At 33.9% G+C, this 119,874-nt stretch overlaps 2 protein-coding genes, 1 long non-coding RNA gene and 3 pseudogenes across 3 annotated transcripts; 5 read left to right on the plus strand and 1 right to left on the minus strand.

The window, feature by feature from the left end:
• The first annotated feature begins 2,146 nt into the window (after positions 1-2,146).
• Positions 2,147-2,856, plus strand: LOC131935332 (NADH dehydrogenase [ubiquinone] 1 alpha subcomplex subunit 8-like; annotated as a pseudogene).
• A 45,869-nt stretch (positions 2,857-48,725) lies between these two features.
• Positions 48,726-52,976, plus strand: LOC131935318 (uncharacterized). The gene has a single exon (XM_059291701.1). The coding sequence runs from the start codon at positions 48,726-48,728 to the stop codon at positions 52,974-52,976; it is 4,251 nt and encodes a 1,416-aa protein (XP_059147684.1).
• A 12,837-nt stretch (positions 52,977-65,813) lies between these two features.
• LOC131935319 (large ribosomal subunit protein uL15-like) lies at positions 65,814-66,333 on the plus strand (annotated as a pseudogene).
• A 14,583-nt stretch (positions 66,334-80,916) lies between these two features.
• Positions 80,917-81,618, plus strand: LOC131935338 (uncharacterized). The gene has a single exon (XM_059291714.1). It carries the CDS (start codon positions 81,059-81,061, stop codon positions 81,362-81,364), a length of 306 nt encoding a protein of 101 aa, XP_059147697.1. The 5' UTR covers positions 80,917-81,058; the 3' UTR covers positions 81,365-81,618.
• A 6,361-nt stretch (positions 81,619-87,979) lies between these two features.
• LOC131935292 (uncharacterized) lies at positions 87,980-90,155 on the minus strand. The gene is made up of 4 exons (XR_009385920.1): positions 89,881-90,155; positions 89,011-89,148; positions 88,311-88,424; positions 87,980-88,023 (listed from the first exon to the last, which is right to left on the minus strand). It is a non-coding gene; the product is annotated as an uncharacterized LOC131935292 (long non-coding RNA).
• An 11,336-nt stretch (positions 90,156-101,491) lies between these two features.
• LOC131935349 (uncharacterized) lies at positions 101,492-101,740 on the plus strand (annotated as a pseudogene).
• Positions 101,741-119,874: the final 18,134 nt, after the last annotated feature.

The raw sequence follows: 119,874 nt of genomic DNA on the forward strand, positions 1-119,874 counted from the left end.
CCCCCCCTCAATGAATTATAATTTATATAAAAATATATACAAATTTAATTTGTAAAATATTTTTCTTATTTGCTTGTCCAACCAAGCCTTTCTTTATGCCACTCATGTACTTTCCTCCATCAATTCTTAGGTAACTGAGGTTAGTCCAGTCCAAGTTATAATCAGCTTTTTTTTTTTTTTTTTTTTTACTAATTGAAGATGTCCTCTCCGGTAACAGTGCAATAAATGTTTTATAGGGAAGTAAGCTGTTGCATTATGTTCATGTCTTCTTCCACGCCTCTAATGAACACAAGCAGTTGAGACTCATCCATTGCAATTGAAAAATGGCGAAACTTGCTTGTATTGTTTGCTAATTGAGTCACACTGTTTTCACCAATTTCTACAACATGGCGGGCAACGGTGTTTGCACACAAAGCTTTATTTTCAAATTGTTTTGAATTTTCGGGGCATAGTCCCTCAGTCACCTCCAACAATCATTATATTTCCGTGGATAAAATAATCTCCGCGGGCCGGATGAGAAGACCTCGCGGGCCGCATCCGGCCCGCGGGCCGTAGTTTGGAGACCCCTGATCTTGACTAATACTAACGTTCTTGAAGTTGTGTGTTTTTTTTTCGGTACATTTTTTCAACTTTCTCTCCAACCCATATTTATAATTGTATAGAGTTTTTAACACAATCCACCTAAAAATTGGTGCATCCGTACAAGATGCCTTTGTAGAATGTTCTAGATCAGCTGACAAGCAATGGGCCTGCAGTTTCCCTTCTTGCTTGTATTGACATTTGAAAGATAAGCAAAATCGTATCCTACTGGGCTCACTTTAGGTAATAATTACCCTACGTTTATAGACTGTTCTTAAAGCCCAAAGTTAATAGGCATTCCGTATAAAAGAGGCATGGCTGATTTAAGCCTGTCTACTCAAGCAAAGATTGTGAATTAAGATCGATCTCTAGGTGGTTGACGGTCTATATCCAGCAGGAATAAATAAACGACAGATGTTCAGACGCTAAAGTGGACAGACCTTATGACAAAAAAGTGCCTCGCACACGCCCGGCGCTGAGCTAGGCGCCGATAAATAAGACAAGAAGTAGCCTATATATCTACTTGCGATGAGTTATTACAAATGTCATATTTAGGGTGATATTAAATTCATAGTTTCAGTAATGTGTTTGCTGCCTTTGTTTGTGTGTGGGTGTGTGTCTGTTTGATTTAAATTTTATTTAATTATCGTCTGAAAAAGGCGCCACTATCCTTAAAATAGTCGTAGGAGCAGGGGTTTCCTCCCCCCCCCCGCTACCTCCCCTTTAATCTAAATACAAATTGAGATACATACCCAACTATTCGCACGAGTTGTATATACATGTTCTAGCTATCCTCGTCTACCCCACCTACTGACTTAATCATTAATCATTTAAACACGTGAGGGTGGCCTTGGGAATACCGCAAAGGGCAATAAACGTTTTTCCAAAAGAAAATTTCTGACGAAAAAAATCTGACAATGATAATAGTTATCAAAAATGAAAAAAAAAACACATTTTAAATCGAACATTAAATAAACGAAGAACGGCGGACAACAAAACAAACGATAGAACATTACGTCTAAACTATTCCGTATAAAATGAATAGGAAAATTAAACAAAGCAAACATGAATAATAGCTACTCTTGCCATCATTTGACGTAATTATTCCATATACACTCAACACTCTTATTAAATAAAATGAAATGGTTCAGACTCATATCTCTGTGCTGCTCTCACATATTAAGAAAAAGACTTATATTAAAATTATATTCTTTAGATGAATAAAGGGGAATACATTTACATTTTATAAGGGAAACAACTTACACATTCTTTTGTTGATTAACGTGTACCTAAACATTACACAAATCGTAACATCTATTACATTATTATATTAATTTTCTAAGATATATATCATTTAAGAGATAAGTTTCGATATAAAAATTTAACAAAACTATGTTTGTATTTTAAAACCTAAGAACCATTTAAAGATGTTATATAAATTGTTATATAGTGTGCGCCTGATCTTTAGTAAACGTTTGGCAAGTTGTGCTTATTTGCATTGAAATTATTTCATTTAAGTAAAAAAAAAAAAAATGATCCTGAATATTTCATGCCGTCAGGCGTCAAGCCTTGTTAACAACAAACAGACCGAGATGCCGTACACCAACGAAGATTATTTGCCTAGCTGTGAAGAACTTACTGTACCCGAATTAGACATCGTCAGCGGCGTTCAGAACAGCTGCACATCATTTAGGAAAATACTGCGACAATGTATCTAAGGAATTCATGCTGTGTAAAGCAGAGGAAAAAGACCCAAGAAAATGTTTGAATGAAGGAAAAGAAGTGACAAGATGTGCATTTGATTTTTTTCCAAAGCATTAAGAAGTCTAGTTATGCTGAGTTCAGCCAGTACATGCAGTGTATTGACCATTCTGGACATTTGATGGAGTTTAAAAATTGCCGCAAGACGCAAGCTGTTTTTGATGACTGTGTGAAAGAAAATCTTGGACAGGAGAGACCTGAGTTAGGTTACTTCACTAAAGTTAGGCTCCACAAAACGGACCGGCCCAAGCCCACACCAGTCCTTCTCATCTTACCAGAGCCTACCCCTAGTACACCTGATGTCCAAACAGACCCTTCAAAGAAAGTCGGCACATTATTGTCATTAAAAAAATATGTAAAAATTGTATTAGAATAATAATGAGGTTATGAAGATATTACTTAATCAAATGATGTGAGGTTTTAAGTTCAAGTTCCTGGTTAGTTAATTAAGGCGAGCTGTAATAGAGAAGGTTGTAAAATGTAATTGTGTGACCGTTTATTGTGTTGATAAACAAGATGTTACATTGACTTTTGTGTCATATAATGACATAGGCAGTTTATGAATTAAACTATTAAACCAGTTAAACAAAAAAAAAAAAACAAAAAAAAAAAAAAAAAAAAAAAAAAAAGTATTTATCGTCTTGTGAGAATTTATATACAGAAAATTAAACCGATAGTCAAAATTAAAATTCGAAATCTACAGTGTATGATTTAGAAGCATAATTTATTTATTTACTAAAAGAAAAGTTAAAGAAGTCACTGTAAATAAATTGTATTTCTTTTTTTTTCGCTTCTTGTATATAACTAATTTATTTTTTTTATTTTTTTTCCCTCAAAGAAACGCAAATCAGCGTACTGTAAATATGTTGTATTTCCACCTTCTTCCTGTATATAATTAACATATGTACCTATTCATTCCAAATTTATGTAAACAATTTTACTATAAACATGATGTATTTTGTTTTATAAAAAATAAAATTATTTTTAAAAAAATGTGAGAATTGATACAGATTTACAATAGTAATACTTCTTTCTTACTTGTAGCTTACTTTCATTCATTTAAGATGATTTACTTATATATTTATACATTACATGTCTGAGGCGAAAAAAAATATTTTTGGGAAATAAAAGGTCAAATCAAATGTTAATGTTAAAATTAGATGTCAACATGTAAACAGAATATACAAGAAACTGGGAAACACATTTATTTAGATTATAATTTAGTACACACAGCAAATCAAACACAAGCGAAAATATAAAAAATCACCAATCAAATAGACACAACAAATAATTCAATCACACTTAACTAACAAGACTAGACAAAGAACAGAAGACGAAAAAAGACATGTAGCAACGGCTATTTAAAGATCTATATAGAAATATAGGTAGAAAATCAGATTTTATTCTAAAAATACTCTGATATCGAGTTAAAAGAAATATTTCAAGAAAAATTAAAACATAGCCAAGACATAGTAGTTAATAAACGTATACATGTCTAAAAATATATGAGTGTTACTTAACCTTTTTCCTTACTATGAATTTTTAGGTATGTAAGTTGCACAATTCTAACTTTTGTTTTGCATTTGATCAATGTATTATTTCTTTAATATTCTTTCAAACATTACCGAATACCTATTTATTAATTTATTTCTGAAGGTGTTTGTCTTATGTTACTTAGATTTCGTCTTTTCCTGTCAGACTGTCTGTATAAGGTCACCAAACAATAGTACGTTACATAGGCACACATCAATTATACCAAACAATACAACATTATATACCGATTCCTAATCTGTCAAAGAGTGATGTCATTTTGGATATCCATACCTTATAGTAGGTCTGTTTCAGATCGAAGGAAAGCACATAGGTGGTGACCTTTGTGTGGAAACAACCAGTGATTTCCTTAATCAACTGAAGAACGGAGTCCATTGGCTGCCGTCCCCACCAAAAGCCCGCTTGACACGAGTCTATCAGTCTGTTATTTGACAAAAACCAAAACAAGCGGGCATTGACCAGCCTTTCCAAGAGCTTGCTGATGTTAGAGCAGAGGGAGAACGGTCTGTAGCTCTCAGGTGAGCCCACCTCCACAATTTTACACCTGCTGGCAAGTTCGACACACGTCTGTGATTGGTTCATTGCAAGTATAAAACTAAGGTAACGACCACTAAGATATTAAAAAATAAAGCGAAACTTCCATCCGATTGCAAACATTATCGTTTAAACATGTTCTCTCCTACAACGAAAAAGTATCAATAGTCCCCACCGTTGGAGATGAGAAGTTGACCGAATCAATGATGCTTATGATTATATGTTTTTATATTAGATTGAATATAGTGATCCCTGAAATCTGAATAATCTCTTGTTTGTCATGGGAAATAACTTTGGATAAAATTATTTTATCGAAAAATATATTACAAAAACAAACAAAATGTAAGTGTACAGCATATAATTAAAAAAAATATAACATCTACATCTTTTTCTAAAAAAATATATATTTTTGTTTTTTAATGGTTATTTCATTGTAACTTGATAATGTAGTTAAACACACAGAGCCGTAGCGACCCTTCCCGGCGCCCGGGGACAAACTTTTCAATTCCCCCCCCCCCCTCGAGATTTCGATTTGCACCCTCCCCTCAAACTTCCGATTTGCACCCCCTCAACCTTTCAATTTATTTTTCCAACCCTTTTTGGCGCCCCTTAAGGTCGGCGCCCGAGGACATATGCCCCCCCCCCCCCCACCGCGCTACGCTACTGTAAACACAAAGACTTTTAATTTATTACATATGTATTTATTTATACATTAATTTAAAACAGGTGCCATTCAAGAAAATGCATTACATCGCTAGTACCTATTTTTCACATAAATAATTTTAATTTATTGTACATCTTTTTATTTATACAGTGATTTTTAACTTTAATATGCGGGGAGATAAAAGCAAAATGTCAACGCTAAATTTTATTTTTCTCTCTACATCCAATGTATAAATCCCTATATTCTCATTATCATTCATAGTTTCTCTTAATCAGTGCGTGCATTTAATATGCTGTTGTGTTGCCTAACAATGAATGTACAGGCCTATAGATATAATTTGTTTTTTCTCAAAGGTATTGGTAGCCTATTTTATTTTAAATCTGTCGGATCTTTAGCTATTCAGTTATATTTCTGCCACTCATATCTTTCAACGTGTAGTAAAGCACATAGCGTTATGACAATAACTATTTTATAAAATATTTTTCTCAAACAAGTATGACATTAAAATATATAGGCCTATAATTCACGTGTAAGAGGTACCGACGGCTAATTATTTATGTCCGCCGTCAACTTTGAAAGCCAGCCGTTCATCTTGTGCAAAAGAATATCATAACTGTATACAAAAGGAGATACGTACCTAACTTTTGGCACGCTTTGTTTATAAATGTTCTAGCTATCCTCTCTATCTCCAACAGCTTCAAGACTGTATTAATTAAAATTTTAACACGAGCGTCCAGACTAGGGGATTAGTAACGAAGGGGGGGGGGAGGAAGAAATAAAAGGTTTTACAAAAAATATATATATATTTCTGATACAAAGATTTTGACAATAATGAAACGTTTTTTTCCAAAAGCAAAAGCATTTATATCTTATAACATGATTTTGACAATCTACTAAAATGTAACTTAATAACGAAATATATATATAAAAATATTGTTTCTTTAACTATGTATCACATAATAAACATATTACTGCTAGGATAACAGCTGCTACAAATGTGTAAGCTATTTAAATTCCAGTTTGCAAGCGTAATCATATTCTTTTGAAATCGTTGCTAAGTCCACGAGTCTACTTTACGACAACCCTCAACCCCCATCCCCCACCCCAAAAAAAATTAAAGTGCATCCCCCTCCCCCTCCCCCTCCCCCTCCCCTGGAGAAAAAAAAAACTAGAAACAAACACTGAAAAAAACCCAACAATTCTTGTGAAGTTGGGCTCTACGCAGATCTTACAAGCTGAGTTCTAGAACGGAACTTACCTATTTTAACATGACTGTATTAAGTTGTAACATGTCTATATTGTGTGATTAAGTCACGATTTTTTGTTTTTGAGAAATAAAAGTTTACAAATGTTGTAGATTCCAGCCTACAATTGTTATATACGAATCATTTAGGATAGGTGAACGATATGAAAAAGATACTTAGTAGATGATTCATTACAGTGGCGAAGCGAGGTCGGGTGTCACCCGGTGCGGCACTTAATGGTGTTACTCCCCAGAGGCGTAGCGACCCTTCCCGGGGACAAACTTTCAAATATTCGATGTGTACCCCCCCCCTCAAGTTTTTCTCTGTATATTTTGCTATTTTTTGCCTTGTTGTCACCCCCCTAAATGGTGTCACCCGGTGCGCTCCGCACCCCCCTCCTCCCCCTCGCTGCGCCCCTGATTCATTACACCTTCCCAATATCAATCTATAAAGACTAATAATAAAAATGTACTTACTTTTCCTCGGGAAATGAGACATTACATTTCAAGAAACAAAAACGAATATTTAATTATAGTGTGTAAATCTGATACCTACATTACCATGTATTCACTGACATTCGATGTGGGAATCTTGATTTACTTGATGCATAAAGAAACAATGTAACGATTGAATGTGTTCCTTGTTCGTCATGCATTACATTGTTTTTATAAAATATGTTCTTTTTATTTCCTTCTGAAGTCCCGGAAGTGCATCTAGTCTTATTACAATAATATGTAGGTCAGTGACATACTTTAACGTTTTTGTTTTTATTGCATGGTATACAATATTATCAAAAAGAAATGTTTATTATATACTACGATACTTCACGTTATAGTATTTCATTTCTTGGTAACCAAACTGTATCAGTATTAAACAAGGGAAACAACTTACACCATGTTTTGTTGATTAAAGTCTACCTAAGAAATACAAAACAATTACACATTAATCAAATTATTGTTAAAAATTTTCTGATAGTAACAAATAATCGCTTATGAAATAGTCAAGAAATAACATTCAATATAAAAAAAAATTAAACTGCCTTTGTATTTAAAAATCATAAGAACTCCTTAAATGTGTTAGTTTACTTTGTTATATGATTTGTGACCGACGTTTCTTCAACATTACTGTTTCAGTGATTTTGGAAAATTTTTTTTTCATTAAAACCACTGTTCACCACCAAATATTATCTTTTTTTTCCTCCTTTAACTTTTCGATAAAATACAAGCTGGTATATTTTATATATTCGATGAACTTTTGACAAACACAACATGTAATCGTAAGTTTTAAATAATACTGATTTATATGGTATATACATTATTCTCATGTACTTTATGGCTAGGCTATTCATACAGCTTTCTTTGATGTTTTTTCTCAAATTATCACTATTCGATTGCAATAAAATATTAATCAATTAAATATGGCTAACAGAGAGTTGAGCATGATTATTTAAATTCATTTAACAAGTTGGATTATGAAAAAAAAAATTAAAAAAAAAAAAAAAAACTATAGGGCCTACAGATACAAAGATAATATAGGCAATACTATGCATTTTTAAAATCTTAATATAATCATCAAATGAATATTTATTCCAATTTCTTATTATTTAAAGAAAATACTAGGTATGAAATTTTTTGACGTATTTCTGTCGATTTTCGTTAAATAAAGTGTTACGTTCTAAATTAATTAATTTATTAATGACTTCAAAACAAGTAAATAATGAACAAAAAATGTCAGAAGAAAGCTTACGTTCAGACGACTTTAGATTACGGAAAATGCTGTTGGTCGTGTCGGCCAAATGTAAGGTGAAGGCGAAAGGCGGAGGAGCTTTCATTTGTTCACATACTCACTGTTAATGTCATGGTAAGCTCTTTCGATCACTTTATTCCACTACTCGTTTTACTATGATCGTTTAATTTTAGCAGAGGAATTTAATAGATAATATAGTGACCCACCGTATTCTTTATATTTATAAAACGTATAGTTATATAATTAAACAGATATTTTATTGGAGTCTAAATCTAACCGGAAGCAATAATCTGGAAGATGATCTTTATCTTTGACTTTTTATGGAATAAAAAAAAAACTATAATGGACATTTAACCTTTAACTGGATCTGGATATTTAATTGAAAAAGGAAATTATATCAAAATTTAAAATGTAATCAAAACATTATCTTACATCAGAAACTGACGTTCTTTTTCCCTGGGGTGGTGTATTTTCCGAAAGAAAAAAATATTCAACGCAACCCCAACCAGAAATCCAGGTCGGAATAAAATAATTTCATCCCTTATACCAACAACCGCAGCATTATCATTTACACAATCGAACCAACAATCATCGCAAAATACATAACATTGAACTACAAGCACAACATAATCGAAAATCTGAGAGCCACCCCAGACAGAGAGCAAACATGTCAACACTGCGCATCCCCACAACACTGGACAACCCACTGCTAGCTAAGTCACCTCAACAGAAAACCCCTACACCACTGGACAACCCACTGCTAGCTAAGTCACCTCAACAGAAAACCCATACACCACTGGACAACCCACTGCTAGCTAAGTCACCTCAACAGAAAACCCCTACACCAGCACCACACTCAGCCGAAGACAGAACAACGCCAATAGCAACAATGATCAAAATACAGCCAGCTATATCCACTCCAACCCTGGACACTCTCCACCAATGGTCACGAAGACGCCAACAACTGAACAAGACGATTCAGCATCTTTAATAAGTAACAAACATGGTTGGAGTAACCACACCACGTATCTGATTCTCGACGCCCATAAATAAACCCCAAACCCCAAACAACCAACAAACAAACATGGTTATAACAACAACAACAACCACTAAGAGGAAGAAGGACAGCCCAGACCCAGAGAAAACATCAAAAGCAACAAAGGTCAATGAAGAAGTCAAGGAACCAGCAGCCCCCACCCGTTATAAAAACACCACCACTTTATAAAACAAGACAATAAGTATTCAGGCTCTTTTGTCTGCATGTCTCTAGATATATTTTAAGACCAGACTGGAATTATCATTATCTTTTCAAATTGTATTGATTTATGCGGTTTATGTTTCATCATTTTTATCTATTATATTTTGGATAGTGTTAAGAATAAGTATGTTGATTATCAGATGTGTTGATTGGTGAGTATAAAACAATCTACTAAAATATTTGTTTTTTTTTAGTTTTAATTCAGCGTCATTTGGCGTGTTGTGTTTCCTACCACACGGGGTAGGTTAGTTCAAATGAAAACATACAGGGGCTGCCTAATTTTTTTACTTTATCGATTAAATCAAACATTCCAAATATTTGATTGAAACGCTGATTTTATGCTGAATTAACGTTTTAGTCTAAATAAGGATTTAATTAGTATTTTTATTAGTAATCGAATGACTGTCTTAGTCACGATTGTCTTTTAAAATCTGAAACTTGTTATAATAAAGAAAGCGTCTAAGAGAAAAAAAAAATGGATTATTTATTAAAGCTAACTATAACAATTAGATGTGTAATATTTTCAAAATCAAGTGAAAATATAATTTTTTTTATTTTTTTAAATTTTTATACTGCTGACTAAATGTAAAATATTTAAACTGTTTCTATTTTTCCAAATTTCTAAACGTTTCTTTTTTTAATGACCTTTCAATTTTAAAAGACATATACTGAAAACAAAGTACAGTGTAACCTTTAGATACGAGTAAAATGTGTCCGTAACATTACTCTAAAGTAAAAACGATTGTACATCAAAGCGGTTTATAAAAATGCCATAAAATAACCTCACCAATTATGAGATAAACGACTATGGGAATACTATTGTAAATATTGATAACTGAAGGGGACTTAATTTATTTCGCTATTCTATAAGGGAAACAACTTATATATTTTTTGGTTGACTAAAGTGTACCAAAGAGTACAAACATAGTATACAGCTTTAACAAGTATTTAGTTATGTTCTAGTAACAACTAATACGTTTTGTATATATCATTTAAGAGATACGTTTTGATTTAAAAATGCAACGAAATTTCTTTTGTATTTAAAATCGCAAGAACCATTTAAAGATGTAATACAATTTGTTATATACTTTGTGACTGATCTTCATTTTTTTGTTACCAGGTTTTTCTAAGTCGATCCCATTTTTTTTTTGGAGATATAGATATAGATCTAATATTATTTGTACAATTGATGTTAACGTCTTTGAAACTGTGTAAAACTACCAAATTAAGTGTTATTACTATTTTAAGTGTTCAATATTAATTTTTTAAAAAAATGAGGAAAGATTGCTATAGATATAGATTTTGAAAGGGAACTAAGTTGGATTGGATGTGTCTCATTGTGCTCAACATAACATTCCGGTTGCTTAAATTTTGTATTAGATCTATGTATAAGTAAACCATCTTAAAATAATGATAAAAAGGCTACAAGAAAGAAGTATTGGTATTGTAAATATGTATGAGTCCTCACAAGCCGAAGATGAAAATTGTAATATTAAATTGAACATGTAAGGCAAAATGACGCTGTAAATTACATGTCTGAGGCGAAAAAATAAATACATTTGGAGAACCTTTAAGTGAACATTAAATTTGAGAATGATTTCAATTTCGATTAATGTAAACTATTTGTGTACATTTGTTGCATGCTAGTGTGCTTATGCACATATGTTTGTATGACAAAATTAAAAAAAAAAACTGCGAGTAGATGTAAGCTTTGATTGTCCCTCGAGAGTACAGTTTACAGTATTGTGTCATACAACTGAAGTGGAACTTATAGTAGATTTAATACTGGAGGCTAGTCATGAGATCAAGGAAGTATAAAATAAATGACATGATCTTGCTATTCTGTGTTTTAGTGATGGAAAAGTTAGTAGATGTTGCTTTAGCTTCAGGAGCTGACATCAATAACTTCAAGTGTACGACTAAAACGATCGTTATTGGCTGTTAAAATATATCAGCACCAATCAGAAGTGATTGAGAAAATATAACATCTAACCCATGCCATAGATGTTGTTATAACGACAAAAAACGTGTAGAGAAAACGGAACAATAAAGAAAAATCAGAAACGTCAATCGTCTAATGACTTAGTAAGTTTTTTCTAGTGAATATGAGTAATTGTAAGAAATTATATTTTGAAATCTGGCTTGCTGTAGGGTATGTCTTTTGTAAAATGCTCTATTATACAATCAGCGTCATGTTTACTATCTCGTATACGAAGTATAGAGGTAGTAATGTGCACAAATCGAGATGTTCACAAATCTCGACGTTTTATACTATCGTGAATCGGAAACACCTTTTTTTTCGAATGTCAGTATGTGTGTGTGAGTGTGTCAGCGTGTTTGTCTGTGTGTCTGTGTCTGTGTGTGACTGAACACGATAACGTGAGTACCCTTATAGCTATTTTGATGCTGTTTCATATGAGTATTATATCAAAAGAGAGAGAGAGAGAGAGAGAGAGAAATGAGAGGGGGGGGGGAGACTAAAGACGGAATGAAATCTGACATCTAAGTTTGTAAAGCAAAACCTTCTATTAGATGCAGATTTCTGTATTTGACAAAAGATAAAAACTGGTCGTGAGTACCCGCTAAAAACCAATAGAAAAGAAAAACTTACCTCGAAATTCCCAGCCCTATTTCCGTAGCAACTCTCTGTTCTTCTTGTTTTTACTGGCTACCAGCTGTTAAGGTCGACTTTAAGAAGTACAAACAACAAACTACACAAAGTTTGGACCACAGTATTAGTGCGAGCCTACACCCGTAATATATTCGCCTAGCCCTCTGTCCAAATCAACCCATCATCTCTCGTTCACACACCTAGTAAACTGAATACCAACATTTGGTCTAAGGGGAATAACACAACAACGTGGGGCTGAACACAACTCACATACTCACCATAAACAATGACTTAACAAGCCTTAACCCGACGCGTAACAATAACATTATTCACGTCCACCCCTGAAATAACAATACACGTGAAGAAAACACGTCCCCTCCCTCCCCTACCCAGCAACAGAAATAATGGTAATGGGAAAAAAGTAACTGAAATGTTGAGTTTATTATATAATACGGTTCTTGACAACTACACTAGACAACACAATATAATAAAGCGAGAATGATCTCCCCTAAACATTCCTGGATATTCGTATAGAACACTACGGATATGGCAACTCGGGATATAGACATGCAATTTTTACATTTTTAGATACTTAAACTTTTAAAAATTGAATAGATTGTAGAAAAAAAGAATTGGGCACCAGATGAACAGCAAACAATGAGTGTAAAATAGTTCGGAGCAGTTTTTGAGAAATAAAAAAAAAAACGTTGAGTGTTACTTCCGGTAAAGGGAAAGTACTTAGAATTTGACAGAAGGCAGAAGTTTGGATATTTTACTTAAACGGGAAATTTCGTCAATCTATCTGAAACAGTACTCAAGTTACAAGATTTTGAAAATCAAAAGTAGAAAACAATGCACTTCTGGTATTCGGAAATCGCTAAAACGTTGATACAGAACTACATATTTGATATAATACTTATATATACCATTTCATAAACCTAACTGTAACGGTGCTTAAGCTATCGTTTGCACAGAGACAGATACACACATATACAGAAACACAGAGACAGACGCACACACATAAGGACACAATTGCAAAACTATTTTTTTCCCACTCAGGGAGTGTAAATCATCTAGATTTGAGACAATCTCGATTTTGATTTTTTGCACGATTACAATTCTTTCACTATACTTCGTATACAATAATGTATAAATGATAAACCACTAGCCAAATGAATTCGTGTTTTCCATACACAAATATCGGCAAAAAAAATAAAAAATAAACAAACTAACACCATTCGCTATTTACATAAATGGAGTTGTACTTTTCAAAATTCCTGTATAAAAATGTGTACACATCTTTAAAGGGAAATAAATATCTATCAATGTAAATATACATCAGTCTTCATTTGTCGAATAATGGGTATAGAAATGCAATATAAATAGCGGAACAGCTTTGGACGAGGATAATTACATGTCTGAGACATATATTAAAAACACATGCTTCAATTACATCTAATGTAATGAGTTGAATCATATTTGTCATGATACCTTTCTTACATTTAAGATATTTCTTTTGATCTCAAATCCACCCACTTTCTTGAAATCACTTTTTTTTACTTTAAATACAAACACATTTTCTAACATCCTAACTTTTATCCAAAGCTGCTACAAATAATACAGAGACATTTTTAATGAATGTTAGGATATGAATGATACAGACGATAAATATTAAAAGTAAAAATTATAGTTAGTCACCTCAGTGTAGGATCAAAATTCTATTGAAGACTATCCGGACCAAGAAGTGTATTTGTTATCTACTACTGTGGTTCAGTACACAGGAAGTAAAAATACGGAACTTTTTTAGACAGACATCTCATGTTTATTTTACCTTTAAATATACGATGGTTGTATGGTCAGTACTATGAGACAATATTTACGGCATTAATTTGATCGGTGTCAAGTAAAGTTATTTAAATATAGATCACGTCGTCTCCATTACCATGGACCTTGAAAGATGAAATGTAGAACTACTGCCAAGTCTTGATAAAGGTGGTAAGTAACATCTAAGGGGTCAATCATTTATAATGCCCACACACATTTCGGATTTTAGACGCCCCCCCCCCCCCCTTCTATCTACACATGTCCACTTTCGACAGATTATCTCCCCCCACCCCCCACCCCCATTAAGGACGTTTACAAAATTGTAGTAGACCTCTAAAAATGTACAACCAATTTAATTTTTTTAACATGTATTGTTTCAATCTGAAACCCAAACAAGTGTTAAAAACAGTTGCATGTTGTACTTTTTAATTTACTTAACAACAGCCGCAGCTCAAGATGACAGTGCTACTCACCGCTTTATAGAAGAGACACGAAACAAAATACAATTTGCCAAATGTCAAACATATTGACCAAATTATTTGATTTTCGTCTCAAAACAAATACACACTACATAACATACACAGTACTAACATGCATGTGTGAATCCTATTGAACTAAATGTGAACCAACACAAATACATCGGCACTTAAAGCTGCTAGATAGGTAAAACAAGCAAACAGATTTTTAGGACTTACATTGATAGGGCACGTTATACTAGAAATATATACTTCATGTATATTTGAATATGCACTGTTTCGTTTATTTATAGTAGATTTATGGATCAATATGGACGACCAAATGAAATGAAAAAAAAAATAATGATTCATTCTTTACACCACACATGGGGTGAATTTCATTAAAAGAAACCTCAACAGAAGCGAATATTTAATACGGTTAATTATACCACTAAAACATTTTAAATTTGTGTATCTGCCATTTCGTGAAGGAAATTTTGCGCATATAGAGAAATATAATAGAGGAATATAAACAAAACGGTGCTAGAGAAATGCACCGAGTTACCAGAAAGAAACCCCCATCCCTCAACCACCCAACAAACAAACATGGTTATAACAACAACAACCACTTAAGAGGAAGAAGGACAGCCCAGACCCAGAGAAAACATCAAAAGCAACAAAGGTCAATGAAGAAGTCAAGGAACCAGCAGCCCCCACCCGTTATAAAAACACTATCACTTTATAAAAGGGGTCGTCCATAAATGACTTCACACTCCTAAGGTGGGAGGGGGTCCGTAATTTTGTGACGGTGTGTGATGTGGGGAGGGTGGGGTAGGGGAGGGGGTTCAGATGGCAGATGGTGTGACGTCACACTTTTGAATTATAAAAAAGTAATGTTAGAAAACGAGTTTTAGCCGTTATTTCGCGTTTAAAAAATTGTTTTAGAAAATGTTAATAGAAATTGATTAAAATACTCCATTTTGAGAGAGTTCAGATAAGGCTTTGGAAAAACTAATGGATGTTTTAAGAAAAATTCAACTGCAATTTTGAGGGGGGGGGGGGCGTTGTAGGCTGAGATGTGACGTCATTTTAGGGGGGAGGGGCTGGCTTTTTGTGACGATGTGTAAAAGAAGGGAACGGGGGGGGGGGGTAAAAATCGTCCAAAAAGCGTGACGTCTTTTATGGGTAAGCCCAAACAATCGAAGAAGTACATGCGCCTTTGTATGTGCATACATCTAGATATCACTTAAGACAAGCGTTGGATTAGTGATGGTATAACTCAATATCTTGGAAAATGTTAATGATTTATGAGGTGTATGTTTCACCACATTGTATCTAATATAATTTTGGACAGTGTGGTGAGAATAATTATGTTAATTACAGATGTGTTGTTTGATGTTGTAATACAATCTACTTGAATATTTTCTTTTAGTTTTTACTCATGGGAAATAACTTTTGATGAAATTATTTTATCGAACAATATATTATAAAAACTAATAAAATACATGTATGTTACATTATAATTTTAACAAAATATAAAATGTCTAACGTTGTTTACAAAAAAAAAATTGATTGTATTTAGTATTGATTATTACAATTTAACTTGTTAATTTAGTTAAAAATATAGACTTTTGATTTATTTCACCTCTATTTATTTATATACTGATTTTTAACTATTATGAATACTTTTTGCAGCATAAAAGTGTTAACGCTAATAACAAGTTTTTTCTCAACATATGCAACATACAAAGAACTAGATCAGGGGTCGGCAACATGCGGCTCTTTTGATATCAAGATGCGGCTCTCCAGCTCCTTGAACAAATACTAATAATCTTAATAAAAAAATAAAATATTTGAACTAAAAAAAATGTTAGTGGCTCTTTACAACCAGGGAAATTTTGAAAATTGTAACTTTTGGCTCTTCCGCTTCAAAAGGTTGCCGACCTCTGATCTAGATCAGGGATCGGCAACCTTTTGAGCCAGAAGAGCCAAAAGTTACAAGAGCCACACACATATGTAATTTCAATATTTTGGAATCTCATTAGGATTAGAAATATATATTTTTTTTTAAATTTGAAATAAATAGCTTTAAATATGAAATAATATTTATAGGGCCTAAACTATACCTATAAAACATAGGACTTGTGTTGAAATAAAACATAAACATGTTAAGTTGTCGTATGCAAATTGGAATTTAATTGTTTATTACTGTGATGAAATATATTCTAAATTTCAAATAATCATACATACAAAGAGCTTTACACTAAACATTTGATTATAAGTAATTGTACTAATTATATGTATTGATTTCCTTTTAACAATAACTTATTTAAAATAGTGTTGTCTTCTTTATATAAATAACAAAAATAAAATGCAATCAATAATAATTAGTTTTTGCTAAATAAGAATCCACGAACGTGTTGAAGCTGTATTGTTTTTTAAAAGGTTTTAAGTTTATGGGCACGTGTCTAAAAATAACTAGGTATACAAAAATCATTTACGCTTCGCACCAAATATATAAGTATGCTTACATATAAATACGCCGATACTCAAAGAATGCTTGTGTCTACACTTTAATAAACAATTCTACGACTAGTTAGTTCAATCACATTATACTAGGTTAAAATGTAGATTATTGATATATATATATATATATATATATATATATATATATATATATATATATATATATATATATATATATATATATATAGACAAGCCTTCAATCCCCCACACCGGAAGTGGTTTCTAAAATAAACATTAATATGTTAGATTAACTGAATACAAAAGCAGAAGCACAAGAATATGTACACTTGTGCGAACATCTTGAAATGTATCTACCCAGTATTTCAGTACATTTAAATACAATTCAATTTTTTTTATGCAAAAGGCGATTAACTGTTTACTGCTTAGTAAATATAGAAGCTTATAAACTCAAACGAATGTCATTTTTTTAAGATTTCTAATTTCATTAGTTGTCTCGTATTTAAGTTGAAACATTTTACACATATATATTCTGCTTTTTTATTGTTTGATTATATATTTATACATAGGAAATTTAAAGCCACACAATAACATTTTAAATCAAACATGTAAATAAGTGAAGAATGGCGGACAGCAAAACATAACATTTCTTCTAAACTACTCAATAGTAAATGAATAAGGAAATAAAACAAGACAAGCATGAAGAAAACTGTTGCAACTATATGCCGTAAATATTTTCTACACACTAATTTAATAAAATAAAAAATGATCAGACATGTCTCTGTGCTAAGCCCAGCGATTAAGAAAAAGTTGTCTATGAGAATACTATTGTTAGCTTCGATTAATAATGGGTACTTTATGTATATTTCATTTTAAGGTGAAATAAGAAGTACAAAAAAGTATACATCAATCAATTTACCATAGCAATTTTCGTATAGTAACAAATAATTGCGTATGTAATATTTAAATAAAATAACATTAAGCATAAAAAAAGGAAATTGCGTTTATATTTAAAAAAACTACAAAAGCTATTTTAATGTGTTACTTATTTTGTTATATCTTTTGTGACTGCTAAATAAACATTTTCTTCTGATTTCAACAAGTTCCAAATATTAAATGTTGACTATCGTTTTGATTTTCTGTAATCCCAAATTTAATTTAGCTCTAATTAAGTGCCCAAACACCCATTAACCCACCACGCCGATGGAAAAAAAAAACCTTTAATTATTATTTAATTACTTATTTGCATTTTCATGAACCTTTGAAAGTTGTTTTTGTTTTCTTTCTATATAATGTGACTTTTTAAAAATACTGTTTCATACATGCCAATAATCACTTTCTAGATTTAATTATTTTAATGTTTAAGTTTTAATACCTTTCTTTTTTGCCCTACAACACATGTTATGACTATTTCAGAGCCTGGCGTCTAATTACCCTTGTATGGTATTTGCAATGAAAGACAAGAACGATGGATATTATATGTAAAAAGCAAAGATAGTCACCTCAGTGTAGGATCAAAATTCTATTCAAGACGATCCGGACCACTATGTAGATGTGAAGTAAAAATATGAAACTTTTTTAGACAGATATTTTATGTTTCTTTAACCTCTACATATAAGATGGTTGTATGGTCGTACTGTAGGACAATATTCACGGCATACATAAGATCGGTGTAATATTTTTAAAATATAGTTGATTTCCGCACCGTTACGATCTATTTAATATAGTACTACTACCTAGTCTTTTCAAGGCGGCAAGTTGAATAACAAACTTCAAGTTGTTATTGTCTCCCCGTTAGTAACGTCCAATGCTCAATGTTCTAGTTAACTGTTTGGGCTGTAAACACACAACACACTTTGTTGTCAGATTACCTTTATCGATGTTCTTAAGATGTTTTTTTTCCCATGAAATCAAGAATGTGCACTCTATTAAGATGTTAGGGACACACATTTTATTTTTTTGTAGTTATTTGCTTCATGCATCAACACATCAAAATATTTAGTTTTCTGTGTTCATAAATAAATGCAACTATTACCAATAATAATTAATTTTTGCTAAATAAAAATTCACGAAAAGGTTGTAGCTGCACTGTATTTTTTTAAAGGATTGAAGTTGATTGGCACATGTCTAAAAGTAACTAGGTACTCAAATGCTAGAAAACAAGTTGTAGCCGTTATTTCGCGTTTTAGAAAACTGTTTTAATAAATGAATTGATTAAAATACTCCATGTTGACAGAGTTCAGATAAGATTTTGGAAAACAATATCGATGTTTTAAGAAAAATTCAATTGCAATTTTGATGGGGGTTTAGGAGGTGGGGTCTGGCTTTTTGTGACGATGTGTCACGGAGAAGAACACTTAGAATTGTATCTAAGGAAACCCACGATAAAATAAACGACATACAAACACCATTTGGAACATTACAAGTACACGAAAACAAAGGAGCCCTAGTTAGAAGTGGATCAGACATGGCTGGCATTGAGGAACCCTCGAATTACAGCAACACCCTAGAGCAAATACAAGCACAATATTTTACAACTCAACTACTCAAAAGTTTGACCTAAAAACCACATTCATCCACCAAATGGATGTTTTATTTCGCCTTCAATGTTTTAATACACTATAAGCTCTTCCAGTGTATATAATGGATGATCTTTTCATAAACATTAAGTTTAATGTTGGATTTAAAAAAATACATATTAATATGGTATATATAATATGATTGTTATCATTAGTTTCATCATAAAATGGTATGGTTTCTCTGATATTAACACTTTTTCTGATATTGTTACTATTCAAATGCAATATAGTATGTTCATTGCACAGTTGAGATTATAAATATGAAACGTCTACATATACAAGGCACATTTAGGCGATAATCTTTATTTAGGCAATAAATTATTCTGTGAAAGAGATAAACCTAGCAAAAGAATATTTAAAGAGAAAATATTAAATATAAAAAGGCTACTATCTTGCTCTTGTGTTTAAAATAACGAAAACCATTTAAAAAGGTTGTATATTTTGCTATATACAATATGTATACAGGTACATGGAAAATAAAGGCGACCCTTTTGCAATAAATTATTCTGTGACAGAGATAAACCTAAGAAAACAATTTTTAAAGATTATGATCCCATTTAGCATTATGTAAGCTTGGATACCCATTGGTGCTGAAACAAGCAAATACATTTTTAGACGTTGTATATAAACATATGTTTAATAAGCACTGTATTATATTTTGTAGCAGATGTATGGATGCATATAGAAGACCGTATGTAACAAGAGATTCAATCTATAAATTACACACTTGGTGAAATTCATTCAAAGTAAAATGAAAAAAAAATCGCAAATATTTAATAAGGTTAAATATAAATTAATATTCTACTCACTTCAACATATTAATTTGTGTATGTGCAAGATTGATCTGAAAATTTGGCGGATAAGACGAAATTGAATAAAATAATATAAACGTCACTGCTCTAAAAGACGTCACCTTTTTTATTTCCCTTGTTATAAGAGAGGTAACTCTAAGATATTTCACCAAGTCAATAAGTGAACAACGTTAATTGAAAATACACCTACTGATTGAAAAATTTCATAATGATAAAAATAAAAGTGTACAAATATTGGAATTTAAAAAAAAAAATATTTGTTAAATGTATTTTAAATTTAAAATATTCTTTAAATTATATACCGGAGCTTTATATTTAAATAAAATAATTATAGGTTACCATACTTAATGTGTACTGACAGTGGCGGAACTAGAAAAAATAGGCCACCCCGCAAAAAAAATGTTTGGGCCCCCCATATATGTATATATATATATATATATATATATATATATATATATATATATATATATATATATATATATATATATATATATATATATATATATATATATATATATATATATATATATATATATATTTATATTTATATTTATATATATACCGAGGGGTCTATGGGGGGGGGGTTATGACCCCCCTAACCCCCCCCCCCCCCCCTGCCTAGGAGTCCCCACTCAAGTATGTACAAATGTTATGCCTATGACATAAACCTTTGCGGAGTTGTACTCAACAGCTTCCCAAGTTTTCATGGCGATTGGGTGAATGATGCAGTATTGCATAATAATAATAGAGAGAAAAATGTTTTTCACATGTACAACTGTATGTGGCCAGGTCACGCGTTTGATAACCTTCTGATTTAAGGGAGGGGGGAGGATTAACAAAAAGCCAGACCCTCACACACCCCCACCTCAATGACTATTAATAATGTTCAATTAATTCTAAACGTTCTAATTAATTTCTAAATAATTATATAAAAAATAATCTTACCTGCCTTGTTTTGTGAATTAGATGTGCCTAATACTATGAAAGTAAATTAATATATGTTGACTAGATCTAGTGCTGTCTAGTGTCTGACAAAATGTGCTGAAGTGGTGAATCGTACGGTTAGGAAGTAGTTCATAAACGATACATTTATCTCCTCGATACTTGTAAAGGTTGAGAAAGAGGGTTGGGATAGGGGTCGGCTCGGGAAAAAACTTGAAAGAGACAACAAAACGCCTTGATCTATGTACGGCAGCATCGCCCATTGTAAAACTTACTCAGGGGAGATAATTTGAAGTATTGGCCTTAAAAGTTTACTATATTTCTTGTAAAATCAAAACAAGTAAACGTATATAAAACTGAAGTTTCTAGTATTATATTATTTTTTAAAAATTATTTGTACGATACAAGATAGTACAGGATACAAATTCAACCACTATCACAAACACATATTAACATTGAAAAATGTACAATGGATTTCGGGTCCCCTACCCATGCCGCAAATAAGAACCGCGCGTCATGAAAGCCCACTTCATATGTAGCGGCTTTTCGTGCTATGAACTTTGTTGTTTTTTTTTTAAAGAATTTTGCCGGCGACAGCGTGTGTTTGATTGTAGGGAAATAGAACTCGGCCTTGGCGATGGTTAAAAAATACAACTATAAATAACTGTTTTAAATATGTAAAAAAATTGTCGACAATTTTTTAACCCCCTTTTTGGTCCCCATCCCCTGCCCCATCCGCCACAATACACTTTGGATGATCGGTCAAACAGTTACGTGCCCTCTTTTTAGCTATCAAAGGGAGGGGGGGGGGGGCAACGAGTCAAAGAAGTCATTCAAAATTTGAAGAGTTGCCTATATTTTACACTGTAGTTTCTGTAATGGATTTTATCTTTTACGGAAGAGCGTGGTATAGTGACTGTAAAATAAAGATAATCGTACCGCAGCTACAGTGTTTTTCTTTTACAAACCAAATATTAAGGCAAAAATTAAATTCAAAATTATAAAAAAAATATTAATTTTGGTCAGCCGTGGGCCCCTAAACGGCCTGCCCCCCCCCCCCCCCCCCTCCCTTCCCGCGCATTGCGGGGTCTGGTGGGACTGTAGTTCCGCCCCTGTTCATCAGGTAAATGAACAACTACTGACTAGTGTCTTTAACAAAATGTGCAGAACTGGTCAGTTTACAGTTCATAGACGGTTCGTTAATCTATGCATTACATTTTATTGTAAGAGTAAGGGTGTGGTGAGGGGGTAGAGGTGAGGGGTAGGGGGCAGGGGGGGGGGGGGGGGCGAGAGAGTTGGGAAGGGAAGGGGACAAGAAAGCGCCGATAAACATCTACATCAATAGTGCCGACTTTTTTCGATCGTCTAGAAGACCAGGATAGTCGCCTCGCCGCAACATTTCCCCAGCCCGATTTCAAAGCGTGCCGGCACAGTCAAATTTCAGATGCTTCGTCTTTGAAGTTGTCTATATGTCTGGCGGTCTCTCGAGCTATAGTCTGTGCATTTTTCTCAAAGACGTTTGCCGACTATCGTGTTTGTTTGTAACTGTAGAAGAAAGATAACTCGACCTCCACCTAATTTTTTTTTTAATTTTTTAAAAATAATTTAGCCAGGATTTTTGGGCCCCCAATTGGTCTGGGCCCCCCCCCCCCCCGCATTGCGGGGTCTGGCGGCACTGTAGTTCCGCCCCTGTGTACTGAGAGAATTCTTTTCAGCGTATGATTCCAATAATTTTTATTCTTTTCAAAGAATTCATAAATAAACGTTTTAATAACAAGATTTTATGTAATAATGCAGTAGAAAGTAGAAAATAAATTATGCACTACAATAAAAATTAACTATGAAGAAAAGCGTCGATCTCTTCCTAAATATTATCCACTACTATTTAAATTACTATAAAGAAAAGCGTGGGTGTTTTTCCTAAATATTAGTAAAGGTATCCAATAGATACTAAAGTGACCCACGCTTTTCTTTATGGTAATTTAAATAGTAGTGGCTAATATTTAGGAAGAGACCCACGCTTTTCTTTATAGTTATTTAAATAGTTGTGTATAATTTATTTTCTACTTTTTAATGCATTATTACATAAAAGCTTGTTATTAAAACGTTTTTTTAATGATTTTTTTTCTGTACTTTACATTTTATTTACAATAGTAACATGTTTAAAAACCATCGTCAAGTTATATAGCTAAAGTTTCAGTAAAATATTATGGGATGGCGTAGTCTAGTGGTAAAGAACTAGACTGCTGACCCGTCTAAAAACCATCGCGTGTCTATTGAACGTGATGACGCGCTTTTGTCGTAGAGCCCACCCGGCCGTGATGACGCGTGTGAATAGAGCTGCCTACTAATTCGGTCCAAATTTTAATTAATTCATAAAAAAATAATTAGGCGACGAATAAGTCAAATTGAAGGTCTCGATGTATTTTCTTCATGTCTTGACCCACGTACCAGCTACGAACCGTATCTGTCAGTTAGATGTGCCTGCAATTTCACACGGGCGTTTCGATCTAGACAGACAGACCGAAGAGGAAGTGAGTGTAATAAAAGCTTGTAAAAACAAACTGCTAATTGACATGAACATATTTAGATTTCGTTACATAAAAATCCAAAAAAAGGTAGCTTGATTACGTTTTGGAAAAAAAATTAGGAAGTTGTTAGGCACATGTCTAAAAAATAATTATGAACAATATCTCTATCATTTAAGCAAGCTTGCTTTGACCAGCCTTTCGAATAGCTTTCTGATGTTAGAGCAGAGGGAGGACGGTCTGTAGCTCTCAGGTGAGCCCAGATCCCTTGCTGTCTTGGACAGGGCGACCACCTCCACAATTTTACACCTGCTGGCAAGTTTGACAGACGTCTATGATTGGTTCATTACAAGTATAATACTAAGGTAACGACCACTTAGATATTAAAAAAAGATAAAGCGAATCTTTCATCCGACTGCAAACATTATCGTTTAAACATGTTCTCTCCTACAACGAAAAAAGTATAAATAGTCCCCACCGTTGGAGATGAGAAGTTGACCGAATCAATGATACATATCATTATATGTTTTTATATGCAATATACTGAATCTTGGACTCTGAATTATCTTTTCTTTGTCATGGGAAATAACTTTTGATAAAATTAGTTTTCCTAAAATCTATAAAAAAAAAAAATAAAAAAAATATATGTATGCGTTCTTCATATAATTCAAAACAATATTTTCAAATACAAATTTTTTTTAATTTTTTTTTTTTCATTTTACCTGGATAATTTAGCTAAATTCAAAGTCTTTTAATCTATTACATATATTTTTTATGTAGGCCTATAGATCGATTTTAAACTTTAATTTGCGATTGTGATGAGACAAAGTTTCTGTCAATTAAAACCATTTATTTTCATGATAACCCCACATTTCCTATAACTGTTTCAACGACCCCACCACCCACCCCAACATCAATTTCGAATATCTATTCATTAACTTATTTAAAGTTCTAAATCTTATTTCTTTCCCCTCATCTTTCACACAGCAACCTTTTGAAAACTCAATGCAACCAGTACATATATAAACACTCTTTCAACTAGTCAACTTAATTTGTTTCCCTACATAGAAAATGCTTCACTGTCTCATTGAGCCTCTCTGAAAAATTTCCTGTCCTCTCCCCACCCATACTTCTGACACTTTCATTTGACCTTCACCCCTTTTACTGTCATCCGTTGCAATTTTTTATAATCAAATACATGGCATCATGTAAATATTCATTATGTACATTTATTATGTACATTTACAAAACCTTTCGTTTTCATTTGATGTTCGAAATTATGTAAAAAAAAAATTGATGTTTATGTACTTGTTTTAATTGCAAATAAAAGTATAAACAAAAAAAAAAACAATTAAAAATTTAAAAAAAAAAACAACATTTATTTTCACATAAAGACCTTTAATTAATTATTTAGCTATTTATTTATATATTGATTTTTAATTTTAATAAGGGCGAGGTAAAAATCATAATGTTAACGCTAAAAATAATAGTCATCTCTTCATATCTTATACCCAAATATCTAGATCACTATATTCTCATTGTCATTAATAGTCTCTACCATATTGATTTCAGACAAGATTGCCTGTTTTGGATTGGTTGTTATTCATATTTAAAATGACTAAATCCATTTAAAAAAAAAAGAAAAGTGCTAGCGTTTACAAACACCAGCATTTTGATTACAATTACAATTAAACTGAGTCTCCAGTATTCTAATGAAAACGTCAACCACATATTTCACCTTGTGACACCCGACCTCGCTACGCCATTGGATCTAGCTAACTAAACTATGCTTCAGGAGCTGCCTATACATCAATACTTGCAAGCAGAGTTTCTTCCAGGCATCTCTTCGGGGGGGCTTTGCCCCCCCCCCCCCCCGAAACATTTTTACCGCCCCCCCCCCCCCCCCGAACGAAATTAAATGTATATAATTTATATAGAAAATATATACTTTTAACAGTGTCCGCCCCCCCCGAAGAAAGTCTACCGACCCCCTCGAAAATTTCAAGTGCCCCCCGGAGAAAAAAGTCTGGAAGAAACACTGCTTGCAAGTGTACAACTAACCAGTGCTTTATTTAGCTGTAAAAATATATCGGCAACAATCAGAAGAGATGGAGAAAATGTTACATCTAACCCTCACCATAGCTGTTTATGTAACGACAAAAACAAAAATCATAGAAAAGTAAAGGTAAAAGAAAAAAAATGATAATGGTGATAAAAAATGCAATAAATGAAGAAATGTAAATCCACCCAAAAACATTTTAAATCAAACATTAAATAAACAAAGAACGGCGGACAACAAAACAAACGATAGAACATTACGTCTAAACTACTCCATATTAAATGAATAGGAAAATAAAATAAAGCAAACATGAATAATACTGTTGCAATTATTTGACGTAATTATTCCATATACACTCAACACTCTTATTAAATAAAATGAAATTGTTCAGACTCGTATCTCTGTGTTGCTCTCACAAATTAAGAGAAAGACATATTAGAATTATATTGTTTCGGTGTGATAAATGATTGGGACTTAATTTACATTTTATAAGGGAAACAACTTACCAATTATTTTGTTGATTAACGTATTCCTAAACAGTTCAAATATAGTATACATCTATTACATGTATTACATTATTATATTAATTTTCTAATACAAAACTTTACGTTCGTAGGTAACGTATAAGAAATTATTTTTTTATATAAATATGTTATTAAATTTCTTTTGCATTCATAAACGTAAGAACCATTTAAATATGGTATTTAATTTGTTATATATGATGTGCCTGATATTTAAACCACGTTGCCCATAAATGTTCTTTTACCATTAAAATTATTTTATTTATAATGTTGGGAAAACAATAAAGTATTAATTTTAATTTAGACAGTCTCAAGCCAAACATCATTCGATAAGCCCTCAAATAAATTAACATAACAGTCTTCTGTTTCCCAGGTTTTAAAAGTGCACAATCTGAATGGTAGAAAGAGAATCACACCTCACCCCACCCCCACAGACACACACACTCCCCCCCCCCACTCAACCGGACTGGCGGATATTTCAAGGTAGCCTGTTCGCCATCCATCTATTCATCCCTTCATCCCTTCATCTATTTAATGTAGTCATATTTTAATTACTTTTAATGATTAATTAATTATCTAATTAGAGAAACAAATTAGGAATCTACAAAAATAATTAACGGAAAGACAATTTGCCAATGGACATTTTTCCTAAATGTCTTAAATATTCAAATTGACATTTTCCTAATTGTGAGAAATGTTCTAAGAAACTTTAAGCTGATTGGGACAAACGCGTAAATTGGCGTTTGCTCGAATTTGGACAAAAGCGTGTTGCCGCATGCAATGATGAAAGCCTGGCCTGCCAAGGTGAAAAAGAGAATTACTGGAGATTGCTAGCACTTGTTATCTAGTGTTGTCTACACTCAAAGTGTTCTTTAAATATCAAACTTTTCAAAATGCTGTTATTGGGCCGGTGAAGTGGAGTCGACTTGTTTAAGTGTTATTGTTAGGAATATTACATTTTAACACTGTAATTTAGTTAAACGTAAAGACTTTAACATTATTTTATATCTTTTATATGTTATTTTTTATATTGTGAATTTTTATCTTAATAAGCGTTGGACTGAGATAGATGAGTTAAAAGTCAATTACATTGTTTAAAAAGGACTTTGGTAGATGTTATGTATATATGAGCAGGGTGCATTGGCGTAGCTAGGTCGGGCGTCACCCGGTGCGGCACTTAATGGTGTCACAGTAGTATAAATCAAATATTATATTAAATTTACTTTCGCTATTAATTTGTACAATTTCAGTACAATACATACCTTAATTTATTTCAAAAATATTTATTTAATTGATGCTATTTATTTGTGATTTTGTGTTCACATTATACTAGCGATTTGTATGTATATCCGGTTATAAATACACTTTGATATAACGTATGTTCTATATCATTAGCAGGTTTACGTCATGGTGTCACCCCCCCCTCTCCATCATTGTCGGGATTTGTCAACCTTGCTCTTAAAAGACTATTCAACTTACTCCTTCTTCTTCTTCTTCTTCGTTCTTAATTATTAGTGTTGAAGGGGATCGAGATTTATCTGCCAGCGGTTTTGAACTCGAGACTTTGTTCGAATTTATCAACCATGAGCTTTTGCCGACTCGACCACGCCTCCAACACAATTAAGCGTTACGTGTCAACTGGTTATGCGCCATTGAGGCCATTGACTCCGATTTCAGCCTGCTTTTCTTTTTGGATTTGCTTCCATAGCCTTTGTCCAACCAAGAACATACTACAAGGCAGCAGTTGTTTAATTTTGGAGTTGCCTCTCCTAGAAGAGTGGCTGTCGACAGCTAACGAGCCTCATCTGCCCGAGGGTTCGAACTCGAGACTTTTCGGTTTAGCAACCATGGGCTTTACCGACTCGACCACGCCGACCCTAACTTACTCCAATTGATTACTAAATTAAGTGGGATTATCATTTTTCTTTATATATGTTGCTATTTTTTGCCTTGTTGTCACCCCCCCCCCCCAAAATGGTGTTACGCTCTGCGGTCCGCACCCCCTCCTCTCCGCCACCCTCTCGCTACGCCTCTGGCAGGGTGAACGATAATGTAACATACCTCTTTACATTACTTTGCGTGTTTGGTTTGTGTTTCGTTATATGGTAAAACGAATAAAGAAAAGCGTGTTTGCATTTCAATGCTGGGCATTAATTAGAAACATATATTATAGGTTTTATAGGTATCTATAATAATAGTTTCGCTGTCTCTCTATCTATCTATCTGTCTGACAAGAACGCTCTAGAGAAAACACAACAAGGAAAATAAAAACATGCATAGTAATTCGAAAAACGAAGTATGACGTCGACACATTTAGCGCACAGAGTAGAAAATAATCTCAAGCCGGATAGTGCACACATTGATATGACGTCATTGATTATCGATATTCAATACAAAGGCAATTTGGTCTAATCTAAGTGGTTTGCGTGAAGAGTTTCTTTCATACAATTCTTCGGGTAGGGGCGAAGCCCCACCCGCGCGTAAGAACGTCTGAGCCCCCCCCCCCCTCCCCAACTCAAAAGAAATTTCCTCATCGATACTCTATAATAAAATTACCGCCTAATTAATGTGTCTAATCTTAAAAGTGGTTTTCTTGCAATGGGACGGTAGACATGTTGTTTTTTTTTGGGGGGGGGGGGGGGGGTGGAGGGGTGGGGGGGGGGGGGGGTGGTGTGTGTGTGGGGGGGGGGGGGGGGTGGAGGGGCGGGGGGGGGGGGTGGGTGGTGTGTGTGTGGGGGGGGGGGGTGGAGGGGCGGGGGGGGGGGTGGTGTGTGTGGGGGCGGGGGGGGTGGGGGGGGGTTGGTTTCAGTGTTTCTTTCAGACTTTTTCCTCCCCGGAGAGGGGTGGGGGTACTTGAAATTTTCGGGGGCGGGGGGTAGAATTTTCTGGGAGGGGGCGGACACTGGAAAAAGTATATAATTATATTTCGTTGAATGGGACGGTAGACATGTTTTTTTTTTGGGGGGGGGGGGGGGGGGTGTGGAGGGGTGGGGGGGGGGTGTGTGTGGGGGGTGGGGGGTGTGGGGGTGGGGGTGGGTTGGTTTCAGTGTTTCTTTCAGAGTTTTTCCTCCCCGGAGAGGGGTGGGGGTAATTGAAATTTTCGGGGGCGGGGGTAGAATTTTCTGGGAGGGGGCGGACACTGGAAAAAGTATATAATTATATTTCGTTGAATTGGACGGTAGACATGTTTTTTTTGGGGGGGTGGGGGTGGAGAGGGGGGGGGGGGGGGTGGAGGGGTGGGGGGGCGGTGTGTGTAGGGGGTGGTGTGTGTGGGGGGTGGGGGTGGGGGGTGGTGTGTGGGGTGGGGGGTGGGGGTGGTGTGTGGGGGGTGGGTTGGTTTTAGTTTAGAGAAAAGAGACAGCACTATCAACCTAGCGCCCGGTGTATCCTTCCTCAACGGGCCATTTTTCTCGTAGTAAATAATTGTCTGGGCCTAAATCAACTTAAAACAAATTCTAATTACTGTGCCTCATGTTAAACTATAAATAAAAATTCCAGTTACAAGTTTTATTTTAAACTGAGATATCACAGTCAGTGTTTATAAAACAACGTTAAAAATACGTTATAACTGATGCACCATAACTCTAAACACTATAATTGTAAAGATCCCAGCATTGATATATGGAATATTCAAATCACGCTGTGTGTAAGGCAGTTGATGGAACCTCCACAGTTTTATCACAGAGTTTCTCTAATGAATGATATTGAGAAAGATTACGACGAGTTGATGTATGCTTTGATTGTCCTTCTAGAGTACCAGTCGACAGTACTGGGTCATACAACTGAAGAGAAACCGATAGTAGATTTAATACTGGAGGTTATTCATGAGACCAAGGAGGTCTAAAAGAAAATACAAGATATTGCTTGTATGTTTTCAATTGTTAGAAAAGTTAGCACATGTCACTATATAAGGGATGCTTATACTACAATCAATTAAAAGAATAAGACTAACAAATACGTTATTAGCTGTAAAAATATATCAGATTCACTCATAAGCGATGGAGGAAATGTTACATCTGACCCACACCATAAATTGTGTTGTAACAAAAAAAAAAAAAAAACAAACATGAAAAGTGGAAACAAAAAACGAAAACTATCAAATGATAATAGTGACCAAACATGTGACATAATTTGCACATTTAAATCTACCCGAAAATATTTCAAATCCAACATTAAATAAGAGAAGAATGACGGACAATAAATCAAACAATATAAGGTTACCTCTAAAATACTTCATATTAAAAGAATAGGAAAATAAAACAAAACAAACATGAATAATAATGTTGCTATTGTCACACTTATTAAATAAAATAAAATTGATCAGATTCATGTCTCTGTGCCAGAGGTGTAGCGACCCTCCCGGCGGCCGGGGTTAAACTTTCTATTCGGTACCCCCCCCCTCAAACTTTCGATCTGCAATCCCCCCCCCCCCCTCAAACTTTTGATTTGCGCCCCCCCCCCCCCCTCCTCAAAATATTTATAATGAAAAATGCAGCTAAATGATACTTTATTCTTTTACAACCCATGTTGGTGCCTCCTAAGGTCGGCGCCGTGGGACATATGTACCCCATGCCCCCCCCCCCTATCGCTACGCCTCTGCTCTGTGCTAAGCTCACCTATTAAGAGAAAGGCTTATACTATAATTCTATTGCTTCGATATTATAAATGAAGGGAAGCAACTTTACTACTCTTTTGTTGATTAAATTCTACCTAAGCAGTACAAAAACAATATACAACTATTATATTTTTATAATAATTTTCTAACAACAATTATACATTCGTAAATATCTTTAAATAGATACGTTTCTATATATAAATCTATATAAATTGCTTTTGTATTTAAAATCTTAAGAACCAGATAAATATATTATATGTTGTTATATATTTTAAACCTGATCTATATTATACGTTCAATACAAATGTCTTTTTCGGCGTCAATTATTTCATAATGGAAAACGTACGGTATAAGTAATGCAAAAATTATCAATAGTAAAGAACATGGCATCACTTAATGAAAAATGATTTTAATTGGGATTAATGTAAACTGTTTGTGTAAATTATTTGCATATGATATTGTGCTTATGCAGTTATGTTTGACTTTTTTGGCTTTAAATAAAAAAAATAAAATAAAATGAAGCAAAAAATGACTGCAAGTAGATGTATGCTTTGATTGTCCTTCTATAGTGCCAGTCGATAGTATTGGGTCATACAACTAAAGAAGAACAGATAGTAGATTTAATACTGGAGGTTAGTCGTGATATCAAGAAAGTCTAAAAGAAATGACCAGATATTGTTATTTTGTTTTCAAGTGTTAGAAAAGTTAGCAGAGGTAGCTTTAGCTCCAGGAGCTGACTATACAAATGAAAATAGTGACCAAAATATTTGGTTGATTAGAGGTATAGAACTAAGGTAACGACCAATAAGATATTTTAAAAAATAAAGCGAAGCTTCCATCCGATTGCAACAAGTTTCCTTTACACTTGTTCTCTCCTACAACAAAATATATAAATAACTACAAGCGTTGGAGGTGAGAAGTTGACCGAATCAAAGTAGACATGTGATGGAATGTTTTGATTAGCAATGCACTGTGCCTTGGAATATGAATTGACTTTGGTTTGTAATGGGAAATAACTTTTGATGACATTTTTTTATGGAACAATATATTACAAAAAGTAATAAAACATATTTATACTGCATTGTAATTGTAAAATATCAATTAGTTAATATGTTATTTCTAGCAAAAAAATGTTTTGGTTTTTGTATTGATTATTATAATTTTACGGTATTAATTTTAATGAACCAAAATGACTTATAGTGTAGGCCTATTTCATTTTTATTAATTTATATATTGATTTTTAATTTAATAAATATGTCAACGTCAACGCTACTGACTATTTTTTTCACTACTTATCAAGCATATAATTGCTGTACTGCTTGTGCGTCAACGTCTTTATCATTTTCCCATGTTTGTTTCTAACCCTTATATTGAAACCTTTTATTTTCTATTGATAATAAACATTATTAACAGTGAATAAAAAAAAAATTCAGCATCTGAATATCTTGAACTCTACATTATATATGTTTTTAAGAGTCTCTGACACCTAGATTTCTGACAAGATCGCTAAAAAAGCAAGATAAATGTTAATCACTTTACATGAAGTGTTGGATTGGTTTTTATTAATATTTAAGATAACTAAATAAAAAAACGGAAAAGTGTGAGCATTTACGAACATCAAAGTTTTAATTACAAGTATATTATAACTGAGTCTATAGTATACTAATGAAAACAAAATCTATACTAAAATACATCACCAAGGTACAGAGACGTCAGAACAGTACAACAAGCCACGATTTGACAACAACTAGGGATCACACAAGCAGCACACAGTGTAGGACGTCATTATTGTAGTGGAACAAGCATAATTTTCTTAACAGACAAGTATATGCTAAGTAGTATTGCTACAGATATATACGGTAGATTCACATGCGCCACAGTAAAAGTTGAAACTGATGAATCGAAACATACGGTAGACTCACATAGAGCACACTGAAAGATGACAATAATGATTTGAATATTAGTGACAAAGAAGCATATACTAAAAATGATTTGACAAGTACTTAAACTGAAAATAACTACCAATTATAGGGACACAACGTTACTCTACATATTCACCTAATTAAGGACATAGAAGAAGTGACAGTACCTACTAAAGACTAAAAAGAAGTTAAATTATGTCAACATCATATTGAAACGCGTATACTTACAAATAAGCGGAAGTGATCTCTCATAAACTTTCTTGAATACTCGTATATATCGCTAATGGGATTGGCACTTTCTGTTCGATCGTGATATAGATATGATTTTTTTCACAATTTTGTTTTTTTTTTTAATAGGTAAACCAGTGTATTTCTGAACTGGTTTTTGATTAACATGAGCAGAATTTACTTTGATTTGCAATACAATTAGTTATGTTTTTGATACTGTGGAAAATCATATTTTAATGGTTTCTTGTGTGTATACATTCATGTTGATAAACGGTCATTTATCATACCTGTAATGCAAGTAATAATGAAAAACCCAATGGACAGCCTAACTTACGTAGGCATATTAACAGACGACTGATCAGTCGGCACAATATTCTACAACTCAACTACGGCCCAGCAGATACTTGATATTTCTCGGCTGTTGTTCACGTAAACAACACCACCAAACATCACGGACTTTATACATTAGAATTCACCATCTACAGGGAAGACAATGTCAGCGGCACCCTCAGATGTCCTACCCCCACCCCACCCACTCAACAGCGACACAATCATAAAGGCCCTGAGAAATCTTAGCAAACTAGAACTTCACTGTCAACTCAATGGCCTACACCAACAACCACAGCTTCACAATTTTCGGACAATTCATCAACCTTTAAACACGACATAAATATCACTTATAAAGAACACCAATAAACATTTTATTTGCTATTCCTGTAAGACGACACATATGTGGAAGTTGTGGGTCAAACAAACATTAGACTACCCACTGTCACTTAACTAATCAAGACATACTACAACAAGATACAGCGGCCACAGCTAGTACAAGCATTTTAAAATAACTTTAATTTATTTCATATCTTTTTTTTATACATTGATTTTCAACTTTAATATGCGGTAAGATAAAATGCTAGTTGTCAACGCTATAAAAGTATTTTTTATCGACATATCCTACATCCAAATATCTAGATCTCAGTATTCTCATTGTGTTTCATAGTTTCTCAAATATTGATTTCAGACCAGGTTGCATGTTTTTGATTTGTTGTTGTTGCTAAATGCGAACCATATCCATCAAATATCATTGCCAAACAAATACAAACTATATAGCTATAAACATATTAAAGTTAGTATATAGATGCATATGGACGACCTTATATAACAACATTTTTAAAAAATCGACACAACACTTTAGTGAGATTCACTAAAGCAAAACGAAAATATTTAAAACGGTCAAGTAGAAATAAGTATTTTACTCCCTTCAATTTTTTTAGTGTATGTGTCAGATTGATATGGACAATTTGGAAAAATATGGAAATCAAATAGAAAAGTATAAACAACATTGTACTATAAGAAGCGAGTTGTTATATTCCTTGTGTTAGGGAGATAACTCTTAAAATAATTTTAAAACTCAACAAATGAAGAAAACCCAGTTGTAACACACATTTGCGTTAAAACAAATCGTTATACTAAAATGTTTTTTATATTGATATTGGACAATTGAGGTTTTTTTTTTAGTACTGTATTTTAAATTTTAAATAATTCTCATTTTATACACCAGACGCTTATATAAAAAAAATAACTTTAAAAAACCTGTAGTATAATTTTTTTAACGCTTATTGTTTCTTAATGTTTCATAAGAGTTCAACTGACCTTACAGGCCTTGTTGTATCCAAGCATCATCATCAGGCGTTGAGAGTGTTGTATTCAACAATTTTGGGAGTTTTACAGAAAATGCCTAGTAATGCTGGATACCGCAAACATACGGACCAAATTGTTAATGAACGTTTAAGTTGAGTTAAGTCAGAATCAGATGTATCAAACCTAGAAAGTAAAATCAACTGAGGACAGATTGAAGAAGTTATCAAGCAGGCTGAAAGGGAGTTATCCTTGGCTCGTAAAATGCTGCTCTGGAAACCACGGGAACCTCTGGTTGGTCAAGCTCCGGCTAACCAATGGAAATGGCCTCTGCCATAGATATTATAACATTAATACTTTTAATACTAGTTTATAGATACTGCTTGTGTTTATTTCAGTCAGGTTACACATGATGTTAATAGAACAGGAGTTATTATAAGTTGTTAGAAAAAGATATTTGAGTATTTGTGAGTTATAGTACTATGCACTGAAGTGATGGATGATTAAAATTCTTTTTAAAAGAAAAAAAAAGAAAAAAAAAAACTATATATTCACTTATTTTAATGGTTCTCGGTCTATTGGCAAGGACTCTAAGATTAAAGTATATATGTTGCGGATATACATTGATCCTAATTACTGGGTTAGTCGGTGGCCGCGAGACGTTCATATCAACTCATTAATGATAAAATGCAACCATAAGACATGACCGATGTGTTGGTAGCGCCGAGCCATTCCTCAACGCTTTATGCTCTCGAGAAGAGTCGCCAAGTGCTAGTACTTAGGTGGTTTAAATATACGAGTGGCTTATCATATATTTTAGATTTTACCTGGGACTAATCCTAGGTAGGATGTTTCATCAAGACACCATCGATCTTACGGTAATATAAACAAAACATATTCAACGTACAACTCGACTACTAAATTTTCACAACCTGAGTCATCTCTCGACTGCTTGAAAAATATCATCTAAATAAACTATTTTACTAATGCTACTACTCGACATTGCGATTTTCAACACACGATTACTCAACTCCCCTCTACCAACCAGCAACCAATCAAATATCGAATACTCAAAAAACGTTTTACTTTTAACCGATATCCTAAACTCAAGAGATTCAAGACTACCCAAATACGTTTTACTTTTAACCGATATCCTAAACTCCTAAGATTCAGGACTACCACCTCTCTAATACTATGAACTCTCCTCACATTTGTAAGCTCCTTTGTACGACCAATAGTCTCAACGCGACCTACCGACACAAGACCAAAGACAGCACAGTTCGATATCTCATCTCGATACTCCAGCACAACGATACCACCTCACCAGCCTCCCACAAGCTACACTTCCTAGGATGAAATCTACCATCAACGACAAAACCACAGCTATCTACGATACCTCAACACAGGACCCTCTACATCATCACTACAAAACCAACTCAACAACACATGACCCACCACATCATCACTACAAAACCAACTCAACAAAGGTCCCGCTACATCATCACTACAAAACTCAACAACACATGACCCACCACATCATCACTACAAAACCAACTCAACAACACAGGACCCGTTACATCATCACTACAAAACCAACTCAACACAGGACCAGCTACATCATCACTACACAACAAACTCAGCAACTTGTGTTTCCGTAGACACTTCCATTTCTCATAAAACTGCAAACCAAACGACTTCATTTTAATACTCAGAACTTCAGGCCTAATTTGGGGAGGGGGCAAAGTCGATAGATCGCCCATGGCCCAAAAATAGATCGCTACACCTTTTTGTTACCATCCTATAGTTTATCTAATATAATATAAGTTATTAATTATTAGGTACTTATTAATAAAGAAAATTACACACATTTTTTCGCCCCCCCCCCCACGTATGGATAGCCCCCTTGGCGACCGCCTGGTTCGCCTTATAGGTAGCGCTGGCCCTTTATACAGCCCCCCCCCCCCCATCCCAAAACGTAATTAGAACTATTTGGAAATGCCACAGATCACTGCAAACAAAATAAAATAAAATATAGTAAACAAAGTCTTTCTAGATAAAGTTACCTCCCATGTTTCATTTTTCATGACATCAGGTGAAATTATCAAACGATAGTAAATTGATTGAGCAAACAAATATAAAATAAAAATAAAATACCAAATTTATAATTAGAAATACAATTTAATAAAATTTAAAAATTAGTTATTTAATATTGAAAAAAATCATATTAGACGACTTAAACTTTAAAAAAAATTTGTTTAAAACTCTAAAATGATAAACGATAGTCAAAGTACATAAAATAATTTTTCACATAGTTAGATTTATATATTATAAATGTTGATGGGGTGTCACGAATCTCAAAGATTTTTCTAATTTTATTTTTGTAAATAAACCTAAAAGTAACCGTATTTAATTTACCTTTAAATATATTTTTTATCATGCCGCAGTTTATGTACTCTCAGTTCCTAAAATTTATTAAATTAATAATAATAGTTTAATAAACATAGCGACTAAAGCGTTTACATTAACTAAATAGCAGGAAATAATGTATGCTTGTTTTTGTTTTTTTAAATATCGTTTGTGCACATAAATTGATAGTGATTGAACTGTTTTGACTCATTGTTATATAGATATAACACACGCTAGGTAGCGTCAATATCTGGTCCAAAGGTTCACTGGCTTTCACTGTCAATAGTAAACTTGACCGGTTCTTTAACGTGGCCATGTCATTCGTGAAAAACGACTACACGGTCTTCTGCAACAGCTAGCTACGTCAGTACTCGGCAATACAGGCCAGGTTAGATTTTCACTCTTTGGCTACATAATAATAAAAAAAATGTACCTGTTTTCTTCGGAAATGGTAGATTAAATTAAACGAAACAAAAACGAATATTTAATTATAGTGTGTAAATTTGATTCGATGTGGGAATCTTGATTTACTTGAAGCATAAAGAAACGATGTAATGATTGATTGTGTTCCCAGTTTGCTATGCATAACATTGTTTTTATAAAATACTAGGCATACTGCCTAGCTTCGCTTAGGTTGTCAAAACATTTGATAATTTGAATACTAATTATTTATTGATTGATGAGGTGTGGAGTGTTAAATTTAAACAGTAATGCTAATTTGAGAGAAGATGTTGAATGTTGTTTACGATCCGCTCTCAGATATAACTGAAAGTACGCAATTTATGACTAAAATGAAATTAGAACTACAGAGGTTCCACGATCAGTATATCTCATAATTTACATACGTTAACTTTTAAAATTAATTTTTTTATTTAATTATGATATGTAGCTTAATTAAAAAATTAATGTTTTACTAAAACAAATGCTATACTTTGTCATTTTCTGTTTCTGTTTAAAATAGTATACAATTAATTGAAAAATAATTATTTAAAAAGGTTACCTCCCTTGAAAAAGGCCCGAATGACGTCTGTCATTGTTTACTTTTTTTTTAACAAACAGATGCAATGCTTATAGTAGAAAATACAATATATGAACATATTTAACGACTACAATGGCTTTTCCCGACTGGAATAAAGTTTTTTTTGTTACCCTCCAGGGTCGGTCTACGACCTCAAATAATATTAAGTGGATCGTTCGTCAATTTATTTATATACATCTCATATAAGAAGAATGTCACTCGCGGTCATCTTTTAGCCCTCGTCGAGGGCTTTGAGTGTGCCCAACAGTTTTTTCATACGGCCTAGTCATCTATAGAAATGTATGCAAAACATTAGCATGATGTACAGAGGTTAAGTAACGTAAAAATTGTGTTGAAATTACACTGTTTTTCCATATAAAATACAAAGATTATATCGGGAAATACGACTGGTCAGTTTTGACCCATTTAACGAATTTTCCCGGACATGGCGAGTTTTTTGTGACACCCCGAGGCGTTCTCCTACCACCTCACAAAATTTCAAGGGGGGTCGTCGGAGGAAATTTTTTTTCGTAATAGAGCTCATATAAAGAGAATTTCACTCGCGGTCACTTTTTAGCCCTCGTCGAGGGCTTTGAGTGAAACCGACAGTTTTCCCTAAAGGTCAAGCCATTTACCTAAGGGCATGCAAAAATTTAGCCAGATGTAAAGACGGTAAGTGCCCTCAAATCCGTTTTGAAATCACCCTCTGTTTTTCCCATAAAATACAAAGATTATATAGGGAAATACGACTGGTCAGTTTTGACCCATTTAACGAATTTTCCCGGACATGGCGAGTTTTTTGTGACACCCCGAGGCGTTCTCCTACCACCTCACAAAATGTCAAGGGGGGTCGTCGGAGGAAATTTTTTTTCGTAATAGAGCTCATATAAAGAGAATTTTACTTGCGGTCACTTTTTAGCCCTCGTCGAGGGCTTTGAGTAAAACCGACAGTTTTCCCTAAAGGTCAAGCCATTTACCTAAGAGCATGCAAAAAATTAGCCAGATGTAAAGACGGCAAATACCCTAAAATCCGTTTTGAAATCACCCTCTGTTTTTCCCATAAAATACAAAGATTATATAGGGAAATAAGACTGGTCAGTTTTGACCCATTTAACGAATTTTCCCGGACATGGCGAGTTTTTTGTGACACCCCGAGGCGTTCTCCTACCACCTCACAAAATTTCAAGGGGGGTCGTCGGAGGAAATTTTTTTTCGTAATAGAGCTCATATAAAGAGAATTTCACTCGCGGTCACTTTTTAGCCCTCGTCGAGGGCTTTGAGTGAAACCGACAGTTTTCCCTAAAGGTCAAGCCATTTACCTAAGAGCATGCAAAAAATTAGCCAGATGTGAAGACGGTAAGTGCCCTCAAATCCGTTTTGAATTCACCCTCTGTTTTTCCCATAAAATACAAAGATTATATAGGGAAATACGACTGGTCAGTTTTGACCCATTTAACGAATTTTCCCGGACATGGCGAGTTTTTTGTGACACCCCGAGGCGTTCTCCTACCACCTCACAAAATTTCAAGGGGGGTCGTCGGAGGAAATTTTTTTTCGTAATATAGCTCATATAAAGAGAATTTCACTCGCGGTCACTTTTTAGCCCTCGTCGAGGGCTTTGAGTGAAACCGACAGTTTTCCCTAAAGGTCAAGCCATTTTCCTAAGAGCATGCAAAAATTTAGCCAGATGTAAAGACGGTAAGTGCCCTCAAATCCGTTTTGAAATCACCCTCTGTTTTTCCCATAAAATACAAAGATTATATAGGGAAATACGACTGGTCAGTTTTGACCCATTTAACGAATTTTCCCGGACATGGCGAGTTTTTTGTGACACCCCGAGGCGTTCTCCTACCACCTCACAAAATTTCAAGGGGGGTCGTCGGAGGAAATTGTTTTTCGTAATAGAGCTCATATAAAGAGAATTTCACTCGCGGTCACTTTTTAGCCCTCGTCGAGGGCTTTGAGTGAAACGGACAGTGTTCCCTACAGGTCAAGCCATTTACCTAAGAGCATGCAAAAAATTAGCCAGATGTAAAGACGGTAAGTGCCTTCAAATCCGTTTTGAAATCACCCTCTGTTTTTCCCATTAAATACAAAAGATTATATAGGGAAATACGACTGGTCAGTTTTGACCCATTTAACGAATTTTCCACGACATGGCGAGTTTTTTGTGACACCCCGAGGCGTTCTCCTACCACCTCACAAAATTTGAAGGGGGGTCGTTGGAGGAAATTTTTTTTCGTAATATAGCCCATATAAGGCGCCGGTCAGTCGAGGTCCGTTTTGACCCCTTCCCCGTAGACTTTTCGGCCAACCGTCACCGGCCCTCGTGTTCTATCGCCCCAAAGCACCATCGTGCCAAATTTGACGCGCCTGCGGCGCCGGGAAGTGCCCTATCGGGCACCTGACCACTTTGTTTTATATATATAGATTTTTTTATTTACTTCTAAAGTCCCTGAAGTGCATCTAGTTTTATTACAATAATATGTAGGTCAGTGACATACTTTAACGTTTTTGTTTTTATTTCATGTTATAAAATATTATCAAAAAGAAAATTTTATTATATACTACGATATTTCCCATTATAGTATTTCATTTCTTGTTAACCAAATTGTAGCATTATTAAACTAGGGAAAAAACTTACACAAAGTTGTGTTGATGAAATTCTAACTAAGAACTAAAAAAAATATACATCAATCAAATTACTATAGCAATTTTCTGATAGCAACAAATAATTACATATGTATTTTTCAAAAGATAACATTCAGAATAAAAAAAGAATAAACGTTTGTTTGTATTTAAAAATAAAAAAAAAACCCTTTAAATATGTTTTTTATTTTATTATATATTTTGTGACTGATGTTTAACAACGTTGCATCGTACCTTTCAATGCTCCTAATTTCGTATAATTCAATTTTGACTATTGTTTTAATTTTCTGTTATCCCAAATTTATTCCAGCTCTACTTAATGCCCAAAAACCCCTCAACTTACCACGCCGATGGAAAAAAAAATCCTGTGAATTATAATTTAATTACACATTTGCATTTTCAGTTGTATTTTTTTAGTAAAATTGTAATTAGATATTTTGTACTAAATCTTAAACCATCTTAAATGAATGAAAGTAGGCTACAAACAAGTAAGAAATATTACTATTGTAAATCTGTATCATCAGTCCTCACAAACCGATGATGAAAACGGTAATACTAAAGCGAACATGCAAGGCAAAATGACGCTGTAAATTACATGTCTGATCCGGGAAAAACATTTTTTTAAAATAATTTTGACTAATGTACACTATGCGTGTAATCTACTTGTATTATATTATGATATTGTACCTATGAACACATTTTCGTTTTTTTTTTTGGCTTTAAATATATACATATTTAAATTTCTTAAAATGTTAAAATTATAATAAATAATACAATAGAAAAAAAATAATGGTGCGAATACAATTATTAAAAAAAAAAATTCAATATTAGAATTTATTTAAAAGTACGCGCCTTATATTTATTTTTACGTGCTCTAAGTTTTACTATTCGATAAAATACAAGCTGGTCTATTTTATATATCCGATGAGCTTTTGATAAACACAACGTGTAATCTTTGGTTTTAAATAATAGAGATTTATATGCTCTATATTATCCGGCACTTTATGACTAGGTTATTTATACAGCAACAATTTTCACTTGAAAAAAAAAGCTTTGTTAGATAACGATTTTTAGCAGTTATATCGCGTTTTAGAAAAATGTTTACATAAACTGTAATTGGAATTGATTAAAATACTCCATGTTGACAGAGTTCAGATAAGATTTAGGAAAAAAATATCGATGTTTTAAGGAAAAATTCATTTGCAGTTTTGATGAAAGTTGTAGGCTGAGGTGTTACGTCATTTTAGGGGGTAAGCCTTGAATCTTGGCAAATTGTATTGATTTATATGGTGCATGTTTCACCACATTTTATATAATATATTTTGAATAGTGTGGTGAGAATAATTATGTTAAATATCAGATGTGTTGTTTGGTGTTGTAATACAATCTACTTGAATATTGTCTTTTGGTTTTTACTCATGGGAAACTTTTGATGAAATTATTTTATTATTAAATTATTTTACAAACACTAATAACAAAATATATAAAATGATTTTAAAAAAGCTTAATCCTCCCCTGCTCAAGGTGACAGTGCTCCCATTTGCTTTATAGAACTAAAGCGAAACTAAAATACATCTTGCCAAATGTGAACCATAGTCATCTTCTTCTTCTTCTTCGTTCTTAATTTTTAGTGTTGGAAGGGATCGAGCCTATCTGCCAGATGGTTTGAACTCGAGACTTTTTCGAATTTATCAACCATGAGCTTTTTGCCGACTCGACCACGTCTCCGTCACAATTAAGGATACGTGTCAACTGGTTATGTGCCATTGAGGCCATTGACTGCGATTTCAGCCTGCTTCTATAGCATTTGTCCAACCATAACATTTATAAAATTATTCGATTTTGATCGTAAAACAAATACAAACTATGTAACAAACACAGTATTTTCATGGCTGTGTGACTGATATTAAACTGAATGTGTACCAATAAATGTACATAGGCTCTTTACATTGCTGATCTAGCTAACCCAAACAAGCAAACTAGTTTTTAGACATAGGGCCTACTTAGATTAGAACACATTATAAACATGTGTTTAATGTATATATGAACATGTACGGTTTCGTTTATTTATAGTAGATGTATGTATGTATATGGACGACATTATGAAACGAAATAAAAATACATAATCATTTAATCATTAATCGATACACGACACACATTGTGAAATTCATCAAAAGCAAATTGAACTGACGCGATTATTTAATACGGTTAAGTATACATAAATATTCTACTACTTCAACATATTAAATTTGTGTATGTGCCACATTGATATGGCAATGTGTCGGACAAGAAGAAATAGAATAGAAGATTACAAACAGCACTTTGCTAAAAAAAAGCCATCTCGTTACTTCCCTTTTTTTTAGGGGAAACAACAACTCTTACAACATTTAAAATCGATAGATGAAGAACACCAATTGAGGGAACATATATTAATTGACATAGATTCAAAAGTAAAAAGTAATTATTTTTTATTACAATACTGATTTGATTATTGTTTGTAATATGTAAATTAAATTTTAAACAATCCTAAATATGTTATTATTAGTAACAGAAATAACTATTAATATTAATTATAAACATTAAATATATTTTTTCAAAAAAAGAAAAATATTTTTCAGTAAAAAATATCCAAGAATGCGTTATTGCTTACTACGTTTTGGAAAGGATAGGAAGTTATAGGCAAATGTCTAATCAATTATGCTCCTACCGAATAATATACTACACATGAACTCAAATAATGCTAAAAGTGGACGATCGTATCACGTGTTTGATAACGAATACGCTTTCTAGTTATTTTTAGATCCTTACGCTTTTATTTATTGTTATATAAACAAAAGTTGCATGCATGTAATAATAACATTAAATACTTTGAAAGAAAACTGTTTCGCAAATGAGTTAAGTAAGTGTCATTAAATAACTCATATATACAATTTGTTATCACTCTTTCGTGGTGTTTTTACTCCACGAACACTCACACTCGTCAATCCGGTCACTCGTATCTCAAATTTTGCTCGTATGTCAAAACACATTTTAGCTTGTTCAACAGATATAATCCCAACAGTCTCTTATATTGGGACACTCTTATGTCGAAGTACCACTGTATTTAAAAACGTATACACTTTAACAGCCATATGACTCCGTGTGTTCAATGACATAATACTGGGTGGAACTGTGTTAAACAATTGAAATCACAGAGGGTAAAATATTTTAGCTTTTTGTTTAGTATGAAGAAAAATGACATGGTAAAAATGTGTTCATTTTCCAACAGACGGTGTACATAAACAATGTTTTCGATCAAACATTAGGTTTTGTTCCAAAGTAGTTATACATACCCTAAACTCTACACACGTATAAAGCAACATAAAATTGACCAGACTCATATTTCTTTGCTACGCTCACCAATTAAGAAAAATACTTATATTAGAATTATACAGTTTCGATTTGATAAATGAAGGGGACTTAACTCAATTTACATTTTATAAGGGAAACAACTTACACATTATTTTCTTGATTAACGTATACCTAAACAGTACAAAAACAGTAAACAGCTATTACATTATTTTATGACATTTTTAGTAACAACTTATACTTTCATAAATATCGTTTAAATGATAAGTGATGCTATAAAAATGTCAATAAATTGCTTTTGCATTTAAAATAGTAAGAACCATTTAAATATGCTATATAATTTTTTATATACATTGTGCCTGCACATTTCTTAATGATGCGTGTGGCATTCGGTGAAACCATAATTTTTTTATTTATATCTTTACACACAGAAGAACACTTAGAATCGTAATCTAAGGCAGGGGTCGGCAACCTGCGGCTCGCGCGAGCCGCATGCGGCTCTTTTGATGTCAAGGTGCGGCTCTTCACTTCCATGCACACATATTAATAATTATTTTATTTTATTTTTTAAACTCATAAAAATATTAGTCTGCAGCTCACGGTAATGAACGATGTAATAATAAATATAAACAATAAACATTCGCTATTCTATTAGATTATTTATTTACTCCATTTTTCAAAGTACTTCCTTGTTTTCTAAAACTGAGTTATTTAATTGTAAACAATGTTTGTGCTTTGATTATATTTATCGGGGCACCGGTTGACCTACACTACAACCCAGCTCGCCATGGGGCGTGCTGTATGAAAGCCTTGAGTGTAAGTTAATCACTCACCGTTATATCACCGTTATTCACTCACCGCCTAAGTGTCGGGAACGGAAAGTGGCGCTCTTGTGAACCCGATTACAAAATGGCAGGGTCGCCACGTACAGCCCCTAGCTCGGTTTAATCGTTGAATGTCGTGTGCCTCATTATCAATATTGTAGGGTGCTCCTTAAAACTAACGTAGTCGCGTAGTGCTCTCGGGATAACCCTGGGCGCCAAATTGCACTCTGCAGAGACGCCGGAGGGTGCGCATCATTCGATTTAGTAAGCGACTATAGAAACTCATTGTATCGAAAATTAACGTAGGCGCTATGGTGCTCACGGGTAAGGATTTAAATTTTGATTAAATGTAACCTATTTGAGTAAATTATTTGCATGATATGGTGCTGATGCACTTATTTTTTGTGTGTGATTTGTTTGGGCTTTAAATTAAAAAAATACTGAGAGTAGATGTATAGTTTGATTGTCCCTCGAGAGTACAGTTTACAGTATTGGGTCATACAACTGGAGTGGAACAGATAGTAGATTTAATACTGGAGGTTAGTCATGAGATCTAGGAAGTATACAAGAAAATACCAGATCCCGCTATTCTGCTTTGTAGTGTTATAAAATTTAGCAGAGGTTGCTTTAGTTTCAGAAGCTGACTATACATCAATTACGTCTAAAAAAAAGAGACAAGATAAACTAGTTTGTTTTCTAGTGTAAGAAAAGTTAACAGAAGTCACCACAAGGAAGTCCAAAAGAAAAGACAAGATCTCGCTAATCTGTCTTCAAAGAATTGTTAGTAAAGGTAGCTTTAGCTTCAGGAGCTAACTATGCATCAATAAGTTCAAGTGTAAGACAAAAACAATCGTTATTGGATGTATAAATATATCAGCACCAATCAGAAGAAATGGAGAAAATGTTACATCTAACCCAGACCATAGCTGTTGTTTTAACAAAAAAAAATCATGAAGAATGGAAGCAACAAAAAAAATATAATTAAAATAAACGAAAACTATAAAAAAATGATGATGAGACATGTTTATTTTTTTTTACCGTACTAAATGCAAATGAAAAAAGTTTTTGTTAAACAACACAATTAGAAACATGGGGTACAAGATGTGTACCAACAGCATATAATTTTGTGGGACAAAGTTGACTTAAACAAAATTGTAATTACTGTGTCTGATGTCAAACTATAAAGAAAGGGGGGGGGGGGGGGGTAAACAAAATGTTCCGTAGGGGGATGGGGGGGGGGGAGTGGACAATTTAAATAGCAGATATTTTTATATAAATCCGTTTTCTTTTATAAGGTGTGTTATGGTGGGCGGGAGGGGGGGGGGTGGTAGACGAGCTTTCAATCCCCCCCCCCCCCCCCGGAAGTGATGCCTGAATTAAACATTACTCTGTTAAATTAACTTATTACAAGAAAAAATATGCACACTTGTGAGAACTTGTGATAATTGTTCACTGCTTAATAAATATAGACAATTCTAAACTATACGAGTGTTATTTTTAAGCTTAAATATTTTCATTATGAGATGAAATATGTTATCTTGATTTTATGAATCATATATTTGTAAATTAGCATAATTTCTATTTTAAAAATATATTACTGCTTTTCTATTGTTTGAATTTATATTTATATTATCAATGTTCACATTCCCAAAAATATATTTCTACACCAGGGTCAATATAAACCAAGATTAAACTACACATAGGTCGAGCAGCACAGACATGAGTACACCCTACAGTCCTGACAATCATCTGATACATTTCTATACAAAAGTTGTCTTGTTTGTCTATAGAACGATATAAACAAAATTTAAATCCTCCCAAAAAGATTTTAAATCCCAAATTAAATAAGTGAATAATGGCTGAAAAGCAAAACAAACGATATAACATTACCCCTAAAGTTAAGGGCATAAAATATTCCTTATTAAATGAGTAGAAAAATAAAACATTACAAACGAATAATGCTGTTGCAATTGTTTGTCGTAATCCTAATTTATAAAAGGCCATGTGCGCTCTTCTCTCTCTCTCTCTCTTTCTCTGTCCGCAAAAAATTTTCGCCGGACATCACGTCAGAATCGGCAGCGATATATCGAGAACTTTTTACGGACTTTTGTTGAAAATAATATGTTAGATGTTTTAAATGTATAACCACAATTTTACTTAAAGAAGAAAAATAAAAATTAAAGGCGTATTCGAATGTAGAGAAACAGTATTATTTATGCAACCGGAAAAGCATTAATACATGTGAAAAAGAACGCATAAAACTGTGACGTCGCTATTGCTTATACATTAACTAATGACGTCATCTGCTGTGTTTTGAATAAAAAGAAATGAACTATTTCATTCAAATTTGATTTAGATCTACGTACACTATGAAATGTATACAATACAGTTTTTCCGGCCTAAACTCATAAAATTTATTTTATTTATTTGGATTCTAGATCTAGAAATTCTAGATCTAGACTAAATCTAAATCTACGCAATAACTAGATCTATAATCTAGACGTAGACGCTAAGATCTAGATTTAGACTCTAACTTCTCTAAAATCTATTCCAAAAATAAATTTCTATATTAGGACTAAACTATTTCAAGACTTATTTATTTTATACAAAATCTTTGTTTGGAACTGGCTAATTTGGGATAAAAAAAATTAATTTGAAAGAATAGGCATATTCGCGTAAGTTAAGGTTTTAAAATACGTCTTTTATTCTCTGTGTGTTATAAGGTGCCTATATAGCGGAGATGATAGTGTACTTAAAAGATGTACACCCTACCTAGATCTAGAATCTATTCAAACAATACATTTCTATACTAAAGTATTTCAGGCCTTAATTACTTTATTGAAATCTTTGTTTATCTATGCAATTTGCTAATCTCTATAATGCTAATCTCTATAATATATAAAGCAAAGTTGTCGAGTGTCCGATAGGGTACTTCCCGGCGCCGCAGGCGCTTAAAATTCGGCACGATCTTGCCTTGGGACGACAGAACACGAGGGCCGGTTGGCCGAAAAGTCTACGATGAGGGGGTCAAAACTGACCTCGACTGACCGGCGCCTTATATGAACTATAAATCGAAAAAAAATGTCCACGGAGGAACCTCTTCATAACTCTTGAGGTCGTAGACCGACCCTCTGGCGATATAATTAAGCATTCAAATTCTCAATGTTTTCGAAAGCCTAAGCGAAACATAATAAAAATATCAGTTTAAAAACAAAAAGAATACCACTGAAAAGCCGGGTTTTTAAAGTCACTTAATCAGTTTTGGCATTTAAATTAATATGATAAAATGTTTTCCTAGCCACAAAGAATTGTAAAATATAATGTAGTTTTGCTACTGCCCTACTGTTAAGATACCTTAGAAAAGGTCCGTCTACATATGTAATGTATAGCACCATTAGAAGTTAGTTAAAATTATACACGAGTGTTAATGACGCAATAAAGAACAATAACAAATGCCACGCAAATACTGATGACGTAATAGCACATTTTTAGAGAGAGTAGTGAAGACGCTCTTGCAACGAGAAATTATGACGTAAGCACATCATTTGTAGTTGCGACTAAGCATTTATTGTGTACAATCGAAGACGACAAATTGACAAAAAATTGTTTTTTACATTCATGTTTTTGTTGGTATTTCAATCTATAAAACATGTAAGATTATGTTCATTATATTATTCGGATGTAAAAGCTAGAAAGGTTGATTGACAAAATTAACTAAAGTTTTTCAGTGAGATATCATTATGATGATGGTATCCCTATTTATAGAAGAAGATCGTGTTATTGTTTGTTACAGCGTATGCATGGGAAAACTAACAAATAGTTGATTGTTTGATCAAAATCTGATGAAGTAATCAAAATATAATAAATGAATCTAAAATAAACATTTTTCCGACTCTATTTGGGAAAAAAGTTTTGGAAAAAGATAATTATGCCGGGAGTTAAAAGAAAGCGGGGTGCAGGTTGGAGTAGGCCATTAGATAAGGCGAAGGGAGCGAGGATCAGAACAGAGAACGAAAGTCCTGAAAATATAACAGCTCGCCTTAAAACTGACAGGGGAGAAGGAAAACAAAAGAAACTCAATAATGAAACGGATGAAGAAAGATTACAACAAGCAAAGCGTAGTTCAAGGGCGACTAAAGCAGAGGAGTATGCACAGAGACGGAGGGAAAGGGACGCTGCTATAAAAAGGCAAAAACGTAAAAATGAAACCAAGGACGAAACAGAAGCCAGAAGGCAAACAGATGCTAAGCGTCATGCTATTTATATAGCTAATGAAACAGCTAAAGAAACAGAAGCCAGAAGGCAAACAGCTGCTAAGCGTCATGCTATTTCTGTAGCTAATGAAACAGCTAAAGAAACAGAAGCTAGAAGGCAAACAGACGCTAAGCGTCATGCTATTTCTGTAGCTAATGAAACAGCTAAAGAAACACAAGCCAGAAGGCAAACAGATGCTAAGCGTCATGCTATTTCTGTTTCTAATGAAACAGTTAAAGAAACACAAGTCAGAAGGCAAAGGGATGCTGAGCGACATGCACTCGCTGTTGAAAATGAGTCTTTGGATGAAACTCTTCGACGCAAACAACAAGACAATGAAAGACATAAACAAGCTATTGCTAGAGAAACATTAGAAGAACGCCAAACTAGACAAACCCTAGATGCTGCCCGCTTTCGAGAAAGACGTGCAAATGTCACACAAGAACAAAGAGCACAAAATACAAATAGAATGAGACAAAATAGAAATAGAATGACTGATATTCCGTTGGCTTGGACTGATTTCGATGATTTCGATGAAAGTGACGTTCAAATACACGATTGTGGACACATGGACCAGGTCTGTGAAAAATGCAGGGCAAGATTTTTTCCAAAAGAGCGACCTACTGATAAAATGTTTACAGTTTGTTGTAATAAGGGAACAATAGAGTTACCACAATTTGAAAGTCATGAGTATTTAAAGAACCTTATGCTTGGACATGACAGAGATTCCAACATTTTTATGGAACATATACGATCTTACAACAGTGCTTTTGCGTTCGTTTCGGTAGGAGCAAAAATTGATTTTCCCAGAGGTCGTGGACCATTTACGTTTAGAATTCACGGGCAGGTTTATCACAGAAGCGGGACTTTACACCCCACAGAAGGAGTGAAGCCAGTTTTCGCTCAACTCTATGTTTTGGATAAGCAAGTAGCTATATCGGAAAGACTGGATAACGCTGCTAATGCGAATTGCCGAAGACATATAATGGAAACATTGTATGAGGTGATGAAGGAAAACCCATTCTCCTTGGCATACCGGATGATGTATGAAGTTGAGCGTGAAGAAACTGAGAGAGCTATTGCAAGCGGTGAAGAGATTCCTAAAATAACCATGCGATTAATTCAGGATCGAGACCAGGACCAACGACGATACAACGCGCAGCATTGTAATGAGGTTGCCGTAGTTTTTACAAGCTCAGACGGAGAACCACCACTGCAGAGAGACCTAATGGTATATTTGAGAGCTGACGGAGAAAATGTTCAGAGAATGCAACAAGTTTCTATTTTGCATAGGAATTTGGATGCATTATGCTATCCGCTTTTGTTTCCTAAAGGCGAACAAGGATGGGGGGAGGAATTACGACTAACAGGGTCGCGCAGGAATAGTGAGAATACGAGGACTAGAGTCAGCTTAAAGATGTATTATTCATACTACTTGCAAGTTCGAGATTATTTTAACCCTCTGTTAAGCGCTGGGAGACTTACACAACAATACATTGTCGATGCTTACGTTAAAGCCGAGTCAAATGACTTGAACTTTATTCGAACACATCAAAAACAGTTGAGATGTGATACCTACAAACATCTTATTCCTTTTATTCAAAACGAAGATAATGACTCGGCAGTACCTGGTCGTAGAGTGATACTTCCATCCACATTCAGTGGAAGTCCGCGAAACATGCAACAGTTGTACCAAGATGCAATGGCCATTGTTAGAAAGTTTGGGAAACCAGATTTTTTTGTTACAATGACATGCAACCCTAAGTGGCCAGAGATTGAAGAAAGCCTTTTACCAGGACAGAGGCCCGAGAACAGGCCAGACATTGTAGATCGAGTTTTTAAGCTCAAATTGCAACAGTTGTTGAAAGACATTTCAGAGAAAAAAATCTTTGGTCGAGTCGTCGCATTAGTACACGTGATTGAGTTCCAGAAGCGTGGCCTGCCCCATGCACACATAGTAATAACTGTTGAAGGTGAATTTAAGCCCAGAACGTCGACCATTGTTAACAAAGTTGTTGTTGCAGAACTACCGGATAAGGAAAAGTTTCCAAGACTTTTTCATGTTATTAGCTCAAATATGATACATGGTCCGTGTGGTGTCTTAAACCCCCAATCTACCTGCATGGTTAATGGAAAATGCTCAAAAAAGTTTCCTAAGAAGTTCTCAGAGGAAACAAAGATAGTACAGGATGGATATCCTATATACATGAGAAGAAAAAACGAACCAGTTACGATTGGGAAGCATTCAATAGATAACTCTTGGATAGTGCCTTACAATGCTTATCTAAGTTTAAAATATGAATGCCACATTAATGTGGAAATTTGCGAATCTTTTTCAAGCATTAAGTATCTGTTCAAGTATGCTTACAAAGGCACTGATAGCGCTAATGTTCAGGTAACAGCTGATGAGATAAAGACTCATCTAGACTCACGATATGTAAGCCCCCCAGAAGCCATGTGGCGGATATTCCGTTTTAAGATGCATGACCAGACTCATGCAATAATTCGGTTACCCATCCATTTAGAAGGAGATCCATATGTGACATTTGACCCCGACAATATTCGCCAGGTGGTTGAATCGGTCCCGGGAAAGGACACAAGGCTGACTGCGTGGTTCAAGTTGAACACAAGAGATGAAAATGCAAAACGATTCAAGTACCACGAGATACCTGAACATTATGTGTTTCAGGAAAAGGAAGGAGTTTGGACTCCTCGAAAGAGATTGCAGGGAAGAGTTATTGGAAGAATCCTCCCCGTTAATATTAATGACACCGAAAGGTACTTTATGAGACTATTGCTTCTCCATGTTCCAGGGGTAACATCTTTTGAATATTTGAGAAAAGTTGAAAGAATTAGCTATGATAGCTACTATAAAGCTGCTAAGGAGAGAGGTTTAGTCATTGATGAAAATGTTTGGAATGAGACATTGGCAGAGGCATGCATTGTTGCTATGCCAAAAGAAGCTCGAGCACTTTTTGCGTACATGTGTTTGTACTGTGAAATTACGGATGCCTCAAACTTATGGAACCAGCACAGAGCCAGATTAATAGAAGATTTTGCGTTGAGACACGGTCACCCTGCTGAAGCTGACTGCGACATGTGTGATTCTTTTGGTTTGAACAAAATTGAAGAGATTTTGATAGGTCAAGAAAAAAGATGTAAAAATTACCATCTACCGACACCGAACCCTAACCATATTGGGCAAATGAATGAATACATTGACAGAGAACAAGAGAGCATGTTAGGGCAGGAGATGGAGGCAAACCTGAATGAAAAGCAACGAGCTGCCTTTGATGCGGTCATGGAAGCCGTGAACGATCACACTATAAGAAGCAAGTGCTTTTTTCTTGACGGTCCAGGTGGTACCGGAAAGACTTATCTGTATGATACTTTGCTTCATACAATCAGAGGTAAAGGTCAATCAATGCTTGCGGTTGCCTCAACCGGCATTGCCGCCAATCTTTTGAACAATGGTAAAACCTACCATTCTCAGTTTGGGTTACCTTTCAAACTAAATGAAACTTCTGTCTCTAGATTTACAGCGACTTCTACAGAAGCTGAAAAAATTCGAAAAGCCGTGGGAACTCTTATGGATGAAGCATCAATGTGTCCAGCACTTGCTGCTGAATGCATCAATAAGCTTTATGAAGACATTACGATATCAAATATTGCTTTTGGAGGAAAAGTTTTCTTGGCAGGGGGAGATTTTCGCCAATGTTTACCTGTAGTTCCTGGTGCAGAACCAGCTGAAGTAGTTCTAGCAAGTTTAAAGCATTCGAAACTCTGGGACGAGTTTAAAATTTTAAAATTAGATCTCAATGTTAGATCAGTTGACCCCGAGTACAGCAATTGGCTTTTGAAACTGGGGAATGGTGAATTGGGCAATGACTTTGATCTAGGAGAAGACATTATAGAGATCCCATAACAAATGATTGAGTCAGACGACATCGTCAAGACAATTTACGGGACATGCTTGAAGCACGAACACATGGAACAGTTTTATGGCATTGGAATTCTATGTCCCAAAAATGAAGACGTTGACTCAATAAACCAAAAGGTCTTGGACCTTCTGGAAGGGGAGGAGAAGGCTTATTTGAGTTTTGACTCATTAGTATCTGAAGACAATGAAGACACTAGCGACTATCCAACAGAACTGTTGAACACTTTAAACCCATCAGGTACAGCACCTCATGAATTGAAGCTAAAAGTCGGAGCAATTATTATGCTTTTAAGAAATTTGAACACGAACCAAGGATTGTGCAATGGCTCTAGATTGGTCGTAACTAAAATGATGAGAAATGTCGTGGAAGCCAAGGTTATCACTGGCAAAGTGAAAGGTAACATTGTTCTTATTCCAAGAATTGATCTAAAGACTGACTCTGGACTGCCTTTTGAACTGAAGAGACGACAATTTCCACTGAAGCTAGCCTTCGCAATGACTATCAACAAGTCGCAAGGCCAAACCCTTGACAAGGTCGGGCTATATTTGCCGAACCCAGTTTTTGGCCATGGTCAACTTTACGTTGCATTCTCAAGAGCCCGGAGGAGTGAAGATGTAAAGGTTTTTGTCAAGGACTCAGATGAACAAGGGAAATTAGTAACTGGAAGTGAGAAGGTTTTCACCAGAAATGTTGTATACAGGAGCGTGTTAAATTCGCCAAACTAGGTACACTACAGATGTTACCCAATTTTGAGACTTTGCCCATACAATCAGAGATATAAGCCAAACAAGACAACATATAAAACAAAAACCTTTTCTTTTTGGTGTTTTCATAATCTCAACAATGTTTCATTTCAATTCTCCAGATCAATAAAATGTTTCTTTTTCTAACTTTCCGATAATGACTTTTTTTTAAAAAGCTGAATTACAATTCATTTCATTAATCACTTTCTGTAGATATATGCAGCTTTTTCAGGCATCTCTACTGTTTCTTCTCTTTTCACCTCGGAACGAAATTGAAAAAAAAGTATTTCATAAAAAAATATAGAAAAATCATTATCCGCTACCCCCACCCCCCATCCTTCCACGGAAAGTTTTAAGAGCTGCTACCCGGAGATAAGTATGTAAAAGAAAAACTGAGTAGCATATATGTATGTGAAGAGAAGAGAGCTAAAATTCACAAGAATTGCCCGTGTAACGGGTACCGATGGCTAGTTATTAAATAATTACATAAATTAAAATTGATTAGACACATTGTCATGTCTTTGTGCTAAGCTCACCGATTAAGTTAAGACGTAAATGAGAATACTGTTGCTGTGATAAATGTATATTTATAAGGGAAACAACTTACACATTCTTTTGTTAATTAAACTTTGCGTTAGTAGTACAAAAATAGTATACATCTATTAAATTATTATATTCATGTTTGTATACTAATTAAACATTTCGTGTATAATATTTAATAGATTTGCTTAGATATCAAAATATAACAAAATTACTTTTGTATTTACAATTGTGAAAACCATTGAAAGATGTTTTATATCTTGATATATATACATTGTGACTGATCTTCGATAGTTATTGCTGCATTGTTGTTTGTTCGTCTAAATTATTCTTATTTTGATACTATTAAAAAAAAATGTGGTTACTGACACATTCCCAAATTGTTGAAAATCGAAATTGACATGTGAACAAATCTTGAAGTTTTACATTCCCGTGAGTCGAAAAAAAAAACATGTTTTCCGAATTTCTCTATGTGTGTGCATGTGTGTGTATTTGTGTGTGTATGTGTGTGTGTGTGTCTGTGACTGTGAACACGATAACTTGAGAACCGTTATAGCTACGTTGATGCCATTCCATATGCCTTTTATATCAATAGAGAGAGAGAGAGAGAGAGAGAGAGAGAGAGAGAAAGAGGGAGAGGAGACGGAATGAAATCTGTTAGATGCAGATTTCTGTATTTGACAAAAGATAAAAACCGGTCGTGAGTACCCGCTAAAGACCAATAGAAAAAAAAAAACAACTTACCCCAATTTTCCCAGCCCTATTCCTGTAGCAACTTTCTGTCATTGGTAGTAAATATTATGGTGTCAAAGTTCAGTAGGGACGTCGTTAAAAGTTTGCTGATGAGGACAGTAACAGTTCGGTAGTGGCGATGATACAAATTCAGATGTGACGACGATAACAACCATCTGGTGACGACGATGAAAGTCTCAGGCAATAAGCACCTTATATGGTAAACATTTACCCTTAAACAATACCAACGACTGTGACTAGTCTCAAGCAATAAAAACCTTATATGGTAAACATTTACCCTTAAACAATACCAGCGACTGTGGCAAGTCTCAGGCAATAAACACCTTATATGGTAAACATTTACCCTTAAACAATACCAGCGACTGTGGCAAGTCTCAGGCAATAAACACCTTATATGGTAAACATTTACCCTTAAACAATACCAGCGACTGTGACAAGTCTCAGGCAATAAACACCTTATATGGTTAACATTTACCCTTAAACAATACCAGCGACTGTGACAAGTCTCAGGCAATAAACACCTTATATGGTTAACATTTACCCTTAAACAATACCAGTGACTGAGACAAGTCCCGGTAAATTGCGATCGCTACAGGGGTTGATGTTTTTGTACGGCCGTTCTATTTCTAAGTTCTTCTTGTTTTTACTGGCCACCAGCTGTTAAGGTCGACTTTAAGAAGTACAAACAACAAACTACACAAAGTTTGGACCACAGTATTAGTACGGGCCTACACCTGTAATATATTCGCCTAGCCCTCTGTCCAAATCAATCCATCAACTCTCGTTCACACACCTAGTAAACTGACTACCAACGATTGGTCTAAGTGGAATAACACAACAACGTGGGACTGAACACAACTCACATACTCGCCATAAACAATGACTTACCAAGCCTTAACCCGACGCGTAACAATAACAGTATTCACGTCCACCCCTGAAATAACAATACACGTGAAGAAAACACGTCCACTCCCTCCCCTACACAGCAACAGAAAACATAGAACTACATGTAAATCATACCAAACATTAGAACATTACAGACCTATTCTCTAGCTGTAAAATGTGCATGTCCATCATAGACACTATCTCCTACATCTGTAATGGTAAACTGGGTACAACTTTATAAACACAAGTCAGCACTGATTATTATTAACACGGTTTGTTATTAAATTATTAATTATTAATTTATTATATAATTACTTTTATAGTGTTTCAAATATTAACGAATACCTATGTATTTCTGAAGGTGTGATAGTTGTCGATGTATTAAAGTTCGATGGCTAATGTTCCTGCTAGCTTTTTAAATATAAACTCGCTAATATGTTTGTTTGTTGAAGTTACAGGGAATTTAGACACATGCAATTGTAATACTGCAATTTTCGACATGGCAGAATACCCAAAACTATATTTAGATTAGCGAATAATACAATGCCTAACAATATCATTTTTCATTAAGTTACACCTGAGTGTCTTCGTCTTCTTTTGTCGGACTGTCTGTGTCAGGTCACCACACAATAGAACATTACAGACCTTTTCTTGATCTGTCACATGCGCATGTCATTCATACCAAACAATAGAACATTACAGACCTATTCTCTAGCTGTAAAATGTGCACGTCCAGCATACACGCTATCTTATACATCTGTAATGATAAACTGTGCTCGGCGTTGTCCCATTGTGTAGATAAAAAAAACTCTAGCTATATTGGTCTATCATTACCTACTTCAGTACTGAATTAATCATTACGCGCTTTTAAAAAGCATGTATTTCTGATACAAAGATTTTAACACTAATCAAATAAAAATTGAATATAGCGTATATGAGGCTACGCATTATTTTTAAGAAAGTAAGCTAAGTATAACATTTTTAAAAAAATAATTCTAAGATATACAGCTGTTAAGAAAGTGTACAATATTTAAATAGATTTAATTGATTTAAAACAATCTTGTGTAGCTCTACGTTAGTGTAATAACACCGATGAATGATAGCTTACTTATAAAGTAAAAAAAAAACATTATATTTCCATTCATGCTTTGCCATAGATCGCAGTATAGAAAATCATTGACAAACTATTGTTTAGGTAAAGTTAACTCTTATGTTTTTTAAGCAGGTGAAGTAATTAAATATTAGTACACTATTTTAAGATACACACAAAAACAAAAGAATAGAAATATAATAATATATACTATTTTTAATAGCAAAATAGAAAATAAAAATAGAAACAAAAATATTTTTCAATCTATGATATAAAATGAAACTACCTATAAACATGCCCTTTAATACTAGATCTAACTCTAAATGTGAAACTTAAGTCAGATTACAATACTTAATACTAAATATATAGTGATTTTACATTCGACCACGGTCCAGACATCTTTTTTTTTTCCCATATAAATTATTAATGGTTTTTAATTTAAAACATAATAAATTACAAAGTAAACATAAAAAAGTTCTCTAACTTCATTAAAGGAAATTTCATTTGTAAATAATAATTATATTAATTTTATATATATATTATATATATATATATATATATATATATATATATATATATATATATATATATGTGTGTATATATATATATATATATATATATTATATAAATATATATATATATATATATATATATATATATATATATATATATATATATATATATATATATATATATATTGCATATAAGTTTTATTATAATGTTTGTGCATTTCATAACAGTTATTATGAATGTATTTTATTTCTGCTATTATATTAATTTAACTGATAGTATCGACTACACATACATTATCAAGTGTGTGGCCTGGAACATAGACGCGCCGAAAGATTTCAATGGCTTTCACTGTCAATTTTAGAGACTTAAGCGTTAACTTAAATTATTTGACTCTATATATAACATGGACGTTTATTTTTATATTGTTTGTGCATTTCATAATGGTTATTATGAATGTATTATATCCTTTCAACTTATAGTATCGACTACACATGCATTATTTCAAGTGTGTTACCTGAACATAGACAAGACAAGTAAAAAATGTTCACTGGCTTTCACTGTCAATTGTAAACGACCGGCTCTTTAACGTGGCCATGTCATTCGTACACGGGCATTGACCAGCCTTTCTATATAGCTGCTACGAAAGTGTAAAATATGTAAATGGCTTATATTGATTTACAACAAACTTGTGTAGGTCTACGATAGTGTAATAACACCGATGAATGATAGCTTACTTATAAAGTAAAAAAAACAAACAAAAAAAAACAATTTCCATTGAACATTAAAAAATTGACAAAATATAGGGCCCACATCCCAAACCGCAAATATAATTATAAGCATTAGGCTTTGCCATAGATCGCAGTAGGGATAAATAACTATAAAGAAAAGCGTGGGTCACTTAAGTACCTATTGGATACCTTTACTAATATTTGAGAAGAGACCCACGCTTTTCTTTATAGTTATTTAAATAGTAGTGTATAATTTATTTTCTACTTTTTAGTACATTATTACATAAAGCTTGTTATTAAAACGTTTGTTTATGATTTTTTTTTCAGTACTTTACTTGTTTTATTTACAATAGTTACATGACTCAAAACCAGTGTCAAGTTAATAGCCTAAAATTCAGTAAAGTATTATGGGATGGCGTAGTCTAGTGGTAAATAACCGTATCTGTCAGTTAGAAGTGCCTGCAATTTCACACGGGCGTTTCGATCTAGACAGACGGACAGACTGACTGACGACAGATGAAGTGAGTTAAATATAAAAGCTAGTAAAAATCATTGACAAAGTATGGTTTAGTTAAATATACCTCTTGTTTTTTTTTGTTTTTTTTTTTTACTGGGGAAACAATCAAATAATTTAAGAAAGCTGCTGATCTAGCAAACTGAAACTATACTTCAGGAGCGGCCTATACATCAATACTTGCAAGTGTACATCTAACCAGTGCTTTATTTAGCTGTAAAAATATATCAGCAACAATCAGAAGAGATGGAGAAAATGTTACACCAAACCCAGACCGTAGCTGTTTTTTAACGTCAAAAAATACAAAAAAGTGGAGGAAACCCACAAAAAAAAATTAAATGATAATAGTGATGAAAAATATTTTAATAACCAAGCAGCTGTCAGCTTCTGTATACACTCTACTCCACCTATTCTTAGTGTTGTCTTATCTTGACTAAAGTTCTTTTTTTAAGTAGGCCTATAATATTTCTTATGAATTATGAAATTAAATTAATATCATTATTATGGAGCTAGCGAGCCGCATCCTTACATCAAAAGAGGCGCGTATGGATCGCAAGCCGCAGGTTGCCGACCCCTGACCAACATTGAACGTAAATCTTTACATTTCTGAATTAGGTACATATTTTTATGCTCTTTTAAAGATTTTTTTTTTTAACATAATGATGTTTACATGTAATTAGAAAAACAATATTCATAGAATTTTACTGGTTTTAATGTCGCGATTCTGACTGTAAAATAACAAATATAAAAAATTATTCTTTATTTGAAGTTTGCTTCTTTTCATTTTTTAGAGGCATTTTTACTATTATCTGTAGTGTTTGTATATTGTTGTAACTAAACTTACCCGAGGTATTTTGTTAATTCATTAAGGACATCTGTACGTGCTTATCATCTTGACTAATACTAACGTTCTTGAAGTTGTGTGTTTATTTTTCGGTACATTTATTCAACTTTCTCTCCACCCCGCATATATAATTGTATATAGTATTTAACACAATCAACCTAAAAATGGGTGCATCTGTACAAGATGCCTTTGGAGAATGTTCTAGATCAGCTGAAAAGCAATGGAACTGCAGTTTCCCTTCTTGCTTATATTACAATTTGAAAGTTAAGCAAAATCGTATCCTACTGGGAACACTTTAGGTAATTATTACCCTACGTTTCTAGTCTGTTCTTAAAACCCAAAGTTAAAAGGCATCCTGTATAAAGAGGCATGGCTGATTTAAGCATGTCTACTCGAGCAAAGATTGTGAATTAAGATCGACCTCTAGGTGGTTGACGGTCTATATCCAGCAGGAATAACATAAACGACAGATGTTCAGACGCTAAAGTAGACAGACCTTACGACAAAAAAGTGCCTCGCACATGCCCGGCGCTGAGCTAGGCGCCGATAAATAAGCCAAGAAGTTGCCTATATATCTACTTGCGATGACTTATTATAAATGTGATATTTAGGGATTCAGTGATATGTTTGCTGCCTTAGTTTCCGCGCGTGTGTGTGTGTGTGTGTGTTTTACATTTTTTTTAAGGGAACAAGATACCCATGTTTTCGATAAAATGTTAATTTTGCTCCCCAAAATTTTTATTTCTTAATTCGATACTAATACCTTTTATCTATCTAACCCGAACATTTCGGACTTCTACAGCTTACGGTTATCCGTTTATTGCCATGTGAACCATGGTACCCCCCGGCAAGTTTTCACACTACTACGCGGACAGCGGCTATCTTCGAGCGGGTATTACATCATTTATTGCCCGCGAGGCACCATAAACTTTACAGCAATCTAAGGGCCGAGCACTCGTGTACCCGCTAGTGTAGTGACCTTTTCTTTTGTTCTAAAAATAAGTGGGATAGAAGTTGTTTTCTACAAAGTAAAATTGTATATCAAACTCCATATAAGGGCATGCGCGTAAAATTTATGAATGGGAAGAGATTCATTGATACGCTTGACCAATGATATTATAGTACAGTAAATCAAAATAATTCACAATAGGCTGCAACTAACCACGTGTGCTAGGCAGCCATCTTGTTTCTAGATAAACCAAACAATCGCCTGTCTCGTTTGTTTACCTCATTTGCGTATACTCTTCTATTCGTTGTTTTAAAGTTATACAACAACATTAAGTTTAATAATTGAAACCTTGCCTAGAAATGTACTGTTGATTACCACTGGAACAATATTAAACACTGTAGCATACGCTTTATACTAAGCTGAAACAATGCGTCATTGACATGACTGTCAGTTTGAAGAATGTACTGTCCATCCCCTTTACCCCCTTCATTCCCTTCTCGCCATTCAACCAACGGTCGGTTTATAATCTTGTTACGGCATGCTGTGATAGGCTTGAACGCGTTCATAAGGCTTTACACCGGACTGTATACGACACATGTGTTAATGTGTATGCCCATCTCACCGTATAGGGTTTGCTGGCAACGAATGTAAATACTAGATAGGATAGCTGATAAGCATTCACTTAGGGCCTGTACTTGACCCAATCTACACAGATGTTTTATTCGCGGTTGAATGAACATTGGTAATCTATGGCTCATCGGTTCCTCACGCACTATCCAGCGGTGGGGTGGGATGGAGGGGTGTGTCTAGCCTCAGGCGTTGTACCCAGTGTTGTGTAGTAGGCTATTATCATAAGGCAATAAACTTGTGTAAGCTACAATTTGAGTAGAGAAAGACATTGTTTTGAAGTGAGAAGACCGGCTAACAAACAAATCTTGATCTGGTTTGATGATAGCTGTTCTGAGAATACCGCTCGATTGATAGGATGTGTAATACTTAATAGTCATAAATTCATTACCTGTTGTATACATATTTTCTGCTTACATAGAAAAAATCTGTCTAAAACTTACAACATAAATCAAAGCGTATTTTATTAGACAAATGGTTCTTCCACATATAACAAGACGTTTTTTTCTGTTTTCTATAAGAGAAAACGCACCGTGCCTTTTCCCGCTCTTCTTTTCACGTTTTCTCAACTTTGCATTTTTACTCAAAATTCAACATTCAAATCGCTAAGGCTTTGGAACCCTTTGTCATACAAGAACAAAACATTCCACGTGCATTTAGCATTATACCCTCTACAAAACTACGTTTGTACATTAAGTTTACTACAATACTTTAGGAAATATTGATATTTATGTAACACCACCCCCTAATTTTTGCACATAAATTTACGTAAAAATTTGTATTAAAAATTGAGTACAAGCTATCACAATGAGTAAACGTAGAAATGTATAGTTTGGTTTGAGAAATCTAAATCTTTCATCAGCTTTTTAAAATCTCTTATGGGAACAAAGCCTTAGCGATTTGAAAAGGTGTTAGTTTTCACACCTTTTCGCGGTTTCCATGGCAACCAGTACTGCTATTGACGGCTATATATTATTTTTGTCTATAGTTTAACAACTATAATTATATGAACTTATTAAACAACCAGAAATGTGTTGAATAAAAAAAATTTTTTATCCGTGGTGTGTATCCTTAATTATCGTCTGAAAAAGGCGCCACAATCCTTAAAATAGTCGTAGGGGGAGGGGTTTCCTCCCCCTGCTCCCTCCCCTCAAATCTAAATACAAAGTGAGATGAATACCAAACTATTCGCACGATTTGTATATACATGTTCTAGCTAACCTCGTCTACTTCACCCACTGACTTAATCATTAATCATTTAAACACGAGGGGGGGGGGGGGGGGGCTGGTGGATACTGTAAAAGGCAATACACGTTTTTCCAAAAAAATATTTCTGACGAAAAAAAATCTGACAATGATAATAGTGATCAAAAAATAAAAAAAAAATAAATGTAAATCCACCAAAAAAAAAACCATTTTAAATCAAATATTAAATAAACGAAGAACGGCGGACAATAAAACAAACGATAAAACATTACGTCTAAACTACTCCATATTAAATGAATAGGAAAATAAAACAAAGCACACATGAATAATACTGTTGCCATAATTTGACGTACTTATTCCATATACACTCTACACTCTTATTACATAAAATGAAATTGTTCAGACTCATATCTCTGTGATGCTCTCACAAATTAAGAGAAATACTTATATTAGAATTATATTGTTTCGATGTGATAAATAAAGGGGAATAAATTTACATTTTATAAGGGAAACAACTTACACATTCTTTTGCTGATTAACGTGTACCTAAACAGTACACAAATCGTAACATCTATTACATTATTATATTAATTTTCTAATAACAAATTTTAAGTTCGTAATATAGCATTTAAGAGATAAGTTTAGATATACAAATTAAACGAAATTGTTTTTGTATTTAAAAACATAAGAACCATTTAAATATGTTAAATAGATTGTTATATACTGTATGCCTGATCTTTACCTAACAGTGGACACTATTTATTCCTTGCTTTGAACTTATTTTATTTAAGGATATATCGTCTTGTGACCTGGTCGGCAACCGATCGCGAGCCGCATGCGGCTCTTTTGATGTCAAGATGCGGCTCTCCAAAGCACACAACAAAAAAAACTCATCAGAAAACATTGCGAATATGTACACTAGAAAGCATACTGACAGCCTCTTGGGCACCAGGCCCAGCCCTACATCCGTGTTTTGGCCAGCCCCGTGGCGACTATTCCATGCCTGCTACTGGCCAAGTGCCGACTTTTTCGAATATCCTTAAATGTGGAATGTTATTTTATTCAGAATACATTTCCCTATGCGGCAGTAATCATTAATTTGACGTGAGTGACGTATTTTTTTAGTTATTAACTTCCTACTGTAGAACCGGGTACTGGACTATGGGGTACGAGCTTACCCTGCGTTCATTGGGGTGGAAGATAAGCCTGGTGAGAAGCAAATGACAGAAGCGACCGAGACACGTAATCACACCGATACCTAAGCCAGTTGGTCGAGGTTTGCCGTGTTGAGGCCTGCCTAACTAATGGGAGACCAGCGTTTCTTCCAGACTTTTTTTCTCGGGGGTGGGGGGGGGGTGGGGGGAAGGGAGGCACTTGATGTTATATTTTTTTTTGGGGGGGGGGGGGGGGTGGGGCGGACAACATTTTCCGTGTGGGGGGACGGACACTAGTAAAAGAGGGGGGGAGGAGGGGGGGGGGGTTATGGTCCTTAACGAGCTACTTATAGTGTTTTAAAGAAATATTTTCAGTGTCAGCGTTGGTACTGTCGAATTCACAAATTATGAATTATTGAAAATTAGAAACAACTAAATAGCGGCGTATGTTATGCCGCGGGCCGGCTCGTGTTATATATTTTGTTATATGTTTAAGCCTGATCTTTAATTTACGTGTCTTTTTGTTATACGGCGTCAATTATTTCATTTTTGAAAACGTATAAGTTTCTCTTCACATCAAGTAAATCTTTCGCCTTTTACTAAAGATTGAAGCGATATCCGATACTCAACATCCTACAATGTCATCTCCTCGCATGATGTCATACGCAGATATTGTCAGGGTCAACAAAGGGGTTGCGCCCTTGGATGTTCCCCCTGGGTCGAGAGACTTGGGGAGGAGCCACCCGGACTACGGTTCGTGTGGCTTATTGAAATCCAAGGTCCAGCCACAACTGCCACTTTGGATCTACCGGATGAAGATTGCCCAGAACTATACCCAGTGGACACAACTACCATTCAAGTTCGAATCTCCTCAAGAGGCCATCCCAACCTACGGGGTCACATCCTAAGGCAAATCATAAGCATTGAACAAATCCTGCTCCTCAACTACGGCCGAGCAGACACTTGGTTTTTCTCATCAACAGCGTTTGAAGTCACCACGTTTCATAATACACACAAACTACACGGCCCATACACACTGCATTTCACACTACACGAAAAAGACAGAATAAACGGAACCCTCAGATGGGTCCCCCCACACTCAACGATCTCACACTCATACAAGCACTACAGCCTTACAGCAATGAATAACCAATCATTACCACAATTCCTCACACCAGTAATCGCAACTTCTCCATACACACTGACAATCCAACAAACATCCCTCATTACATTCAAATAAATTACAAAAACAAACCCCGCAACATCCTAGTCGCCATAAATGGAAGAAAACAAGCCTGCCAAACCTGCTCGTCAACCTTGCACTGGACCAGTCACTGTCCAAAATCCAATGTACAACTGACAACATCACATAAACCAGCCACACCTGCACAGCAGCAGTTTACAGAACCTCCTAAAATGATATCAGAATCAACTGCACCAATCTCACCTACCAAAGAACCCAACGCCCAATTCAAGAAACCAACCAATCCATCCAAGCCGCCAAGCAGACCAACAACCCCTCAGGCAAGCATAGCGAAAGTACCATCCGTTATACCAGCTGCATAAAAAAAAACAATTTGAACTCTCCTCTACCATCCACGCTCTACCCAGTCAATTTTACGTTTACTTTGAAACCAACTCTTGATTGTAACAAGCCCAGCACAAATACAGAAATGCCCGAATATACAAGTCCAAAAAGGAAAAAGGAAGACAACCCCACAGACGCAAAACAAATAGCAAAAAATCATAAAAACAGTATTCGACGAAAATAAATGCAGATTTTGCACCCAGGAATTCAATCATTGGGGCAACAAGGAACACCACGACAGAGAAGTGCATAGAAATCTCGTAACGTGTTACACGTGTAGGATTACGCACTCCGACATATATACACATTATTTAGAAAACCATCCTACAGAAACAATGTATTCCTGTCACTTTTGTAACCTGCGCCTCCCTTTAGAAAGTATAAAGGCACACACGGAAAGCCACCATCCGCAACCCAAATAATACGCTTCGAAGGAACATTGTTTTAATTATAGCAAACTTAGACGTTTTGTATAAGGAAAATAATAGATGACATGTTTAACTATAATCTACGATCATTGTATGCATTGTATACTATGTATATTTTAAAACATGCAACCTTTTTCACACAGCTAGCTCCTGGCTCTACAGGAGTGAACTGTGTGTAAGGAATTCTATTAAACTTTAAAAATAAAATACTAAAAAAAAAAAAAAATAATAATAATATTTGATGACGAAAAAAAAAATGATGACGAAGCTTTTTTTCCCGGAATATTCATTCGTCATAAAGACCACCAAATTAAAGAAAACAAGAAAGCTTCGTGGTCAAGTCAGTCATGGACATGGTCGTGTTGGCAAAACCGCAAGCATCCAGGTGGTGGTGGTAATGTTGGTTGTCAGCATCATCACATAATTAACTTTGACAAATAACACCCTGGTAACTTTGGTAAAGTTGGTAACAGATACTTTCACAAGACAAACAATAAATGTTACTGCCCATCAGTAAATCTTGACAAACTGTGGTCCCTCTTGAGTGAGCAGAGCCAAATATTTTGATGCACCATCTGAGAAGGCTCCAGTTATTGATGCTGGACAGGCTGGATACTACAAAGTTCTTGGCAAAGGTCATCTTCCCAAAAGACCAGTTATTTTCAAAGCCAAATTCTTCAGTAAAGTTGCAGAAAAGAGAATTAAGGAAGTTTGGGGTGCATGTGTCATCACATCTTAATTTTACACAATTAAAGTTATAATAGTAAAAGAAAAAAAAAGAGATGACGAATCTAAAGTAGAATCAATTTACAATATATCCTAGTTCTTAGAGAACCACTAACATTTTTTTTCAATATTTCGGTATGTGATTAGGGTTAGGTAAATGGATTTAAAATAAATGAGTTTAAGTATAAAATAACATGTATTCATTTAAAATATAAAAAACATAAGCATGTTTTCACAACACATATTAAAGTATTTAACTAGCTCTGCTAGGATGCTAGGATAACAAAAGCAAATTATATATAACTATAACACTATTCCTACCTAATTTAGAAGCTAATAACTAAAAAACCATGTGACAACAGTCAACACAATGCACACTGACGCATAAGACAATGCCTTCTGAAAAAAAAAAAAAATTGAAAATATTCGAAAAAAATATGCACTTAGGTAGTTGAAAGCATGAAACTACTGCCACGGGGCTGGCCACATCACAGTTGTGGAGGTGGGACTAGTAACCAAGCAGCTGTCAGCTGTCTGTATACACTCTACTCCACCAATTCTTAATGTGTTTAACGCTTGTCTAAAGTTCTTTTTTTGTACAGTATAAAATTTTTATGAATAATGAAATTAAAATAATATCATTATTATGGAACTGGCGAGCCGCATCCTTACATCAAAAGAGGCGCATACGGCACGCGAGCCGCAGGTTGCCGACCCCTGATCTACATCGAATGTAAATCTTAACATTTTTGAATTAGCTACTGACCCCTGCCTTAAGTGATACTCTTTCAAAATTTTGTCTTGATTACAAAGTCAAAATCGACCAGAAAACAGAAAGGATTCAGCAACTTCTAATCGCAAAGAAAAAAAAAAAACAGAAAGAGTAGTCGAAGCAAGAAAACCATAAGCTCAGAATCAAAACTGCAAAAAAGGAAGCAGATTCAGAAATCCTAGCCTTTAAAAACGAGAAGGAAAATCACTACAAACAGTTTGAACAAGAGATAATTGGCAAGAAAAGTAACAGTGAGGCACAGATGCAGGTAAAAACAACTAAAAAGATCAAAGAATTGGATGTCATGCTGAAACAAAACCGTGCTAAAGCTATGGACGCTATTCAACAAAGTCTCTTTAGGATAGAAGTGCAACTTCATGAGAATGTTAAGCTGTAAATTTAGTCTTCTGTACCTTTATCTGTATATTTTATGTAAAAGGTAGAATTCTTAATGTTTATTTAATTATTGACACAGACAGCTCATGCTTTTAATTTATCCTGCAGAAACAATGTGTTTAAAGATCTACTCTTCTGCATTTATTTTTCAACATTACATAATTTGTTTCATTCTAGGCTTTTTTTTTTAGAAAGTTAGGTATATATATTTGCAGGTAAGATATGTATTCGCCTGAATTTGATTGCTAATAGTATGTGATAATGTGTAGATAAGTCTCTGTGATAGCCGAATAATTGATGGGTATAGCATTTTAGTTTTAGTGAATTGTTAGGTAAAAAATAAAATTACTCCTGCCATAACTGAATAGGTGGAGACCAAGGCAGTGTTAGTAATTTAGTTGAAGCCAAATATTGTGAGCGTCTGATTGTACCTCTAGTTATACTGACTTGCACACCTGGGTTTTTTCATCTATATACACTTGTATCTCATTGTTATTCGGAGTTCACTTATTCATTGTGATGTTTATTTAAATAACTAGATTTGGTGGCATTGAATGCATTCCTTGTATGGAAAGAAACAAGCATACAACATTTTTTTCATCATGCAATGTATCTGGAAACTTGATTAAAATCCGTTGTTTTTAGTCACATGGAAAAAATAAATCCCTTGAATCAATATTTAATTACACATTTGCATATTCAAGAACCATTTAAATTTTTTTTTCTTTTTATATATTGTGACTTAAAAAAATACTGTTTCATTCATGCCAATAATCCCCTTCTAGATTTAATTATTTTAATGTTTAATTTTTAATACCTTTCTTTTTGCCCTACACATGTCATAGCTGTTTCAGAGACTGGCGTCTAATTAAATTGTATGGTATTTGAAATGAATGACACAGACGATGGATATTAAAGGTAAAAAGCAAAGTTAGTCACCTCAGTGTAGGATCAAAATTCTATTGAAGATGATTCTAATACTGTGGTTCAGTACACAGGAAGTAAAACTACGGAACTTTTTTAGACAGACATCTCATGTTTACTTTTACCTCGACATATAAGATGGTTGTATGGTTAGCACTGTGAGACAGTATACATTTGATCTGTGTAAACTTATTAAAATGTAGATGATGTCGCCTCTATTACGATCGACCTTGAAAAATTAAATATAGAACTACTACCTAATCTTTTCAAATGTGGCAAGTCGAATAACAAACCTCAAGCTGTTATTTTCTCCCCAGTAGTAACGTCCAATGCTCAATGTTCTAGTTAACTGTTTGGGCTGTAAACACATGACACACTTTGTTGTCAGATTACCTTTATCGATGTTCTAAAGATTTTTTTTTTCCTCACTGAAGTCAAGAATGTGCAGCATATCTATATGTCAGTGACGCACATTTTATTTCTTGGTTTTAAAATGTGTAGTGTATAAAAATGTTAAATAATAAACTACAGTAATATAGCCATGTTATTGACTTTTTATCTAATTCTCGAAATGGCAAGTGTATGTTTCCTATATAAATTCCATTTCGTTTGGAAAGAGGGGGGTGGGGTTGGGGGCGGTAGACTTTCTCCGGCGGGGGGGGGGGGGGGCTTGAGGAAACTCTGAGAATAATATATATATATATAATCAATGTATGTATGAATAAGAACTGGTTCGTTTATTTATAACTAGCGTACCCGACCCCCGCGCGTTGCCGCGGGGATAGAAGAAAGTTTGACGAAATAAATAAGAAGGATTTCACCAACGCGTTATCAATTATATGTTCTTAGACGCGTGACCTTCTTTTCTAAAAATGAGTTATTTAAATGTAAACAATGCCTGCGCTTGGATCATGAATATCGGGACACGGGTTTACCTACACTACCGCATGAAAACATTGAGTGTACATTAATCACTCACCGAAATAATATGGTAGAACACACTTCGGTGACCGCCCCTGTGTCAGAGAAGTAGAGGGGCGCTCTCAGGGCCCCCACACCCCCTACCCCCCCCACCCCCTACCCCCCCCCCCCGATTACACTACCGCATAGGCGCGGCGTACGACCCATGGCTCCTTAAAACTAACAGGCGCCATCGGCCAAATAGCATCCTGTTAATAATGATGCTGATTTCGTCATTCGCTAAAGTGACACAAATGAACAGGATTTTTTTCTTTAACACGTAAAATAATTATTTGACGTGTTTTAAATATCAGTGTGACTGATGCAATATGCTAGCGTTACTAATTGTCTGTTATTAGATGCTCGATCTCGATTTCTGACTGGATTGTCTAATAATAGATGCTTATTGCATCATTCGCAAAGTGACGAAATTCTACATTAGGCTCCTCATATTCAAAAAGTTATTTCTTCATCTTTCGCAAGGTGACGAAACTGTACAGAAGGATTTCCTCGCGTTACAAAGTTATTTTTTAGAAGCCTGTTGTAGTTTTACCGCTGAATATAGTAGTACCCCTTACTCGCTATGCAGGACGCTCGATTAACGGATGCCAAGTGCCAACATTGTCGCTCTAAAATCTGGGCGCCAAACCGTGTTTTGACGAAAGTTGTACCCTATATGGCGCCGCCCATAAGAAACTTTAGTTTTCTTTTTCGCAGAAATATTCTCGGGAGTATTCTCATCTACTCCCTAAAGTTTCATGGCACTCGGATGAACCGCATCCGAGTTTTATTTTTTATATACCGTGTATAGAGAAAAAAAAATCGCTCCCCCCGGGGGCGCCGCCCTTGCAATATTAAACAATATTTTTTTGCAGAACCCTACCATTGAGTGATCTAATCATCTCCCCAAAGTTTCATGGTACACAGATGAACGATGTGAAACCGAAATAGACTTTTATTTTTATAAACCGTATATAGAGAAAAATTGCAGCCTCCCGTGGCGCCGCCCTTGCGAAATTAAAAAAGGATTTTTATTTTACAGAACCCTTCCCTGAATTGTTCTAATCAACTCCCCCAAAGTCTCATGGTTATCGGATAACGGTGTCACAACAAAATCGACTATTTTTAAAAATATACCGTAAATAGAGAAAAATAGCACCCTCCCGTGGCGCCGCCCTTGCGAAATTAAAAATGATTTTAACAGAACCCTTCCCTAGAGTTTTATGATGAACTCCCCAAAGTTTCATGCCTATCGGACGAACGGTGTCACTGCAATCCACTTTTATTATTTTTATATACCGTATATAGATAAAAATTGGACCCTCCCGTGGCGCCGCCCTTGCTAAATTAAAATTTATTTTTTACAGAACCCTCCCCTAGAGTGGTATAATGAACTCCCCAAAGTTTCATGCCTATCGGATGAACGGTGTCACTGCAATTCACTTTTATTATTTTTATACACCGTATATAGAGAAAAATCGGACCCTCCCGTGGCGCCGCCCTTGCGAAATTAAAAATTATGTTTTTACAGAACCTTTCCCTAGAGTGGTATAATGAACTTTCCAAAGTATCATGGCTATCGGATGAACGATGCCAAACAAAAATCGACTTTTATTTTTATATACCGTATATAGAAAAAAACAAATCGCGCCCTGTCGGGGCGCCACCCCTGCGAATTTGAAATATTTTTTTTCGCAGAAACCTCCCCAGGAATATTCTCAACAACTTCCCAAAGTTCGACAATGATGTGATGAGAGGTGTGGTAATGCATAAAAGACACACAGACACACACACAGACATACATTGCTTTATATATATATAGATAGATAGATATTTATGGATCAATATTGACGACAATATGAAACGAAAAAAAAATAATGATTCAATCGATACACAACACACTTGTTGAAATTCTTTAAAAGCAAACTGAAAACCCGCGAAAATTTACTATGGTTAAGTATAAATACAAATTCTAATACTAAAACATATTAAATTTGTGTATGTGCCAGTTCGTTATGGAAATTTTGCGGATATAAGGAAATATAATAGAGGAATATAAACAACACTGTTATAGAGAAATGCACCGAGTTACCTAGTTATCTTCTGTATGTTAGGGGAAACAACTCTTACAATTCAACAATTATTAAAGTCAACAAATGGTGGTCGTCAAGACGTAATACACATTTGTAATGAAGTATAAACCTAAAAACATTAAATCTAAACTTGCACAAAAGCATATACATATTTTTTCTCTCCTGATGGAATACATTTAAAGTTTTAAATAATTAAAACTAACATGCCAGAACTTTACACTAAATACTTGTTTATAAGTAGTTGAACCAATATTTGTTTAAATGTTACGTCTCTGGTGTTAAGATATCATATAATTTTTCTCTACAAAACTAAATTCAACTGTAATCTCTAATAATTAGTTTTGGCTGAAAAAAAATCCACCAACGGGTTGTAGCTACATTATTTTTTTTTTAAAAGGTTGGAAGGTGATAGGCCCATGTCTAAAAATAACTAGGGACACAAACGCTATCATTTACGCTTCGTACCAAATAATATAATTAGCTTACATATAAACACGTCGATAATCAAAGAATGCAAAAGGTGGACGGTCTTATCTTGTGTTTAAAAATGAGTACGCTTTTAAAATTTGTATTAGAGTCTTACGCTTATATTTATTGGTATATAAAACAAAAGTTGCATTTATGTAATAATAAAGTAGCATAATGTGTGTTAGGTAAGTATTATCAACAAGCTCCTTTACACAAATTAGTTGCAACTTTTTCGCGCAGTTTCTTTTCCACGAACATCTACACTCGCTAATCGGGTTACACCAGGGGTCGGCAACCTGCTGGTCGCGAGCCGCATGCGGCTCTTTTGATATCAAGATGCGGCTCTCCAGCTCCTTGAACAAATACTAATAATCTTAATAAAAAATTAAAATATTTGAAATAAAAAAAATGTTAGTGGCTCTTTAAAACCAGGGAAATTTTGAAAATTGTAACTTTTAGCTCTTCCGCTTCAAAAGGTTGCCGACCCCTGGGTTACACGTATCTTAAATTTTGCTTGTATGACAAAGCACATTTTAGCTTGCTCAACAGCTCGTATCACAAGTCTCTTTTATTTGGGCACTCTTATGTTGAGGTACCACTGTATGTAAAAGTCTACACTATAAATAAAAACCCAATCAAACCACTCCGTGTTTTCAAAGAAAATAAACTGGAGGGGAAAGTAGATATTAAACAATTGAAATCACTGAGGGTAACATGTTTAAAATTGTGGGGTTTAGTATAAAGAAAAGTAGTATTTAAAAAATGTGTTTACTTCCCAACATACATTGTACACAAACATTGTTTACTATCATATACTAGTTTTGTCCGTAAGTAGTTATAAAGACCCTAGTTAGTACAGGATTTAAAAACATAATACAAAGAAGAATATTTGAGCAATAACTAGAAAAATAGGGTATATGATCAATAGAAATAGCAAACTATTTCTTGAGCATAAATTGAACTATAAATTAAAATTCCATTTTACATTTTCATTTTTAATTGTGATATTTAAACTCAGCTGCTATAAAAAAAAATATATATATGCTAAAACTGATGTTTCTTATTTGTACAATAAATGCGATGAATATAAACACTATGATCGTGAAGATCACACAGTTGACATATAAAATAATCAAATCACGCCTACAAATCAAACTTTCAAATAAAAAAAAATTAAAGCGTACACCACAGTGATTTTACAATTTCACTTTAGCATATAAAAATATACGCTTGGTTCGTGAAGCTAGATACGTGTTTCTTCTATTAAATCACCATTATTGTTTTTATACCTAACTTTAGGTATATCGAATTAGATATCTTCAGATGGAAATGAATTGATTGTAAATAGAGACCATACCTTAACATCTGGAATATTTAAATGTGTGTTAAGTGGTCCTGGACAATTTTCAGAGCATGAGAACAATGACATACACTTTAAAGAAATTCCGGCTCAAGTCCTCCAAAATGTGTGCTTGTATTTTACATATAAAGTAAGGTAGAAACATTCTTAAACTGAAATTCCAGAGTTTTATATTGCCCATGAAATAGCGCTAGAATTAGTAATAGCAGCGACTTGTTTGTCTGTTAATGACTTAGTTTTCAACACATTGTCGGTATTTAAATATAGTAATAGCTATTTTAAAATACTGAATGTTTGTAAACTTTGCATCATGGACTTTTTGCAGTTCTGTAACATTTATCATAACTTGCTGTCCTGTATAGATTTTGTTGCAACTTTGTTTTTAGAATTTAATTGTTTCAAGCTGATGAAACACTAGATCCATTGCGCTATATTCATGTGCGGGGATGATAAAAAGGTTTGTTTTGATTCATTTGATTGTTTTATATATATATATATATATATATATATATATATATATATATATATATATATATATATATATATATATATATATATATATATATATATATATATAAATCAAATTGTTTTATCATCGGTTGTGGTTCTTGTTTTTTTTCATTGGAATATTTGTTTTCTTAAAAGAGTTATAATTCAGAAGTGAATTATTTTAAGAAACTTTAAAAAAAACAACTTTTTTGCCGATTTCAGTTTTTTTTAAATGTTTGGATTCTTGTGTAAACTGAAATATTTGTTAAATTAATTAAACTTAACCACATATTGTTTATAGTACATCTAGTTTTATTACAATAATATGTAGGTCAGTGACACACTTTAACGTTTTTGTTTTTATTTCATGGCATAAAATATATAAAAAAGAAAAGTTTAGTATATACTACGATATTTCCCGTTATCGTATTTTATTAATTGTTAATTGTAGCATTATTTAAAGCGCTTATATACTAGTATTGTTTAATTATTCTGTTGCATTAACTAAATGCAAAATTAGAAGAACAAGACTCTGTAGACTAGTGTGGACATCTTAAACTTTATTTATTTAATATTTCAATACAATTGTGTTCAATTCAAATAAAATGCAACAAGTGAGTCGCTTAATATACCAGGGGAGTTCTAACTATACGAGTGTTTTTTAACCTTTTTACTTTTATTATTTGTCTTATATTTAAGTTGGAAAATGTAAAAAATGATAAATACTCTTTTTTGTAATCACCATATTGCTTTAATTATGTTTGAATAATTATTAATAGTATCAATGTTTACATTTACAAAAATCTATTTCTACACCAGGGTCAATGTAAACCACGATTAAACTACACATAGGTCGAGCAGCACAGACATGAGTACACCCTACAGTCCTGACAATCATCTGATACATTTCTATACAAAAGTTGTCTTGTTTCTATATAGAACGCGATATAGGAAATTTAAATCCGCCCAAGAACATTTTAAATGCAACATTTAAATAAGTGACAAAAGTCGAACAGCAAAACAACCGACATAACATTACTCTAAACTACTCAATATTAAATGAATAAGGAAATAAATCAAGACAAACATGAAGAATACTGTTGCAATTAATTACCGTAATTGTTTTCTACACACTAATTTAATAAAATAAAATATTTACAAGACATGTATCTGTGCTAAGCTCACCGATTAAGAGAAAGACGTTTATGAGAATACTATTGTTAGCTTCGATTAATAATGGGGACTTCATGTATATTACATTTTACAAGGGAAACAACCTAGACAACATTTTGTTGTTTAAAGTACAAATATGAAATACAGAAAAAGTATACATCAATCAAATTAGCATAGTAATTTTCGAATAGATACAAAAAATTTCGTATGTATTATTTTAAAAAATGACTTTCCGCATTAAAAAATACTAAATTGCGATTGTATTTAAAAATTACAAAAACTGTTGAAATATGTTATATGTGTTATATATTTTTTGACTGCTATTTAAACTAATTCACTGCAAATAACCAACCATAAACTTGTTAAATGTTGACTATAGTTCAGGGGTCGGCAACCTTTTGAAGCGGAAGTGTCAAAAGTTACAATTTTCAAAATTTCCCTGGTTTTAAAGAGCCACTAACATTTTTTTTTTATTTTAAATATTTTATTTTTTTATTAAGATTATTAGTATTTGTTCAAAGAGCTGGAGAGCCGCATCTTGATATCAAAAGAGCCGCATGCGGCTCGCGAGCCGCAGGTTGCCGACCCCTGCTATAGTTTGATTTTCTGTAATCCCATATTTATTTTCGCTCTACTTAAATGCTCAAACCCCTCTTAACCCACCACGCCGAATGAAAAAATAAATCCTTTGAATCATTATTTGATTACACATTTGCATTTTCAAGAACTATATACACGTTTTTTTTGTTTCTTTTTATATATTGTGACTTTAAAAATACTGTTTCATTCATGCCTGTAATAACTTTCTAGGTTTAATTTTGTCAATGTTTAAATTTTTAATACCTTTCTATTTGCCCTACACATGTTATAACTATTTCAGAGACTGGCGTCTAATTAAATTGTATGGTATTTGCAATGAATAATACAAACGGTAGATATTAAATGTAAAAAGCAAAGTTAGTCACCTCAGTGTAGGATCAAAATTCTATTGAAGATGATCCAGACCACGTTGTATATGTGTAATCTACTACTGTGGTTCAGTACACATGAAGTAAAAATACATATCATGTATGTTTTTACCTCTAAATATAAGAAGGCTGTATAGTCAGCACTGTGAGACATTATTCACGACATACATTAGAACTGTAGCCTATTTACTTTTTAAAATAGAGTTGATTTCTTTCCCTAACGATCGATTTAATATAGAAATACTACCTTGTCTTTACAAAGGTGGCAAGTTGAATAACAAACTTCAGGGGTTCTCGATCAGAGTCAAATCATACTAATATAACATAATATATATAAGTGTAAAAACAATTGCATGTTATTTACTTTAATGTAAATGACAACACCCGCAGCTCAAGGTGACAGTGCTATCCACCGCTATATAGAACTGAGTGGAAACTAAAATACATTTTGCCAAATGTCAAACAAAGTCATCAAATTATTTGATTTTTATCGTAAAAAATGCAAACGATATTATAAACACATAACTAACTTGGCTGCGTGATTGCTATTAAACTGAATGTGTACTCACATACTACTAACACAAATGCATCTTCTCTTTAAAGCTGCTGATCTAGCCAGAGGCGTAGCGAGGTAGGGGGAGGGGGCGAGGGGGGGCGGATCGCAGCGGGTGACACCATTTAGGGGGGTGACACCATGGCAAAAGAATAGTAAAATATATAGAGAAAAATTTGAAGGGGGGGGGGGGTTGCAAATCGAAAGTTGGGGGGGGGGGGGGTGCAAATCTAAAATTTGTCTGCGGGAAGGGTCGCTCCGCCCCTTAGGGGGGGGGGGGGGGTTGTGACACCATTAATTGCCGCACCGGGTGACACCCGACCTCGCTACGCAACTGGATCTAGCTAACTGAAACAATGCTTCAGGAGCTGCCTAAACATCAATACTTGCAAGTTTGAAATTAACCAGTGCTTTATTTAGCTGTAAAAATATAGCAGCAACAATCAGAAGAGATAGAGAAAATGTTAAATCTAACCCAGACCATAGCTGTTTTTGTAACGACAAAACAAATCATAAAAAAGGAAAAGAAAAAGAAAAACATAAAAACATTAAAAAATAAAAAATAATTGATAACTGTGATCGAAAATTCAATAAATGAACACATTAAAATCCACCCAAAAACATTTTAAATCAGACATTAAATAAATGAAGAACGGCGGACAACAAATGAAACGATAGAACATTACGTCTAATCTACTCCATATTAATTGAATGTGAAAATAAAACAAAGCAAACATGAAAAATACTGTTGCAATTATTCGACGTAACTATTCCATATACACTCTACACACTTATTAAATAAAATGAAATTGTTCAGACTCTTATATCTGTGCTGCTCTCACAAATTAAGAGACAGACATATTAAAATTATATTGTTTCGGTGTGATAAATGATCGGGACTTAATTTGCATTTTATAAGGGAAACAACTTACAAATTATTTTGTTGATTAATGTGTACCTAAACCGTTCAAATATAGTATACATCTATTACATAATTATATTATTTTTCTAAAACAAACCTTTACTATCGTATATATCATTTAAGAGATTAATTTCGATATAAACATTTAATTAAAATTTATTTTGAATTTAAAAACGTAAGAACCATTTAAAGATGTTATATAATTTGTCATATAATTTGAGCCTGATCTTTAACTACTGTCTATGTATTCATCACTTTTGCCTTTAAAATTATTTTATTTATAATTTTAGGAAAGCAATAAATAAAGTATTAATTTTAATTTGACAGTCTCAAGCCAAACATCACTCGATCAGCCCTCAAGTAAATTAACATAACAGTCTTATGTTTCCCAGGTTTTAAAAGTGCACAATCTGAATGGTAGAAAGAGAAAACCACCTCACCCCACCCCCACAGACACCCCCCCTCCCTCAAACGGATATTTTAAGGTAGGGTGCCATCTTCGCCATCCATCTTCCCTTTATCTATTTAATGTAGTCATATTTTAATTACTTTTAATGATTAATTTATTATCTAATTAAAGAGAAAAAAAATAGGAATCTACAAATAATTACCGGAAAGACAATTTGCAGATGGACATTTTTCCTAAATGTCTTAAATATTCGAATTGACATTTTCCTAACTGTGATACATGCTCGAAGGAACTTTTACCTGAATGGGACAAACGTGAAAATTGGCGTTTGCTCGAATTAGGACAAAAGCGTGTTGCCGCATGCAATGATGAAAGCCTGGCCTGCCAAGGTGAAAAAGAGAATTATTTGAGATGGCCATCACTTGTTTTCTAGTGTTGTCTACACTCAAAGTGTTCATTTAAATATCAAACTTATCAAAATGTTGTCATTGGGCCGGTGAAGTGGAGTCGACTTGTTTAAGTGTTATTGTTAGGAATATTACATTTTAACACAGTAATTTGGTTAAACGTAAAGACTTTAACATTATTTTATATCTTTTATATCTTTTTTTTTTAATATTGTGAATTTTTATTTTAATAAGCGTTGGACAGAGATAGTTGAGTTAAAAGCCGATTACATTGTTTAAAAAGGACTTTGGTAGATGTTATGTATATATGAGCAGGGTGCATTGGCGTAGCTAGGTCGGGTGTCGTCCGGTGCGGCACTTAATGGTGTCACAATAGTATAAATCAAATATTATATTAAATTTACTTTCGCTATTAATTTGTATAATTTCAGTAAAATACATACCTTAATTTATTTCAAAAGTATTTATTTAATTGATGCTATATATTTGTGATTTTGACAGTGTTCACATTATACTAACGATTTTTATCCATAGCCGGTTATAAATACACCTTGATGTAACGTGTTTTCTATATCATTAGCTCATTAGCAGGTTTACGTCATGGTGTCACCCCCCCCCCCCCCCCTCTCCATCATTTTCGGGATTTGTCAAGTTTGCTCTTAAAAGACTATTCAACTTACTCCAATTGATCACTTAATTAAGTGGGATTATCATTTTTCTGTATATATTTTGCTATTTTTTGCCTTGGTGTCACCCCCCTAAATGACGTTACCCTGTGCGGTCCGCACCCCCCCCCCCCCCCGCCATCCCCTCGCTACGCCTCTGGCAGGGTAAACGATAATTTAACAGGCCTCTATACATTACTTTGCGTGTTTGGTTTATGTTTCGTTATAGGATATAACGGAAAAAAGAAAATTGTGTTTGCATTTCAATGCTGGGCATTAATTATAAACATATATTATAGGTTCTATAGGCATAGTAAATAATTGTCTAGGCCTAAATAAACTTAAAACAAATTCTAATTATTGTGTCTCGTGTTAAACTATAAATAAAAATTCCATTGAAAAGTTTTATTTTAAACTGATATATCACAGTCAGTGTTTATAAAACAACGTTAAAAATATGCTTTAACAGATGCACTTTATGAATAAAAGAAATGCACTGGTTGTAAACACTACAATCGTAAAGATCCCAGCATTGATATATGGAATATTCAAATCACGCTGTGGGTAAGGCAGTTGATGGAACCTCCATAGTTTTATCACAGAGTTTATCTAATGAATGATATTGAGATATATTACAACGAGTTGATGTATGCTTTGATTGTCCTTCTAGAGTACCAGTCGACAGTATTGGGTCATACACGTGAAGAGGAACAGATAGTAGATTTAATACTGGATGTTAGTCATGAGACCAAGGAAGTCTAAAAGAAAAGACAAGATATTGCTAGTCTGTTTTCTATTGTCAGAAAAGTTAGCACATGTCACTTAATAGGTTGCTTATGCTTGAACTGCTGCTTATGCTACAATTAATTAAAGTATAAGACTAAAAAGTGGGTTATGGGCTGTAAAAATATATCAGATTCATACAGAAGCGATGGAGGAAATGTTACATCTGACACACACCATAGATGTTGCTGTAACGACAAAAAATCATAAAAAGTGAAAGAAAAAAAAAAGAAAAAAAAACCCTATCATATTTAATGTTAATACTGACCAAAAATGTGACATAATGGGCACATTTAAATCCATCCGAAAACATTTTAAATCAAACATTAAATAAGAGAAGAATATTTGATGTGATGTGTCTCATTGCAATCAACATAACTTTTCCGGTTGCTTAAAATGTGTATGATTTTAATTTTCTGTTATCCCAAAAGCATTTCAGCTCTACTTGAAAGCCAACACCACCCCTACCCCCAGCCCCTCAGCCCACCACATCGGTGGAAAAAAAAATCCCTTGAATCCTCATTTAATTATACATTTGCATTTTCAGCAAGTGAGTTTAATAATAGCTTGTAAAAATGCGTTGTTGGCACTGAAAATATATCCTCAACAATCAGAAGTGATGGAGCAAGTTTTTCATCTTTGCCACACCATAGCTGTTTTTGTAACGACAGAAAAATCATGAAGAGTGGATGAAAGAACAGAAAAAAAAATATCGAATAATTATAGTGATACAAAAATATGACATAATTGACAAATTTAAATCCATCCAAAAACATTTTAAATCCAACATTAAATATAAGAAGAGTGTCGGACGATAAAACAAACAATAAACATTACCTCTAAACTACTCTAGATTAAAGGAATAGGAAAATAAAACAAAATAAACATGAATAATACGATCTGACTAATGTATCTGTGCTCACCAATTAAGAGAAATAACTATATTAGAATTATATTGTTTCGATGTTATAAATGTACGTTACTTAATTTACATTTTATAAGGGAAACAACTTACCCATTATTTAGTTGATTAAAGTGTACCTAAACAGTACAGATATAGTTAAATGTATTACATTACTATATTGAATTCCTAATTATAACTTTTACGACCATATATTATGTAAAAGATAAGTTTAAATTTTAAAAATGTAATTACATTTCATTTATATTTTAAAGCATAAGAACCATTTAAAGATGGCATATAATTTGTCATAAACATTGTGCCTGTACTTTAACTACCGTTGAGACATTCCATTATTGTTTTCAAAAATTATTGTATTTATAATTATGAGTATGATGAACAAATTAAACAACTTGATAATAAAGAAGTTGAAACCATATCAACCATAAAAGAAAAAAATTCATATTTCAAAGAAACCTTGAGTGAATATAACTTCTCTGAAGATATCAAGAATGTCCCTACCCCTTATAATAAAATGGCTTTGGAGGAGTTAGTAAAAAATGTTCTTGGAGAAATTGTTGAAAAGAAAGAGGCTGAACTTCAACTTCATGTTGAACAAACATTTACAGACTTGAACTTTAAATGTGATAAAACTTCTGTCCCAAGGCCTTCAGTGCTAGGTTCTCCTCCCCGATTCAATCCAAAGCTGCACCTTGTCACCAGTAAACCAAACACAAGTAACAACAGTTTAAAATCTGATAAGAGAACCAACACCCCGGCAATAAAGACTAGAAGAGAGGGCTCTTCTACATCCAGAAAATCAGAAAACAAGAAAACTTAATTGTATATTTAAGTGGCCTAAATTTTAGATTGTGGTACCTGGAATAATGTTAGATGAGGCATTTTAAAAATACACATATACCTGTATACTATTTGTGTTTTAATTATACTTATCGTTATACTTAGGCACTTATGTGTAGTTTGGAGTTAAAAATTAAGGCCACCATTTCTAATTTTAAATAATAAGATGAAAAGTTTATTGGTTTAATAAGTTTTGTTTTTAAAGAGTTTGAACCATATGTTAAAAAATATATTTGTAAATTTATTAAGTTTAAGAAATTTTAAAGCCACAAACTAGTAATTTCAAACATTTGCAAATACCTCTCAGAACAATCAGAGTAATTATACTTATACTAGGCATGCTGCCCAGCTTCGCTTAGGCTTTCGAAAACATTGAGAATTTGAATGCTTAATTAATTCGCCCATATAAGGCGCCGGTCAGTCGAGGTCAGTTTTGACCCCCTCATCGTAGACTTTTCGGCCAACCGGCCCCCGTGTTCTGTCGCCCCAAGGCAAGATCCTGCCAAATTTGAAGCGCCTTGTTTTAGTGTTTTAGTGTAAACAATAAGCGACGTCATTGTTAAATGCGGTCTTGTCCCAAGTTTATACACTTTTCCGGTTGCATAAATAATAGTTTCTCTATATTCGAATACGCCTTGATTTTTTATTTTTCTTCTTTAAATAAAATTGCGGTTATACATTTAAAACATCTATCATATTATTTTCAACAAAAATCCGTAAAAATTTCTTCATAAATCGCTGCCGATTTTGACGTGATGTCCGGCGAAAATATTTTGCGGACAGACAGACAGAGAGAGAGAGCAGCCGATCAAACACTATTTTCTATGAAAGACTCAATGAAATTATCAATGACAGAGTCAATGATAACTACCGCTCTCCTGTATTTTTCTCTTAAGAAACTCAATGATAAAGCGTTAGTAGTTATAAAGAGAGAGAGAGTTTATCAAAACGGAAATAATTCAACTCGTTTAATTAATAAAGCGTTAAACGTAATTATTATTTCTTAATTTCTCAGCGATTGATACAATTGTTTAGTGACAGTTAAACTATTTTTTTAAAAATATAGATCCTCGATCTTCATTTATAATTTATTAATTAAAATAAGATTTTTAAAAAATAATTAAAACAGGTCTTTGTACTATATTATTAAAAAAAACAACTAATGAATATAATAAATAATTTTGACTATTTCTCATTCTAAACCTATCGAATATCTTTTTTTTTAAAATGCAAGGTAATCTTTTATAGAACCTACATGATTAACTTTTCTTCTAATAATAAAAAAACCTCGAAATAAAAACTATTATTCCTACAAATATTAGAGTAGTCTCCCTTGACAGTTTCTATTCGAATGTATTTTGTGTTAATTTTCGTTATGAAATACAGTTGACTTTTTAAATAAATTATATAAGAAAACAATCTATCTCTGTGTATATTTATTTTAAAAAAATATTATTACAATAATTAGAATAGGTGTTACTGGTTAAATAGCAATTATTCTCATTCTAAATCTTTGGCTATCGAGTTTCATGGGTTTTTAAATTTAAGATTATGAACACATTGGCTTGACGAAATTGATTATATACACTTAAATACATACTAAAATTTACTTTTGTTAATAAACCTACACTATTTTATGCACACATACAAAAAAGAATATTTTAGCGGCTGTTACAACGTCAAAAAAAAAAAAAGGAAACGAAGATATGTGTGTGTGTAAGTAGGATGTGAGGTGTGTAGACAGGCGGGGTGGAAGGAAAGCAGTTTGGCAGGAATAACGGTAGGTAGGAAAGTAGGTAGGCAGGCAGCAGCGCAGGCAGGTTAGTAGATAGGTAGGTACGTAGGCAGGGAGTTAGGTATGTAGGTAGGTGGGCGTAGGTAGGAAGGCGCTTCACTCGGTATAGTGAGCGATTATAGTAGCCCATCATATTCATAGCGTTTCGCAATTATTAAAACGAACAAAGGTACCATAGTACTCACGGGAAAACCCGGGTAGCTAAATGGAACCCTGCCAGGGCGCCACCAAATCGAATTTTTTTTCGTAGAAACCACCACAGGGGTATTAGCATTAACTTCTCAAATTTGAATGACAAACGAATGAAATCTTTGATAATGCTTAAACAAACAAACCCACATATTCGTTTTTGGGGCGCGGGTCTGTCCACACTGCCGCCTAGACGCACCAAGGCTCACTGTATGAAAGCCTTGAGTGTACGTTAATCAACCTCTGTAATAGTGAGGTAGAACACACATTGGCGACCGCCCATGTGTTAGAGACGCGTCCCTTGGCGCTCCAGGGAGCCACTGGTTATATTTCCGCAGGGGCGCCCCTAATTCGGTTTAATTATAAAATGTCGTGTGCCACCGTGTCCCTATTGTAGGGTTCTCTTTAAGGAGGCACTCTCTGTAGAGCCCGGGGCGCTCGCTGTCGCCAACTGCCAGGGCGCCGGCGGGCGCTCATTATTCTACTTAGTGAACATTTATAGTAGCCCATCTAAACCGTAGGGTCGCCCGAGATGGGTCTTGGCCGCTCTGGGCCACTCAACCGCCGGGGAGCTGGCGGATGAACCTGGTGTAGTTTTATCACTGAATCTCAGAGGCGTAGCACCATTCCTGGCGCCTGGGGACAAATTTTCAATTTGGCGCCTCCTCCCCTCCCGCCGGGGACAAACTTTCAATTTGGCGTCCCCCCCCCCGTATTTTTTAAATATTTATAATGCAAAACTATAGCTAAAATGAGCTTTTAAATTTTTCCAACCATTTTGGCGCCCCTAGGGTTGGCTCCCGGGGACATATGTACCCCCCGCCCCCCTCGCTGCGCCTCTGCTGAATCTAGTATTACCTATGACCGCAATTGATGAGATAGCCCCTCTGGATTCCCCTCTGGATTCTGAGCTCATAATCGTATAATTAGAAAAATCGAACCCTCCCAGGGTGCCACACTTAAGAATTTTTTTCTTTCTCGAAACCCTTTTCACCAACTACCCAAAATTTTATGACTCTCGTACGAACAGTGTCAAATTGCATCTGGCTTTTATTTTTATGGAGAAAAATTGCATTGCTTCCTGTCAGAGACACCAGATCGAATGGGGCGCCAAAAGGGGTAGACAATTTTTTAAAAAATCCTCATTCTTCAGTAAAATTTAAGAAAACAGATTTATACATGGCTGATATCCTCAATTATTTTATATAGGGGAGTGTATGTAGGGATGGGCGCCTTTTTGCCAGCGTTTGAATAAGGTTGGCACATAATTGATAGTTCGCCCCGGGCGCCGGAATAGGTTGCTACGCTTCTGCTTCCTGCTAGGGTGCCGCCCTGGCGAAATCTTTCCGGGGGGGGGGCGTGCGGACACTGTTAAAAGTATTTTTTTCTATATAAATTCCGTTTCGTTCGGGGGTGGGGGGGGTCGATAGACTTTCTTCGGGGGGTGGGGGGGGGGGGGCTCTGCTTCCCCCCCCCCCCCCCCCCCCCCCCCCCCTCCGAATAGATTCCTGGAAAAAACTCTGTTCACAAAGTTTTATGGCGATCCGATGAAAAAGATGTAGTAATTCATATAGGACAAACAGATAAACATACTTTCATTTCTATAAATATAAATAGATATATAGGGCCTACTTTAACTAGTGTCCGCATACCCGCACCCGGAAACTTAGTCACAATTTTCTTTGTTACATTTGAACCCTTTAGGTTAATCAATATTAACAAAATTGAACAAGATGCAACAAATACAGTTAACCAAGAAATTGAACAAATAAAATTCACGTTATCTTTTTATTGTTTTTATATATAGAGTAGTAACAGACTACCTACAGGTCCTAACTCGCGACGAGGTACACATTTGTATTAAAACACACATCTAAGACATTTTCCATTTAGGTGGGTTTTGCAGTACAGTGGTTTCTTAAGTCGTGGACAAGTGATTGCGCTTATCTCTGTTGAGTAGCTATGTATTCTGTCCTATATTAGACACATTTGTAAATATCTGTCACAATATGGGCATAGAGATGATATAACGATTGCTTATCTTTGCGGACGACGCTAAACATTGGCATCGACACCACGGCCTACAAGTTCAAATTCGGTCCTTCAGAAATGTTTGAAGTCTCTGGATTAAAACTACTTTTCTCTTTTATGTGCCTACTGACCACATCACATGCATTTGTTCTGAAAGTCTAAAAACAGAGGCACAAATATATCGTCTAGACTTGTGAGGTCTACAGATTAGGTATTTTGGCATTTATCTAAGCCCTTGCCTGTTCTGACTCAAAGCCTTATTCTTTCTCTATCGACGCCTTGCGTAACATGGGATTGGGTTTTTAAGGCGGCATAAAGCTTTATGTTGTTCCTTTTTGAGTACACTAGATTAAAAACTAACGTTTTCAGATGCCTAAAGATGTTTAACCACTAATTAATCAGAATAATGGGTCAAGATTTCAATTCTTGGTTTTGGGACACGTTAGTTGCCGGGGTTGAGCTAATGTCGATAGCATAAGGACTGTACCTTGATGCGTTTTATTTGTTGCCCATCGTAATAATTGAATGGTTGATGGGGCTTCTTCAAGGGTTTGATTTGCCGTAATGTTAATGATATCATGCATGTGCGGCTTTTCTAAGAAGAAAATGCGTTTAAACACTTTTTAGTTATGCTTTTTTTAAATAGGCCTATATTTTACGACATCATAATCGTAATGAACAATAAAATGAATTTAAACAACTTTAGAATACACCTGTTTCGGCTAACATGAATGTTATTCTTCAAACTAGTAATGTTAAACGTGTCTTTTTCGCATTTTCGACTTATAAGCAATACAGTAAATTCCGATAACGTCCATATGCATACAAGCAATGGCGTAGGCGAGGAGGGGTTTAATAGTGATTTAATAATGATACTTTCTTAACCCTCTACTGGACATCATGTTTGGTACCTTGCCCCCGGCAACTGGGTGGATTTGGATTACACCCAAGTTTTACTTCATAGTAAATGGCTTCAGTTTTAATTATTGGAGTTGGTAGCAACATTGACACAGTTGAAGGTATTCAGAACAAGGTGGCCAAGAGAAATCACATTAATTAGTAGAAAATTTACCATTACTAACAATAGGCCCTACTTAATTGTTTAATGTTGCTGGATATTAAGCCTGGTAGGTATTTATGTTTATTAATTTGTACAGAAACAAAAAAAGGATTCCCAAACAAAGTTTTATTTTTCAGAAATAAAGAAAATGATACAAATCAATAAAGAACAGTTTTCAAAAGAATTTGTATAAAAGTAATTATTATAAAATAAGAATATAGCATTGCATAGATAAAAATAAAATACTTGACACAAACAATATGAGGAATATTTTTTATCAATATATTTTTATATATGATGTAGTTTGAAAATAATAATGTACAGAATGTAGCTTTTGCAGATTAAAATGAAAATTCTCATGCCTATATAATTTATTGAGTAAATGAAGCAAGGCCCAAAACAATAGGCTAAATAATATGCATGGGACAGGCATTGAAAACTACAAATTGCATATAGTGAAGGTTACCCTATTTATTGGCTATATCCACAGTAAAGATTTATGGCTTTATTACCTGCTTGTAAAATTGTTAAGGAAAAAGTAAAGTATTGTTAACTTTTTATGGCAGACCAACTACGGGCTGTGTTCTGGGAACATGAATTCTGTAAGGGGCATTGTTCTCGGCACATGGTGTCATTTTTTGTGTTCTGGGAACATGTTGCCATTTTGTGTGTTCTGGGCACAATGACATTTTGTGTGTTCTGGGAACATTTTGCCATTTTGTGAGTTCATGGAACATGTTGACATTATTTGGCTGTGTTCTGGGAACATGTTGCCATTTTGTGTGTTCTGGGAACATGTTGCCATTTTGTGAGTTCATGGAACATGTTGACATTATTTGGCTGTGTTCTGGGAACATGTTGCCATTTTGTGTGTTCTGGGAACATGTTGACATTATGTGGCTGTGTTCTGGGAACATGTTGACATTATGTGGCTGTGTTCTGGGAACATGTTTGTTTCATTTTTAAATATTATAATAAAACATTTTTAGAAATTCTATATTAGGAATTGTATATATATATAAATTTATATATTTAATAAGACAATTGGATGAATTATAATAAACAGCAAAAATGATTCAAATAAGTTTAGAAGTATTTGGCTTGCTGTCCTAAAAGTGAACTGTATTCCGAGCTTGTTTCCCTAGTGATAATCCATGTTTTTTGTGCCACCCTTCCAATCAAGTATCCAGCTTTTTCTTGGCCTGTATCAAAATGCTGGTCATAGACTTGCTTGACTTATGTATCACAATATGATTTTGAATGTTTTTCTGTAAATGAAATAAAGGCAAAATATTTTGATACTTTCTTTTGTGGAACTTGCAAGAGAAATAAATTACAAATTTATATTACTATCTCTAATATTTCTTTACTATGACTAATTACTTTGAAAAGATAAAGCACTGAACATGATGAATAACAAGAAACAATCATTATCAGAAAAGATTATAGATTTAAAATTGTGTTCATTCATATTGAAGATTAATGAAGTAGACTATCAATATTTACCCTCTTGATGGCTAATACTTTGATTTGATGTCTTTACTTTAAGCTTACACATCAGTCTCTGTGTGGTAAAATATGAAATAATATGCTTCAATAAAACTGTTTCAGTATATTAATTACATTAGATAAGTACATAGTTTTGAGCTCTGTAACAATATGTGTTTCAATTATCATTCAAATATAATACCCTCTATGTTGTACAACTCACTGATTTATTAGAATTTAAGAAAAGACAATAATTAATACAATATTTTGGATTAAAATCCATTATATTTATTATAACATATAATGCTATCTCTTGCTATAATAATTACTTTAAAAAATGGGTTATGCCTATAGTACAGTTACCTGAGGATGAAACTAGGCACAGTGATTAGGCACAGTGAGACTGATTAATATCCATTGTAATTGAACATCAGTTGTAGTTATGAAATCTGGATGGCCAAACACACACTCATAGTCCTGAAAAGCAATTTACACATAGATTAGCAAGAATATCTCACAAATTATTAAATTAAAGCTAACCCCTATTTAGTGCAATCCATCAAAGTAGTTGCATTTTTGTTAAGCTGTAGACACAATACAAAGTAATGTTTGTTCTGTGATTTACATACTTTTATAAAATAGCAATCAAATTACATATATATATATATATATATATATATATATATATATATATATATATATATATATATATATATATATTCAGTGTAAATTTGTAAATTTTAGTTATGTCTTGTTGTTATGAAATTTATTTACTCGACTGATCTAAACTCACTTTATTTAAACATAATATAATGGGATAAGTATAGTGATTTTATTATTCAGCAATAAAAAGCAGGCCTAAAAATTTTTAAATAGTAACGTTTGCGAATAAACACATTAAATTCTATGTATTTCAATTTCTATGTCTTTCCGAACTTGATGCATATTACTAACCAAGCACTAAACTATAGTCCTAAATAACCTTGACTCTAATTACTATTTATCGGACAACCTGAATCTTTGCGATACCATGTTATAATATATTATTTTAAAAAGAGCTTACCACTAATTATTAAAATCAATTGTTGTTAGTATTAATTGAGCCGCATACTATCTGCTGCTATTGTCATCACCAGAAATCCAGGGCAAGGTTTAGTCTCTAAGTTCCCTACAGCCTCTTTCCTCTTGAGTGCGGAAAACACTGAAATCATTAATCATTATTTCATTATGCCTAATAGTTTAAAGGTAGTATTAAAGTAGTACTAAATAGTACGAGTCTTAGTTACTATAAGTCTAATGAATATTATTATTGAGTATGCTTACATGCTTTAAGTTTTATCCACAATATTGGTATATAATATATAGTCTATAGTATATAGCCTAAGCTATAGAGTATACTATTAAGGTCTATAAGCCTAAATATAACAGCAGCTTGAATAATGCTCATTATCATGCATTCACTATAAACTATAAAGATAAACAAATATTTCAATTCTAACTAGTAATAGTAAATAGTAAAATAGGCCCTTTTCTTGCGGTAACAAATTTAAAGTAGGGCCTATAGGGCAGTTATAGTATAGGCCTACTATACTTTAACTACGCTTCTAAAGTGCAACTGCTCGACCAGACTGTACAGATAGTTTTGTCAGAGTAATAAGTCTAAAAGCGTATTTTGATCTTATGGTGCTGCTACAATAGAATAAATCAAGTCCATAGCCCAACTATTTAGCCAAATTTAGGTAGACTAATTGCATTTTGCATCACTCTGCTGGCGAGATAGCGGTGGGGGGGGGAGTAAAAATCTTCCAAGTAGTCACTTTGCAAATATAAAGCAAGTAAACTTTCCTCTACTCTCTAGTAACTAATCAATTAAATTGCAATAGTATTCTTGAGGGCCTAAATATTCTAATTAATTAAAATTAAAATGTCCTACCTCCTCTTCTGTAGGGCCCTATGCCCTATAGGGGCCTATTTTTCAAACATTCTTTTAGGCGGCATTATTTGGATTAGGCTATATTTTATTAGACAGGCTACTACTAATGTAAATGCTGTTATTACTACACAGAGTAGCCTAGTAGATCTGTGTTAAATCAAAGAAAAGTTTTTAATTCCTGTGCGATTTGTAGTGAGATGTAGGCTAAATTGTTTTTTTCAAAATGGCGGAAATTAGGATGAAATTTCGTTCGTTGCTCCTGATTATAGATTTAAAATACCCCGAGTCGGAGTCGAATTGTATAGGCTTATGATCATTGAATTAGTCATGTGATCTACACAGGAAGTGCTATAATATCAATGAGTCACTCAGTGATCCGATCAATGACAGAATCAGAGATAGCCATTCGCATGGGGTGGAGAGAGAGAGAGAGAGAGAGAGAGAGAGAGAGAGAGAGAGAGAGAGAGATGTGCGAACGTGGGGTTTTATATATTAGATTATTCGAGGCTGTTTTTCATTACAGTTTTTCATGTTATATAAATGAACTTGTGATTTTGTTTTGCTCTAAAATCTAATGTTTTACAGTTATTTGTTGTTTTCTTTACACTTCAGGTTGCTTAGATATCGATACAGAATAAATAAACTGTAATAAGATAAAAAAAAATTATGCTTAAAACGAAAGCAAAGTTAGAAATCGAAAGTTATAAACCAGCACGAATGTCACGAATAGTTACAATTTCTTAAAGTATACATTTTTCAATTATCCCTTGGGTTAGGGTCAAGAAATCATCATCATCACCATAATCATCATCTGCACCTACTTGGACAAATCCAACATTATCCTGCCGTGCCCACACTCACAAAACTATAGTGCCAAATCTTTATCTGGGCAGTCAACCCTCAGTCTCCAATTCAGCTATTTAAGCTACCGAACAAAGACTAGATATATCAAGTCATCCTCTAGCCACACCAGACCTCCATACTTTTCTCAATGTTGAATAAATACATCTGTCAGATTGCATGCTTGTTATACGTTATATTCCAAGATAACAAAACAAATATTGAAACAAAACATATATTTCTTTTTTTTTTGTTCAAATAAAGTCTTAATTGAGTTGATTATTAATTATAAGGTACTTATTAATAACGAAAGTACAGATTTTTTTTGCGCGAGCCCCCCCCCCTCACCCCCCCTCCGTATAGATAGTGCCCCAGGCGACCACCTAGTTCGCCTTATAGTTAGCGCTGGCCCTGCATACAGGGTCCCCCATCCCAAAACGTAATCATAACTATTTGGAAATGCCATGGATCACAGTAAAGAAAATAAAAATTAGTAGACATATCCTGTCTAGATAAAGTTACCTCCCATGATATAATTTTTATAACATCAGTGGACGTTTTTAAAGTATAGAAAATCGATTAAGCAAACACGTATAAAATAAAAATATAATAACAAAATGTATTTATAGAAATATAAACATTTAATAAAAGTTTAAAGTCAATTTTTTGTTGTTGAAATAATTGTATAAAATGACGTAACCTATAGAAATTTTGTTTAAAATTCAAAATAATAAACGATAGTCAAATAACAAAGATTAATGTTTCATATAGTGATATGTAAATTTTTTAAAAAGAAGTTGATAAGATTGTACTATTTGGATGTTTGATCTTTTTTTATGAAAATAAAACAGTGACGGTATTTAATCTAACACACGCTAGGTAGCTTCTATATCTGATCCAAAGGTTCACTGGCTTTCACTGTCAATCGTAAACTTGACCGGCTCTTTAACGAGGCCATGTCATTCGTGAACAGCGAGTACACGGTCTTCTCCAGGTTGATCTCCAACAGCCAGTTACGTCAGTACTCGGCAATACAGGCCAGGTTAGATTGTAACTTCACTCTCTGCTGAGCGATAGTTTTGTTTGTCCCCTGGACCCACGTCATGAGACCATCCGCTAATTACACCTTCCCAACATCCATCTCCGTATCGATGTCATTTTAGATATTCATACCTAATCGTAGGTCTGTTTCAGATCGAAGGACAGCACATAGGTGGTGACCTTTGTGTGACAACAGCCAGTGATTTCCTTAATCAACTGAAGAACGGAGTCCACTGGCTGCCGTCCCCACCAAAAGCCCGCTTGACACGAGTCTATCAGTCTGTTATTTGACAAAAACCAAAACAAGCGGGCATTGACAAGCCTTTCCAAGAGCTTGCTGATGTTAGAGCAGAGGGAGAACGGTCTGTAGCTCTCAGGTGAGCCCATATCAAGATCCGTGGCAATTTTCTAAAACAATTCACGGTATGTCAAGTTAATTTTTAAACATTTCAAAGAATTGTAACTAAAATGATGTAGATCTAGTTTTTTTTTTCAGGTAAAAAACTCAAAATAACCACGTTACAATTAGATATTTAAATAACAGAGCGTGCGTCATTATAATGTGCTCGCTTGGTCAGGTGTGTAGGGCTAACGGTCAGCCCGACCACAAAAAGAGAGAGAGGTGGTTTGTTATAGAAACACGTGCAGCGAAAAGTTGAGTAAATGTAATATAATGTCGTCACGTTGATTAACCGAATTTAAAATCGTTGATCGCTAGACAGCTACAAATTCAGTAAAAATTAATAAAAAAAAATACTGCCCGCGATCTCTGACTCTTTAAGAAAAATGGCGGGTCAAAAAAGCCTTTAAAATTGAGGGACAAGGTACACAGTGTCAAGGCTCGATTATTCTTTCAATAAAGAGCCATTTTAGATAGTCTAGCTAACCGATTAAGTGAATGATATGTTAAAATTCTATTGTTTGGATGTGATAAATAAAAAGGACTTAACTTAATTTACATTTTATAGGGGAAACAACTTCAAATTCTTATGTTGATTAACGTGTACATAAAGAGTAAAAGAATAGTAATCAGCTATTACATTATTATATTAATTATCTAATATCATTTTATACGTTCGTATGTATCGTTTAAGAGGTCAGTTTATGTATAAAAACAAAACTAAATTACTTTTTGTATTCAAAATTGTAAGACTCATTCCAAGATGTTACATAATTTCTCACATAGTTTGAGCTTGAATTTCTGTTAATTGTCATGATCATTGTGCATTACCGCAAATTATTTTATTTATGATAACGAAGCTAAAGTTGAATCTTTAAAATCAACTCATAATAAGTCACACAAAGCTGATAGAACTACATCAGAGGTCGGTAACCATTTGAGACTGAAGAGCCGATATTTCCTATTTTTTTAAAGAGCCACTAACTTTTTTTTATAAATTATGGTAATTGATTAGGATTAGGTAAATGGACTTAAAAAATGGGTTTAAGTATGAAAGCATGGAACTACTGCCACGGGGCTGGCCACATCACAGTTGTGGAGGTGGACCTAGTAACCAAGCAGCTGTCAGCTGTCTGTATACACTCTACTCCACAAATTGTTAGTGTTTTTATCTTGTCTAAAGTTCTTTTTTTTTTTACAGTATAATATTTGTAGGAATTATAAAATTAAAATAATATCTAACCCAGACCATAGCTGTTCTTGTAACGGAAAAAAAAAGTTGATGCAACAGAGAAAAAGAAATAGACGAGAACTATGAAATTGTAATAGCATATACTTTCTATATAAATTATATTATATTTCTTTTTATAAGGTTGTGTCTGTGCGTGGGGGTGGGGGGGGGGGCGGGGTTGACGTGCCTTTAATTCCACCCCCCCTCCCCGGAAGTGATGCCTAAAATAAACATTACTCTGTTAAATTAGCGCAACACAAAAGTAGAAGAACAAGAATATGTACACTTGTGGGAACATCTTGAAATTTAAATACCCAAGCTTTCGGTACTATTAAATACACTTAATTTTTTTTTTTTAAATGTAAGAGATGATTGGTTGCTTACTGCTTAATAAATATAGAACATTCTAAACTATACGAGTGTCATTTATTAAGCTTTATTATTTCATTATATTATTATGTGTCGTATATAAGTTGAAAGATGTTAACGAATATTAGTCTGTAACACTCGGTAATGAACGATATAAAATATAATAATACATATAAACAATAAACACCTGCTATTCTGTTATAATATTTAGTTACTACCACTTTTAATGTACTTTCCTGTGTTCTAAAACTGAGTTAAATCAATGTAAACAATGCTTGTGATTGGATCATATTTATCGGGGCGTGCTGTATGAAAGCTTTGAGTGTATGTAAATCACTCACCGTAATATCACCGTTAATCACTAACCGCCGGAAAATGGCGCTCTCACAAACCGATTACACTATCGCACGGGCGTTGCGTAACACTCCTAGCTCCATTTAATCATCGAATGTCGTGTGCCGGATTATCACTATTGTAGGGTTCACTTTAAAACCAACGTAGGCGCGTAGTGCTCGCGGGATAGCCCTGAGCGCCAAATCAAACCCTGCAGAGACGCCGGAGGACGCGCCTTATTCGATTTCGTGGGCGCCTATAGGAACTCATTGTATCCAAAACCTACTGCGGGTTCCAAGTGCGAACATAGCCGCTCTGGAACGCTGGAAGCGCCAAACCGTGTATTGACAAAAATCAAACCCTCCCGGGCGCTGCCAATAAGAATTTTTTTTTTCGCAGAAATCTTCACGGGCGTATTCTCATCTACTTTCCAAAGTGTCATGGCATTCGGATGAACGGTGTCGAACCTATACCGACTTTTATTTTTTATATACCGCACCCTCCCGGGGAACAGCCGTTTCAAAATTTAAAAATATATTTTGCAGAACCTCCACTTTATTTTTATAAATCGAATCGCTCTCTGCCCGGGCGCCAACCGTGCAAATTTACAATTTATTTCCGCAAATATCTATTCTCAACAATTTTCTAACGTTTCATGGCGATCGGATAAAGGATGTTTTAAGGCGCGAACTTAGTTAATGAGTAATAAAATAATTTAAAAACAAATCCAACCGATTGCAATCATTTAATCTTTAAACACGTTTTCTCCTACAACGATAAAAATAAAATAGACCCGACCGCTAGAGGTGAGAAGTTGATCGAATCAAAAATAGACATATCTGTGATGTAATGTTTTGATTAGCAATGCACTGAACCTAGGGAAATAACTTTAGTAACATTATTTTTATGAACAACATATTATAAACAGTACATACATTATATTACTACTGCATCCTAATTTAAGAAAGTAACAGACACATGCAATTATAATTTAGAAAAAAAAATATCTTAATTCTTATTGTAAAGAATATTACATGTGTGATGTTGTTAAATGTAATTATCATCATCGTCGTCCTTGTCGTTGACGTCATCAAACAACGTGGAGTATTACTGTGCTGCATGTGTACCCGGATTGGCTACGCCCAGCTGCACACAATGCAGTGTGCTTCACTCGCGTTACACCCACACGTGTGTTGTTTTTCTCTCAGGATCTGACCCTACCCGCTCTTAACCCCAGTGTGTGTCGACCACTAACATCCCAACTAGGCAGTGTTATCATATAAATCCAGTGTTTCTTCGAGACTTTTATTTCCGGGGGTGGGCATTTTAAATTTTCGTGGAGGAGGGGGGCGGTAGAGGACACTATTCAAAGTATATATTTTCTATATAAATTTCAAGTCGTTCAAAGGAGGGGGGGGGGGGCAGTGGACTTTTTTCGCCACCCCCCCCCCCACCTCCGAAGAGATGCCTGAAAAAACTCTGCATATATCTTGATAACTTCCTCAACTAATATAACACACCAACAAATATAAAAATACAAACACATCATTCTTGTTTCCAGTGATAAACCTAACACAAATAAAAAGGTAAAAGAAACCATTTGCCATAATAGTATCTTCACATCCATTAATTGCACAAGGAAATAAAAATAGGATCTGACACTGATGTGGATATATTTATCGATTATGTGTAAGGGAGACAACGTATATACTATACTTTTTAGTAAACAAATATAGACTATAAATATACTTAAATCAACTATATTGTTGTTTCTTAATTAGTTAGACATTTTTTAATGTTCTATGATTAAACTGTTATAACACTTTAATTTTTTTTTTAAAAAGTATATACAATGTAAATTATATCAAAATAGTTACACTATTATTTTATTTTAAAACCATGTGTAAGTTGTAAGTTTGTGAACATGTAATAATTGCCATTTTCAATGTTGAATTGTTTTTCTCATAACATTATTAAAGAATAGATACAAGGCATGGCATTTTTTGTCAATTATTTAAAAATTCATTTGTTAATCATCTTTCATCTCAAGTTTTCACTGAAAAAACATGTTTAAGTTGAAACATTTGTACTTTGATTTTTTTTACAAATATGATTAAATGCCTTGTACATTGAATGTATGCATTGAATAGTCATTTTTTAGCTATAGCACTAGGTTGAAAGCTGCATTGTTTAAATCAGTTTCTTCTTTCTTTTAAACTTGGATTTTTTTTTCTGAAAGCTAAATACACGTGGATAACACAATATTCTGTTCTTTCAATAAGAACTTTAACCATATAACAGTAATGATAACAGCTTCTTCAAGTACTTTAGCGGTTATTGTGTAGTTTAGCTTTTCAATCAATGAGTCAGTTAATAGAGGTTAACAGGATAATTTTTTTTTAAAAGCCCATGTATAGCGACAAGTAGTAAATAATGCATTCCATTTTGATACTCATAAACTAGTTTTATTAATAGACAATGTCTATGCTACTTCATGTGGAATTAAAAATTTTTTTATCTTCATTGAAATAGAAATTACATTAGCTTATACTAGTCATGATTTATTTGCTCTAAATATAAACAGTACATTCACTAGCTGCATACACAACAATGAATGTTGATATAATAGTTGGATAAATGAATGTGTGGTTGTATAGATAAGTTTAAACAAATGTTGTTTTAAGATATTTAGAACACATTTTTTTAAATAGTGACATGCAATTTAAGTTTTTAATAGGGACTTTTAACTTTCCCTGAGTCTTGAAAATAAAGGTACTGAAACTATGTATCACCTTATAGTATTTTGATAAATCAATTATTGTGATTTCATGTTATGATAAATGTTTCTTTTGCAATAAAATCTAGTGAGAGCTACCTTTTATGTCAACACTGTCACTTTAAAAAATCAATAAAAATTTGATGGAAAAAAAAAGTATTTTATGAACGCCAATCAGGGGCGGAACTACAGTGCCGCCAGACCCCGCAATGCGGGGGGGCCCACGCCATTTAGGGGCCCACGGCCGACCATAAAAAAGTTGTTATAGTTAAAAAAAAATTCTTGCATTTTTGACTTAATGTTTGTTTTGTATAAAGATTACCGTAGCTGCGGTTGGATTATCTTTATTCTATAGACACCACCCCTTGGTCATTTTTCCTTCGTTTTTAAACCACTGTGAATGCCGAGTCCTCTTTCTCCTACAATCAAACTTATCAAAGATACGCAAACGTTCAAACCACTTCCATGACTTATTTCCCTTTTTTAAATAGTCAAATAGTGATGCTCATAAGCCACTTTTTAATAGATTTGTACTAAACAAATTAAAAAGCAATTACTTCTCTTTATTATTATTTGTTTATAAATTATTTACTAAAGAATGACACTGTATAAAAAGAAAATGTATTTAAAATTTATAAAATAAATACAAAAAAAACATAAAAATAAACATGACACGAGACACCATTATTTACAGAAAGCTTTCATGTTTTATATTCTTTTGACCTATATGATATTAGACGTCTTATGGCAGACATAATATAAAACTAATTTTCACAAAACAGACTAATTCACTTATATACATGACATGATGTTGTAATTTGTTTTAATTAAAAAAAAACACACGTATTTCTCAAAACACGATCAGGCCAGCAATAAGTATCCTACGGTCCTATTTTGTGTTTGAGTATATATATATATATATATATATATATATATATATATATATATATATATATATATATATATATGTATATATATATAGGCCTATATATTTATATGGGGGGGCCTAAACAATTTTTTTGCGGGGTGGCCCCTTTTTTCTAGTTCCGCCACTGACGCCAATGCATGTACTTAGAAGACTAAGTGTTTCATTTTCGTATCTTTAGTACACAACGATGACTAAACGTTCTTATGAGTAAAGTCTAACTAGGAGTGACACGTAACTTTAAAAAAAAAAAAATTGTAGGCCTAAATGATTTGTTTTACAGATTACTAAACAAGTAACACTTTAATCTTTGTTTTAATCTGATCTGTAACTGACAATCAGAACTCTAAATGACAGTTATCTGCCTATTCCATGATTTGTAACTGGCGATCAGAACTCTAAATGACAGTTATCTGCCTATTCCATGATTTGTAACTAGCAATCAGAACTCTAAATGACAGTTATCTGCCTATTTCATGATCTGTAACTGGCGATCAGAACTCTAAATGACAGTTATCTGCCTCTTCTTAAGGTCCGTGGTCAGCTCTCAGACGTAAATATATTTCATAACCGTTCATTGCTCTGATCCAGTGATTACAAGCACTTATTCCAGTTATCTCCTCTTTTTCTGTTTAATGTAGTCATATTTTAATTACATTTTGATGACTTAGTCATTATCAAATTAGAGCAAAAAAATAGGCGTCTAGGATAATTACCGGATAGACATTTGCCCGAGTGGCGTATGTTCGGTGTACGTTTTTCTAAATGTGAGAAATGCTCAAACAGACAGTTCGACTGGTATGAGAAATGCTCAATGGATATGTTCCTAAGTTTGAGAAATTCTTGAGCAGACATTTTGCCTAGTAGATATCACTTAAGACCAGACTTGGATTATCGATGGTATAATTTATTTTCTTGACAAATTGTATTGATATATGTGGTTTATGTTTCACCACACGCTATCTTACATATTTTGGATAGTGTAGTGAGAATAGTTATGTTAATCATCAGATGTCTTGTGTGTAACACAATCTACTTGAATATTGTCTTTTAGTTTTAACTAGAATACCCGTCATCCCTTGGATAACTGTGGGTTTCGGGGGTCATCCATCAAAAAACATCACGTCTGTCACTCAGAGGCATAGCGAGCCTTCCCGGCGCCCGGGGACAAACTTTTCGATTTTAACCCCCCCCCCCCCAAGATTTCGATTTTCAAACCCCCCCCCCTCAAACTTTTGATGTGCACCCCCTCCCCCCCCCCCCCCCCCCCACTCAAACTTTCGATTTGAACCCCCCTCAACCTTTCAATTTATTTTTCCAAACCATTTTGGCGCCCCAACATACGTCCCCCCGCCCCCCCCCCTTCACCTCCCCCCGCCTCCCCTTCCCCCCCCGCCTCCCCTCCCCCCCCCCGCCTCCCCTTCTCCCCCCCCCCCCGCCCGCCCCCCCCCCCTCCTCGCTACGCTACTGCAGTGTCACTTATCGTCACAAAAACAGAGCCCACATTCAAAAATATGTTTCTTATCTTTTAAAAACACCGAAAACACCGATTTCGGACTATCCCTTCATATACTGACGTCACATGTGACCTACTCAACTCTACTTCACCTGCCCAGTGTCCCGCCAAGTCTCAGACAACATGTTTTTATCGTTTAAAAAACGATTCCAGCCGAGCATGTCTCTGACCACACTATCCTTTCATATGGTTAGGACAAAGAAACAGATGAACTCTACTTCACCTGCCCTGTATCCTGCCAAGTTCAGATAGGCAACTTTATCATTAACATCTAAAAAAAAAAAATTGAAAAAAAATATTATTGACATATTGGTCTAGAACCTGTACCACTCGCATGAGAGCGGACTACGCTACAAACTTAGCTATTTACTCGTGACGTCACAAATGAATTTTTATACTATACTTTGATGCAACTTGATTTCGAGCGTCTAGTCTAGAAGTAGTAACTTTCAAATTAAATTTTATCTTAAATTAGCCAAACAAAGATTTATATAAAATAATTAAGGCCTGAAATAGATTCTAGATGTATTAAGGCCTGAAATAGATTCTAGATGTAGAATTTACATTAAGTCTAGATTTAGAATTTACATTGAGTTTAGTGACCTAGATCTAGATCTAGGCTAGATTCATAAATTTCCTTCGACAGCTGATCTTTAGATCTAGAGAAATTTATTGTAAAACTAAATGAAAAAAGACAGTTGAAAATTGATATAAGTGTTGGAACGTAATAAATACAGCAAACGGACGTATTGTTAAAGTTATGACCGACAGAAAATTAGATTTAGAACGCGTTAAACTTTGGAATGGGAACACAATTTTCTTCGATAGACGCCGCCATTTTATTGTACTAAAGAGTCAACAAAAAACTCTGACGTCACTATCAAGGGACGTCACTATCCCCACAAAGTTTATTCAAAGTATTAACATTTTTTAAAAAATACGGTTAATTTAACAATGAATAAATCAATAAATTAATTAACGTCTTTAAATAAATTTGTGATTAACAGTCTGTCTGCATTAAAAAATTATTCTCTACCTACATACTATTTTACAGCTCTCCAGATAGAGCCGAACATATCAGGATACTTGATCAGGCAAACAAACAAACAAACAAAAAAACAAAAAAATAAATATTCAAACATGTAAACAAACTTGACTTTTAGTAGTATATAGATGGAGCGTCATTTGACGTGTTGTGTTTCCTACCACACGGAGTAATATAGTTCAAAAGAAAACATAAAGTGGCTGTCGTAATTGATACTTTGTCGATTGAGTCAAGCATTCCAAATATTTGATTGAAACGCTGATTTATTCTTAGTTAGCGTTTAAGTCTAAATAAGGACTTTATTAGTTTTTTTCATTAGTTTTCATTAGTAATCGAAATATTGTCCGGAATTTTGTTTTTTTATGACTATATATTATTAAAAGAAAAATACTGAAAACAAAGTAAAGTGTTACCTTAAGATACGAGTATAATTTGTTCCGTAAAATTACTCTGCAATAAAATTGCTTGTACTTCAAAGCAATTTTCTCCATTGTAAATAAAAGCCATTAATCCGTACCAGCCCGCCAATTTGCTACCGAGTTGTTTTTGTAAATGCTTTTCATGAATAGAAGTATATTTATACAGGACAAAATCTGTTATAATAACATAATAAAGGTAACGCAAATAAAATGGTTTCAATAAAGTGTATTGACATGAAGGTCGGCGCCCGAGGACACATGTGCCTCCTCCCCCCCCCCCCCATTTCGCTACGCCTCTGCTCTGTGCTAAGCTCACCGATTAAGAGAAAGGCTTATACTATAATTCTATGGCTTCGATATTATAAATGAAGAGGACTTAAATTAATTTACATTTTAGAAGGGAAACAACTTTCCTACTCTTTTGTTGATTAAAGTCTACCTAAGCAGTACAAAAACAATATGCAACTATTATATTTTTATAATAATTTTCTAATAATAAGTTATACATTCGTAAATGTCTTAAATAGATACGTTTCTATATATAAATGTATATAAATTACTTTTGTATTTAAAATCCTAAAAACCAGATAAATATGTTATTTATATTTTTATATACTTTAAGCCTGTTATTTAATTTACGGTTGCTGCTGTCTAATCTCGGCGTCAATTATTTCATTTTTAAAAACGTATAAATAATGCAATAATAAATCAATAATATCGCTTCTCGGCCTTTTGGCTAAGATCAAAGTGTAGTATCTGTTATGGTTCTTCCTAAATCTTAGCCATTTGGTTTGGTCAGCCCTGTTTAGGGCTGGCTGCCGGTGTCGAGAGGTGGCCATTCGAGAACATTCGAGAACATTCGATAACTTAATTACTCAAGCTATTGCAACTATCGCCAACGATCGCTGTGGGGTTGCGCCCACACATCCCTCGAAGTGCACATGCCCTCGGGATGAGTCACCCAGTACTTGTATTGGGTGGCTTCAAATGTACGAGTGGCTAACTTTCAATCTTCTATTTTTCAGCCTGACGACACCCATCTAGGAGAAGTCTTAGGTGGGAGGTCCGTCACGATCGCCAGCCAATCAACCTATCAACCACGCAAACATATCGCTACTAACTACTTTGCCACTACTTTGGCGACACCCACCTAGGAGACGTCTTAGGTGGGAGGGTCCGCCAAATACCAGCAAACGAACTAACCATCTCTCAAATACCAGCTCGACTCACCCAAAATAAACAATCGTCAACACCTTCACTCTACCCATTTCAACTACTAGACCAAGCTCAAATCCTTCACATCTACAATTCTCGACTCAGCAATATCACGAAAACTAATCATTCCTCTACGTCATCTCGCCCACTTTAAGCTCCACTCCATTCTATCAACGCCACCATCCATTAACGACATCCAGTACCAAGTCATCTCGTCAGCCCTCAACGATCAAATACTCAAAACATCTCACGTGTAATCATCCCTAAACTCTCGTCAACCTTTTCCAAGTTCTACAACATTCGATCAACTCTACCGTAAACGACAAGACACAGGCTCGCCCTTTCAACAACAGAATATCTCTCATTGACATTCTCAAACTACAACTACCAACTAAGAATCAACCACTACCCAACCAAGATTGTATTAATCGCAAGAAGCACGGCCAAAAACGGAGAAGCGATCATGTATTGTCCTGTAATCTATGTTACATGTAAAGAAACCGTAAATGGAAAACAAGAAATCAGAAGAACATGGAAAAATGGAATAAAAAGAAAACAGAAGTAAATCAAGAAAATCACATTGTACATGTGTCTATTTATGCAATGCTATGTATTGTATCTATTTTATCATGTTCATGCAACCTATCCACATGTGGAAAAAGACTATTAAACTTGTAAAAAAAAATATTAATGGTTTTTAATTTAAACCAAAGATACATTACAAATTATACAAGTGTATTACGAAAAAAAAGATAACACTTTTGAATTTTCAGACTAGCGGCTTCAACCCCCGACACCAACCCCCACGAAATTCAAAAACTTCTTCATAACCATATGTCACTGTTTCTTTACAGAACACTGATTATGCCAGCTTACTACTTTATAACTCCCACCCCTACCACTAAACGTTTCTATGTATTATATGTATATTTAAGAATGAAAGAGATGAAGATAGCGGAGGTTTGTAAATCTACTACGGTCCTCGTATGTCACGTGATGAAATACAAGTAATTAGACAGTGGTCACCTTCGGGACAAACCTCAGGCGAGCTGAAAAGAATTACATCATCTGAGATTAAAAAAAAAACCAATGTATTTATTTGTTTGTTTGTCTTTTATTTTATAAATATGTATAATAATTAAGAGAATATATTTCTTTTTAATTTGCTTTTAGCAAAATCATTAAAATGAACTATTTGGGCACATCTATTAGACATTTAAAAGTGGGGTGATAAGTCATTGCCTGCTCTTTGATATTACAGATGTATTTAATTATTTTCTACATTAAAATATCTGGCAGCAAAATAAAAATAGAAAGTGACTGTTAAAAAGCGCCCCTACCTTTTTAAATGAGGAAGGTGGGGCGCATTTTCTGAATTTTCAACAACACGATTAACTATATATATATAGGTCTAGTTTGGGGAGGGGCGCAAAGTCAATAGTTCACCCTTGGCACCAAAATATATCGCTACACCTTTTTGTAACCTTCCTATATTTTATTTAATATTAGCAAAGTTATTAATTATTAGGTACTTATTAATAAAGAAAATTATACATTTTTGTGACCCCCCCCCCCCCCCGTATGAATAGCGCCCTAGGCGACCGCCTAGTTCGCCTTATAGGTAGCGCCGGCCATGCATACAGGGTCCCCATCCCAAAACGTAATTAGAACTATTCGGAAAAGCCATAGATAGATTATTGCAAAGAAAACAAAATAAAGTAGACGAAGTCTATCTAGATAAAGTTACCTCCCATGATGTATTTTTTGAGACATCAGGGGACATTTTTAAACGATAGTAATTGATTGAGCAAACAAAAATAACATATTTTAATAAATACTAATTAAATGATTAGCAATAAAATTTAAAATACAATTTAAAATGTAATTATTTAATGTTAATATAATTGTATAAGGCTGTTTACGTTTAGAAATATTGTTTAAAACTAAAAATGATAAACGATAGTCAAATTACAAAGAATTAGTTTTAGATTGTGACATTTTTGTTTAAGTAGTGTTGATCAGAGTATTTTGATCTCGATCAGTGTTCTTAGTTTTTTTTTTTTTTTGTAAATACAACTAAAAGTAATGGTATTTAATTTTCATTTAAAGAAAGTTTTATCATAACGCGGGTTTATGTACGCTCAGTTCTTAATAGCTATTAAATGCACACACATTTGGCAATAATAATATGTTCAATATAGCGACTAAAGCGTTTACATAAACTCTATAGCTGGAAATAATGTATGATTGTTTTTGTTTCTTTGAATATCGTTTGTGCACATAGAGTTCACATACATTGATAGTGATTGAACCGTTTTGACTCATTGTTACATATATCTCACACACGCTAGGTAGCGTCAATATCTGGTCCAAAGGTTCACTGGCTTTCACTGTCAATCGTAAACTTGACCGGCTCTTTAACGTGGCTATGTCATTCGTGAACAGCGAGTACGCGGTCTTCTCCAGGTTGATCTCCAACAGCCAGTTACATCAGTACTCGGCAATACAGGCCAGGTTAGATTGTAACTTCACTCTCTGCTGAGCGATAGTTTTGTTTGTCCCCTGGACCCACGTCATGAGACCATCCGCTAATTACACCTTCCCAACATCCATCTCCGTATCGAGATCGTTGATACAGCATAGAAAGAGCGTGCAACACAGAGCTGATCCCTGTGGCAGACCATACTCGATCGTTATCAGATCAGATAGGTCAGTTCCTACCCTGGTCCTGATAATACAAGCGTCCAGAAAGTATATTGGTCACCGGTACATGTTCTTACACACGCCCATTTGACTGAGTTTTAATATCATGCGATAAATGAATGACTTATCTTAATTTACATTGTATAAGGGAAACATCTATTGTCATTAAATAGCTCATATGCACAATCTGTTGCCACTTTTTCGCGGCGTTCGATTTCAACGAACATCTTCACTCGCTAATCCGGTTACTCGTATCTCAAATGTTGCTCGTATGTCAAAGCACATTTTAGCTTGCTCAACATCTCTAATCCCAACACTCTCTTATATTGGGGCACTCTTATGTTGAGTTACGAGTGGTGTAGCTACCGTAAAGCTAGCGTAAGCAAGGCATAGGGTCCCAAGAAAAATAGGGTCCTTTTTCTTCTTTAAAGAAAGGTATAACTTTAACATTAATGTTGAGAGCATTAGAATATAAATAAACTTGAACATTGACTCTTTTGTGAGATAGGCATCCAGCACTCGTAAATTTACAAGCATCGCTACCTACACCATTTAAATGACTGGGTAATTATGTACCTAACCCCCACAAACCTTTAACACCCCCCCCCTCTCAACTGTCTGTCCTCACTGACATTCCATCCATCCGTGATTACAATTGAGATTTTCTTTTTTAAATAACAGCTGTGGACAGTGTTTTCACAACAAGCTTATGTCCAAAATTTGTCAATATTTTTCGACTAGTTTTAATCTTAAAAACAATTTTTGTTGATCTAATTTATCGTTTATGATATGCCGCTAGTAAACGATTTTTGTTTGTCTGTCTGCCTGTTATTTATTCATTAATACAAAAATGAACCGAACGCCATGAAACATTGGGAAGTAGTTTAGAATACATCAGACATACTTCAATAGATCGTGAAATTTAATTCACAACCCAAACAAAGAGAAGCCAGAAAGAAACTGACTTCTGTAAAGTTTTCTGCGATTAATTTATAGGCCGATTCTAGCCGGAATAAGATAAGCAAGCGATACGCATGCGCAATGGAGAGAAACTACGACTTTCCTTAGCGGCGATGTTTTCGATGGTACTGCGCATGCGAGTGTTTACAACCGCAGAACCCTAACACCAACCCTAATCCTATCCTTAACCCTATCCCTAATCCTACCCCTAACCCTCATTCTAGCCCTAACCCTAGCCATAGGTCACTGCGCATGCGCAGCGCTATCTTTTGCCGACTAAGTGGAGACGTTGGGGAGAAAAATCTTCTTCCGAGTAGACACTTCGTAATTGATATCGTTCAGTGGGCAGCGCCCTGGCAGTAAGGCGGTTCGGTTTGTCACCCAGAGTTATTCTGTAAAATGCGTGATTCAACCGGTAGGAGGTCTGTACCGCTTCTTTACCGGGAATATAAACTCTAATATAGTATAACTAGACGTACCTTCATTAAGGTCTGATGGCTAAGTGTCAATGCAATGCACAAAGTTTACATCCTTAGTAGAATAATAATTTCTTACCAAGTCCGATGACCTCTTGTCTCTGGCAAGGGTTTACGGCCGGTGAATAAAATAAAAGATCAGGTCCGATGACTACGGGTCAACTCAATGCCCGCAGTTTACGGCCTGTAGTAAAATAAAATAGCAGGTCCGATGACTACGGGTCAACTCAATGCCCGCAGTTTACGGCCTGTATTAAAATATAATGCTGCAGTGAATAATAGTAATATAATGTTATCGTATTCAGTGAACAACGAGAATAGGTGGGAGTAGAGAGTATTCGGACAGCTGACAGCCGCTTGGGCACCAAGCCCAGTCCCACAGCCGTGCAATGCTTAGCACTTCCCGAATGCTGACTTTTTCGAATATCTTTAAGTGGGGAATGTTATTTTATTCAGGAAATGAATAGGTAACTGAAATGTCTACTCAACTGCCACGCGGAATTACGTCACTGGCAGGAATAGTTTAAGTCGAATAAGTATTTAAATGCCCCGTGGGCTAAGGTACGGGCAGTGTAAAGTTTAGTTAAGTAAATCAAGTAAGTTATCGACTCACTGTAACATGGACTAAGCCACGAACAGGGTAACAGTGTAAAGTATTTAAGTAACAATACATAACAGCGAGATAATATATAAGGTATTTATTGAAACAACTTGTTCTATGATAATCAAATATGCATATAAAAACTGGTAAAGTGAAAATAAGAATTCAAGTAAAACCAAACCCAAAACACGTGGAGGTCGGGACGACGGCCCCAACGCCGCGTGCGACACCACCAGCTGAGCTCAATGCTAGAAGAGTGCGTGTTTTTCTTTGTTGTATCCCCTTTTATGCATTAAAATTGGCGGTGTGTCACGTGGACACAAAAATAGAGAGGAGGACGAAAATAGGAATGTATGTAGTTGTTGAAAGGGGGGGGGGGAAGCTGGTAAAGGGTGGTGTAAGAATAACGTGGAGCTAGGCCGAAACGGTTTTACCGTCACATGTCTCGTGCTAAGCGATTAAGAGAAAGACGTCTATGTAAATAATATTGTCAGATTTGATTAATAATTGGGACTTAATTGATATCGCATTTTTAAAGGGAAACGACTTACCCAATATTTTGTTAATTAAAGTGTAACTATGATGTACAAATAAATTATACATAAATCGTTTAACCGTAGTAATTTCGTGACAGTAACAAATAATCGGGTATGTAATATTCAAGAAATAACATTCGTCATAAAAAAAAAAAAAAAACTAAATTGCCTTTGTTTTTAAAAATCATAAGAACCATTTAAATATGTTATTCATTTTGTTATATTTTGTGTGACTGTTGTATAACACGCGTTTGTCTATTCTTTTCATCAATCTAGAACTATTTAATTTTCACTGACAAACAACTATGGAGAACGACGAAGAAGTAACCGTTAGAATTTGGAAGCGAGACATAACACACGCTCTTTGGGTTACAAAAAAAAGAAAGGCAGCAATCGCTAACATAATTACGGAATATTATAAAGAAACAAGGTATTCAAGTTCCAGAAAATTTTTATTTTCTTACCGCCGCAGCAAACGTTGTTTCAATCGCCCAAGAGTCTACTTTAACGCTGGAAAAGATTTCGCTGGGAATAGAAAATCCACACACTTTGGATACAGAAACCAAACGCGGTTATGATTTTACAATACACAGTTTGTGGTTAGTTGATGCAAGTGAAGACAATCAATCTGGCTGCTCGACCACAAGCATTACCAGTGAACAAACAAAAATGCTTCAGTCCGAAAAACAAGAGAAATCTCAGACTCAAAATAATGAACATAATGATCCAAAATCAAAATTTCTAAGTTTTTCTTCAGCAGAACTTTATGACATGATCAAACCCATAGCAGTATTAACATTTTTTATTATATCGACATTCACCCTCTTGATTGTAATGTCCATTTTAGCATATTCATTGCACATAATGATAATTATAACTGGAGGCATGTGGAATTTATTCTCTTCTTCAACACTGGCATCACAAGAAGGAGAATCAGAAATGCTAATGAATCTGAAGATGAGGCTCTCAAGTCTTGAGATGAGTAGCCAGTTGGAGCTACAGGATGTTAAGAGAAAGCTGTCAGAGCTGGACGATTTGTACCTTGTTGACATAGAGGTACTCAGAAAGGAGCTAGCATCCCTCAGAAGAGGTCAAACAGAACATGAAAAAAAACTGATGACGTTATGGGCACAATCTCAATGAGAGTTAATAGCCTAACTTCGACACTGGTCAAAATGGACATAGCCAACCAAAATAAGGTGGATATGGATAAACCAATCAAGGACAAGCTTCCTGTTGCAGAAAAGAAGACTGAAAATGGTGGGGAAAAAAGAAAACAAAAAGAAAAAGAAAGTGATTTGAGCATAAGTGTTCTTAATGATTAAGCAAGATGTCTAAGAAAACTTAAACTTAATTGGTGTTTAGACCACCATCTTTAGTTCGTGGTGTTAAAGCACTTAAAAAATAACGTCACTACACACGTCTGAAATACAATTAAGTGTTTTTACTGTTGGTGTGTTTATGTTCGAGTTGAAAATATTAATTTAAGAATAGCTCTTAAATATTTCTAACATTAAAACCTGTTTACTATTTTAAGAACTTATAACAAAAATATCTAGTTATGTATTTATATTCTATAAAAGTTTATTTGATGATGGTGATTATTTATAGATGTTTAAAATACCAATCAACAAACTTTTGATTGATCTAAAATTCAAGTATTACAGTAAAAAATAGTATCTTTAAAGCTTGTGGTTGGTTATTTTCAAAACATTCACATTGATCTGGTTGCATTGTTTTGTATTTATTGTTTTATGCTTTTAAACTGAAATAAACCATGTTCTCAAAAGAAAAAAAAATAATTTTCACTATCATTTTTAACCAGAGGCGTAGCGACCCTTCCCGGCGCCCGGGTACAAACTTTTCGATTTGCACCCCCCCCCACTCAAACTTTCAATTTGCACCCCCCTCAACCTTTCAATTTATTTTTTTCCAGCCCATTTTGGCGCCCCCTAAGGTCGGCGCCCGGGGACATATGTACCCCCCCCCCTCGCTACGCTACTGCTGAAAACCCAAATTTATTTCAGCTCTTCTTAAATGCACAAACATCCTCAGCTCACCAAGCCTATGGAAAAAAAAAATCCCTTGAATCATCATTAAATACACATTTGCATTTTAAGGTTTAAAAAAAAACATCTTGTAATAAGACATTTTGTATTAGATCTATGTTTAAGTAAACCGTCTTGAATGATTGAAAGTAGGCTACAAGTACAAAATAAATATTACTATTGTAAATATTACTATTGTTTTAGTCCTCACAAGCCGATAATGAAAACTGTAAAACTAAAGCGAACATGCAAAGAAAAATGACGCTGTAAATTACATGTCTGCGGCGGAAAAAAAAAAACTAAGGAAAAAAATAATTTTTACTAATGTCAACTATGTGTGTAATCTACATGTTTAATAATGTGATATTGTACCTATGCACACATTTTTGTTTGACTTTTTTTTTTGCTTTAAATATATACATGTATAAATTTAAAAAAAAAAAGTTAACATTATAATAAATAATAAAATATTTTTAGAAAATGAAATGGTGCGAATAAAATTATTTAAAAAAAAACAACTCTATTCAACATTAGAATTCATTTAAAAGTAAGCACCGTATATTTATTTTTACGTGATCAAAGTTTTTTTTTGGATTATGTATATATATATATATATATATATATATATATATATATATATATATATATATATATATATATATATATATATATATATATATATATATATATATTTTTTCTTTCCAGTTTTATGAATGTTTGATCTAAAAACTGTCCACCACCAAATATTATATTTTTTCCGCCTTGAACTTTTCGATAAAATACAAGCTGGTCTACTTTATATATCCGATGATCTTTTGATAAACATAAAGTGTAATCTTAGGTTTTATGTAATACAGATGTATGTGGTATATATTCTCATGTACTTAATAGCTAGGTTATTCATACAGCTTTCGTTGATGTTTTTCTCAATTTTCACTATTCGATTGCAATAAAATATAAATCAATTAAATAAGACTAACAGAGAGTTTAGCATGATTATTTAAATTCATTGAACAAGTTGGATTATAAAAAAACATATACGGTTACAAGGTAAATATATGCGATACTATGTATTTTTTAAATCTTAAGATAATCATCAAATGAATATTTATTCAAATTTCTTATTATTAAAAAAAATACTAGGTATGGGATTTGTTGACGTAGTTCTGTTGGTTTTAGTTAAATAAAGTATTACGTTCAAAATTAATTAATGTATTAATGACTTCAAAACAAGTAATTGATTAATTGAACAGAAAAAGTCAGAAGTATTACTTTAACATAAAACACTTAAGTAAGCTTACGTAAAATGTTCAGACGTCTTTACACTACGGAAGATGCTGTTGGTGGTGTCGACTCAATGTAGAGTGAAGGTGATAGGCGTAGGAACTTTATTTCGTTCACTTACTCGTTGTTAATGCTAAGCTCTTTCGGTTACTTAAAACAACTTACTCGTTTTACTCAGAACGTTTAATTTCACCAGAGGTATTTAATAGATAATATAGTAACCCACATTATTTTTTTTATTTAAAAAAGCGTATAGTTATGTAATTAAACATATATATTATTGGAGCCACAATCTAACCAGAAGCGATAATCTGGAATATCACCTTTATCTGGAACCTATTACGGAAAAAAAAAACTATTTACAAACTTTTAACTGGAACTGGACATTGAATAGAAACGGAAATTTAACCAGAATCGGAAATTCAACTGCAATTTTGAGGTTGGGGGGGGGGGGTGTTGTAGGCTGAGATGTGACGTCATTTTATGAGAAGAGGGAGGCTGTCTGTCTTTTTCTTACGATGTGTGAAGGAGGTGAGGGAGGGAGTAAAACTGTGTTTGCGCCTTTATGTTTGCATGCCTCTAGATATCACTTAAGACAAGCGTTGGATTAGTGATGGTATAACTCAATATCTTGGCAAATTTTAATGATTTATGTGGTGTATGTTTCACCACATTTTATCTAATATATTTTGGACAGTGTGGTGAGAATAAAATATGTTAATTATCAGATGTGTTGTTTGATGTTGTAATACAATCTACTTGAATATTTTCTTTTAGTTTTTACTCATAGGAAATAACTTTGGATGGAATTATTTTATCGAACAATATATTATAAAAACTAATAAAATACATGTATGTTACATTCTAATTTAAAAAAAAATATAAAGTGTCTAACGTTGTTTACAAACTAAAAAATTGATTGTGTTTAGTATTGATTATTACAATTTAACTTGTTAATTTAGTTAAACATATAGACGTTTAATTTATTTCATCTCTATTTATTTATATATTGATTTTTATCTTTTCTGAATACTTTTTGCATCATAAAAGTGTTAACGCTAATATCTATTTTTTTCTCAACATGTACAACATCCAAAGATCTAGATCAGGGATCGGCAACCTTTTGAGCCAGAAGAGCCAAAAGTTACAAGAGCCACACACATATGTAATTTCAATATTTTGGCATTTGATTAGGATTAGAAATATATATATTTGTTTTTTTTTTAATTTGATATAAATAGCTTTAGATATGAAATAATATTTATAGGGCCTACCCTATACCTATAAAACATTGGACTTGTGTTGAAATAAAACATAAACATGTTAAGTTGTTGTATGCAAATTGGAATTTAATTGTTTATTACTGTGATGAAATATATTCTAAATTTCAAATAATCATAAATACAAACTCCAGAGCTTTACACTAACATTTGATTATAAGTAATGGTACTAATTATATGTATCTTCCATCAATGCTGGACTGTTACTGCTTTAAATTCCAAATTATTCTTGTTTTTTTTAAAGTAAAAAAAAAAAATTAAAGTTTTGATCAAAGTACACTATTTGTGTGTGTAAACTACCTCTGTATGATATTGTGCACGTGCACTTAATTTTTTTAAAAACTTTTTTTTTTCGTCTTTTTGTTCGTTTCAAATAAATAAAAAAATACATTTAAAATAATAAATATTTACTGCTGTGATTGCGCATAAAAGTTAGAAAAGTTAAAAAAGTCACCATAAATGTATCTTTAGCTGGAACAGCTGACTATTCATCAATATGCGCAAGTGTAAAAGTAACCAGTGCTTTATTTGGATGTAAAAATACATCAGCAACAATAAGAAGAGAAGATGTCACATCTCACCAGGTTCAGAGCTGTTCGTGTAACGGAAAAATTATGAAAAGTTGGTGCAACTGAGAAAAAGATATGAGGATTATGCAATGATGAAGAATGTTTATGCTGATTTTTTTTTTACCGCACTAAGTGCTAATGAAAAAGGTTATATTAGTTTTTGTTAAATAATACACAGAAAAGCTGAGCTTGAATTAGAAACATGTGGTACATGAATTGTAGCAATAGCATATAATTGTGTTGGCCCAAGTTGAAAAAAAAATGTAATTACTGAGTCTGATGTCAAACTATAAATAAAGCTTCTATGTTTTCTCCAATGGGGGAGAAATATATATATATATATATATATATATATATATATATATATATATATATATATATATATATATATATATATATATATATATATATATATAAATTATATTTCTTTTATAAGGTGTGTGTGTTGGGGGGGGGGGGGGGTAGACAAGCCTTCAATCCCCCACACCGGAAGTGGTTTCTAAAATAAACATTAATCTGTTAGATTAACTGAATACAAAAGCAGAAGAACAAGAATATGTACACTAGTGAGAACATCTTGAAATGTATCTACCTAGTATTTCAGTACATATAAATACAATTCAATTTTTTTTATGCAAAAGGCGATTAACTGTTTACTGCTTAGTAAAATATAGAAGCTTCTAAACTCAAACGAATGTCATTTTTTAAGCTTTCTAATTTCTTTATTTGTCTCGTATTTAAGTTGAAACATTTTACACATATATATTCTGCTTTTTTATTGTTTGATTATATATTTATATTATGAATGTTCACATTCCCAAAAATATATGTATACACCAGGGTCAATGTAAACCAAGATTAAACTACACATAGGTCGAGCAGCACAGACATGAGTACACCCTACAGTCCTGACAATCATCTGATACATTTCTATACAAAAGTTGTCATGTTTGTCTATACAACGATACATAGGAAATTTAAAGCCACACAAGAACATTTTAAATCAAACATGTAAATAAGTGAAGAATGGCGGAAAGCAAAACATAACATTTCTTCTAAACTACTCAATATTAAATGAATAAGGAAATAAAACAAGACAATCATGACGAAAACTGTTGCAATTATATGCCGTAAATATTTTCTACACACTAATTTAATAATATAAAAATTGATCAGACATGTCTCTGTGCTAAGCCCAGCGATTAAGAAAAAGTCGTCTATGAGAATACTATTGTTAGCTTCGATTAATAATGGGTACTTTATGTATATTTCATTTTAAGGTGAAATAAGAAGTACAAAAGAGTATACATCAATCAATTTACCATAGCAATTTTCGCATGGTAACAAATAATTGCGTATGTAATATTTAAAAAATGACATTAAGCATAAAAAAAGAAAATTGCGTTTGTATTTAAAAACAACAAAAGCTATTTTAATTTGTTACTTATTTTGTTATATCTTTTGTGACTGCTAAATAAACATTTTCTTCTGATTTCAACAAGTTCCAAATATTAAATGTTGACTATCGTTTTGATTTTCTGTAATCCCAAATTTAATTTAGCTCTAATTAAGTGCCCAAACACCCATTAACCCACCACGCCGATGGAAAAAAAAAACCCTTTAATTATTATTTAATTACTTATTTGCATTTTCATGAACCTTTGAAAGTTGTTTTTGTTTTCTTTCTATATAATGTGACTTTTTAAAAATACTGTTTCATACATGCCAATAATCACTTTCTAGATTTAATTATTTTAATGTTTAAGTTTTAATACCTTTCTTTTTTGCCCTACAACACATGTTATGACTATTTCAGAGCCTGGCGTCTAATTACCCTTGTATGGTATTTGCAATGAATGACAAGGACGATGGATATTAAATGTAAAAAGCAAAGATAGTCACCTCAGTGTAGGATCAAAATTCTATTCAAGACGATCCGGACCACTATGTAGATGTGAAGTAAAAATATGAAACTTTTTTAGACAGACATATAACTAAATTTCTATTGTATTCAAAATCTTAAGAACCATTAAAATATGTGACATAATTTCTTACAAACTTTGAGCTGGTCCTTAAATGAATGTTGCACAACAGGTACTGGTCCGCGCAAACAATTTTATTTTTGATCACGAATTGGAAATTAATCTGCTAACACAGGGGTCGGCAACCTGCAGCTCGCGAGCCGCATGTGGCTCAAAGTGCGGCTCTCTTTGCACAAATATTACTAGTTATATTATTTAATTTTCAAAAACCAAAACAAATATTTTACTGTAAAGTAACACAAGTTTAAACAGGATAAAAACACTCATCAGAGAACAGTGAGAATAGGTGGAGTAGAGATTACTCTCTAATTGCCGCGTGGACACCAGGCCCAGCCCCTCCGCCGTGCTATGGACAGTAATTCCATGCTTGCCACTCCATTTCCCTATTTGTCAGTAATCATTAATTTGACCTGAGTGACGTTGTTTTTTTTTTAGTTATTAGCTTCCTACGGTCGAGCTGGGTAGTGGACTGTGGGCTACGAGTTTACCCTGGGCTCTGTGGGGTGGAAGATAAGCCTGGTGAGAACCAAAGGACAGAAGTGACCGATACACGGTAATCAAACCGATATCCAAGCCACTTATTAGGAGTTTGCCGTGTTGAGGCCTGCCTGGCTAATTGAGAGACACCTTCTGAGCCGGTGATATCCGTAAAGACAAAAAAAAAAGTTAACAGCTTCTAAAGTGGATTGGGATTGCACATAAAGTTATATTATTTGATTACTAATTTTATTACTCTGGCGAAACATGTGTATGATTTTATATGAATAAATATTATTTCATATTTAAAGCTATTTTTTTAAAATAACAAATCAAATTTATTTACATAATATTAATCAAAAACTAAACATTGAATTAAAAAAAATGTTGTTCTTTAAAAACTGGGAAATGTTGTGAATTGTAGCTTTTGTCTCTTCTGTCTCACAAGGTTGCCGACCCCTGTGCTAACATCAATTTGAAATCTAAAGAAAAAAAGAATACTAACGAGACGAAAACTACATTTCCTTCTGCTCAAGATTGCCTTGAATAAGAAAATACACCTGGTTTCTTAAATATGTTAGATAGTAAAGAGTTCAATTGGGATCAGCTCGAAAAACGCCTAGCACAATCCGTCCCATGAGCCGGAGATTCCGGCTCGCGCCAGCTTCACCGTAGGCCCGCGAGCCGGAGTCTCCGGCTTGGCAACCCTAGTGTTTGTTTCATGCGAAAATTCAGTCCAATATTTAAACTAACTTATTCAAATCCATGTTTTTAAATACACGACATCCGGATCTTTCTTTCGGTTCAAAAATTTTGCACTGGGAGTGTTTCACGTGTGTTTTATTTAAGTTTAAACTTTGTGTTTACGTTTTAAAATTCATTATGGAATCAGGTCCCTCAGGCCAACGCCCACTCAAGCGATTTTGTGCTGAAAAAGCACGCGTTATGCTTGATGAGTGGATGAATAATTTAGATTCAGATGAAGAAACATCGGTTTTATCATCTGATGAAGATAATAATTATTCATCAAGCAGTGAGGGTGATAGATCTGGTAGTAGTGGTGATACTGATAGTGATTGTGATAACAACAAAAGTGGGTGTGGCAAACCTTCTGCAGGGAAGGGTAAGGGACCCATGCCTAAAAAAAGGAAAGCTGGCACTAATACTGGTAGTACTAATACTAATGTAACAGGACAGGATGAGCCTGTAACTGTCAGTGGTACTGCTACTACCACTAGTACTACTAATTTTATTTGGGCAGAAGTAGATAAAGGTACAACGCAAAACAACTTTCGTTTTGTTCGCCACGAATCCCATGGCGTAAACTCGGATAAAATAACACCCGAGTCAACGGAGCTAGATCGCAAGATCTTGTTATTTTGTTTTCATGTGTCAGAAAAGTTAACAGATGTCACTATATAGGCTGCTTATGCTTCAAGAGCTGCCTATATATCAATCAAATGCAGTATAAGACTAAAATATGTTATTGGCATTAAAATATATCAACAACAATCGGAAGCGATAGAGAAAATGTTACATCTAACCCAGACTATAGTTGTTTTTGTAACGAAAAAAAAATCACGAAGAGCGAAAGCAAAAAAGAGAAGAAACGAGAAGTATCAAATAATAATAGTGTCAAAAATGTGATATAATGGGTAAATTTAAATCCACCCTAGAACATTTTAAATCAAACATGAAATAAGCGAAGAATGGCGAACAATAAAACACACAATAAAAATTACCTCGAAAATACTCGATATTAAATGAATAGGAAAATAGAACAAAATAAGCATGAATAATACTGTTGCAATTGTCACACCTTTTAAATAAAATAAAACTGTTCTGACTAATGTCCTTGTGATAAGCTCGCCGATTAAGAGAAAGAAATTATTAGAATTGTATTGTTTCGATGTGATAAATAAAGGGGACTTAAATTACTTTACATTTTATAAGGGAAACAACTTCCTAATTTATTTGTTGATTAACGTGTACCTAAACATTTCAAAAACAGAATATAAACTTTGCATAATTATATTAATTTTTAAATAGCAACTTTTACGCACAAATATATTTTTTTAAGAAATAAGTTTCGATTTGAAATTGAAACTAAATTGCTTTAGTATTTAAAAATCAGGAGAACCATTTAAATAAATTATATATTTTGTTATATTATGTGACTGCTATTTAAATTACGTTATTAGACTTCTGAACATACACTGTCGATTTCGAATTTTATGTTTTTACTAAGGTCAAACTCAAGTGGATAACCCACAAAGTAATGAAGCAGCTTATTTTGCTCATCCTATTGATATTCACTTTGCTACCAAGGGAATCCAAGGTTGGCCAAGACTTAATTTTCAAGTGTGGCATCAAGATGATTTTGGTAGAAATGAACTCTATGGGTATGGATTTGTCCATCTTCCTACCTCACCTGGAACACATGAAATAGACTGCCCAACATGGCGACCAACTGGTACATTGATGGAGAGCGTATCACAGATTTTTTTTTAGGTGGTGGCCCTCATCTTAAAAATCCTGATATTATTTACAGTGGTGCATATCGTTACAGGCTCCTAACCATTGCTATGGGAAAGATCCATTTGCAGATAGGGATTATATTAAGGAACTTTGATAAATTTGGCATTGAGTGTTAACATTTGAAAACCCGGCAGTTGTATTAAGGATAAAAAGTGCATCATTTCCCTCCAGAAGTGTATTTATACTTTTTACTTAAAAAAATATTGTTATGCCTTAATGTGTACTACATTTTGAAATAACTTGTAAATAGTATGTAAATTTAATGTTAATGCATTGTTTTAAATTGTTGTAGCAGGTCATAACATACTAATCACTGTAGACAGGTATACAATAATTTTGATTCTACATACATTAGAAATAATTATTAAATTTTCAGTTGCTGAATTCGTATAAAATCACATTTTGTCTTTATTTCAATTTCAGTTCACATCCCAAATAGAAAACAATCAAATTATTATTTGGTTTCATTTCTTTATTAAAAAATATAAAAAAATAAACGAATTAATTATTTAAAAAATTGACTATCGGTTTAATTTTATGTATTTCCAAATTACTTTAACACTACTTAAAGACCCAAACCCCTCAGCCCATCACGCCGATAGAAAAAAAAATCAATGAATCATCATTTTATTACACATTTGTATATTCAGTTAAAAAAAATGATATGTAATTAGACGTTTTGTATTAGATCTATGTATAAGTAAACCATCTTAAGTGAATGAAAGTTGGCTTCAAGTAAGAAATAAATATTACTATTGCAAATCTATATCAGCCCTCATTAACCGCTGATGAAAACTGTAAAACTAAAGCGAACATGCGAGGCGAAATGACGCTGTAAATTACATGTCTGAGGCGGAAAAAACAAAGAGAGAAAAAAATAAATATGACTAATGTAAACCATGTTTGTAATCACTTGTATAACAGTGTGATATTGTACCTATGCACACATTTTCATTTGACTTTTTTTGGCTTTAAATATATACTTATATATATATATATATATATATATATATATATATATATATATATATATATATATATATATATATATATATACTTATATATATATATATATATATATATATATATATATATATATACATATACATATATACATATACATATACATATATTTATATATATATATATATATATATATAATGGTAAAATTATAATAAATAATACATATTTTTAAAAATGGTGCGAATAAAATAATATTTAAAAAAACAACTCGTATCAGTATTTGAGTTTATTTAAAAGTAAGCACAGTGCATTTATTTTTATGTTATCTAAGTTTTTCAGAATATTAACCTTTCTTTTTTGTATCTTTCCAGTTTTACAAATGTTTGACCTAAAAACCTCTGTCCACTACCAAATATTATCTTTTATTTCCGCCTTGAACTTTTCGATAAAATATTAGATGGTCTACTCTGTTTACCCGATGATCTTTTGATAAACATAAAATTAATCATAGGTTTTAAATAATACAGATGTATATGGTATATATTCTCGTGTAATGTTTCGTTAGTTTCATCATATATGTTACAGTTTACCCTGATATTATTTTCAAATTACCGCTATTCAAATGCAATAAAATATTAATCATTTAAATGAGGTTAACATAGAGTTGAACATCATTATTTAAGTTATTGAACAAGTTGGATTATAAAAAAAAAAACTTATACAGATACAATGCAAATATAGGCGATACTATTTTTTAAATCTCAAGAAAATCATCAAAATAATATTTATTCCAATTTATTATTTTAAAAAAAGACTAGGTATGAAACGTTTTGACGAATTTGTGTCGGTTTTAGTTAAATAAAGTGTTAAGTTCAAAATTAATTTGTTTATTAATGACTTCAAATGTAGATCTAGTCATTTTTTTTAAAGTAAAAAACTCAAAATAACCACGTTACAATTATATATTTAAATAACAGAGTGTGAATCATTATAATGTGCTCGCTTGGTCAGGTGTGTAGGGCTAACGGTCAGTCCGACTACAAAAAGAGAGAGAGGCGGTTTGTTATAGAAACACATGCAGTGAAAAGTTGAGTAAATGTAATATAATGACGTCAATTTATAATCGTTGATCGCTAGACAGCTAAAAAATGCAGGAAAATGTTTGGTCTACAGCATCTTCTATTAAAAAAAAAAAAATTACTGCCCGCGATCTCTGACTCTTTATGAAAAATGGTGGGTCAAAAAAGCCTTTAAAATTGAGGGGCAATGTACACAGCGTCACGGCGCGATCACTGTTTCAATAAAGAACTATTTTAGATAGTCTTAGCTAACCGATTAAGAGAATGATGTTAAAATTCTATTGTTTTGATGTGGTAAATCAAAGGGACTTAACTTAATTTACATTTT

The sequence above is a fragment of the Physella acuta genome, unplaced genomic scaffold (genome assembly GCF_028476545.2).
Source record: "Physella acuta isolate Inbredline_101_S28 unplaced genomic scaffold, ASM2847654v3 ptg000142l, whole genome shotgun sequence".
Lineage (NCBI taxonomy): Eukaryota > Metazoa > Mollusca > Gastropoda > Physidae > Physella > Physella acuta.

Coding starts and splice junctions, on each gene's coding strand:
- LOC131935338 (XM_059291714.1), top strand. CDS start 81,059: ATGGCTTTGGAGGAGTTAGTAAAAAATGTTCTTGGAGAAATTGTTGAA.
- LOC131935318 (XM_059291701.1), top strand. CDS start 48,726: ATGCCGGGAGTTAAAAGAAAGCGGGGTGCAGGTTGGAGTAGGCCATTA.